The following is a 127,264-nucleotide window of genomic DNA, read 5'->3' on the forward strand; positions in this document are numbered from 1 at the left end:
TTATACGTCATTCAAAATTATATTTTCTGTTCTACATGATATTGTGTTTGTTTTACATACATTTTTCTATTTAATACATAACATTGGAATGCCAAGTAGACGAAAGTGAACATTTTCGACAGCTCCTTTTGTTTGCGTTCAATCGAGGGCATGAAACTGCTAAAACTGCTCGCGATATTTGCGCAGTGTACGGTGAAGATGCTATGAATAATTAATTACATTATTGAAGAAAATACATTGTTGACTAATTTGTTAATGTTGACATATGTCTTTAACTTAATATTAACAAATGTAAAATAATATCTTTTTTGCGACGAAAAAATCCTATACAATTCAAATACAAACTAAAAAATACTTCCCTTTCAATGGTTTCGTCAATAAAGGATCTTGGCATTACTTTAAATAGTAAACTCTCCTTTCATGAACATATCAACAAATTAAAAAAAACTAAAACATCGTCAGTAATGTATTCTTCTTCATTATTTTACAACACATTGTAAAATATTTATGATGAAAAAACCGATGTACATAAACAAAGTTTTTGTAAATGAAAATTCTGATTTTTCAGTCCATTGAAGCTCTCAATTTATTCAATGCTTAACTGTGTGAAAGCCAATATCCTTATGCATTATTTATGCATCTGAATATTTATTTTATTATTATTAATCTCGTTGCCCTGTAGAATGGCAAGTCAATAGCACTTTAAATGCGCCTACGAGTATACTTTCATATTCCTCTCTAAAAATACGTTTTCCAAATCTGTTAAAATAGGTATCTGTCAAATTCTTCCAAATTTAATAGATTTTTTGAACTATTTTGGTGCCGCTTTTATTTTCAAGCGATCGTTGTACGACGAGTCGTAGGAAAAAAACATACATTTAAGATGTGAATTGCATGCCTCCTAGTTTTTACTGACCGCAGTAATGTAAAGATGGAAAGGAAACAAGTTTCATAGGACTTTCTCCCTTGGTAACTTTCATTACGTAGAAGCAGTTCATGTGCATGATATGAGAGCTCTTAAAATTCTGCGGTGAAAATAATTAAATGCAATAAATCATGTGAAGGACACTTATATGGCGGCAAGTTTTCAGCATAAAAACAATTAAAGATTACATCACTAATATTCGTAGCTTAAGTATGTGAAAAATAAATGACAAAATAAAATAACTAGTTAGCGCATTTCGTATCGAGTCACTGTCCGTAAAACTTGTCGTTCTGTACTCTTCGACATTCCACACTCACAGATGAATACAATATTTTGAATGATTATATATATTTAAAAAAATATGTAGTATAGATTTGATCAGAGTGTCTCAAATAAAAGATCTAGGTATTTTGCTTGATGAGAAACTACAGTTTACCTTTCATATTAATCAGATCGCTAATGATGGAATGAAGATGCTTGGATTTGTTTTGAGAGTAGCATCAAATTTTAAAAATATATTTACTGTTAAACAATTGTACTGCACTTTAGTAAGGAGTAGACTTGAATACAATTCTTCAGTTTGGTTACCCTATTATGACATTCATTCTCATGCTATTGAAAGGGTACAAAATAAATTCTTGCGCTTTATAAACTATAAATTAAAAATACCTGTTGAAGCCTTAAATTATGATTTTCTTAGACGTGAAATGAGATTACTTGAATTGTCAGACCGAAGAGTTATAACTGATTTGTTATTCTTATTTAAAATAATGAAATCAATAATTGACAGCCCTGCTTTACTTCAACTAATTCGAATTAGAATACCTGGTAGGTGCACTAGAAGTAAAGAATTATTTTATTGTAACAATTCTCGTACCAACTTCGAAATGCATTCATCTATATCCAGAATACATAGGTATGGAAATAAGTTTGAAAAGATATTTGATATTCTTAATACAAACTTTGTAGATGCATTAAAATGTAATCTCACTCGTTATTTTTTAGAAATGGAATGAATTTATTCAAAGATATATTATTAAATTGAACTTTGTTTTTTTTGGATACGTATTTTTGTTTATTTCCTTATACATAAATTATACATTTGTGGATTTATTGCCGAATTCCAACTTCTTCCAACCAACTGATAAAATAAAGATGTTATTAAGATTATTAAAGCTTTCACATTGATCTAAAAAAACGTATTATTTATAAAATCTTATTGTTGCATTATTTTTCTTTTTCATTATAACCTAGCTAAATACTAGTCACTTTATGTTTATGTTAAATTATTCTCAATTTTAATTTGATATATTTATATTTAGAACGTAAGGTTTTCTTACTTCAATTTGTTATCTTTTATTTGTCATCTTATATTTGTATGATTTTTTAAAACTTTTTTGCAGTTTTAAAAAAATAAAAAAATTACTAATTTGTATTTCACAGCTGTGTATTATTTCTGTACAACTATTTATTGTAAAAGGTTCTTTAAACCGTTGATATATAAACACATAAATAAATAAGCTTACGGAGGAAACAGAGGAAGAGGTGAGGAGCGCAAGGGGTTCCATTTTTGTTTGTATCAACTCTGTATTTAAGAAAAATGTTTGCAATTGGTTGCTACACGTCGATAGGGACGAGGTTGTCAATTTTTTTAAAGTACGAAATTAGCAAAAATTTACAAATCTGTTTTCCTTCCATACTCTTTTACTTTTATTTGCTTTTCATATACATTGATAATTTTTATGTTTTTCTTATTATGTATTTTTGTATAATTTAATTTAGTACGTACTATTATTTGGCATATGATTTATTGCTCCTATTCCTTATATGTCTTACTATAATTGAGTGAATTTCTAGAAAACATAACTCAATTATCATTTCAATTATGCTTTTATATATATATATTCTTTTTTGGTTGATTTAAATCATGCTCTTATTTTGTGTTTTTTTTTTTTTTTATACTACTTTATTATACTATTATTTTGTTGATTTTAATGATACCATTATTTTGTATATTTGATTATGTGTGATTCTTAATTTGTATAATTTATATTTTAAAAATTATTTCTGAATATCTTTTTTTCATTGTATTCTTTGGAATTTGATTATTTATTACATTTACCTTTTTTTCTAGATTGTGATTCTATGTCATTATAATTTGATCTAATTAATTTTAATATGTATTTTTATTCTTATTTATTGTGACTTGACACGGGCATAGCCTAAAAAGCCTTAATAAGTTCATAAATATTTATTTTTGTAATTTTGAATGAATAAATAAATACATAAATAAAAAATAAACTAAATGGCAATTGGCGATGGCCAGGAAGGTCGTTAATGACAATCTTTCGAATTTATTCGGCGGAACTAGGGGGCGCTGGATTGACGCGGGAAGAGGCAAAAATGCTGGCTGGCGATAGGGTCTCCTGGAGGCAACTGGTGATGTCCACATGCTCCACTTAGGAGCGGATGTGGAAAAGAAGAAGAAGATGAAGAAAACGGCAATTCGGGGGCTTAGGGTCATAAGGGCGAAACTACAAAAAATGCTGTTTTGTGTTAAGTACTAATCTGATATCCAAACAAAATATCCTGTTAGTGACAAAAAGATGAAACTCATCCGATAAGTAGTTACCTAGATAAATTTGTGTGAAACTACAAATGAAGGGCTTTGTTTAAAGTCAGAAGAATAAAACACCTTTTACATTATTTTATTAATTTACTAATGTAAGCGCAAGTTAGGGTCATATAGACGAAAGCGTAGTTTCATATTTTTGTCTCTAAAACATTTTATGCTCTATTAACTGTATTTTTTATTTTCTTTATTTGTTACCCTTAAAAGACAGTATTATTTTTTGAAAACTGTTTTATCATTTATCTCAAAACTGTGTTTTTGTAGTTTCGCCCTTATGACCCTTAACCCCCGAATTTACATTATCTACTCCCTTAAATATTTGTTCTTATTTTTTTATTACTTACTTGTAGGGTCCGGACTTTAGACCTTGCCACTCCAGTGTGCAGCGACAGATATCGCCTTGTCAGTGGCCATCCTCAAATCATTATCATCACAAATTAACTGCATTTGTGGACGCTGCAACAGATGAGGATCATCCTGCACCTCTCCACAATCGCAGTTCATGTCATCTCCTTCCAGAAAACCCCACCTCCCTTGATTGTATTTGCACCTAGACACGCCTACCCTTAGTCTTTTGAGAACTTTCCACATGCGGAAGTCCAAATTGTGGGCGGTGTTTGTGCTTTTTTATTTTACTGTATCCATCATAAATAAAATAAATGGGTAATATGTAATTTTCAATCAATTGTTACATCTAGTCTTTTTATGTTCAAGACTGATTTCCACAATAAATAAATAAATACGTAATGTGTATATTGCATACGTATTTTTATAACATACCCAATCAATTTCGCATTGTTATATCGGTATATCCGTTTTTAATAATATTTATAATTATAAATTGAGATTTTATAAATATCGTCATCACTATCATAATGTCCCTATCTGCATCGGATGATGCATAAGGTACTGTATCAATATATCAATCGCAGCGAATCTCGATATTTTTTTTGTTACATGAGGTGATCAGGATTATGTTTTTTATAAAAAAAAACAGTATTTATTAAAATATTTTATTTTATGTTAAATATGAACAAAAGTATTACTAAAAGGAATAGGTTTATAATAAAATATCTTGCTAAAAATGATATTTAAAAACATATACATATAAAACTTTTGTAAGAAAAAAATGAATTTTAATGAGATAATTTACTATTTGGTTCCAATGGATATAAAATAATTTATTTTACTATACAAATATAAATATAGAATAAGTATTTCAGTATTATTATATTGAAAATGAACAAAGGGAAAAAATGAAGTTATTGATACCATCATTTTTTACTATTATATAAAAACAAAAACGCTTTTCAGTACGAATAACACCTTGGCAAAAAAACCCATAAGCTTTAAATTATAAAATACCTCAGTAAGAAAATTAGTCTCACGGTTTTCTTATAACTAAAGAATTTCTAATAATACCTACTTAACTACATAAATATACAAAATTGTTTGATCGTTAAAAAATTACTTGAGCAACTTATTGTGAAGAAAAAAAAGTATCAAAAACAACAAAATCGAATCAAACAATTGCTATGAATGCCACAAAAATTCAATGAAATAATTACAAAACAATATTTACATTTTGTCCGCACACAAACTTAAAAAATTAACAAAACAAAAATAAATAGTTTTTTGTATTACTTTAACAGTTTTAAAATTGTTTCAAGCCTTCTAATGTATGCGCATAAAAAATCTGATTTCTTTGAAATAATGTATTCTGGTAAACTGACCAATTTTAACATAATGTTAAAAAAACGTAAATTATGATTAAATTATGTAATTAGATAATTAATCGAAAAAAACATTGATTTTAGTATTTAATTAAGTTTTAACAGAAAAGGAGGAGAAGAAGAATAGAAGAAGAAGAATTCAGGTAGAAGAATTTGTGTACCTGGGAAGTTTGTTTACTAGGGACCGAAAGGCCGAGAAAGATATTGAAAGGAGGGTGAGTGCCGGGAACAGGGTGAACGGTGCACTAAAATCTACTTTGGCAAACTAATGTTTATCGCAGGAGGCTAAACTAGCAGTTCACAACGGAGTTCTAGTTCCAACTCTAATGTATGGGAGCGAAGTATGGAATTGGAAAAATAATGATGAAAGTAGGTTGAATGCTGTCGAAATGCGATCCCTCAGGCGAATGTGTGGTAAAACGATGTATGATAGGTGCACAAATGTCGAGATCCGTCAAGTGTGTAAGGCTGAGACACGCATTATTGACAGAATCAAGAAAGGGGTGCTGCGTTGGTTTGGATATGTAGAGCGAATGGACAGCGAAAGAACGGCTAAAAGGATCTACGATGCAAATGTTGATGGATGCAGAAAACGAGGAAGACCAAGAGAGACATGGCACGACCAAGTCCATCAAATACTTGAAGATGGACATGTCAAAAGTAGGAATAATCGGCGTGCGTGCATGAGAAGATGTATGAATGTAGAGGAAGCGAGGTCTGTATGCCAAGATAGAGTGTTATGGCGTTCTATCCTCTCTGCCTACCCCTATGGGGAAACGGCATGATGGTTTGTTGTTGTTGTTGTTTAACAGAAATGTTTTAAATAATAACTGTGTACAGGAGAAAAAGCTAAAAGAATATAACGTAAGCAAATATGTATCCTTTTAATGAGCGATATGGAAAAAATCATTGGTTCCAAAACATATTTAAATTATGTTGACTGTGAATTTTCATTGCATATTTAAAAAAAAAAATTAAATTAAAACCTTACAGTGTAATATGTACAATGGTATTTTTATAAATATTAATTAAAAACATAACTTATTTTGTATTTAACGCTAAAGAGAGTGGTGACATTTCCTTTCTTGACATTTCAATGAAGTCATCTTCTTCAAATAAGGCATCTTGTTCAAATAAGACAATGTTGACAGGTGTTTTGAAATTCTACCATTGAACGTAGTTTGCGTAGTTACCTGAAACACAATAATTTGATTAGAAAAAAATCTTCATGCGACAGAAAAGAGAAAGCGTTCTAAAGTAAAATTATTTAAGTATATTTTTTTTAAAGCTACGAAGGTATTTAAGAACGTTTGTTTCTTAAGCTTAAATTTTAATTTATTTGATTTATAAAAATAACGTTTATTCTAGTATAAAATTAATATTGTTAGAAAAAGCTTATGAGTTCAGAGAACAAATCAAAAAGCAAAAGGGTTAGTGGAGTTATTTTTCTAAAAAAAATCTAACGTAGAAGGAAATATTTATTTAACAAATAATTAAAAAAAATTATGAAAGGTAGGTATATTAGTTTTTTTCATAAAAGGACTTAGTGGTAAGAATGTAATATTCAATTTCATATAATATGAAATCGCGAATAACTATTTTGGAAAAAACATTACATGTAACTAGCAGAAACAGTTTTAACAAGAATATTAAAGTATATTAACAAGAGTCTATTTTTTTAAAAGGCAAAATGTTTTTTAAATGTAATAAACGTAATCAACTTAGTTTTTAGTAAAAACATATTTAATAATAACCAATGATTGAATGAATCTTTTGATAATTTGTTTGAAGAAACACAATTGAAACGTCAACGGAGAACAAAAATACAGTAAATCTACAGAAACAGATAAAAACATAGTATTATACAATATAGATAACATACACAGTAATTGTACTGAAAGTTGTAAAGGTAAGATAAGACAAAAAAGTACAAAGTTTTTTCAACAACCTAAAATAGTAAAGTAAGAAGTTCGAGAAGATGTCCAAGTACCGAAGTATTGTCAATAAGGAAGCAAGATAAATAATGTTAATCCTCCAGTACAGTGGCGATGGAAATGTTTGTTACCTTGTACAATGGTCAGTCGGTCAGTCAAACGTCAGTTGTTTTGTCTGTAAGTTTAATTATTCGGTTGCCCCGTAGTTCGTAGGATATCGATTTGTCGACAGCTGTAATGACTCCCAAACTTTCAACTTCATTGTTTGCGGTCACAAGACTCGCTTGTGTGGTTGAAGTAGTTTCCCTTTTATCTTTGTTGTCGTCAACTCTTACAGATTCACTCTCAGCTTCTTCTTTTACTTCTTTCATTTGCTGGTACAGACTGATTGAGTCTAAAGATCTGCCTCTGTCTGATCGATCCAGTTTAAGGAGTTTATCCACGTTGTCGTTAACTTTGCTCAACTTCACAGGATCCAATCCGCTTTTTTTCTTGTATGTTTTAAATACGGGAGAGTGAGAAATTTTACCCGATTTGTAGGTGGAGAAAAGGGTGTTGGATGCTGCAGCATGCAGCGGGTATTCTCCCAGGAGGCTATCAACCATGGATTGGAGTTTGGAATTTGTGGAACTGAGGTCTTGCGTCAGTGGAAAACCGTACGAATTGGTCGGATTCGAACTTCCAGAGGGAATATCTAACGGTTTGAAAGGTGGAAGATCGTGTCTAGAATAGGAAGCGAAGGAATTCAAGTTTGATGGAACAGGTGGTGGTGGGTGTAGGAGAGTATCTGAGTAAGACGATGGTCCAGATGGACCGGATAGGGAAGACGATGAAGAATGAGAGAACGTTGCTGGAGCAGTTGGTGGAGTGTCGTGGCTTGGCTGGTTGCCCAAGATACCTCTGAGTGCGTGCATGGCGCTTGTTACGAATGCTGTTGGTGGTCCAGCGGAGGCTGTATGGCTATCCGGCGGTCCATAGTTCGAGTCGAATGGCTTCAGCAAGAAGACTCCCGCTAGTGGACTGGACTGATAATTTCCTATGAGGAAAGGCACAACACTACAGTAGTACATGTTTTATTTTATGTCTTAAGTCTTGTATATTACGAGTATTCAGTCATAAAAATATATTTAAAATTAACATCAAAACTAGATTGTGCTTTATGGCGTAGATACATTGAAATTAATCTTGCTGTTTTTAATGATTATCAACACTCTCTCTTATTACAAAGGTCGCTTGTATAGCGCGTCTACCAAAATAAGAACTTTCAAATCGATCGTCATGCATTCAGTAAATTAGAATTATTTCTACTATCAATTATTTAACATCAGTAGGTTTGTATTTTTAGGCCCATCGTTAAGTTTATAAAACGCTAACTAAACAAATTAATATAAATACGTATCTTATAACGGTTAATTCAAATGACACAATGAAAACTCTAGGAAAATTCCTTAGACCCAATAACCCAGATTTTTATTTTACATAGTGAATAAATTCTTTAAGAAAACCAATGACTAATTATTGCGCAAGTTAATAAATCGCACATTACTTTTTGGTTCCGTGAAACTTTATACACACATACTTCAAACTTCCGTTACTAACTATGTAATTATTTTCCCATCAAATTTCTAAATGCATTGTACACCACGCGGAATCAGCAAAACGGTATGTTTTTGTTGAATAATTTAGTAAAGTAAATATTGTTTTTGATATCCGCCTTTTGATTAGGTAGTCTTACGCAACTGGCGGCTGATTACTTTATTTGTTAATTCGGAACCGACCTGGCAGTGGCGTGTGACGTATGCTATGAAGTTCAAGGGAAATGATTTCCAATATTGGACAACGAAAATTATTTTTTGAATTAAATGACTCGAATAATAAGCAAAAAAAAAGTGAATTATTAAAAATTAAATTAATTTATTATTAAATAATTGGTGGACCCGGCAAAAACGGGGTCTCTGCATTTTTTCAGTTTTTGAGATATTAATGCAATTTTTAAAATATTATAGGATGGTACTTTTTGAATTATTAAATACGCCCACTCAATTTTTAAATTGCAGAAAAAAATAGGGTCACAGCGAAAACGGGATCATTGTATAAAAATTGCACAAAAAGGGCATATTGCATCATATACTTAACAAAAACAAGCTGATTAAAAATGTTTTTATTTTTGTTTTTGCTCTCCTGTAAGTTATATTCTGTTAAATGTCACTAAAAAATTGTACGTAACCGGCTTCGAGACGTACTTGTCTCTTCATCAGGACATGTCAAAATAAGTACTCGTTTGTGTTGGCTACTAACGACATGTGTTCTGTCTGCATGTTTGTTTTATATTTTTGCACAACTACTATTGTGGAAAAGGACGTAATGGTGTATAGGGGGAATCGTATGTTGTTGTAATTAGTGTCCTAACGAACATATGTGTACGTCTTGAAATCGGTAGACACAGAAAAGTCCGTAAGTGATTATACTCAGTTATTTATTAACACTTTGTATCCCGGAGCCGTGTAAACACGTGATTATATAACCTTGCGTTGTGTCCCGGTCCCGTGTTTTCACGTGGTTTACCAGCTGTCTAATGAAGTGCATTTCGTTGACATCTTGTGATTTATTTATATACTTTTTCGCTGCTGGTAAACCACGTTAAAACACGGGACCGGGACACAACCCATGGTTATATAATACGTGTTTACACGGCTCCGAGATACAGAGCACAAAAAAAGGAGTTAGGCCCTGTATATGTGCAAACATTGCAATGCGCAATGTGGCTCTCCATAAAGGCCAATGTTGGCAAAACGATCATACAAAAATTACTTTTTTTACTTTTTTATTTTAATAATCATAACACTTTTAAGAAACCCTTCAAAAAGCATGAAATTTCTCAAAAATTGGCCGGGCACAGGGTAAATTCTACGTGTAATCGGCCGGTGCTCAAAGTGTTAATATTTAATCATTATTTTAAAATGTTTTTTATTTCTCGTTCGATCTCAAAACTGGTGATTTACCACATTCAGCACCGGCGACGACGACAATGCTACGCTAGAGCCCATGACCTAGAAAGTTGCCACACTGAGGCGAGAAACCTTGCGTCACGTGACCAAGAGCAAAGAACCCAAATCACTTTTGATTTCAGACTCGAACCGGATGGATGGTCAACAAACATAACTAAAACCACTCGCAAACGTGAGGAGGCGTATAAAAAATATTTGGACATAAAAAGGGAAAAGTGTCTGCGGCTGAGCGTCGAAATTGACAAAATGAATTACTCCATTTTAGTATTTGAAATATTTTTGGTGGACATTGGAAACTCCTCTAAAGTTCAACATCTTCCTTGATCATGAAATGAACGTTGTTATACAGAAAGCAGCCAGCCATGGGTGAATAATCGAATCTACACAATAGTTAAGCAAATCAAAAACAATGAATACATTAGCTTTTTGATGTTATGAACAAGAATCTAATTACGTATTCGATCAGTTTTTATGATTTTTAAAATACCATAAGATTATTATAGTGCTGTGGGTGTTTTCTGCAAATTGAGAAATGCCATTTTTGTGATCGACACTATTTTCAGAAGGTGATTATAACCGTTTTTTGTACGAAAGCGACCTGGCAGTTTTTAGCAGAACATAGAATAGACCTTCTTCACCCAATATCACGAAAATAGATTTTTTTCAAAATTGTGGACTGGCTACTTTCTGCATTACTACGTTCAAATGATCACTGGGTAGCAAAATAGTGCTCAATTAAAAAATATAAATAATGTTACAATTTTCAACGGCTTTTTCGTTTAATTTATGCATTGACTTTTATTGAGAGAAATGTTTTCTGAACTTTGCTTTGTCCCTTGTCTAAGAACGTTAGGCAGCCGTGATTGTTTTTCCTTTAAACTTTTGTATAAAATTGTAAGATTCAATATGTCCATGTATTTATAATTTTCTCAAACTGAACGGTTTGGGTAGGTAGGAAGAAATTTCCTTAAGGCAATATGGCCGCCCTTATATGTTTATTTATTGTATATGTATAAAAGTGTCAATAAATAAATTGTGATTCTGCAATAATCTCAAAATATTTTTTTCAATATGATTTATCTGCCGCGTGGTCACGGCATTTGCCTACCAATCTAGAGGTCTTAGGTTCGATTCCCGAAATGTTAGATATAAAATATTTATTTAAAAAGTTGTTTTAACACTATAATATTATTTCATAATCCCTGAACTGGCACCTGAAGTCTGAGACTGATCATCTTACCTTCATGTAACAAAAATGATCAAGATACACTGCGATTGGTGTACCAATGCAGTTCCCCATGCTCCATTAGGTTCGGAAAGGGAATGATGATGATAAGATTTATTTAACATGATGACGTTTTATCAAGCATTTGTTTAAAAAATGATATAAAGCAGGCAAGGGACATATTACCTATTTAGAAACATTTATTTTACTCAGACCAAATCAATTTTTTTATACAAATATTTTTTACAATATTTTTACTGTCGACCTTCCAAGTGACATTATTTTATATACCTGTATCACAATTAAGGGTGTATTGTAAATTTTGACGAACCAACTAAAAAACTACACACTGCGCCGTTTAAAAAAAGTTTTTATTTTTCTGGTAAGTTTCTTTGAGAATGCAAAAATACTTATGTTCTCAGGAACTCTCATTTATGTCACAACTTTATTATTTGTAATTGACACACTTACTTTCTTCTCGCTGCAATTAAACTTCCATACTGTCCCAAAAGGTCATCATACATTCATCCATCATCTTTCACTTGGTCACTAAGTGTTGAGACTTCCGGACAAGTGGCTCGGAAATGATGATTGATGACGCCGCAACAGTGTACCGTACATTGAACCTGTCTGCAGAGAACTCAAGAACTAGGTGACTCGTCAGATAATTGCATGTTAAAACTCCAATTATTGCGAGAAGATCACCTTCAACAATGTTACGCAGTTTTTATTAGCGAACATCTCTTTGTTTCTGTAATGTTAGAGCGATTTCTACCTAATCTATGTAGTTTTTTAATTGTGTAACTTATTTAAGTATTATATTGAACTTCAACAGGCGAAGAGTTGCTCTTTGTTATCTGTGTAGAATTTTGAGTATTTTCCAATTAAATTGTTCCGTTTGGTTATTGCATGAATTTACCGGTTTTTTATCTTATTAATTACAAAAGTTGCTAAAATACCGTTAGCTATCATTCTCTTAATTTTTAGAAAAAAACAGCAATCCTAAAATGTGTTCTTGAAAACCAAAAAAGAATTTTCTACCGATACATCAGAATACTACAAACTACCAAGATAATATTTTTTTTGGTTGACTAAATGTTATTTTACACGAAAAGTCAAAGAAATATAATATATGAAGATTTGACTTTTTATGTCCTTTACCATTCATCAAACTTGCCGTTCAAAATAATTCTTGCATTTGTTAAATCATCAACATTATTTATTAGGTATTTTAAAATTAAAATCTCTACAAAAGGCATGTATGTGTTATTAGAAAATACTATTGGTAGTGTTGATTTTTAGCATTACCTTCGAAGGGAGCAGTGTACTTGCTGGGAGGTCCATAGATAGCATTATGAGATGATGGAGGTGGTCCATAGAAACTGGATGAAGCTGGAGCACTTGGAATATCATACTGTGACACATGTGACTGGTGGTAGTGACCAGATACTCCTGATCCACTCGGGGGTCCATAACTGGATGCAGGAGCTAAAATTCAATTGTTTATAGTATTGTAAAAAAATATTTTCACTAAAGTCTCCAGTGATATATTGTCTCGATTCTTCCGCAATATTCAACGAAAATTTGAACATTTGGTTAAGTTAGATCTTTAAATCAAATTCAATAAAATTCTGGATTCTCGAAAATTCTAGTATGATGTAGTACGGGGTAAAATGCTATGATCATTAAACATTCCATTTTTGTTCTTCATTTGAAATTCAAAACACTGCCATAGAATCACAACCGAAACTTCCTTTTAAATTATAAGGCATAACCGAATTTGAAAATTCTAGTGCAAAAATATACAAACTCAACTCTCATTAGAGAGTTATTCAAATTAATTGCTGGTTTTAAAGCTTTACTAATCAAATAGGGGAAATGTTCAGTAACACGCATTTGTTAAATACATAACATAAATGCGGATATTTAGCATTGTAGAAATGATTTCTTCAATCGAAACTAAATATTATGTAACGCAATAACTTTTGACAGAAAAAATCTTGATTATGTTCAAATTTCGACTGTAAAATTATAGAAATTTCAAAGGCTGATTTAAAAAGATTTTTACTGTAATACCAGTAATTATTGAAGCAAACATACCACTAGGCGCAGAATGCACAGCTGGAGAAGTCAAATGGATAGATTCATGAACAGCAACTGGTACTGGAGTTCTGTGTTTTTTGGGAGGAGCCAGCCAGGCACTGCTTACTATACGTCTTCCTAGGTTTGAAACTGCTTCTCCTTTGACACTGATAACTTTTCCAACACCTGTAGCGAGGGCTCCACCTCCTCTGATCAGCTGGCCCTTGATGATAGTCGCTCCTCCTACGATAGCCTTTACTGCTTCGAACAATGTACCCAAGATAGATTTTTTCAAAGACCAGAAATCGAAGCCCTTAGAGGAGTAGGTCTGGAAAGAAAATAAATAATTTATTCTGGCTAGAACGGAAACAGATTTCAGGTAGTTTATATATTTTTGAACGCTTACGGAAAGCAATTGAACAGATAAAATATTTTTTTATAATTAATGGTAGTTGAAGGATGAAAGCCAAGCGAACGCGGTCGAAATGCGATCTCTTAGGCAAACATGTGGGAAATCAATGTATGACAGGGTTACGAATGACGAAATCAGGCTAGAGTGTAAATCTGAGTCAAGTATAATTGATAAGATTAAGAAAGGGTCTCTGAGATGGTTTGGTCACGTAGAACGAATGAACGACGAAAGAATGGTAAAACTAGTATATATGGCAAAAATGAACGGTAACATGAGACGAGGACGACTAAGGAAGACGTGGCATGATCAGATAAACAAAAATCTTAAGTCTGATCATGTCAAAAGCAGACAGAACCGAAAGGCATGTATGATAAGATGTATGAATGTGGAAGAAGCTAGGAATATATGCTAGGATAGACGTGTGTGGCGGTCCATTCTCTCTGCCTACCCCTACGGGGAAATGGCGTGATGGTAGTAGTAGTAATTATAGTAGTGGCGTTTCAAAGCGTTGTCAGTTCATAAAACGGAGTTTTTGAAAGCAGTTTATTTTGTAAACTATGGCATATCTAAGCTTGTTTTTTTACAAAAACATTTTTTTTCAAATGCATCCGATAATGGAACTTAAAACATAAAAGTAGATACTTCCATAACAAAAAACTTTGCAAAGATGTCGCCGCAGTCAAATGCAGTTTTTCTGCACATCAACATTTATTACACGTGAATAGGCGTTAACGTATTTATTATTGTTGAATAGTATACATTGTTTTTCGTTTTCATGAGATGCGCTTGCTTGCTCTTCGTTTCTTCATATTGGTTAATTGCACGGCCACCGGGTTGATAGCGCGTAAAATAAATATTTAATATCGTCCATTTTGAAAATCAAATCCGAGACCGGTTAAAGGGTCGATGCTTTATCGAGAGGAAAAAAAAACACTTATATACTTGAAATAAAAAAAACTGTAATTTATCGAAAGTGAATTCTGAATAGGTCAATTTTCATGTAAAATTTGTTCTCTTCTCCAATCTCTCATTTTTAAAAATCTTTTGATTATTTATTGTTCTATTGTTTTTTTTCTAATAATCATAACAAGCTTTTTAAAAAAAACGTTAAAATTATTATTAGGAAGGGGTTGCTAATGCTTATTTTATGTTAAGCTTTTACAATTTATGTATGATTATTAATATATAATATTATGAAATATAATACGACTTAACTCGATACATTCAGCATGAATTATCCATCACGCATATCTGTAATTCGTTTATGTTTTCTCATATTATTAAAATGTGTGTTTTATTACGTATTTAAATTTTTGTTTTAAAACATGCACGATCTTATAAAAATAACAAAACCAATGTTAAATGAAATGTACTTTTTAATTTGAAAGTAATTCATGTAAAATTTAATTTCTGGGTGATGGTGATCATTATCACGTTCGACCACTCTTTTGAGTTTTTTTAGGTTGACTTGAAACATTTATATTAGCAATAAATATTTACAATATTTTTTCCATCGTGAAATTATTTGACTATTGTGTAATCAGTAATGTAAATGATAAAGTGTTTAAACTCATGAAAAAATGTGTGTGTGTACTAAAACCAACCGTTCGTGTTGTTTATTTAAGATGGCTTACTTGAATCTTCTAGTTCATAAGATAATGATTTTGCATATATATTTCGTTTCTACCATTTAAAATAAAGTTAGTTTATATCATACGCGGTCCGTCCATAAAATATCATATTGAATTAATTCATAATACCTTACATTTAGATTACTATAAACCAATAATATAATAATATTTTTATTAATAATCGCGATTAATTGGGGAGGAGTTTCACTATCGCCGATGATATTAAAATGCAACATAAGCCCCAGACACATCCATTCATCAGCGTTGTCGTGCGCGTACTGATCGGCGTCGGCGTGCACTTGCTGCTGGCTGGCTGCGGATCGATCTCAAGTACAGGGAAAAAAACAATGGAGCAAAATATAAATTTCCTTCCAGCGCCGTACAGAACGCGCAACCCGCGCGCAGGCGTAAACTAAAATTTACACCAGGCTGTGGAAGAAATCGAAACATACCGATACATTATTTTTCGACCCTAGATACCCCCCCCCCATCTAGTGTCCCTAGGTAGCATATTTAACACAAAATACAAACTTTTTTTTAGTAAACATCATATAAGTGTAATTTTTTCGCATAATCCCCTACCCCATAATGTTCGGAAGATATACAAGTTATCGAAAAATTATTTCATTAAAAATCACATGTGTATTAGTTTTCCCCATGAAAACTGAATACATCACTATTCATTGCTCTTTAATGTAATGATCTTTATGTTTAATAATTTTAAGTTTATTTGGAGGCTTTTTTCCAGCCATAACCACAAAAATTTGGATTTCGTGCTTTACATTTTACATGAATTCTCTTCCCCCAATTCTCTACTGTACCACCTCGGTAACGCGTACCGAGAGTAGCGAGATCAGTACTGTCTCAAACAGTAATTCAAGTATATATTTTTTTAAAGTCGTACTTATAGTATTTTAGCTACGGTATTCCTAGCATCTACCCAAGGAGCTAGCGGATTTTTTCAAGTTGAGTCTCGGAAAAGCTAAAAAGAAATAATTGCGTTCTTATGATTTACCTAAATATTTCAATTTGGCGGCCATTTTCATGCAGTTTTAAATTACTCATTTTTAGAAAATGAGAATCTTTACTGATATTGCAGTAGAGTAGGGATCGAGCTTCGGACTACTGGTCCGCAATTTAGCAGCACTAGCTACAGGACATCAACCCGATTAAAAAATGAATAAATTGCACAATTGACGCCATTGACGGTACACTATGCAGTTGCTTAAGTTTTAGCGTAGTTATTTATTATATATTAAAAACAGGTATGGATAATATGAATAGAAAGTATTTTCTTACACAAATAGCACAATTACTGTTTTATATTTTATGCATTGCTAGTTAAATTAACTTGTATTTTATAGTATTTTAAAGCATTCAAATAAAATGTCTGAAATTACGTAAATTTAAAGACGTTACAAACGGTTTACAGATAATATAACACGTTTTCCTTTCACTTTCATTATACGACACTATAACAATCTTATAATACATACACATTTCGTATATACATCTTTGTAAGAACATGCGTTTTACAAATATTTATTCTGTTAAAAATATAATAAACGTATTGATTGATTTGGTGTTTATTTTGTAGAACTCCACATTTAAACTTATAATTAGAAATCAAACACTGATTTGAGCCTACTGAACACTTTATTTTATTTTTACAAATATAAACATATAAAAATAAAACTTCGTGACAATTGTTTCGCCTTATTAGGGCATTTTCAAACGAATGTGAAGGTTATTTGGATTGAATGTCCTTATTTAGTTATATAATTCAAGGTACTTAAGTAGAAAATAAAAATAATCTTATGAACTAAAGCATGAACATTAATCATAATTGAGGGAAAAACCAATGGTTAAAGCTAGGGTTTCCTAGGACAGCGGTGCCCGTATCTTAACGGCCGTAGTGAACGGTGATGCGGTGGACAGCCGTCGTAGTGGTGACTAGAGAGTGGTTTATTTTTAACGGTGTTATCAACACCATTTTTATAGGAAACCACTCTCTAGTCACCGTTACGACGGCTGTGAACCGCATTACTGTTCACTACGGCCGTTAAAATACGTGCACCGCTGTCCTAGGAAACCCGAGCTTAAGGGTGAGGCTTAGTGTTTAAAACGTAATGGGGAATTTAGGTATTTATATTTGAATTTCGGGGAAAATATAACAAAGTAAGTATTTATTGACATAAAAGTATGTATTGTGAGATAATTAATGAAGCTTTATAGTTTATTAAATTTAGATAATTGTTGTCGAAAAAATATCGATATTATAACAGGTTGCTGTTCATTTTAATTTTAAGTGTTTAATTTCTAATTATAAGTTTAAATATGGAAATCTACAAAATAAACACCAAATCAATCAATACCTTGGAACTTTTTTGGGGATACTTTAAAAGTGGACTTGTTTGTCTCTATGTCTCCATAGGGACTTACTCTTTTCGTCTTTTCGTCTTTCCGTAAATTTTTGTGTCTGTAATTTGTTTATATCATTGGTTGGAAAATGCCCTAATAAGGCGAAACAATTGTCACGAAGTTTTAATTTTTATATGTTTATATTTGTAAAAATAAAATAAAGTGTTCAGTAGACTCAAATCAGTGTTTGATTTCTAATTATAAGTTTAAAATATAACAAACGGTTGACGACCTTCTATTGGAAAATGATTAGATTTAACGCTACTAATAAATGGGTTTTAACTTATATTCTGAGAGTTGGTTTTTCAGTATCGAGTTCGATTTCTGGCAATGTCAACATAAAAATTGTGCATTATGTAAGGCTGAGACAAGGCACTATTGAAACAATCAAAAATTGGTTTTTTAAATTAATTAATTAATATTTATTTCAACAATGTTTGAGTATGTCCAAATGCTTGCAGACTGGCTGGATTTCCTCCTAAGGGAGTTATTTATATTTGAAAAATTTATTAAATATTTAAAAAAGCCTATTACAGGTCATACGCCTTGTAAATGCCTAAACTTCAATATTCCCCTCTCAAAAATGTTTCTCTCTCTGTTGAAATAAATTTATTTTCTTTAGTTCTATGATTATAAACAACGTCTAATACAATATTTAAATCTATAATTATATAAACATCATTTATCACATATAAAGTTTATATTTGAAGCACTAACTTTGTGGTTATTCATTATAATAAAGTAAGACAAAAAACTTGTTTGCTTTGAAACCGGCCGGTGAAAAATAAAAATTAGTGGCTAAAAACAAAGTTGTTTTACTTATTTTATCATTTATCACCATTGTACACTTTTTGTCCTAATTTGTAGTACTAAACTTTATACTATTAACATTTGATTTGAAATATGTTTACACTTTTCAATTTTTTTGGCATTTCTTCAAACAACTTTATTCGATTGTATATAATTTAAAACGTCGATTCAAACAAATCAACATATAAAATAATTAACTATGCGAATTATGATGAATGCAAAAAACGAAGAAACCGAGCAAGATATGGCACGATCAAATTCGACAATATTTGAATATGCATAAATCAAATTTTGAACTATCGTCGTGCGTATATGAGGAGATGTATGAATGTAGAAGAAACGAGTTATGTATGCAAATACATAATAAACTGGCATTCTGTCATATCTGTCTACCCCTACGGGGAAACGGCGTGATGATTTACTTGTTTTTTTTTTAACATGAAATATCGCTTTTAAAGGGGGATTTACAAGGCGTTTTACTTCGTCCCTTGTCTGGCATCTAAAGCGTAAGACTTAATACCGTATTTCAGGTAACAAACATATGATCAAGATATCCTGTATTGGCGAGATATCCTGTATGGCGTTTAAAAGCGGAGCCTATCAGGGGCGAATGGTGTATAGAAGCGATTATGCGCAGCTTACCGTTATATTTGTCACTTTATTTACAAAAAAATTAACAAATAATTAACATTTATTTAAAATCACTTCCGCCGTTTGTATTTTTATCCTCGTTTAAATATAAATTTTAATAAAGCGCGCCCAGCGCCTAGCCGATTATTCCAGCTTATTTTTTCATACAAATAAGTATACTATATTTTGAATGTATTAACCCCAGTGCGGGTTTTTTCTCCTAGATTAAACTTGCAGATTACACAAATTATTTGAAGATTTTTGATTTAGAAAACATATTTCAAACGTTGTTTCTTAAGGACTATTTTTTTTGAGATGGTACTTTTGACATAAAATCATAATTACTTTCATGCGTCATATTGCAGGACATATAGCGCTCCACGCGGCCGTTTTTAGCACTACTAATTACTAGAACAATTCGGCCAGTTGACATTTTAATTGAATACCTAATATCAACTGAATTCATAGTGGTATTTTTTTATTTAATTTTGATGAATTATATATTAAAGTAATGGATAATACATCTATATAATATATTATATCACGAAATTACATCGTTTGAGTTGATTTCATGGATGAGAGTTGTTGTATCGCACAGAACCACAGAAAAATATTAATTTATAGTATGTATTACTTACATTTTAGTATGTACCTTCTATGTAGGTACAAATGTTTTTTTTTATAGCTTACCTGTAAATAAAATCACCATTCACCACTAAGTCTTTTGGATCATCGAGTGCAAAAGAGGATGATGAAGATAATCAAAAAAATATGTGGAGAAAAGTACGAATAAAGAAATGTATAAATATCAAAGTACTTTTTTTCTAATGTCTATCATTTTGAGTGTCTTAATAATTCAAATATGACGATGAATAATAAATGTCCACCTCGTTAGCAGATAATTTATTTAAGTATTTCAGTGCAATATTTCAGTTGACATAACTTTGACATTTCCTCGTACGACACGCAACTAAACCATTTTCTAAATTGCTGAGCAAGACCATTGATAATTTCGCTAGTTTCTGCAATTTGTCTTCAAGTTACACAATAAAAACATGTACATATATTATATAAAAAAAGTTATTACGAGTTTACTTACTTCACATAAATTATATGGGTAACATGTAATAAATCTACATGTCAGTAAATATTATGCAATTTGTGCATAATTTTTTTTTTTTTTCCAGTAAAACGATTAAATAGTGCATAGCGAATTTAACCATAAAACAAACGTATTTAAAAATATATACTTATTTATTTTATTCACAATATATTGATGTAATATTGTATGAGGCACTAATCCTAAATACGTAAAACCAAAGTCCTATGCGAGTTGGGACGAATATGTGCATAAAGCTAGGGTTTCCTAGGACAGCGGTGCCCGTATTTTAACGGCCGTAGTGAACGGTGATGCAGTGGACAGTCGTCGTAAAGGTGATTAGAGAGTGGTTTCCTAGGAAAACGGTGTTAAATGGTGTTGATAACACCGTTTTCCTAGAAAGCCACACTCTATTCACCTTTACGACGGCTGTCCACTGCATCACCGTTCACTACGGCCGTTAAAATACGGGCACCGCTGTCCTAGGAAACCCTAGCTTAACACTTTAACAATATACGAGTACGAATCACCATATACACGGTGACTGGAACTGAACCCATCATAGCAAATTTGCATTTAGAGGAGGTAATTTGCTTATAATTATTGAACCTAACTTTTCTAAGCTAAAGTTTTAGAGTTTGGAAGATAAGTCAATTTTTAAACTTTATTAAGATTTTTCCAAAATTTGACCTTTAAGCATTCAGAACATTTTTTTTTCTTCATTATTTTAGTATTTTTTTATTTTTTGTTGGTAGGCGTAAAAAAATGTGATTTAAATACGTCGGAACTTCCCTCAACCTAGGGTTAAAAAATAAGATATAACGCTTTTAAAAAAAAGTTGACGATCTAGAAAATTAACTTAGAGTATAATGAATAATCAAAACACCGTAGTTTTTTTTTTATTTCAGGTTGAATTTGATCGTAGTTTTTTTTAAAAGTTTTTTTTCCAGTTCACTTCCAGTCACCTGTGTATTTTACAGAATAAAAACATGATCCGATAAGCGTTAAACATCCAGCAATAAATAAATGAACCAGCCAATGATAGGTCACAAACCCTATAGACGCCAAGAATGTCATATTACCTCCTCAAAATTACCGTGTGTCTCTGTTGTAATATGTTGAATACAATTTATTCAAAGTGCGCTTAAAATTTTTTGATTGTTTTCTTAAATTATCACTAGATAATTTTCTTCAAATTTAAGATGCTTATGCCCATATTCAGAAACAAAACTCTAGACGAGGGTAGTACTTTATGAACTACTAGTAGCTCAATCACAAATAACTATCGACATGCTTTAAAACATGCTAAACATTTGAGCGATCACAATGAACAATAACGAACATGCTTAAGTAATCGCAGTCATAAGTCAACGCGTGTGTAATCTCTCAGTCAACGATCGTGTCGGTTTATTTTTTGTATTCGTCGTAAATAAATACAGCTCACAGGCAAAACATCAACGTTTACTTTAAAAAATAATTCACTATATTGCATTTTCAAAATAGTATGGAGCATCTAATACAAAAAAATTAAAATTAAATTACAATTACTATGAAGACTACTTTTTGTGACTTTTTTGCCAACCACCAGCTAAATGCAATAAATCATTTATAAATTAATAAAAATAGTAGTTTTAGAATATTTTTTTATATTTGCGCCGGTGAAATACAAATATGTGATTGCGTGGCAGGATTATACGTCGTGAAACTTAAATATTTTGACATTTAATATTAGGTGTTCACGGATGTTTCATTGTGATCGCGAATACGATAAACAACCACGGTGAGAAATTGTTATCACGTCGCTTATTAGCACGTCGATAGTTATTTGTGGTTGAGCGACAGGTTTCCTTCTTTTGTTCTGACTGCTTCACTGCTAGTTCATGTCTGACAGGAAGCAGATCTAGGAAATATAATCCGACTATGCGACAGTAACCCGTCATTAATGACGTCAAATGTAAAACCTTCCTCGAGTCAATAAATCCGACATTCCTCATTAACACCCTCTAATAATTATGTCAACGTGTTTCAAAGGTGTCATTTAAAAAAAATTAACATTCAATTAAATAATAACGTTAATGCATTACTTATACTAAAGTCATTATTCAGCACTCCGGAAAACTAAGTAATTATGCTTAAATGTAAATTGTACATAGTACTTACATTTACATCGAGATTACATGATCGTAATTAAAATAATTAGCTAGTGAAATTCGCACGAAATTGCATTAATTTAGATTCCAAAAATAACGCGCGTAATCGAAATTGATGTTTTATATTCAAATACGATTATAACTTTTAAAAACGAACATTTCGAGATATCTGACTCAAAATATTTTTGAATTAACCATTTGGTATAAGAAAAAGTATGAAAATTTAAAAGTATTTTCAGGCGTTGGGGTTGATTAGTTGGTGAGCGAAGGGAATATGGAAGTCAAGGCATTTATAAGGCTTATGATATGTCATTTAATTTATTGTACTTGATAAAATAATTTATACGTAGATTGACTCTTCACTGCTCAATTTTTGTAATTCTAGCTGAACATATATATTCATGTGTTTTTTTTATATATTTTATTTTTAAACATTTATTTTTATATTTTAGGTTTGTTGACATTACGTTTGATCGGGATAAAAGTGAATTAATACAAGGATATAAGAAAAAGAAAGTTTAAAAAAACTTTTTGTGAACATATTTTCTAATATTGAAAGTTACGAAAACAATCATTTAAAAACTACAAAGAAATCACAATTTATCACGTTTCCGACAGAACTTGTGCAACTTTCAAATTTCATCAAAACAATTTTACCCTGGTGGCGATTTTTGAATTAAAATATAAAAGTAGGCTATATAGTATAGGCTGGTATATATACAATATAATACACTTGCTGCTGAGTGATAAAAATGATTGAAATCACTTATACACTGCGATTATCCGCAAGTAGCAGTCTAAATTGAGCAGTGTAAGGTTAATCTGCCATACAAAATATTGTGTTATTTGTTTTAGTAAGAGTTTTGGAATAATTTTTTTTCGTTTAGATAACGAATGCATTTGGAATATTCTAAACACATTATAATAATTGAGTATTTTATTGTATAATATAGCACATTATGCGGGTACATGCCTGTACATTAAAAGTAAAAATAAATCTATTCGTTTAAACAATATGAAAGGATATAATAATAATGACATGCAAAATATTGTGCTTCCAAAATCGTTTATTTTTTTTCAATAACTGAATAAATTTTGTAATCAGGAAGGGTGAAATTTCAATAATTACTGAAAAAAAATCTACGAGATATTTTATTAAATTATTTTTTAAATATTGACTAGTTCAAATTCGTAATTTCACGTCAATGAAAAACCTCTTCGAAAAAGAAAAATGGAAGTTATTGGCTGGTTCAATTGGTTATTTTACGCAGTGTGTAAAAATCACCAATCAGCCCATGTTCTAATAATTTCAATATTTCTTTAATCTGCTGAAACGAAATGTGTGTCATTCTTTATAACTCTATACGGGGTTAAATTTTTATTCGATCTATACTTATTTGGAGCTAAAATTTTTAATGGTGAATTTTTTTGGTTGACTTTAATAAATTTAATAAATTTAAATTTAAATTACCACAGGAGGCGGTCCATATTCATATCCAACATGTTCATCGTGACCTTTGGAAGATCCTCCAGCGAGCAGGCTGGAGGCTGCAGCCGAAGCTTGTCCAAAAGCTCCGATCTTCCCTGCTACCCCTGAAGTCAACTTCTGTACAACCGTTCCAAGAATGTCTCCAGATCCTGATCTTTTCGTCCTTTAAACAAAAAAAACGAATGCTAGTAATATTTTGTGATCTAAACATTGTGGGAGAGAACACAAATAAGAGATATGATTTGATATAATAAAAAATAAACTTTTCACGGCCTATCAGATACATATTCATTATTCTGGTTATTTGTACCAAATTTTTACCAAACAATCTTAGAAATGGCACTACTAAAAGTGACAAGGGCAAAATAAGAGACTAGCTATTCAATCAAGAGTTTATGTGTTAATAAAATTGAATATTTAAAAATATAGATATATATATATATATATATATATAATGCAGGAATATAAATCTATAATATTGACATGGATATTTATATATGTGTATAGTGTATATATATGTTCATACATATGTATGTGTATGTGTATATATGTGTGAATGAATATGCATGTGTGCATGTACAGGTAAAGATATAGATATGAATAAAGATATGGATATATATATAGATAAAGAGATAGATATAGATATAAATACAGATATAGATATGTAAAGAAATAATGTTTTTTTTTAACAAAAGGCTGTTTGCTTATTAATTATGTAAACACTTCTGTTATAAATTTTGGTATTTCGGTTTAGTATTTATTTTTTATCTTAGAATTGCGACATCACAAACTTATTTTTTGCTTTTTTTTGCATTTTTGTAAATATTATTTTAAAACACAATTTTTTTTTTCGCTCCTTATATTTAAGTTAGTAGTAATTTTAATTATACAACTATGTAGTGTTATCATATATTTTCAAGTCAATAATCTTTACCGACAAGCCATATTAATTGGCTTGGTGAGTCCTGTAAAAAGAAAATGATTTTAAATAATAAATAAAAAAATAAATAATTTTTTTTTGGCAAATCAGAAATCTTTAAAAAACTTTTAAAAACCGTCTAAACAGCCACAAAGAATACAGTGAGAGTAAAGAAATAGTTATTTTTTAAATGCCGTCTAAACTACAATAAAAATATGGCTAGAGTAAATAACTAGTTGAATTGTAAAAATTGTCTCAATTGTAATAAAGAACACATTCAATGAGAGCAAAAGACAAGTTGAATTGTAAAAATTGTCTTAACTGCCATAAAAAGATGGGCAAACGTAAAGGAGATAAAGAGTTCTAAATAAAAAATAAAAATGAAAATAAAAAATAATATTAATAGATAAATTAGAGAAAAACGTAAATTGTGAAACAACACGTATTTCGGATAACAAGTAGTTACCTATAGTTGAAAACGTAGCTTTTTTATGATAAAGGTATGTAAATAAATGTATTTTATCAATTTATTCACAAATAATAAAATACTAAAATTAAAAATCGTTTAGAAAAATTCATCTCCAAAGCTTCGATGGACATTTTTTCTCTTCTGAATCTGTTTTGCTGGCTAGGTAGGCTGGTAGGTTGAAATCATGAAAGCAAAAAACTGAGTGAAAATAATTTTAAACAAATATATGTATTATAATCGTTGCGTATTTGTCAAAACCGTTTGTTTTATTTTACTTTTTGCGCAATATATACAGTCCTTTTTACGAAAATAAACTAATTTTATACCTGAGAACAACTTTTTTGAGCAACTTTTCATAAATAATGATATTGTATCGAACGCTTTTTTTTATATATATTTTTTATTTATACAAATACATATATTACAAAAAATAATAACGTATGTGGCCATAGCCCTGGGTTAAGTTGAAATACAATATAATGGAAAGTGGAAGCATGCATATTATTAAACGATACCAAAGATAAAACATATTCTATATTTTGGTAAACATCACAATCAATCGTAAACATCACAATCAAAGTAGCAATCGCCTGAATGGAATATTTATTTTCTAAATCTTCCAGGTTACAAATCCAAATATGCATTTTTTTCACATCCAATTAAGTTTTCTTCTAAACAGTATCACCAGGACAAGTATCCGATTCACCAACTTCAGAGATCTCATTTCTATCTTGGGGTTTCTTGGGCACAGAATTTGAGTGCCTTTATTACATGGTGTTATTTTATTTAGCATTTCTGCAGCTTCTAGTTGTGTAAGAAGATTGATGCTCGTCAAGCCGGTTATATTTAGAGTATATGATTATATTAGTAAAAAATTACATAAAATTGCATTCAAATGAATGGCAGAAATGAAAATTAAAAAAAATAGTTCAAAATAAAACTGTAATTCAAAATTATACTTTATTACTAAAATCAATAAATAATTTTTATTTTTTATTTTTTTTATTTTTTTCTTTTATTCAGGAAACATACAGTACAGTTACAAAGTTTAATATTTTACACAATTGGACTTAATTCTAATGGACCAGTTTAGTTTCCATATAAAAAAGCAATTAAATGTAAGGTTAATTATGAAAGTATAAAAAAAAGAAGGAAAAAGAAAAAAAAAATGAAAGTTGTTTAAAAATTAAAATTTAAGTGAAAAAAATATATTTTAAGGTTTGTAGTTTGTAGTAAGTATTTACAAATGGAAATAAAATTAAAAATGAAGAAAATTTGTAAGAGTAATTAAGAATTAAGAATGGAAATAAAGAATGAAAAACATGCTCAGATGTAAAAATAAAATAAAATAGTAAAAACATTTTTTTTTTAAAAAGGAAACACATAAAACACATATTTATTTTAAGGGATTCAAAGAAACAATGAGAAGAGTCTTTAAGTGAAATATAAGACAGTAAATTTAAATTTAGGTCAATTTAAAAAACATCTTCAAAATTAATGACACATTATAGTAAGAGCAGCAATATATTGATTTTATTAACATATATAATATAAGTAATTGAAAGTAGTTTAAAAGTATAAAAACATGCCAATGGCAGCAGAGAAAAAATAAAAAATAAAGTAGGAATAACAAGTATAACATAAATGTTCATCATTCGACAGAAAGAAATCTATAAAATGCACTTTGCGATTTAGAGCTGACCCTTGGTTATTAAATAGTCCCCCCACTTTCCCATCTGAGACATTGTTCCAATCCATGTACATAAAACTTTTTTTTTTAAAAGAGTGTTTGACACATTTCTAGTCATGCGGTTACAAGAATAGATCCCAGCAGAATGCTCGCACGAGGTTTTCCTGCAATTAAATTTTTTTAATACTATAACACGTACAAATTTTGCTCAGAGGAATTTCTCTTTTATGGCCCCAAAAGTGTTCAATGTCCTGGTTAGACATATTAAGTTCTCCAAAACGAAAGCCATTTTCAGAAAAAGTGTACAAGTTTGGATTTGGTCTAAGAGAAGAGACCATTGCAGGAGACTGCTGCCAGTTATTGCATAGATTTATATACTATAAGGCGTGTTGTCCAGATGTTTATTGAAATATTTGTTCATGTAATAATTTTGAATTTTTATTTTTACTATTGTTTTTTAGTAATGTACATGCTTACACTTTCCATTATGTTGTATCCCAACTCAACACAGGGCTTTTGGCCTCATTAAGTTTGGGATACGTTTTTATTATTTTTTTGTAATATATTTGTGTGAATAAATAAAAATAAAGTCTTATTAGAGAATATTTCTGACTATTTCTGACTGAATATTTCTGACTAAGTCCGCTAATTTTCACAAGATTCGAAATCTCGCAACTCGGCGTACCATGTAGGATATGAGCTTTCTCTACAAAATTGTTAATAACGTAATTGATAGCCCAGAAATTGTTAGAGGCATTTCATATCAAGTGCCTGTCCGTAGAACTCGTCAATCTGTACTCTTCGACATTCCTAATTCAATGACTAATTATTTGAAAAATAGCACTCTTCGAAGAATACAGATTACCCATAATGACAGTTTTAGTGACATCAACATATTACATTTATTTATTTATTAACGGACATTGTCCATGTATACAATTTAAAAGGTTTAAATATTACAATAAAAGAATAGTTTAAAACATTTAAAAAAAAAAAAAAAAAGAAAGAAGCATTGACAAACATAAGGGACATTGTAAATACCATATTTTTATCAGATCTGTTAAAGACATTTTAAATTTATCTTCTGCTTGACTTTTAACTCTAAATTTGACTTTTAATTTTATCTTTCAATTTTAACTTTTTAATTTTATCTTTCATTTTCAACTTTAAAATTTTAATTCTTTATTTTAACTTTTCATTTTAACTTTTAATAAAAAAAAAAAAACTTTAATTTCAAACTATTTACGAAGCAGAGAGAGAGAGGGAGGAAATTAGAGTTGGAGCCATACAATGTCTTCTCCCTTTTATGTACTTTTTATTTAATATACATCTTTTAACTTTTTTAGAATTCAATTATTTTTTCCCTCTCCTCCTGCATTCATAATAAATTTCTGTGAAATCTGTAATTGGTCTTACTTTATTTAATTGTTCTTTTGTACATTGTTTTATATAAAGACTGTATGATTTCCTTTATAAATAAATAAATTTCTGATTACGACATCATTACCACAGAATTTAACTTTATTTATCCAATCAAATAGTAACAAATAGTCTTAGAATTATTACAACGAATTGTCGCCACACTGAACAAAGAAGATCAAACCACATCTGTAGACTTTCCAAACCACAAAGTGAGGACTATCGCCGGTACGATTATTGTATAATGCATAGACAATAATACAGAGTGATGATTCTTGCACTTAGAAAGGTAAAGCGTTATTCACCGCTGGGTATTTAGTTTATTGTTATGCGTGGCTTTGAAGAAAATGCCAGAAAAAAGTAAACAGACGAATCAAAGGTTGATTTTTATCTTTTTATCCGAATTTTAAATATCTAAATGGTGACGGGCTTGTAACCAAGAAGATATCTTTTAACTGAACAATGAATTGAATTCTTCATTCAAGTAAAAATCCAATTTTCTTACCTGGATTATACAATTTACGTAGTTGCATTCTTCGACAAATAAATAATTAATCGTGTTATTAAATAAATATAAGACAACTATGTTTTCAACAACTTATTTTTTATTTTTTCTACCGACCAGTTTCAAAGCTACGCAAGCTTCTTTATAAAGGTATAATTAACTAATGAATTTTATTTTATTTAATTTTTACTGTGTTCACTAAATATTAAATCGAAACATACGGAAAATCGTAAAAAAATTACAAGGATGAAGTCTCTAAATGTAATAAATCAGGCACACACCAATTAAATGTTAGTGTTTGCAATTCAATCTGCTTACTTTGGAAAAACTAATAGAAACTATAAAATCAAAGTAAAAGAACACTAGCTGTCTTTATAATAATTATTTTTCAGAATTTGAAAATCATTTGATATAAAATAATCATGATTTTTATAAAGACACTGGATTCAAAATTATTCATGTTGAAAACATAATATTAAAATTGGACAACTGGAAATCTTAAAAAAATAATAAAGCGACTAACAATTAGAAGAAAAAAATAACCAAATAAATAATATTGTTTAGTTTTTAAGATTGTATTCATCTAACTTCACATCTCCTATCTTTACAGGAACAACATGACAAAAAGACTTGACTTCTTAGCTCCATATGTATCTATGTAATCTTTTGTAATCACTGTTAAAATAAAATATGATAATATTAATTTGTTAATTATACCTTGATAAAGAGACTTAAATAGTTTTAAAACCAATCGGAAAAAAAATAAGCGGTTGAAAAAAAATTGTTTTATATTTATTTTATTACAATGAATACCAACAAAGTGCTTCAAACATTAATTTTAAATTATAGAATAAATATTCTAGTTTTGCTGTAAGTCTTTAGTAATAGCGATATTCATGTCCAGTATTTACAGTCAGGATTTTTTTAATAAAACGTTAAAATACTTGATGTTTATTGTTGACATTTCTCGATAAAACTCCATAGTTAATGATTTCGATAAAGTTATAAATAAAGTTATCAACGAAACTTCTTCGTTAGGTTTGACTTTTTTATTATTTTGACCAACGAGCGCTTTCGCCTGAGTAGGCATCTTCAAGACTGGTGAATTGTTTACAACATTTTTTTAATTTGTCGCTGACACCATCATTATGCTTTTACAGTTTATCAGGGCTTATTACATTATAAGCGCTTTTATACACAAATTGGTAAAAAAACTAAATTTGGCTGAAGCAAATTAGCATGGAGGAATAGTTGAGTGACGTGTGAATAAAGAAGCTTAAACCAAATATATTACAATTCTCATTACGATAGATTTTTCTAGTAAAAATTACCCTTTGATCAATTTAGTGAAAAAATACCTGATGATTTCTTCAGCTGCTAATCCTCCCGCTAATTCATCCAGCTGCACCGGAGTCATCCTGGATATTCTTTCTAGGTCCAAAACAGGATTGTATATGTTTTGTGTCCTGCAGGAAACCGCTCCAACCAAAAACACTACACAAAGCGCCAACTGCAAGAAACAAAATATTTTCTCAGTACAAATATTTTTTATGTATATTTGAGTAATAAAAAATTGTCAGTTGTGCAAAAGAGTTCGGTTATACACGTATAATCGAAAAATAAACGAAGGGTCAAAAAGAAGAAGGGAAAAAATAAAGGTAAACTGAAAAAAGCGATCAGATTTTTCCTGGAATCCTGAGCCTCAAACAAACGAGATTTACGACTGCTTTCCTCACTTGGTTTGGTTGTAGAGGGTCTGAGAGGTTGATGATAGCTGATCAATGGCAAACACAAGTTCTTGTTCAAGTTGTTATTTTTATTATTTTTTCAAGTTTTTAATTAGTTTTTATTACGTTACCACTTTTAAAAATACTTTATTGCTAAAATTTCAACTCCATTTGCTCGGGGTCTAGTTAAAGTATTTTTTAATAATAAAAAAAAAAGATTTATCGCTATTTTTATTTTTAATCCATTTTTTGCATTGTCGGCAGTGGGTGCTTATAACTAAGATATTATTTATATAAATATTATTATCTATCAATTCTTTAACGTTTTAAAATCTTATTAAAATTATAAAAAAATCATGTACAAGAATTTAAAGCAAAAGCAGTCTAAATAAAAAAATATATTTTAGTAAAAATTCCACAGATCAGTTAGTTGTTTATTTTTACGCCTTGACTAAGGAACTGTTGGGATCTGATATCGAATAGCATCAATATTAAATTTCATCAGCGATTTTATAAAAAAATTGCCAATATTTAAAAAAAGTTTGTTTTTTTTGTAAAAATGGTGGTACTGGTTTTTAGAAGAGGTATACCGAATATGGCATACGTCCCTAATATGAGATGATGGCGTTTCTCAAAAATTGAACAAAAGTGCCCACTATAATTCAACGTACCCTCTGGATGCCAGACGCACTACAAGCGCTAGAGACAGTGATAACGTTTTTGTCCGTTTTTGATTTAATATTTACTTCGGTTTCACACGATAATTCTTAAATATTTTTTCTATACGAAATAATCTATCTTTTGCCAATCAACAATATAAGAGTCTTAATTATTTTCTCATATCAATTTGTTTTTTCTGTGAATATATTTGTTTGTATTGATCCTGTTCCTAATATGGGATATCTGGGCAATCATTATATGAAAAACAGTCTGAAATGAGAAACATTGTTTTAAATATGGAATTCTAGTAGAAATAAATTTTTTTATATTTTACTGGTTTTATCCAGGTCCCTGAATCCTTATAAAACAGCACTGGAAGGATTGCAGAAGGAAAGTAACATTTTAAAAAAAAGCACGAAATTAAAGGCATGGAGTGAATCCACTGCAAAGCATGTTGTGATTAGTGCCATATTGAGTTTTTAAGATCCTTTAATATTGATTTTTTTATGTGATTATAGAATGCAAAGTTAAAAAATCTGAGTATCTAAAATTAGGAGCACTTTTTAGAAAAACAATTTTTTTCTGTAGTTTTACTTTTAGTTTAAAATAATAACATTTGTATGTTTTTTTATAATATTTCAATGAAATTTTCGTGTAATGTGTAATTCTTTATAAACTATTTTAATTATAATATTTAAGATTTTTTTAAAATTTTCAATTCAATATTTAGTAAATCTCGTCTACTCGTTATATTTATTCATGATTAATAAATTAATATTTCTGTAAAATAAATATGGATTTTGAAATCTTATTTCTTAATTATTAATGTAAATCTAGTATCTATAATACATTAATACTAAAAATAAGTCATAAAATAAAAATGTAATCTTAACACGACGTGTTTAATAAAATAGTCATGTACGTAATTCATAAAATTATGTAACAAATTAAATTTACTTAAAATTTTGCAACACCGAATCCTCGGGCGGGTCTTTATTGGAACGAGATCAAGATGGTGTAATTATTATAATTTGTCTTACATCATTTGAGACTACTGACCTGCATTTTAAATTAACAAGTTCTTGAAAAATTAATAATATATGTATGCGGATCACGGACAAGAATTTCTTGTTTTTTTTTTTTTTTTTATAAAAAGAAATATTTGCGTTCTTATGATTTACCCAAATATTTAATTTTGAGGGCCATTCTCAACGAGTTGTAAATAACTCACTATTAGAAAATGGAATCAAGTTGGGGTAGAGTGGGATTCGAACCACGGACCTTTGGTCTGTGAGTCCGAGACACTAGCCACGGGACCACAACCCGACTTGTTAATATTGAACACGTGTGAAACCATGTGGGAGAGTAAAATTGATTTATTATAGACTATTTTGCATCGTCACTACCGACCACTTAAGCAGTGTTGAAAACGAATGCAAAAATTTACGGAAAACTAAAATTAAAGAAAGTGGTCAATCCGGGGACCATAAAATACTAAAGGGTTAAACAATACTCATATTTTATGTTGACCTACCTGGGCCTCAATTATGATGGGAAGATAAAGACGTCATACCTTCACTTTGACGGGATAGTTGAAGATAAATTCTGTCTGGCGATTACGAAGATACTCTACCGGCCCCCCACTTTCAATTTTGGGTACGTAAACCCTACTCATATAGTAAATAAATTAGTGTGATATTTTTATTTAGTCGGCCTCGTGGCGTCAGCGCGTCAGTCTACTATGCAAGAGGTCTCGGGTTCGATTCCCGACATGGTTGATATGTAATTTAAACTTAAAAGGTATATTTTTTGGTCCTTGAACTGGTACCTGAAGCGTAAGACTTATCACCTTACCTTCACGTAACACAATTGATCAAGAAATGCTGCAATTGGTGTACCAATCTTGTGCCCTGTGCACCATTAGATGCGAAAAGGGAACGGTGATGATGATGATGATAATGATTATAAGAACCCCAAGAGTTTAGTGAAAACGCATTTTAAAATTGATCGTGTAGTATCAATATAACGTTAATAATATAGAGTTTAAAAAGTTTATAGTCATGACAAACTCTAAGGCGTCCCCTTTCTAAAGTCAACAGTGCATTAAATATCAACTTACATAAATACAAGACGACATATGAGTGTATACATCATTACTGCTGATTTAAATCTGCACAAATAAATAATATATGTATAATATTATATATTATTTAATAAAAAGCACTTTATTAACTTGGTTACGTAATAAAACGAGAATGAAAGGGAAATTTTTTAGAAAAATACATCCATAATTTAGCGATATTTTATGCATACAATTATTTTAATGTTTTATCAGCCGACTTTTACAGAATATTGTTGAGGTAACGTTATTTAATAATCCACCGTTATTGCCGTTGATTTTTTTCTTCGATCGATTATCTTGATATTTATAGTTACATAGACACTTAGAGTAATATAACGCCATTGGTTAATAGTCGCCCATACGTACAAAAAAAAATTATGATTATCAACCAGTGGCAAACGGTGATTTTTTTTACAGGTAATCTACAAAAAAATATCTTTCATATTTGTTCCTACGTAATATATGTACCTACATAATATATAAGTAAAACATAAACTTCGAGATAAACGAAGCATTGTTCTTATTTTAGTTCTACCTGGCTTTCTGATTTTACCTGTCGTACTGTACGTTTTTTGGTGATATTTCGACTCAGTTTCTTTTCACGATTATTCGATACGTAACGTTAAATTATTCCAAATAACTTTCCGATTGGATTGGCCACATATTGCACCAAAATATCGCTTACTTGTAATATCGAATAAAACAGTTCAGAATACGCCATATGAACCATAAAAAACGGATACTAAGGGTGTTTTATTAGTTTGTGGGACAATAGTATTCTTTCATATTTAAGTATTGCATGGTAGAAGAATAATAGGGAATAAATATTTTCTGTTGGTTATCTGAAACCAGTTAAGCAATTCATCTAATAACCAGCAGCTCATCTGTCGCTGGCTGCTACGAAATCGTAAAAATTTGGCCCTTTGGGTGTCAGATAATCGGTCCTTTGGCTCTCTGCACAAAGTTCTACGGGCTAAATCTTAGGGACAGTTTTACTAATTTTTATAATTACTACTCGCGATAAATATCTTTTAGTGTATCTGAAATTGGTTAATCCAAATAAGAACGTTTTTTTATTCGAAAAAGATCACTTTTTTACACTAAAATTTTAAATGTTATAAGGTTTATGAAATACAATCCATTAAAATTTTTTTTTTTTTGTTACTTATTAATAACATAAAAAAAATTTTGAATTTGAAATTTTGATTTCCCGCAAAAACAGTCATTCGATTGGCCAAGCCCCTAATACGCCACGATTCATGGTTATTTGTTCCTGACAATTCAAATTTGGATAGAACATTGTCACAAATCTTAAGGTCATAACTATCAAGGCCAAACATGTCACGCTTTTTTGTGTCGTATTTTTAAAATTTTCTTTTTTAAATTAATGTATGAAAACATTTATCTACGATATCCATATTAATTTTGAAAATACAATTAATTATTATAATTCCAATACATATGTTATTATCGGGTTTTGTAGTATGTGATATTTCCTTATTATGATACCTTTATCTAACTCCATAGGAACACATTTCCAACTCAGCCCGTTTTTCAAATATTTCAAAAAAAAAGTTTTGTGGGTTCCCGCTCGTTAAATCGATTTTTCAGAAAATTCATTCGAGTATAGAGCTGGATTACGTAAATAAAGTTGAAATTGTTTTTTGTGCAGTAAAACTAACAGCATTAATCCAACGTAACATATTATCCAGCAGGGTAAATAAATCGAAATATTATAGTCCTTAAAATATAGCTTGATTAGAATGACAGCTGTCAAACTAATTTCATTAGTGATGGGAAATTACTGATCCCTGATCAAATCGATTTTATCAGTTATTTCATGCAATCATAAAACTCTTTTTCCAAAAAATGAAATAAAAAACAAGTCTATTATAGTGTAATTAAGACAATTATTCACCAAAAAATTAGACACTTATACTTTTTTCATGAACAACATCAAATGAATTATGTTTTTATTCGATCAATTTCCATTGATCAATTGGTGGTCCCATCTCTAACGTTTTTGCAAAATGATGTTACCTTGTAAAAACGTCGTTAATAATTAGGTTTATTTAGTTTTTTAAGTTTAAAAGCTGATTTTATATATTATATGTTGATTTGTGTCAAGCATTGTAATAAAATGTTTAATTAATACGCCAGATACGAATGATTTTTCGTGTTTCAATATAAATAACTACTTTGACGTTACTACAAAGTTATGTCGTCACTTTTTCTTACAAATGTCATTCTAATTAAGCTATATTTTAAGGACTATAGTTGCGAATGTGTAAAGACATTTTCTCAGTTTTTCATTCCTAATAATTGCAATACATCAATAAAATTTTCACAAACCTGTTTTACATTTTTATTAATTGACTGATTAATTTTTATGATTGAAGAAATGACACCGAAATAACCGACCTAAGTGATTTAGAAATTTCAATTACTTCTATTATTTTTACGCACCACTTAAACTAAACAAAACCGCACAAAAAGCGCTTCATTGTCCATTTTTTCTAAGCAACCTTGGCAAAGAAATTGAAAGTAAAAAAATAGACAAATACAAAATAAATCGTATTAGTTATGGTCCATGAGAGTAAATAACTAGTGTTTGTACCCATGCCATTATTTATTGTTTGGTTCATTATTAAACGTACTAGCTTGTTAGAAAGAAAAATAGAAAACTCTAGAAAAGGTAAGGTGAATCATTAAACTCAGGTAATTTATAGACCACAAGCGAATTGTGATCAAATGAACATAAAAAATGCCCCATGTTGACAGATACCTAAATTCATCTTGTACTTTTTTATAACTCAACATTACGAACCTCGTGTTTATTACATGGGTCAGAAAACGGTACAAAATCACGCAGTTTCTTGTAAAATAATTATTGTGCCAAATTATCGGCCATTTTATTTGCTTTTTTACACGGGACAATTTCTGTGATTGAAATTTGCTACTTTTTATTTTTGCAGAACACTTTATTGACTTTATTTTCTGCTTTCTTTAATACAATGTTGTACTTATTTTGTTATGCTGTTGATTTCTTGATAAACACAATATAATGAGTAAAAAAGTAAGTGTGAACAGTGTGCAAATATTTTCGACGCCATGACAGATAACGGGCAGTTTCACAATTGATAAAACGAGCTATCCTGTGACGACGCGACTACTGACCAGTAACAATATATTATTCTAGAACAACATAGATCGTGAAACTTCCATGCATTCGCCTACCATACTTAAAGTCCCGGGGTGCTATTCTGAATCTTTTCTCGAGGGTAGAGAAAATTGATTGATTAATTGGTGGTTCTTGACTGCAATATTTCATGTTCCTTGACTGGCATATAAATCGTAAGGCTGATCTTCTTACCTTCATGTAACAGATAATCGATATCAATATTTGGCGTACCAATGCAGTGCTTTTTGCGCCATCTGATGGGGACAGGTAGGATGATGATGACGAAATATTTCGCCATTCATTCTACCTTTTCTGTAGTTAACTTACAATATTTTGAGTTTGTCCAAATGTTTAAGAGAAATCAACATTGAAAGCATCAACCATATACTCGAATCCGATTTATAGACTATATATCTTTCTTCGTTTTCTTTCACTCATTCAAGCAAACAATTTTTTTTTCATTACAAATTGATTTCTATACTACATTTATTCCTTTTTTAACTAAATTCAGTTAGGAAAAGCACGAACCAATATTAACATTCACAACTTTCAATTTCCCTTTCACTTTTCTAAAACTCCCCCTCATCGCTCCAAGGTGAAGTATAAATAAAATAAAAAAATAAATCCATCACCCAGTTCAAACCCCTTTACGTAAACAGTGAAAGAGAACGTTAGTATCTACTCTCTGGAGCACCAGAACGTCCCCAGGTGACACTTAAGGCCAGTCACCGGCAGCGTACCCAAAAGCAGCAGACTTACCGAAAGACTACCGGTTGCAAACCAACCTTTGCCACTCAAACTGTAATTATTGAAGAATTTTACCCCATCAAGCAAATAATTAAAAATCAACAAATGGAAGGATTGAAGAAACATGGATGTTCAAACATGGGCAAAATGGTGAATGTTACACAAGATGTAAAGTGGCCACTTAAACTGGCCAATGACAGATCGTAAACTCTGTAAATTCCTAGACTTTTACATTCCCTTCTCTTAGATGTTCTCCATCCCTATTGTAATTTGTTGATCTGTATGTGGTTTGTTTTAAATATGAGGGCTTAATATTTTACAAAGAATTAAATAAATTTACGTATGTCCATTGTGACATAACAATACTTGGAATAAAAATATTAAAATATAAATCGTATTAGTAATTAAAGTAAGAAAGTGTCTACCGATATAAAAAATATTTTATAATATTTTATTTATGCGAACGTTTATGTACATATAAATATGTAACTAAAAAATAATGCACATTTTAAACGTTTTACGACTTATAATAATTATTGTTTGAATATGTTAATATTTGATTGGGCAGCTACATCATAAGATCATGCAGGCAGGCAGTTTATGTGTCACAAAACAATTAAAATAATACGCTTGCTAAAAAATATATTATTGCCCTTGTGCAATTATAATTTTTGCATTAAGTAAGCGGTTTTTACTTTCGCTTTCACATGTCGTTTGGCCACCTTCGTAAAAGTCAATAGCCTTAAACTTAAAAAGAATGCTATCACTGTAGTTTGTTTTGACCGCACCTTGAGATTCCAAGTTCAAACCAATGTAGAGTCAATGTAATCAAAAGCGGAGTGAACACTTTCACTCATTTTTTTTATCTTTAGATGTTTTTTGGACATATCATTATTATTACGAAGCCTATTGAATAACTATTATGGTAGTCACATACCAAAACCGTAACATTGTTTAATGTAATAGTTGTATTGAATGAAGAAGAAATAATTAACTTTCTAACTTTCTTTACAATAAATATTTTATATTTTTGGCAAAATGTAAGTAATATATTAACATTCTCAACTAGTAGAAAAAAAAATATTAGTGAAATTACCATTATTTTGGCAATTTCAATTGTTTCATTATAATCTATTCGTTTTTATCTGATTCACAAATAATTTGTGAATTGATGTTTGTCACATGACGCGAAATCAGCCGTTCTCAATGGGGTCCTGGTGGTGATCTTTGGGTATGAAAGCGATGCATGGATTGAAAAAATAAGCATAAAAGTAGGCTGAATGCTATCGATCTATCAGGTGAATGTGTGTTTAAACTATGCACGATAGCTGCACAAATGTCGAGATATGTGAATTATATTACACCAAGATAAGCATTAGCGACAAAATCAAGAAATGAGTTCTTCGTTGGTTCGGACATGTATAGCGAATGGACGGCCAAAATACGGTTAAAATAATGACGATGCGAATGTTGATGGATGCAGAAATAGAGGAAGAAGGAAAGAAATGGCATGACCAAATTCAAAAAATACTTGAAGATGGACAATGAACATGCGCGCGTGCGTGAGATGTTTGTAGTGGAATCGAGATCGGTATGCAATGACAGAGTGATATGGTAAAACGGCATGACGGTTTGTTTATATTCGTTTTAAATAAAAACAAATAATTTGTCCACCCTAGTTGCCTAGCAGTTAGCACGTTTACTTACAATGCATGGAGGGAAGGGAAAGTGGATTAGATTCCCGACAAAGTTGATATAAAATGGTCTTGAAAAAAGTTTTTAGATTGGCATGGAAGAGTAAGACTGATAATCTCGCCTTTATGTTAAAAACGATCAAGATACCCGTTGATTAGATTGCCAATGTAAAAGGTCCTCTATTATTTTACTTGACTCTCATATTACTCTGTATTCATTGCAATATCTTGAAATCATTTTTTTAAAATAGCATTTCTTTTTATTATTTCTTATTAAACTGGTTTTAATTAAGTTATATGTATATATAACTTAATTAAAACTAATAATAATAATAAAAATTAACTTATTATACTTATCGTGCAGATCTTAAGATAATTTAAGTAAAAATATGATTTTTTTTTTTCATATTATGTGCTTCATTGAAATGTTTACAATATTTAGGTATATTGTGTAATTTTTACTATAAACACAAAGTTTTTTTTCATTAAACCTTATTTTCATTCTTACTACACTAGTTTTATTTTTGTTTTTGTTTGTTATGTATTTCAAGTCAAATTAATTTTACTATTGTTAATTATTAGTTATACTGACCGAAATTCCATATACCTAAACCATATACCTAAATCCCATATTTATGTACTATAAACTTTTTAATAATGAAAAGAGGAATGGCCCACGCTCAGACGCTGAAGTCTTTGTGGGCATTTTTTCCAATTTATGTTATAGCTTAATTTTAGGATGTATTTTTCTAAAGTATATTTTTGTAATTATATTTCTATGCAGAAATATATATATGGAAAAATAAACAAATATTTTTTTTTCCAAAAAAAAATTTTTTTATTTCAATTTAAGTTTTTCTTAGTTCTTTTTTACACATGTATAATTTTAAGCATTATAAAGCATGGAAATATTTTTTTAATCATTTTCTTTTCTACTCGCATACGACTGTGTATTTTTGGCAACACTGTTAGCATGTCTTTTCAAAAAAAATATTTTTTTCTTACTAGATATATGCATTCGATTGTACTGTAATTTAATCCCTACTATGTACTTTTTTCCCTATGTACCATAATATTAAACTGTTAAAAGCCCCCTTTAAAAAAAAGAGTGTAAATGTGAATTAAATAAATAAATCATTTCTCGGAAAATGTTTGTGTGTTTGTCTTACTTTAAGATTCAAAATGAAAATATTAAAATAACCCTTTAAGGATTTTAAACAACCGTATGTAAGTAACTCATGCTTTTGAAAATTCAATCGGGGTGTGGTCCCGTGGCTAATATCTTGGACTCACGGCTCAACGGTCCATGGTACGAATCTTTATCTCCCCAACTAGATTCCCATGTTCTAATAGTGAGTTACTTAAAACTCGTTGAAAAAAAAGCTCACACGGCTATGCAGATTTTTACAGTAACTGTCATCAAAATGTATCGTCTTTTTTGTATGACCTCGTGCAAGTTAAATTCGTACAGAAGTTTCGGGTACCATTGTAGAAACCATCATCTCATTTAAAAATGTATGCGGTGTGCAAAAAATGTGTTTATTTACTAATAGTTTGTACCGTGTCGCAGTCGGCAGCAGGTACATTCAGTGTCATTTTTTTGTAATGCCAGGAACCATGTTGATATTAATTTAAGCCCTTTGTTTTCATAAATGTTATATAAATACATCATCATCATTTTTCTCATGGTGCACAAGGCACTGCATTTTTACACCAATCGCGTCATATCTTAATCGTTTTGGTTAAATGAAGGTACCATGATCAGTCATACGCTTCAGCTGCCAGTCCAGGGACTATGAAATATTCTAGTTTTAAAAACACTTTTTATATACGTACTTCATGTTAACCATGTCGGGAATCGAACCCGAGACCTCTTGCATGGCAAGCAAACGCGTTGACCACTACACCACGAGGCTGACTTTATTAATACACCGACACTAAAATAACGTAAACAAATACGATGAGCTTAACATGGTTCCTGACACAACAAAAAAATTACACTAAATGTACTCACTGCCGACTGTGACACGGTACAAATTACTAGTTTATCATATAATGGTGCATAGAGCACTGTATTGGTACACCAATCGCAGCGTATCTTGATCTTTTTTTTGCCGTATGAAGGTAAGATAATCAGTCTTACGCTTCAAGTACCAGTCTAGAAACTATGAAATATTCTGGTGTGAAAACACCGTTTTAAATAAATATTTTATAACAACCATGTCGGAAATCAAACCCGAGACCTCTTGCATGGTAGACAAACGAGCTGACCATTACACCACGAGGCCGCCAATTACTAGTAATTATTTTTTTTTACAAATACACTTTTAACCTTGAAGATGGCTCCAACAGTAGCCGAAACGTCGGAACGAATTCATTCTTCACGGAACCAAAAAAACACTATACTTAATGGAGCTCACATAACTTTTAGTAAGCTTAGAGTAGGCCACTTAGCGTATTAGTAATTGTGAAATCGACCGATCTTTTAATCTTTTTTTGTACGAAACTAGGACGTAACGACAAATGCAATCGTTTGTGCATAGTTTCATACAAATCAGACAACAAAGAAAAGGTCAAAAGTTTAGTAGGTTTGACGATTTCGTACATGCCAAAGCCCGTGGATGTTTTTAAATAATAATGAAGTTATGGCGGAGAAGAAAATATCATCACAGGAACTATTGTAGCGTCATTTTTGTATACCTTCACAAATACATTAAATAGAAGGTAATATAGAAGTCCAGGCATCTACAGGGCTTATGACCTGTCAATGGCTGGTTTAAGCGGCCACTTTACACACTGTGTAACATTCACCATTCTGCCTATATTTAAACATCTATATTCCTTCAATTCTTTCATCTGTTGATGTTTGTGAAGATAAAGTTAAATTGAATGTTAAAGTTAAAGAAGTTAAAGTTTAATTAAAAGTTAAAGTGAATGTTACACAGTGTGTAAAGTGGCCACTTAAATCAGCCATTGACAGGTCATTAGCTCTGTAGATGCCTGGACTTCTATATTATTACCTTCTCTTAAATGTTCTTCATATCTGTTGTAATATGTTAATATAAACAGCTCCCCAGGGAGTTGAATCCAGTCCTTGCCTACAAAAATTTAGACAAACTCAAAATATTGTTGATATATTATGTAATAAAAAATATAATGAATGTAAAAAAAAAATGTAAATAAATAAATAATAACCCAACATGATTGATTTATTACCTCCATATAAGATCTATGTAGACGGCACTATGAAATTACATAACAGGGTAATATTATTATCTAAATTATACCATAATAGCTGGCACATAGCTCCGAATAAATAATAAGTGATTTAGTAAATATTTGTATGTAACTACATACCGACTTTTTATGTCAACCGGTTTCGAGACGTACCCGTCTCTTCGTCAGGACACTCACTACACCAATGTGCATTTACTAAAATACACTTTCACCTTTACCATCACGTCATCACCGTAGTATACAAAGCATATACGAAAAAAATACATAAATCACATGCAGAATTTTGGGAAACGCAAACACTACCATGTCAAAACATGCACTAAAATAAATTTAATAATATTCAGCAATATGCTTTTAGGAGGGGGGATTAGGGAGGTGCGGAGCTAAGGGGTAGAACGTTACACGATTGGTTCATTTTTCAATAATTTTAATAGTGGGCTATGTTGAAAAGATATTTGATTTTTCATCAGATGAATATTATTTTTTTATTAATTTTTAATGTAAAATACCTCCATGTTGTTTAATTTTAGTTTTTTTTTACTATTTGTGTGTAAATTTTTTAACTCCTGTGTCGTTAATAAAGCCGTGATTTAAATTAATGAGGTGATTGGCAAACTTTGAAAATTTATTATTATTTAAACATCTCATGAGTTCGTTAATGCTAATATTAGAACAACGTGACGTTCTCCCAATATACCTTGATGGATACGGATTGTATTGTAATTGGTACACTCCTGAGTTATTCAATATATATTTTTTATCTTAATTAATGCTCTTAACATAAAAATTAAATAAAGTGGTTAAAAACAAGGTGCTTCAATTTAAATTTTATTATTTAATGATGTAATAAGTTATATTTACATTTAAGTTTTGATTAAAAAATTCTTGGTACACTTCCACTTATTTATTTGATCAATTAGCGCTTTCACCCTCTAATGGGCATCTTCCTTATTAGCCCCCTTGGCTAGACCCTGTACATTGTAATAAAACAATAAATGTTTTTCATATAATAGAATCTTCTCTTAAAGTACACCGCCAACACGTGTTTCAATAATTTGTTTTACTCTGTTCCATTGAAATATTGCGTATTGCATGTTTTTTAACTTATTTTTAAATGTTCCTATACTTAAGATAACATTTAGTTTTATATAAATTATGCTTACATTTTATAATATTCACCAGTCTGAAGATGCCCATTAGAGGGTGAAAGCGTAAATTGGTCAAATAAATAAGTGCAAGAGTACCAAGTATTCTTTAATTAATAACTTATTTGTAAATATAAGTTATTACATCATTACAATGGAATTCCATCAAGAATTGTCAATAAATAATTTAAATAAAATAATTGTAATTTGGTTTATTTAATAAAAAAGTACATATGCATTAATTTGTATAGCATAAGAACTAATATATGTCTTCATCTCTTTAGTTCTTTAATGACATTTGGTTATTTAGCAATTAATTGATATTGCAGTTCTATAGTAACGTCACGGTTAAACAAATTAAGAAATAATAAATGTCATTGAACTAAAACAACGCTTCTTCGACATATATGATAGCAGTTTAGAAGCAGTATCAGAAAAATATTTTAAAGATGAATGTATTTGATTGTTTTTTTACATTTGTAAAAATTACGTGATTTCAATATTAACAAATTACAACAGGGATGGAGAAAACTTTAGAGAAGGGAATATGGAAGTCTAGGCATTTACAGGGCTTATGACCTGTCATTGGCTGGTAACATTCACCATTTCGCCTATTTTTGAACATCCATATAATTCGATCGAATTGTTTCACATACTAGACAACGCCTGAAAACAATTTTTCAAATTTCAAACTTATTCTTGGACCAGTTGTAATTTGTTAATCTTAATGACTCCCTGGGGGTGAAATTTAGTCTTCTGTCTACAAACATTTGGACAAGCTCAAAATATTATGAAAAAGGTTGTAATAACTGACTTATTATTTTTGACTGACGTATTTTTAATCAAAAGTTTTCTCTATTGAAAGAAAAAACAAAACCATTATAAAACGCCAATATAAAAATATAGAGAAAATACAAAATTAACGAAAGTAAAAAAAAAATAATTTTAGTAAAATGTTTTATGAAAGCAAACAAACGTAGTAAAAAAATGAGAAAAAGGTTATAATGAACTGAAGTTATTACATTTCTTTGATTTTCTCAGCCGTTTAGATGTAAAATGAGTTTTTCTGGGTTATTGTGACGTTTTTCATTCTTACATATATCAGGGTTGATGATAATGGACGCTGTAACACGATAAAAGAGTGCAAATAACACATGGCATAATAATTTAGATTGATCCAAACTCATTTCGAAATTTAAGTTATCAGTCTATACAACCGATTATTATTATTTTGTCTGTTTTTTTTCTCTCTTACTTTTTATGTTCTGGCACTATTTTTTTAATTTCGAATTAAAAGATTTTAAAAAAGCATGAGAACCACTGATTAAACGAAATATGTACATACCTCGAAATAAATATTTGCGAAATCTAGGTACCTTAAATATAAGCAAAATATACATACACATATGTCTTTAGATGTGTTCGTGTATATGAACCTACTAAGTAAAAGTAAACTTGACATTAATACACACAAACATACATACCAGTGATTGTTAATATGTTGTGTAATTAATCTTACGTCTTCACGCCTTGAGTAAGAATCTATAATAAATGCACTCACTTTTATTAATTCATTTATTCTACTTTTCTTAATTAATCTAGAATAGTGGAGAAAAGCAAAACTAATTAAGCTAATTGATTTGAATATAGATTCAACATTATATTAGATTACGTTGATTACGAGTTTACAGTCCTTTACAATGGGGAAATATCACATACTACCAACACCGATAAAAATATAAATATTAGATTAAGAATAATCAATTGAATTTTAAAAATCAACATGAATACCGTGGAGAAATATTTTCATATATAACTTTGAAAAAGTATAAAAAATAAGTTGATTGATTTGGTGTTTATTTTGAAGACTCAAATCAGTGTTTGATTTCTTATATTTTAAGTTTATAAAAAAAATATTTTTTACTAGAAAAACGCGACATGTTTGGAATTTAAAGTTGTGACGTCAAGATTCGTGACGATGTTCGATAAAAATTTAAGCGGTGATATATATTTGGAAATCACCTCAAGGAGGCTGTACAATAAATAAATATCCCACCACGTCTTGCTGCTACAGAGCGCATGGACGGTTGGAATTCTAGTTCCTCGTCTCCAATTATGATATATTGGAGCTAGATTACAGCACGCCTTGCAGCTACAGAGTGCATGGACAGTAAGAAATGTAGCCCTGATTAACATTATTTTATTTTATTTTATTTGACAATGAAGTTAACAGATTTAATGATATTGAAAAAACGAAATAAAAAAGAAATTTATAAAAATAGAAGTTAGATTACAAGTCTTACAGCTACTGAGCGCATGGACGGTTGGAATTCTAGACCCCATTTTTTAAATTTAGATATTTGATAGTTGATAACATTCACCTGTGGAAGCTAGATTACCAATCGTCTTGCAGCTACAAAGTGCATGGACGAATGAAATTCAAGAAACTCAAAATAAAAATGTATTTTTAAAGCATAAAATTTGTGGTCAAAAATTATAACTAATATATGTAAATATTAGTATATAACCACTTAATGATTTCTTAAGTCTACCGGTTTCAATATAGGATTCCCCGTAATTGTTATCTCTCATCAACTTCAGCCACCGTTTTGTAGCAACGATTCACGGAGAGTGTATACTTGTAATGCCGTATTAAATAGACTTTATGAACTCGGCAATAGTTTTTCCCACGTATCAGCTATATTTTGTGTAGGGATTTGTTACCATATAACAAAAATATTTAACTTTTTCAAAAATAGTAGTAAATGGTAATTTAATATTTTTAAAACTTTTTAATTTAATTTTTATTTACGCAAATTTTTTCTTTGCATTTTATTATAGTTAAACATAAGTTACAAATACAAAAAAAAAACACTTTATTAACACAAAAAACCAACAATTAATTTTGAATTGAAATTAAGTCAACCGGAAGTCAAATATATCAAAAAGGTAAAAATGAGTGTGTATATTAGATCGAAAATTTTTTTGTCGCTAAAAATGAGAAAATTATAATGAAAGTTTATTCTATTCATTGGAAAAAAAAGCTGTTTAAATCTGCCATTTTATGAATAATTTCAACAAAAATTTAAATCAAAACAAATTTAAAAAAATAATCTCGTATTGTAAAAATGAGTGTTTTTGCCCAAGTCTCGGTTTACAATAAGGAATTTCAAGTAAATTTGAAACAGCTCTTGATGATTTACTTGCTTTAAACTTTTGCTGAATGTATTATAAAAAAATTCTATTTAATTTTTGTTTTTAAATTTTTGGCAAAAATAATGCATGCTTTTTCAAAAAATAATTAAACCAAATATGCTTATATTATAAGTTTTGTTAAACGCAATTTAGACGTTTACTTCGTTCATAAAATATAAATAAATAAAATTGAAAAATTTAATTCAATTTAATTACAGTGATATTCCACCGACAGTTTTAAATTTGAATGTTTCATTATATCAGAATTCGGTCAGAATAAACTGAGTTTATCACTCTTAAAAATTCAAAATTGCAATTTATTTTTAATACGATATACACATTTATATTAATGAGTAGATTAAAATAAAAAAAACCATACTTGTATTATTTTGATCCGATTATTTCTTATAGATTTATGAGTCGTAATCATAAAAGAAAGTGTTTTATCAAAAGACATTGAAAAAACATAATGATGGTTGGTTCTGAGATAAATAACAAGACAAAAAGAAAAAGTTTTACCTTTTCTTAATTGAGATACATCATTTATAACTTTGAGCTAACAAGAACTGCAAAGGCAACCATAAAAGCAGAACTGGCAGAAAAAATATATTATTTATATATGTAGAAAAAGTTCGAGCGTTTCAAATTAAATGTAGGTCTAATAAATATGTATCTAATAAAAATATTTTCAATTTTATTTTTTTAAGCATCGAATTAGATAATGCTTTATAGATTTATGTACATAAATAAAGATAAAATTTTACATAAAAGCAGGTAGGTACATAATCAAATGTTTGAAAAAAATAATAGGCGTTTTAGGCAGAAAATAGAAGTATAAATACGGAGTTTTTATATTGTAGGTTAGTAAAATATAAAATTCGAAGTGATTTTAACAGCATTCGAATATTGTAAATTATTTTAATTTTATCGCCGTAAGAATTTTTCATCTAAAAACTGACAATGGAAAAAAAAACAAATCAATTTCTTCATACTCGATTCCGAGCCGGTGAAGTCTGACGATTGGAGAATTTACAAAATAATTACAAAATATTACAAAATAAGGAACCAAAATCCGGTTCGATTTCATGTATTTAATTTATTTAAAAACAAGACACAAGTCCCAAATCCATGAGACTAAAGACCTGCGTTGAGTTTATTACTTCAATTAAAATTGATTTAACGGAGAGGAAAACACCTTTGAGAAGAGATATGAAAGTCAAGGCATTTACAGAGCTTATGACCTCTCATTGGCTGCTTTAGATAGCCACTTTACCCACTGTGTAACATTCACCATTCTGCCTTTATTTTCTCCTTCTGTTGCAATAAATTTCAATTCGAATAACTTCCTAAGATGTGAAATCCAGCCTTGTCTACAAACATTAGAACATATTCACGATATTGTTGATTACTTCTACATTATAGGTAGACTAAAACTTTTTTAATAAAAAGTAATCATTGTTACTTGATTTCTCATTGATTTTGTAGCGATCTATAACAAAAGAAGAATAACGTCATCGGATGGATTAAAGATAATTCTCTATTGATTTTGCAGTTTATAAGAGCATTCATGTCTGTTCTACGTATAAAATTCTCACAATTATAATTAATTGCACAATACATTGATTATTTATGCAATAAAAACTATCTTATCTACAATTCACACAGAGTTCATGGTTATTTTTTTACTTTTTTTTAACCGTCTGTATATTACTTTTTTATAACATTAATTAATTATTCTTTTTTGTACCTTTCTAATGAGTAGAAGCATGTGCTACTAGCTTTTACCCGCGGCTTACTTATAAAATTCTACGGATAAAATTACATATATTTTTTTCGGGATAAAAAGTGGCCTGTACCAATTGCCAGTTCTTTAATTATCGCTGTGCAAAAAATTACGATCCGTCAGTTTATGGCGACCTAGCATCAATATTCCGTTTTAATATTAAATAGTTTTTCCATCAAGAATTCATTTTCCAAAAATAATTTTCAACTAATGGATAAACAAAAGCATATGAAACTCAGCCCTCCGGCAATCCCTAGGCACAAAATCTCGTCCATCGATATCTCTGTTGCGATGTGAAATAAGAATTCATTTATCTACAAAAACAAATTCCGAGGGAATGATATTTTTTTAGTGATGAAAAATAGCCTATAATATTTCAAGGCTCTCTTTTTATCCTTAAGCAAAAATCACGTTGGTCGGTGCTCTGTTGCGACGTGAAGGGAACACAATAGATAGAAAAACACGCTTACTGTGGATATACAAGTACATTGATATGAGTCCTCTCCTTAAAACCTATCACCATCATGGGTCCTATGGGGCACATGGGGCCCGTGGGATAGGCGGGGGCGCCCGGCGGGCAGGCCCAGGGCCCCCCCCAGGTAGGGGCGCAAGTCCCCCAAAACATGCCGCAGCATCAAACATACACTCCTCAACAGCAGCCAAGCATGGGCCCTCATACCACCCCGGCGCCCCCGGAGCACCCCACAACTACGTCATGTGAGCCCCACCTGCGCTCTGTCGCTTCTCGTGTGATTTCTTCACTCGTCATCGCCTTCTACTCGGTTACAGACTACACTAATCATTCCCAACCTAGAAATTACCGTAATGTGCGTACCAATTTATCTTTCTACTGACAGAAATATATATTAAATAATATTATGTTGGGTTGCTTTAGTAAGAGGTTTCGCTATTGCCTTACATAATATTCTAAGATTTGAATTGCATTCTTGTACCTAAGCAAATTGAAGTTCGTTTGTATGGTGAATTTATATAAAAAGTGAAACATACTTTTGAACATATATTTAGTTTATTTTACAGAAAAAAAAATATCTAGTGTTTATGTTAAAATGTTATTATTAATTTAATATAAATTTGTGTGTTATTAGTGAAAAATTACTATATTGACACCAAAAAGTGTTGGAACTAAGTGTTACGATTATAATTTTTCATATGTAATTTTGTACTCCACTTGATCAGTACATAGGCTTCATGTGTATTCTTTAATTAAAAGTTTGTAATTATTTGTATATCTCCACTTTATCTCAGTCTTAAGAAAGTTTCATGTCGCTTTGGATGAGTTTTGAGCATATTTGAATTATTTTAGAGCTTTAGTGCTTTACTTAAATATTTTATCATTGTTCTTAATGGGGAATTTTATGTTTTAACTATTGAAAATATAAATCTCATTACCATCTTGTTCTTTGTGAATTTATCTTTTCTCTGTTATCCAAAGGAAATTTGGCTAACATTATACTGAATTATCTATTGATCATTACTAGGGCATAATTTTAGTCATTTGCCTTTATGATGCGATAGGAAATTTATAATATATAACATGGCATAGAAATTACAATACTTTAAATATTTTGTTGTATATTCATTTATGTATGTATATACATGTATTTACATTAACCACAACACCTCATCCTGTGTCCCATTTCATACGATCGTAAAAATCTACACTGGACGACAAAATTAAATAGGGTTTCTTTCCTATCCTTCCCTTGACCCATCCTTATAGTACCACCTTACATCAAGATAAAAGAAATACAAAAATGAAACAATTGAATTTGGAGCAAAACAAAGAATATTTCGACATAACATTCAACATTGCATAAAAAATCTTAGATTCGTCGCGCGTTGTCGTAAAAGTTGTCATAAATCGTTACACAATTCATAGTGAATTTCATCATCCAGTGCCAGAAATCGAAAAACATCCTCATCGTATCAGAGGTAGGTCCAATTCCGCGTTCCTTTCCTTTCTTCAAATATTTCTAACCTTTTACAAAACTGAATGAAATTAGTTTTTTCGCTGCAGTCTGCTTTTCGTTAACAGGTAGATTGATATTTTTTAAATATATATTCGCAACTTTGTGTTTATGCCATTTTATAATTGAAATAAAAACCGGTGTATAATTATCATCATCTTCATCATTCCCTTTTCGCACTCAATGGTGCATGGGGCACTGCATTGATACACCAATCGCAGCGTATCTTGATATTTTTTGCTGCATAAAGGTAAGATGACCTTCCGTATCACGCTGAGAGCTATTTGGTATCTCGTCTATATATAGATTTTGCAGAATCATCGGATACATTTGAGCATTTTATCACCGAAATCTCTGAAAAACTAAATATATAAATAGGAATCTAATCTGAAGCCCGTGAAATTAATTCGATTTTTCATCATTCTTTCTTTGTGCATTTTCACAGAATTAATAATTTAATATGGCTAGAAATGTCTAATAATAATCTTATTTATTTAAGATGATTTACATCTTTTTGATTGTCACAAATTAACATTTGAAATGCGCGTTTTAAAACAATTTTTTCTCTTATGCTTAGTTTCTATAATAAAATCTTATTTTATCTCTAATTTTTAATATTTTAGACACTTGTGCAATAATATTTACACACATGTCCACCCTTATTCCACTATAACACCCACTCACCCACCCTCTCACACACTTATACTAACAGAAACACACTAGCATGTATTGTACGAGTATTTAATGTATTTCTGTGGATATCTGTCATTAGTTTTATTCTCTGGATATTTTATTTGCCATATTTTTTTACATGTATTGCTGTTGATGTCCCTAATAAATAAATAACTCTTAAGGTCCCAGTCTTAGGACTATGAAATATTCTGTTGTAAAAACATCCTTATTAATAATAATATCATATTAACTATGCCGGGAATCGAACCCGAGACCTCTTGCATAGTAGGCAAAAGCGTTGACTACTACACCACAAGGCCGACAACAATTACATTTTCAATGAGACATTAGGTTATAGGTTCTATGAAATAAAACTTGAAAATTGGACAACTGAGAAATGTAAGAAATTGAAAACCGATAAATAATAACAAAAAAATCTTAATAGTCTGCTTCTATATACTTCACAAAAAACAAGTGCAAGTGATTAAGTTTTAACCCCCCTCACTCCTCACTCAATACCTCCACAAATACAGAATACCACTAGACATAAAGACTCAAATTATTTTCTCCATATTTATAAAACGGTTAAAATTTTTAAAAAAGGACTCATTTATTTATTTTTATTACGGTAACATTAATGGCAAATCTGCCTTTTACAAAAATTTATAATACTAACATATTTGGCTGAATATATATTTTTTTTAAAAACATAAATTTCCTTTCTTTCCTTAAAATTATGCAAGATGTATATTTTAAAAAAATACTTAAAAATTACACTTATATTCAATTCTCAAGTTTTCTTCGATATAGGAGAATATGAAGCTCTGAAATTGGTCGGTAATTAAAATAAATGTAAGTGGTTCAAAACATAGTATTTTTATTTTAACTATGTATTTATATTATTTATTGTAAAATACGTTTTCATTATTTACATATTTCATGGCCCACTCTGTTTTTGCCTCAAGTTCTCAACACTTTCATTTCTAACCCATCTTAATCCAAATGAACTTTGACATTTGTATCGTCAGTCAATATGATGTTTTGTTTAAACTAATGAAATACTAATATTATACATTTAGGTATCGTCGCAGTTTAAATTTACATGTTATGTTCAATAGTATCTTTATCGTGTGAATATCTTCATAATATGTTGTTAAGTTTAATGGTTGCATTATACCACTTTCTAAACGAATGTCAAACCAAAATAATGCTATTTAGACAATATTTTTTTTTTTTTTAAATGATAAGAAACAATATTTTGACTATACCTAATATAATTGAGTATGTTATCGAAGTTTGTATTAAAGCGTAATTTACAATTTTTAATTTTTCTTTGGTTAAGATATTTTTCATTATTTGGAAAACATTAGATAAATATCTGAGTTTATCTATTAGTTTAGCTATATGTTTTTCCCATTTTAGCCTATAATCTATGTAAATACCCAAATATTTATAGCTTTCCCCTGAACTTATTTTGTAGCGCTTATTACAAATATCAACATAACATTTTAAATCATGGATTTTTATTGACAAATTCTGTGAAGGGCCACTTTTGTTTGAAATTTGAAAACGTTGCCTAGTATGTAGGTGAAATAATTCAATTAGATGAATCTCACCCGCATAAATAAAGGTTTCAGCTCTTTAACTTCACAAACATCAACAGATGAAAGAATTGAAGGAATATAGATGTTAAAATATAGGCGGAATGGTGAATGTTGCACAGTGTGTAAAGTGGCCACTTAAACCAGCCATTGACAGGTCATAAGCCCTGTAGATACCTAGACTTCCATATTGCCTTCTCTTGAATGTTCTTCATCTCTGTTGTAATATGTTAAGTAAATTTGTTTCAAGCCAGTAATTAACTATCGTAATACTTTTTGTAGCGACATTAAAGGCTGACACCCATGTTTTAATATAAACAATAATAGCAGACACATTCTTTAAAAAAATAATTAAAATTTAAAATAAATGCATTCCGCAAATAAATCATGTTTTCGTAATATCCGCATATGTTAATTTAGTTTTTTTCTTTTCTTTTTTTTCATGTTCATGTCATACTATATATATATGCTATTAACTTTTGAAAATTTAAAAAAGGAATGACTAACGCTCAGACGCTGAAGTCTTTGTGGGCATTTTTTCCAATTCATGCTATAGCTTAATTTTAAGATGTATTTTTCTAAAGTGTATTTTTGAAAGTATATCTCTTTGTAAATTATAATATGTGTATGGAAAAATATAAAAATTAAAAAAAAGCAAAATGGTGAATCTTACAAATAACGAGTCAAAATACATGTGAATAGCTCGACTCCCATATTACATTTTGTTAAATTTTCTTTATTTCTGTTAAATGTATGGCTTTCAATCCCGCAGCTGATTTGCGATCTCGGTATTTGCAGGATCAAAGATGTTCGATTTCACGTGTTTAAGTGCAGACCTTAAATAATTTGTATTTATTGTTCAAATATTATAAAATTTAATCCATTCATTAGAAGTAAAGGGACTAGTTAAGCTGTAATATAGTTTTTTAGATTTAAGACAGTAGACTGCTGAAACAAAAGTTTGTGATTAAACAAATAGCAAAGCTGTTTTATTTATTACTTTTTTGTAGAAAAGAAAACGAAATAAAAAACAAATCTAATTATAACTAACTATTGAGTCATTTATCAAACTGCTGCGTATGTGTATTAAATGTTAAATAGTCGGCAGCAGAAACAACCCATTCAGCTTCAACGCTTTTGGGTGGTTTAGATTTTAGAGCATTTCATGCACATTTCAAATACAACTTTAAAAAATACTTTTTTTATTATTATAGATTCTATGAAACTGATGCTGGATGTTGATGAGAAGCTTATTTTTGAAGCAGATGACAGAGTAAGTACTAACTCCTCTTGCAAAGGAGGATCAGTAACTGGTGGAGCAACCTCGTCATTGTTGCTAGCAGTTTGGGCAGTCTCTTGAGCCAGAACAAAAAGAGGCACGTTGACGTCATTATCTTTGGCGTTCGTGTTATTAGTCTCTGGTGACGTTGCACTCGCGCTTGTGGTAGAACATCTCGATGCTGTTCCCTAACCCCGCAAATCACGCAACATGCCTCACACGCAATCTCGCTCCTAGCGGGATCAGAAAATCATGCGGAATCATATAAAGGTATCTCAGTTTACCGAGATTCATCATCATCATCAGTGGCGCTACAGCCCGTTGTGGGTCATGACCTTATCCAGAATCTGTTTCCATTCCTCCTGCACCCTGCGGCTCTTTTTCAGTTCGTCAGGTCAACCGCTCTAATGTCACTTTTTACATTATCCTGCCATCTCAATTTTGGCATGCTTCTGCTTGGTTTGCTCTCCGGAGCAGTATAAAAAACCTTTTTTCGGGTACGATTTTTATTCATTCTGTGCACATAGCCCAGCCACTATAATTATCTTTTTTTATGAATTGTGCGATGTTATGTTTGCCAAATTAAACCGTCTCCTCCACACTACGTTTCGCGGTTGATAGCATCAAATTACTAATACCATGTTTTCATCTCTTTTGGTCATAACCCAGCATTCGGCGTCATTTGCAATGACCGGTCTGAGGAGAGATTTGTAAATAATGGTCTTAGTTTTCCAAGTGAGCAATTTGAATCCCGAATGCTTAAACAAACGACAATTAAACATGTTTGCTGCCCATAACCGTGCTCTAATCTTGATTTACTGTGATTAGAAGCCCCAAATACAGCTTTATTTAAACTTATTTTTGTTATAATTTTTCGCTTAATTAACGAATATTCATTGTTATAAAACAAAGAAACAACGATTGTACATGCAGAAATGAATATTTGTGTATCGTTAAATTAGTATATTTTTACGAACATATGATTTACCTTATTTATAAAGGAAATTTGTATCTCTTCCGGCCTGCATGTTCATAATAATAGAAGGAAAGTCCATACTTTACATTCGATTTCAACATAAGTTTTACATACATTTATTACTATCGACTTTCGTTAGTAAATAATAGCTTTGATTCGTCTCTGCGTGACTAGACACAACATTTCTTATAAGTAATTTGATAATAAAAATATAGGAACAATACCGACATCAATAAATGATTAATAAAATACTATTTGCATGTACTTTTGTAAGTACCATATTATTAGACGATTTCATATTCGTATTGCCTATGTAATAGCCAATTTGTTAAAATTTATTAATAAAAAATGTAATTATATAAAAACATAAATTTAATAACAATTCTCTTAGTAAAGAACGCTTTAGGTAATATTTTTTATTGATATTTTTTTAATGTTAAAAGAAAATAGGTAATACTTTTTTAACTAAAGAACAAGTAAAAGTGATTAAAATTGACAAAAAAATATTTTCGTATTTCTATTTTTTTTAAATTTTTTTTTATACCTATATATTTGGACCCCTGTATTTAGTACCTTTAAGTGTCATGTACAAGGCTAAGGTACTCGGAAAAAAAAGTTTTTGTTTGTCTTGGGAATGGGATGTTCGATCACTGATTTTGGTTTATTACCTTTATGAGTCCAATCACCATTGTTGCAAAGTTCAAGAACAATGGCGCGTGATAAATACTTTTAACTACAGTCTGGATATCTGTTAAGGATATTCCATCTTTCCTGCATTCTGCTTCAAGATTATGGCGTTGCAAACTGAAAAATGGGCACTGAAATAACAGATGTTCGATACTCTGTGAAGAAATATCATCGCATGGACAATAGTCATCATTCCTTAATTTAAACCTATATAGATAACTTCTCATAGCTCCGTGTCCGGTAAAAATTTGGGTCGTTTCAAAAGTACTTTGGTGATGATGACGGAAGTTTGCTGCATCAGCCAGCGTTGGGAAAAACATTTTAGTGATTTTACCTGTAGAAGAAGCGCGGTAATGATCCTCCCAAAGCTGCTGCGCATTTTGTTTTATACAGCGTTTAGCAAAGCTAAGGGGAAATTCTGAGAAGAAAGGTGCCGTTCTTTTACAAGTTGCGGCTCTTGCTCGTTCATCCGCTCTCTCATTTCCTACGATACCAGCATGTCCTCTTATCCAGCATATTTGAATGTTCATCCCTCTTATTTTTAGATGTCTATTTTGTCTATTTTATTTACATTATGTATCTATATTAAAAATACATATATATCATTCATTATGATCCAACTTAGGTGAAAATGAATAAAAACAGTATGGTGAACCTGAAAAAGCACTAAACTAATTGAAATATTCTTATGTTTTATGATTTTCTTATGGCATTAAGTATCCTTACAGCAAGTTTAACCAATTAAGTGGGTTACAGTTAAATATCAAACACCAAAAGCTAAGTTACTAATAAATTTATTATAATCGTTAACCTCAAATGATATTTAATGAACAATAAAATAGTTTATTTGCGTATTCTGCATTACATCATTAAAAATATATCCGTTTACTACTATGTTCATAGAAAATTTGCTTGCATTAATTGAAAGAAGTAAAAAATTAGCTTGCATTATGGAAATAGAAACTTTAAAACATACACGTGTGGAAGTTATTGTTTATGTCTATTTTTTTCTTTTATTTTTAAGAAATAACTAGTTTATTTACACAATGTATCAAATGAACACGTTTTATATAATTACGACATTTATCAAAACTTTAATTTTTTGACCAGCATCTTCAGACAGGTAACTGAATTTTCAGACCAGTAACTGGATTAGTTAAAAACGAAGTAATCGGGTAAAAGTGTCGTCTTTCACAAGGCAAAAAAAGAAATACGTTTGCTGGATAGATAAAAAAGTTGATGTTAATTAAGTATTTTTTGTTAATTACTTGTTTTATTTAAATGTTCTCTACGTATAATAAAATTCTTTATAAAATATTGTAGTGAAAAAGAATGAACGTTTCCGAAACTTCTAGATGTAGGTTCTGCAGTGCAGATGAGGAAACACCAAACACATTCTATGTGAATGTGATGATTTCCATCGTAAAAGGAGCCGCATCCTCGGGGACCATTAGTTAAACCTGAGGATGTTAAAGAACTCGCCTCCTACCTAATAGCCCGATAATTTACGGATTTGGGCTTGCAGGGGGAGATTAAGCAAAATGAGAACTCTCGCCTTCCACACAGCATCTAGGCTCTTTATATACCTGGGCTTAGAGGGCGAGAGATAGTCACCATAGATCTTTTCAGGTCGCAGTGACTTCAGGAGCTTAAAGCAGAGCACTGACCCCTACATCTAAGAATAAAATTAAAAAATGTAACAACAATCGATTTAGTAGAAAAGAAAGTGATTTTAATATTACTAATCAAGCTTTTATGTTTTGTACGTAAGTAAAATATAAATAAGATACAGGTATACATAGGAAAATAAAATGTTTGGTGTTTTAAACTGTTTTGAAGTATTTTTAAATTTCTCTCTAAATACTCTTCTTTTTATAGTTTACTCAGAAAAAAACATACACGACGAAATATATTTTTTTATGTATTTAATACAAACATTCATATTAACGTTTTCCATTACGGGAAAAAAACTTGGGTCCATAAAAGGGAGTGATGTCTTACAAATATTTTCTTTTTCTTATTGGAAATAATTTCAAATATCATATTATTATGTTTTCTATTTGAGGAAATGCCAGAAAGCATACACAGTGAAATACAGGTGAATATATTTAAAATTAAATGTAAAAAGTATATATGTGAATAATATTAGGTAATATTTAGGTGTAAATAGTGAATATAATTAATGAAAATGTACATATGAAACAGTGAATATTATAAATTGGGATATTAAGTGTAAAATAATGTATATTAGTGATAAATAATGTTAGAATAAGTATAAATGTAAATATTGTGTTATTAATATATATAAGAATATGTTAATCATAGTACTAAATAAAATAAATAATAAACAATAATAAATATAAAAAAAATAAAAATGATATTTTTAAGGGTACTTGGCACGGGTTACGGTAAATATTACTTTTATCGTCTTATGACAAAAAAAGCACCATAACAGGCCAGGAGTTCCAATTACAATATACCGAGAAAAGTACGGAATATGAGAATAATCATATTATTCATTCGTGTTCCCACCGGGAATCGAACTCGGAACCTTCTGTGCGTGCGGCAAGTGTCTTAGTTATAACACCACGGAGGTCTCCAAAATCAATGCAAAAAAATAAAATATTTTCTTAGATACATGTACGAAAAACGAAAAAAAAATTTTGTACGAAAAATACAATATGGCGTTGTTTGCAACTACAAATATTATATTTATACAAAGTTATTTTTCGCAAAGTTAGAGTTAGTCTTTAGTCCTTAATTTAAATATTTTATTTACGAATAAACACGTTTAATGAGCATGTATTTTTTCTTCAAAATAATTATGCAAGTCATCAAAGTAATTGCCAGTATTTATAATAAAAAAATAATGCGGAATTGGTTTTATTGAAACCTAAAATTATTTTAGTTCAACTGAATACATTTGAAATTTTTGTTGCGTAAAACATAATTTGATATGGCGTAATATTTTAAAAGGAGCTAAGTATAGATAGAGAAGAAGATATATATTTATCCCAATTTCGATCCAAGACCAATATTATTTGTAACTTGTTGCAATTTTGTTACACAATCCTTTTAAAAACCAGCGGTATTGATAAAATAGAATGTGAAAGTTAAATAAACTTACAGCCTCTTCATTGGTACAAAATAAAATGGTACAAGTGTATTTCCTTTAAAATATTAAAGTTTAATTTTAACGAACCTAAAGTCTGTTCATTCTTACAAGAATTTCAAAATAAACAAATCAGTCGCGTGATATACGACGGAGAATAGCCTATTTCACACATGTCATCTGAATATAAACGACACGGTAAAACTAAAGTGGATTGAGATTTATTAGATTCGTTTGTACCTATTTAAATTGAACAATATTTTTCCGTTCTGTATACAAAACCGTAATGACAATGATTTCAATAAAAATGCCACGGTCACAATATTAAAAAATATGTATATTTACATATAAGCGTTTTTATAATTTACCACAATAATTCAATTTTGGAGACTATTTTCAACGAGTTGTAAGAACTCACTATTAGAAAATGGAAATCAAGTTTGGGTAGAGCTCAGAGTTGTAATGCGCCAAGCTATAGAGAAGCCCAAACGTAGGAAAACCATTCTATGACTATTGGGTGTTAAGTTAGCTGCAGTTCACAGCAAATCAATGGGCCGTACTCAGGTCGAGAATTGCCAAATGGATATTCATTTGCATTGTTAATATTTTTTTATATGTACCTGTGTATTTATTATTGCAGGGTTATTCCAATTTGTTTTTCTATAATTCGCCTAAATTTATTTTATAAAACTGAAAGTACATGTGTGTGTTTATTATTTTATTTATTTATTTACTTATGTTACATTTACTGAGACACAAATTCCAACTCCATGGAACCAAAGTCCGGTGTTGAGTTTGTTTGTTTGTTCGTCACATCTCCGACTTGGCGAGTCGTAGCGGCCTGAAATTTAAGATGCGATTATAATGTTAACATTGTTATTTTTAAGTAAAATTTGAATCGACCTCTACTTGATGAAAACTCAAACTTTATATGGATGCTTAGTGCGGCCCCGACGTATTGCCCGTAATTAACTGTCATTGTCAACAGTAAAGATACTTTTATTCACAAATTTATCTCCCGAATTGAGAAAAATAGTATCTGAAGTAAATATGTTGATATCAGGAATGTTTTTAAGCAACATAATACACGTGTCAGGACAATAAATGCCAAAAATCAATGTAAATCATGCGAAAATATTCGAAATCAATTACCTGTAAAAACTGACTCCTTTAATACCTTTGACGCTCCTACTGCTGCAACAAAACATACTGCAATTCACCATAGTTGATTTTATTTACTACAACGTAAATATCCAAGTTATTTACAAACAAAGCCCAGCACAGCTACAAAAGCATCCGACAGAACCGTTATGTGTTTGTTGTCAAACAAAACAAAATGGTTGCTAATCAAAAAAAGAAAACATCGCTTGCGTTCTATGAAACATAGTGATAGGGCTTCTCTCTAGGTTACGCATTATTACTCTGGGGGTAGAGTGGGGTTCAAACCTCGAACCTCTGATTCATAAGTCCGCAAAACTAGCCACGGGAACCTCAAACCGATTAAAAATATATCGTAAAGCCTAACAAAACAGATTTTTATGATAATTTTATAAAAATAATTATTTCAACTAAGCGAGTACTCTCAGGTAAAAATCCTGCCATAACAAATTGACTAGAGATTAGTTGGTCTCATGGTGAACTGGTTATTGCGCTTGGCAGGCATTAAATAAATAAATAATTGTTAAGCAATAAATATCTATCCACCATATTGTATTTTATCATGCCGTGCAGTGGTGTGAAATGAGCCAATCATGTGGTGGGTTCGTGGTTTGCACGTGCACAGCGGTCCAGTCTCCACAAATGTACGGTAGTCTTATTTTTCTTACAACTTTTACAAAAAATATGAAAAAAATGAATTACATAGGACAAAATAGATTGTGCTTCTTGGTGGAATTGCATTCAATTATAATATTAAATATACTGTTTTTAGTTTTTTCCACTTTAAATTCTGACGATGTTGGTCACGACAAAACCCGGTCACTGGCAACAATTATAAATAAAGTGGTAAAAACATTTTTTTTTTTTCTTAAACTCGGTTTGATTTTGGTAGAATGTTGAAATTCGAGCAGTTACTTTCCAAGGAATGATATTATTTTTATTAACTCGCGCATAATTTATATTAGAAATTACTAATTTATTAATTATGCACATTCCGAATGGTGTAGAAAGACATCCTTAACCTGATCTCAACCAATCCGCTTTTACTTTTCTTGATGCGCTCCAGTGATGACGTCACGAGACTTTCCCCGCGTTTATCGTTCGTATGTATCTACACGACTCGTTCAGAAAAATATATTTCACGAGTGTATAAAAGTGATATGTTCATATGACCATAATTGCTGAAGAATTTTCGTCTTTTTGCGTACTTTGACATCAAATCACGACATTGCTAATAAAGATTTGCATTTTGAGTTACGTGGTTTCTAATGAAATTTGAATGTGTCATTTTAAAAGAAAATAAATGAAATCTGACGATTTTATTAAAAGGATTTGTACACAAAGTATTTGTATTTATTTAATATAAGTACCTCGATATAAATTTAACGTCATAACGTTATAGAATAGAAAGATGGCGAAGATAAAATATATTCTAATGCAAAAATCTATGTGCCAAAATGTCAAATTAAAATAAACAAAATAGGTACAATGTAAAAGCTTTTTTTTACTCATACAGACAGACCCTCAGAACCTTTACATATTTTCTATTAAATTTTATTTTTGATACAGACTGTGGAATTGTGTTTTATGAATAATAACAGAAAAATATCACATACAACGGATACCAATAAAAATATGTAAAATTGATTTAGAAAAAAAATGTATTTTGAAAATAAATATGGATATTGAGGAGAAATGTTTTCATACATGACGTTTAAAATCAAAGTGTTAAAAAATATGTCTCTACAAAAACAGGACATTTTTGGCCTTGAAAATTGTGACATCGAAATTCGTCGACGCCGACATTCTGTCACAAACAAAGTTCAAAATTTAACCGAATCGTTACGTATTAAGGGGCGTGCCCAATGCAATGTTTCGTTTTCACGAGAATTTTAAATGATAATTGAAAGAATATTTTTTATGCTACTAATAAGAACATGTGACTTGAAATATTTATTTAAAACAGTTTTTACACTGGAATATTTCATAATCCCTGGACTAGCAGCTGAAGAGTAAGACTGATCATCTTACCTTCATGTTACAGTAAAATGATCAAGATGCGCTGCGATTGATGTACCGACATAATGTCCTATCCATCATTAGGTGCGAAAAGGAAATGGTAATAAAGGAAAATCATTTAATTTTAAAAAATCTGTTAATAACCCAATCAAGTAAAAAAAAAAAAATATCCTATTTTACGAATTACATTCAAAAATGAAATGAGGAATTTGAAAATACTATCGTAAAAAAGAATTTAGAGGTAACATTTAATGAAAAGTATATTCTTAAAAAATATTTTTCACGGTAATTTATTTTGGTAAAAGTGAACCATATTATTTATCTCTTGCCGCATTTCACGTGCAATACTTATATGGTAGTAAGTAAAAAACGTCAACACATATTTCGAACTTTTTATATTTGAACATTTATTTGAATTTCCGTTCTTACAGATTTAGCTTACGGGGTTAAATTACTGAGAAAACAATTCACCCGTATAGCAAATAAAGTTTGTTCTAGAAGAAATCGTACAAAAAATGACATTTTGTATTTTTCTTGTGCGACAGATTGACCCAATGCTTTTCTCTGATTGAAAGAATAATTTTATTTGAGAACACATATCCAGAATTTTTATTAACAAACTTGAATGTTCAAGCAAATGGTAAAGAGAATTACAAAAATTGAATTATGGTACATAGTAAAGGTACATAAAATAAAATTATTGATGAACATAAGGAGGAAAGGGATAAAAAATAGACAAAGTGGGAATGAAAGAGGGAAAGAGGTGGTTGTAGTTGAACTCAATTCAGTGGTTGCAAGAAGATAACTTGTTATCAAAGATATTAAGACTTTATATATTTGTCGGAAATCCTAAGAATTCTGGGCCGGGCGGATTGAAAGCCACAATTAGTTATATTGTTTTTAGTATGAAAAAGAAAATTGTCGTGATCGTATAACAATGATGGGTTTGCGAAAAATGTAGCAATAACCTTTTATTATATTTGATCTTGAAAAAATTCATGGTTTCATATTACAGGTTTAAAAAAATATGTACAAATATCCCAATTATCAGAAAGTTTATTTTTGTACTTACAGAGTTATGACATAAAATTGTTGAAAAAAAATACAACCGATCTTATATTATAAAGTTGCATAAAATCACATGCTTAAAATATACGTGAATAATACGAATTAGTCATCCTCTACTTGCATTTTGATAAAAGTGATGTAGTCTCATTGAGATATAATACATAGATATAACACTCCATAGAAATCTGAGCTAAAGAGTCGTTCTCAAAGAAAAGGAATGACCAGCGGAGAGAGGCAAGTATCGTCACGTCATATCACGTCGAATTTGACAAGCAAAACAAGTAGTACAGTAAAAAGCACGGACTTTTTACATCGGTCTACTGTACGTTCTATTTAGTATGTCGCTCCCTTCCGCATACGCGTCACCTTTGTTTATCGTTTCACTATAAGCCCAACTAACTGAGCAGGACAGAAACAAGAGATAGCTTACTACTAATAAATACTGGAAACACATCAATAAAACTTTTTTTTTACGTAAAAATGGCAATTTTAAACAAGTATTGATTAAGATAAGAACATTACTTACCGATAAGTTTGTACCATCGCTTTTCCAGATCGATTTGTGCAGTATCTTAGCGTACATATAGACATTTTAGTAATTGGGAGGAGAAAAGTAGCCGACGAATGCTCGCAACCGACTTAAGTCCGTTCTATCAAACATATGCCAATTGGCCGTAGGTTGAGGGAACATATTTTGAACGCTCATGTTTACTCTAGTTATATATATCAATGTGACGTGTAGAAAATGCTATTTCATCGATTGGGATCTAATTTATTGTTAAAATATGATCACGATGAAATTATGTCTTTTGTTGTCTTTTGTTGGGATATTTAATTTTATAGAAGTCGTTATGGAAGTCAACTGCTTTAAGGCATGTCGATAAATGTTACACAGCGTGTAAAGTGACAACTTAATCCAATCGATGATAGATTACAAGCTTCGTAAATGTAAATTTATATTTTCAACAGTTTCATTTCTGTTGGAAAAGTATTTAATATCGTAATAAATTGTAAAATTAAAATGAGGTAATTAACGTTTTTGATTCAAGTCCAGTAGAGTTAAGTCCTAACGTTACCCAAATGGTCTTATTAATACGCTACGAGGTGAATTGAATGTATAATATTTGATCATCGTTATGGTTACCTACATTTTAACGTAAATTGATCGGTGTGTCCAATTTAAACCTGCTAGCACACTTAATAAAACAAATTAAAAGAAGAAATGCATGACCATAAGATCACATTCTATGGTCTACTTATCGATGTAGACGAAGTACTTACATACATACGCGCGTAAAAACGGGTACGAATTATGTCTACACAAACAATAACAATGTATTTTATATGACTATCGACATTTTCAGACATAATTACACACATAGCATTTACAAGGAAAAAACGCGCAAAAGTTTGCGATTACTGTTATTAAGCTTTTTATGTACATAGGTAGATTGTACTCTAACATACTTTATGAGAAATCGGACCATTAGGTCCTATAGAATTAAGATATATTATTTCAGATACTAAAGATTGGCTGATTGACGCAATGTCGTCCTGTAAAAAATCACTTCTAGTACGCTTTACGATGATTTACAACCGGCAAAGCATTTTGTAGCTTCAGTGCGCACGGGCGCGGATGATTAGAATTCTAACCCTTAATAATTATTTCTTTCTCTTCTTCTTTCTCCACATCCACTCTTAAGGGGAGTGTGTGGACATCACCAGACGTCTTCAAGAGACTTGGTGAAGAAAAAGGAACCTGGATTAAGGCTCTTCCGAGGCATTTGCAGCCCATGTTTAAGCCAGTGGTGCAATTATGAATCTTCTCTATCCCCTAGAGAATGGCTGATTTGACGATATTTATTTTTTCCGTGCGGATAATTTCTGTCTTATATATGGCCACACCGATGATTAAACGTCCAAAATGCAAAGTAAACACTCGGATTGCTTCGACTAATAACCTAGCTGAGTTCCTGAACTGTAATGATACACGAAGAGAGACTGTTCGATTCATTACAGGGACGATCAAGCAGGCAAAGTTATTTAATGGTGGTATCTAGCTCCTTTTGTTTTTTTTGGGTCCAACTTTTACGATTTTTTTATTTTTTATTATTTGTTAATGTAATATTTCTAGAGTTATTTTGTTTATTCTGATTCTACTTTATTTTTATTATTGTTATCTACGGTGAAAAATGTTAAAGTCAACGGAATAATCTAAAGATAAATATATTCGATAAAACCTTGCACATAACAAAAGCTAGGTACAAATAATTTGCAACTACAAAAAAAAAAAGAAAACGTCCAAAATATGAACACGTGAAATCAAACATGATGATTTTCATTCAGAACATTTTTGCTACCTTAAGCATTACCCAAAACACTTCATTAGGTTGAATTGAACAAACCGGATTATTTTTGTTTTTGAAGCAGTTTCACAAACCATTTGACATTTGAAGTGTCCTTGTATTAAAAAAAAAACTTCGAATTAATCACTCTCTAGGGGGTTAGACAAGATCCAAAATACCACCACAAGTTCACCGCCGCCCTCTCAAATCGCTGGTTATAAATGGCTTTTTATCCCTAATCATTCTCTATTCTAGCGCTTACCCTCAAAATTCAAAAGTTTTAAGTTTTGCCAACATGCCAGGATTTACACCCATACAAGTTGATTAATCTACATATTGTTTTGATCCAGTATAGACAACAATTTCAGGCAGCACGCTACGTGCTAAAAGTTGTTCCCGCAATTCCTATGTGGGTTTCGAGATTTTTGTGAATACAACCACAATCCTCAGTTATGTGAACTTCCAAATAAATATTTGGAAATAATATATTTTATAGCTTTATATAAAGCTGTCAACTTTTCGTTCCTCTGCCCATTATTATAGAAGTAATGATTTATGTACCACAAAAACAGCTTGACTTATTTTAATAATAGCCGTATTAGTAATTAAAATGATCAAATATTGAAGGAACATATATATTTTTATAAATTATAGCTAAAATGGTTCATCTTGCAGGAAAAATGTGCATTTATGTATATATTTGAAATTATACTAACCTTAAAAGGACTTAACAATTTTATGTTTGCTGGCGAGCTTTTAATGTTTTTCAGGACCCTTTTAATTATCTTTTGTTCGTTTCAATATCGAACTAGTGAACTAGTGATAATAGATTCAAAATTATCTACGTACTTATTTGGTGTTATATTGATATAATAACCTATTAAGAAACACGACTGTTCCTTTGCATCAAACGAAATATAGTAATTTTATCGAAGCTTTACACCGAATGTATAATACAAAAAATATAACGAAACAATATAATATTTTGAACATTTTATTGAAAAATATATATGTGTAAGCGAATCACTGCTTATATATATTGAACAAAATATTTTGTCTGTTTTACATCTCGTCATTTAAAAAAAAATATATTTCGTAATTTGTATTAATATTTTTGTTTTGATTTCGATTAAAGCATTGTCGGTTTTAAATGTAAGGTATTATCCAATAAAAAAAAACACATGTAACAAAAATGCCCAGCCTAGGATATTTCTAGTTAGACAGGACCCAAAACAATAAACCTCTGTACATTGTCAAAACAGTGAAATAAATATATTTTTTCGTGCTGAGCAATAATATTTATCAATTTGATTTTGTTTTGATGCCAGTTTGATGAGAATAAAAAAAAATATTTTTGCTTTTTAAAATCATGTATACGTCTATCGTAAACATAATATTAACACAAAATAATTATGGAATAGTGCTTACTAAAAATAATTAAAACCGTTTTATGCTGTATTATACAACAGAGCTAACTTATGCTAATTGTCGAATCATAATGAATTTTGTTTTATTTAATTGTTGCTGATTAAATGTAATGTGAAAATAATTTCTTAACCGCAATAATAATATTATGCATGGTTATATTACTATACCATATACCGACAGGTTTATTTTTTGTAAATAATGTTTATTACAGTATGATTTTCCTTTCTGTCATTCAATCCATAAATACTCCTTAAAAAAAATATTCTTTGTGCAAGGCATTGTCCAGAAGTAAAAAGTAATTTGATCGGTTTTTTAAAAATAAATATTCATTTGTTTATTGGTCCGACTTTTTTTATTTATGTTTTATTACCTGTAGTTACATAATGCTGATCAATTCAACAGTTGTGTATAGAAAATAGAACCAGAACGTAGGAGGAATGTTTTACATGAAAAGGCTTTTCTCAAGTAAAAGCCTGAAAAAATAAATCGAGAGGGGAAAAATAAGCCTGGCATGTTTTACACTGCAGTATTTCTTTGTTTTTGCACTGGCACCTGAAGCGTAAGACTGATTGACTGACGCACAGGCGCTAGTCCACGGAAAGTGAAATATTGTAATGTACAACCACATATTTTTTGATTTTATTTCGTCTGTTTGTTCAGAAAAAATATTTGTATATTAGCAGGCTAAAAAAAATATTTTTAGTATCCAGTTTTTTGTAGACAAGATTTGGATTCAACTCCCCTTTGGGATTTATTGTTATTGATATGTTACAACAGACTTGTAGAACATTTTAAAGAAAAGAATAACCTCAACTATAATACGAAGTATTTTACAAAGAATAATACATATTGATTACTTTCCCAGGAGCTACGACAACTCGATTCGGGACTTAAATAATATTAACATTGAAAAAAACCCATCTAAAGAACAACAAAGGAACAAAGTAAGTTTAGCACCTTTATGACTAAATATAACACAATAATACAAAAACCAAAAACCTCTTCTTACACGATAAAATGTTCCTCATCTATGTTGTGAAGTACAAATATTTTAAATAGGCTTGTTGAGGTGCATGTGGTCATAACAACATGCAACTGTTTATTTGTGTTCTTTTACCAGCTAAATATTAAATATTTAATTTTGTGAATTGATAATTTTAAAAAAATGTACATTTTAGACCAACCAGTCAGACTAACTGCGAAAATCAACATAAATACGTATAATTTTTTTATTTTTTTAACACAATTTAGTTTGCTGCTTAAAACGACCGCATCGGTCAACAGTTTCAGATAGTTTTATGATATACTATATAACCCACCAAAACGTAACAATAATTAGTGCACACATTGTAAATAAACGAACCACTTATCATTATAGAGATAAAAGACTAGTGATATATAAATCCACTAATTTGGAATAACCTGTGACCAATTTCATCGCTTTTGTGATATCTTCAAGACTGCTATTATTATTATTATAAAATTCAATGTGTTTATACAAAAACGGTAGAGACAAGAATTCAAAATTACATAATTATTCTTAATCTTATTCTTAGAGGTGGATGTAGGTGCTATGAAAGCTCCTAATGTCCCTGCAACCTGTGAAGATCTATTGTGAAGGGTCCCGTCAATATTTCTCACGCTCCAAGCCCAGGTCCATAAAGAGCCTGGCTACTGTGTGGAAGGCGAGAGTTCTAACTAACTAACTAACTAACCATCACGCCATTTCCCCGGAGGGGTAGGCAGAGAGGATAGAACGCCACACCACTCTGTCCTGGCACACTTCCTTTGCTTCCTTCACATTCATGCATCTTCTCATGCATGCACGTCGATTATTCCGACTTTTCACATGACCACTTTCAAGAATTTGTTGTACTTGATCATGCCATGTCTTTCTCGGCCTTCCTCGACTTCTACAACCAGACACATTCGCATCATAAATCTTTTTAGCCGTTCTTTCATCATTCATTCGCTCCACATGACCGAACCATCGCAAAAGACCTTTCTTAATTTTGTCGATAATGCTTAACTCAGCCTTGCATTCTGCTCTAATTTCGACATTAGGGCACCTATCATACATTGTTTTTCCGCACATTCGCCTGAGGGATCGCATTTCAACAGCATTCAGTCTACTTTCGTCCCTTTTTTTCCAACTCCATGCTTCGCTTCCATATATTAGGGTTGGTACCAGAACTCCATTATGAACTGCTAATTTAGCCTCTTGCGATAGACACTTATTTGCTACGACAGACTTTAAGGCACCATTAACTCTGTTACCGGCACTAACCCTCCTTTCAATATCCTTGTCCATATTTCCATCTCTAGTAAACATACTACCCAGATATACAAATTCTTCGACCTGTTTCAAACTATCTCCATTTACTACAATCTTACATTCAGTCATAGTTACATTTCTTTCAAAGACCATGACGTTCGACTTTTGCACATTCATCGGCAAATCACTCTCCTTGCACACTTCGTAAACCTTTGTAATCAAGGATTGCAGTTCCTCTTCGCTGTCAGCTAGGAGGACTGCGTCATCGGCGTACAGAAGGCAACTGACAATTAGATTACTCATTTTCGCTCCCACATCCATACTTTTCAATTCTTTCATACGAGAGTTCTCATTTTGCTAAATCTCTCCCTCAAAGTTCAGATGTGTAAAGTATCGGGGTATTAGGTAGGAAGCGAGCTCTTTAACATTCTCAGGTTAAACCAGCAGTCCCCAGGATGAGGCTTCTTCAATGATGTAAAGCATCACATTGACATATAATGTGCATGGGCGTTTCCTCATCTGCACTATAGAACCTACATCTACGTAGAAGTATCGGAAAGGTTCATTCTAGCAAGGTGTTTGTTTAATCTGCAGTGCCCTGAAAGGGTTCTAGTGATTCGGCGGCCCCCGTGGTGTAGTGGTCAAGATGCTTGACTCACGCACGGAAGGTTCCGGGTTCGATTCCCGGTGAGAACACAAAAATTAAAAATATGATTTTTCTCAAGCCTGGGTGCTCTGTGATGTAATTCACCACTGTAATTAGGCCTCTTGGCCTGTTGTGGTGCAAAAAAAAAAAAAAAAAAATTGAATGTAAAATAACACTCACTTGATTTCAGCTGAGCTTTATTATTATATAACACCATTTTGCACCAAATGGTGCATAGAGCACTGCATTGGTACACCAATTGCTGCGTATCTTAATATTTTTTGTTGCATGAAGGTGAGATTATCAGTCCTATGTTTCAGGTACCAGTCCAGGGACTATGAAATATTCTAGTGTAAAAACACCCTTTAAAATAAATATTTCATATCAACCATGTCGGGAATGGATCATTTTTCTATATTCACCGGATTATTTTATCTGCCGATCAATTACGTATTTTACTGAATAAGAAAGTGAGTAATTGTTCTGAATTAAAGGTATTCTAAATTATAAAACCAGAGATGTTGCGACAAATTTACACATAAATAACTCTCTAGGGAGAAAATCCAGCCAGTCTGTAAACATTAAGACATACTCAAAACCTTGTTGGACAAGTAATATCTGTCGTATCAACCATCCCAGGAATCGAACCCGGGACGAACGCGTCAACCACTACACTATAGGGCGGACGTTTGTATATGCATAAGGGCCGGCATATTGCTAAAAGGCATTGTCTTCCGACCTATCCAAACCGTCTAGTTTGAGAAAAATTGTGATATATTAACACATTTTAAGTTTATTAGACTAATTCAATTATTAAATAAAATCTATTTATGTACTTTTTAAGAAACAAAAATTAAGTAAATATCTACACCATACTATTTTATTTATTTCGAATACTAACAGATGTACAGGTTAAATTGTTATAAATAAAAACTATAAAAAATGTATAGGTACATAGTAGGGCCTGCTATCCGATAATATGTATTTACTTAATTATACTATGTTAAAACGACGACGCGCGACGGTTTAAACTATATAAAAATATATATACTTTATATTATTAAAATTAAATAAATATGGACAAAACAAAGATATAGTGGGAAGGAAAAAAAGTAAATTGATAAGGAGTGGTGAAGGGTGAAAGAAAACTGCATTTGATTTAATGATTAAGCAACAATATTTTGAGTTTGTCCAAATTTTTGTAGACAGGGACTGGATTCAACCCCATAGGGAGCTGTAAATATTAACCCTTACTTTAATCTCACTTGCAACAATAAAGGATTCAGCTCTTTAACTTCACAAACGTCAACAGATGGAAGAATCGAATGAAAAAAGATGTTTAAATACGGGCAGAATGTTGAATTTTACACAGTGTAAAGTGGCCACTAGTCAATGACAGGTCATAAGCCCTGTGGATGCCTAGACTCCTGCATTCCTACTCTAAAATGTACTTCACCTCAGTTTTAACATGTCAATATTAATGATTAAGAGCAATAAAATAGACAAAACGAATATTCTCTGTTATTGTGAATTAAGCCTTTTAGTTCTCATTTATGATGAAAGTGGGGGAGGAGGGGGTAAAGTGGCAGTCAGCAGTCATTGTTTCGAAAACACTCATCCAAGATTCTTGTTCTATTTCACACACATAACTGCATTCTTTAGTCGCCCGGATATATATAGCTTAATTTTAGTTAATCATTATTGATTGTATTTATTACATACCTTCATTTTTAAAGCTGATATCCTCTTTGACAAGGTTAAACTTTGGTCCTTTATTCACTTAATTTAATCACAATCTAAGTCACTGAGTGTTATTTTTTCCTAAACACGGGAATAAAAGCAAATAAAAACATCGATGATTAATGCATTGGTAATAAATTTATTTAGACCATCACTCGCAAAGTTATCGAAACGTATGGAAAAATATGGAAATCAGTGAAGCTGATGAGTTTTATAGGAAGTGTCTATAAAGGATGTAAGTTGGATGTTAAGAGTCGATAAAGAAAAAATGTGTTAGCGGTACTGTTGTGAACAACGTGTGTGTTTTATCGCGCTCCGATTGTGAATCAGTCAGAGTAAAAGTAGCCGGCAAATACAACCAAAATAGAAATTGCCGTTAAAAAGCAGTTCTCTGAATAAGAGAGTGTTGGTTGGAAGAATAAAGCCGTAGTGGGAGGTGGGTAAAGATACCGCTTTTATGATATATCCGTCAGAAAGGTGCATATCAAAAATTTCGTTATTATTGTTAATTTTTTTCGTCTTTTGTTTACACCACTTCATTATTTATTTGTTCACAATACCAAAATTACAATAATTTATATTTGTGTTGTATTCCAAATGTATTTTATTTGTGTCTGTTTGTTATAAAAAATAAAAAAACTGTTTTTTTTTTGGAATGAGTAGTACCCATTACGAACTTTTTTTTTTTTAAAACGTGCCATAAAATAATTCCAGCTTCCACTTTTGCAATTTTCAAAAATGAGAATGACCGTTGTTTATTATAAAGTAAAACAAAATACTTTTTTTTCTGTTAATTTTTTAGTCTAAAGATGGTAAATATTCTTTTCACAATTGCTTCGTTAGGCGAAAAAATCTGCGGTTTAAAATTAACATTGAAACAAAATAATATTGAAACAAAATAAGAAAAGTTATTTATATTTTTAAAGGTAGCAATAAACATATTTTTGAGGTATTATACCAACAAACGATGAAAAAATGGCCAAAAGGGTAAATCATCCTTAGTAAACTACATAAAATAAAAAGGTGAGATCACGAAAAATTTACTCAAAGAAATGTAATGCTTTTAATACAAATTATGCTATTCAAGCTATGTGAATTTAAAAACAAGAGAGAAAAAAAAAACAAGCGCAATAAAAAAAATACCAATTATTGTCTCTTTACTTTGAGTTACAATATAAGTTATGACTGTTTTTTTTTGTATGAAAATGCAAGTGATCGAATTAAATAACCGAGCCGAGTTTATCACGAACGTGTATGTAAAGCGAACGAATTATACTTGAATGCGATCAGCGACTTTTTGCAACCAGTAGCTTCTGCGTTATGCCCCTTCTTGCAATGTAGGCTCTATATATAACCACCCAGCCTCCACTCTATTCACCTGAACTCTGAATTTACTCAACACGAGACCTCAACCCCTGTTATGAAAGCCTAGCAGAGTAAGAGACTCCCTTCTTGTTCGATATGCCTACGTACCAGATGATCTGGTTTTAAATTTAAATCGATCAATTAATTTGGTGACGGAATTTTCTTCGGCGTAAACGATTGATTTATTTTTTGCAACGAAGCATTGAATTTCAAAGTAATTATCGAACTTAAATACATACGACTTACGAAATCGAATATTAAGCAAACCATTTTATGTTAGTTAAGTGGTTCAGTGGTTTTTTAAAATTGTTGTAGTTATGAATAGATGATTAAGCTTAAAAAATATTTATAATTTTTTGTGTATTGTTGTGTAGTGTATTGAGCGCAATGATTTTTTAAAGTGTTGTATTTCTGAAATAACTCCGCGTGTGACGTCTCAAATTCTCTTCCGCTTTTTGATCCGTTGACTTTTCGTAAACCGGATATCTTTTGCAACTATCTTATTGTTGGTTGATTCATATGAATTAGCAAGGTCGTTCAAAGTAGTTCATTTTCATTTTTTCATACCATTTCAAGAATTTTGCTAATATGTCATTAAGACGTTTTTAAAAAACATTTACGTGTAAAAAACCAATGTGAGTAAAATCCAAAAATAAATTATGTGATTGAGTCACATTGTTTTTTTTTTTATAACTGAAATATTGTGTTTTTTATTCATACTACAAAGTTTTTTAAATAATTTAAAATTAGTATTTTAAGTGTATTGTAGTTGGTAACTAATTAACACAAAACATGAAAAAAATTATCCATTACCTAATTATTACTATTTATTTTTATTCATTAAAATTCTTTTAAAATATGCTACGTACGAAACAATCTCCTTATAATGTTATGTTTATTTATAATTACTTTCAACTTAATATAATCCATAAACAAATGAATGAATAAAATGAGATACAAAAACCAGGTTAAATATTTTAGTTATGCATTATGTATAATACGTTTAAAAGTAACAAATTGGAAAGGTAGAAACCGAAAATTATATTTAAAAAGGATAAAAACGATTTCTATTAATTATAATAATTATTTTTTAAATATGAAAACAGTCGCCAGGGGGGCAATTACAACGGTGATATTTATTAGTACATACCGAGACGTATTTACTACCTTCTGCACCATCTCCATCTACCTCGGCATGTTCAACCGACTTGTCATCTCGACGTCATATGATAAAATTTAACCAACAAAAGACGCCGAAAATTTACTTCGCGTTCCTTACATAATTAAAATTGAAAATAGTCGTTATTCATGTTTTAAATAGGTATCAGTTTTAAAAAGTGGCCACTTAAAAGCGATTTTATACATAAATAAATCTCAATTCAAGCCAAAAATGCAGGCTTAAACATAATTTTTGATAATTACCAAGACGGTATGCTTAAGTTTCGTGTGTATTTATCTACGTATTACGAAGCCAGCTCTTTTGACAGCTCTATACGTACACTCAGGAAGATAGTGAAACATGTGCAAAAAATATTATAATTAAATGTATTTTTATAGTGACAATATTTTTTCAGCAAGATGCTCTTATATGTTGATAGGGCAGAATCTAGCCACATTATATCTGCGTCTAGCCGTTCGTTTTTAAAACTGACAGTGAAATCAGCATTTCATTTGACTGCAAAATTGACTTATTTCTCTCTCATATTTTTATTAGGCTTTTAAGAAAAAAAGTGCCTAGCTAAGAACGATTGAAAATTTAAACAAATTGTAATTTAAGAAAAAATTGGTCGATGAAAAAAAAATTTTGAAACTTTTTATAAGTTGAGTACCATGAGGTACTAGACCCGTCGGTACATACCGATGTACTTACCTCAAAACTTGAAGGTGGGGAGTCGGTGAGTGTATCTTCATAATCGCTCGGGAGAATTCATCTTCACCTATACTGTCATGGTGAAGTTATAACGTCCGTAACTTTCAATGGTTATCGCGGCTTAGGAAGCTTGACATTAGCGTACTAAATAAATTCATCTTCACAATTCTATATCCACCACCTACGAGTAGTTAGATCATGTGATGTCGACGAACTACTTCTAGACTTTTCTATCAGTTACAACTTTTTATGACTCCTCCTCAGTCGATTCTGCGTCCTGCAGATCTGACATGATCTGCCAACGAACTATCAACATAAGACGCCCAGAAGTTAAGATCATGATGCTTCGTAGAGTAGGGAAGCCTGGTTCAGAATTTTAGGAGGCATTCGTAGCAATATGTCGCCCAGCTAACCGCCTCACCTACGTTCGTTCATAATCGTCACCGGAAGGAGCGTTCTCTTATTTATTTAAAAATCAAACTAAAAAATGAAAATCAATTCATAAACACCATTTCTAGAATCATTTTATCTGTGTCCAGGCGGATGAAGAACACAGTTATGTGCATAAAATAGAACCAGACCCCTGGACGTGAATTCGTGCCTCGATGGCCACTCTCAGATAAAAATCTCGAATAAGATAATCAAGTGGAGATAATTTTGTAGTTTTTTTTTGTACCACAACAGGCCAGAAGGCCCAATTACAGTGGTAAATTACATCACGGAACACCTAGGCTTGAGAAAAATTCAATTTAAATTTTTGTGTTTTCACCGAAAATCGAACCCGGAACTTTCCGTGTGTGAGTCAAGCGTCTTGACCACAACTCCTCGGAGGCCGCAAAATAATACCCATAGTACACAATTTTACCATAGCACAATTATTAATATTTATGTCCCGACTTGTTAGAAAATTATTTGTTAAGTTGGGACTCTTCTGAACTAAAATCTATGCATTTAAAATATTATGACCCATAAATAAACAGAATACATACATTTTAAAAATTTGTACATGTCAAAAAATACAATACAGATAAGGATAAAAAGCTAAAATTTAGATGTATTTAAAATTTTTGTACAATTCTCCAATACTAATTTCATAATATAATTTAATGATTAATTTTGATAGTAGAAATAAAAATAAAATAAATAATAGTAATGTAAATGTACTTTAAGTAGATATGGTACAATATGTAATAAAACATAATAAACAAAATTATGGTAGAAAATAAAATTTAATAATTTTAACAGATTTTTAAAAGTTTTAACAGGTTTCAATTAGCAATTATTCTTGAAATACATATTCACAAATTAAAGCATCCCTATTAAAGTTTATTCAAAAATGATATACAAAAAAGGGTAATAATGAAGACAGCATCGATACTATAAATTTATTCCCGCTGCAATCGTGTAGTGTGTGATCAATCGTTGTGTAGTGGCTGGCGCGTTCGCGTATTATTCTTGAGGACCAGGGTTGGGCCTTCTGGGTGGACGTGAAATATCGATTTAAAAGGTTTTTAAACTCGAATACTTCATTATTCCTTGACGGGCAGCTGCAGTGTAAGCCTGATCGCCTTACCTTCGTGTCACAGTTCATTTAGTTTACAAATTCAGTGCCCTATGCCCCACTGGGTGTGGAAAAGGAATGTTGATGGTGATGATTTTCAGAATAAGACCGGCATGCGGTGATATTCCAAACGCACTTGCGGTCGTAGAAAGCATCTTTATCTCGCGTATTTTGTATGTAATTTATTATTTATTATTTCGCCGGCACTCAGAGTATTCCTCTGTTATCTGGTCTTCGTATTATGATGTTCACATCAAAAATATTGAATCATTCAATTAGAAACACCTCTCTCCCGCTTCCAATCCCACCAAGTCTACTATATACCACCGTGTCTTTCTACTTTCCTTTATAATAATTTTCTATGTATAAATATGTCCTTAAAAATACCCATTGGATAAACAAATAAAATAAAGTAAAATGTAAATACACGAGATAAAAATGTTTTCTATGGCCGCGAGAGCGGTGCAGAATAGCACCGCTGAGCTTTGTTTCTTTGACAGAAGACCGGTACATTGATTCACATAACATTACCTCATTTTTGTAATGTTTTATTTGTATGTAATGTGACTTAAACATGATATATATCATCTTAAGCAAGATGTTAAAGTGTATGCAGTAAGTCAATTACAGGTATCTCGAAATTGTACGACCCGTATTGTAAATAATTAAAATATTATGGATTCTTAAGTGATTGGTTTTAAGATAGTCTATTGGATGATTGAGGACATCTCAGTATCTTTTTCGTTTGATCGCATATACCTACATTAGAGTGGTTCAATGATGAATGAAGTTTTTTTTTTTTAGAAATCAAAGTGAAAGAGGTCTAGTTGCATTTTGGAACTCATTGAACTTAAAAACTATTTAAAAATATATTCCATACTCTTTTTGGCCCTCAACTGAGGTTTGAAGTTTATAACTGTCTGAGTATTTTGTTATTTATCTAGGGTCAAAGCACCAGTAAATGACCATTGGTTATTAAAACACATTATAATAATAATTGAATTAAGTCAAAAAACTTTTAACACTAGAAACTATGACAAAAGCAGTAGGCGGACACATCTTTTGGTAAGAAACAAATCTATCAGTTATGAATTGTGAGTTGTCAAAAGGTAATAGTGCGTCTTCCCGTTATTGTTCTGATATTGATAGAGTTTTTATAAGGAAAGGTGCGGTAAGCGTTTTATTTGATGTTATTTCTTATGTAATTCTTTGAATATATCCATATTCTAATGTTAGGGTGTTTTATAATGTTATGATGTAACTAAATCTGAGTATTATTTTTACTGGGGTAGTAGTGGTCATTCACTGGTGATTCTGCTATTTTTTTTAGAGTAATATTAATTATGATTGTTATACTCATACCTTAATAAAAAAGTAAAACAATGGCTCAGTAAAACAATGTTACCCATTTATTATAAAAAAAAGCGCAACTCACGCCCTTATATGCTTATTTAATATTAAAAAATTTAATTGGCCTGATGTTCTTACTTAAATACGAAATGACAACCGGTTTAGAGCAAAAAACGACTTTTTCGAAAACTTCAAGCTCTGGTTGAGGGCCAAAGGTAGTATCAAATATTTTTTTAAGAGCAACTTTTTTTTTCACAAAAGTCAATAGATGGAAGAGTTAAGGAAATGTAGATGTTGAAAATGGTCAGAATGGTGAATGTTACACAGTGTGTAAGTGGCCACTTAAACTAGCTAATGACAGGCTATAAGCTCTGTAAATGCATAGACATCCATATTCCCTTTTCGAAAATGTTTTCCCTCTCTGTTGCAACAAATTTACAGATATTTTAAAAAAATTATTTAATTTATTTCAACGTATAAAGAACTTGCAATGTAAAATAATTTTAAAAAATTACTATCATAGGAAATATTAAAGTAATCTGGGACTACTGATGTTTTTTGCATAAAAAAGTGGACTTCAGATTTTTATAAAAAAATAATATTTATTTTATTTTATTTATTTCATTTATTTCGTTTATTTCGTTTATTTCGTTTATTTCGTTTATTTCGTTTATTTCGTTTATTTCGTTTATTTCGTTTATTTCGTTTATTTCGTTTATTTCGTTTATTTCGTTTATTTCGTTTATTTCGTTTATTTCGTTTATTTCGTTTATTTCGTTTATTTCGTTTATTTCGTTTATTTCGTTTATTTCGTTTATTTCGTTTATTTCGTTTATTTCGTTTATTTTGTTTATTTTGTTTATTTTGTTTATTTTGTTTATTTGATTTATTTTATTTATTTTATTTATTTTATTTATTTTATTTATTTGATTTATTTGATTTATTTGATTTATTTGATTTATTTGATTTATTTTATTCATTTTATTCATTTTATTCATTTTATTCATTTTATTCATTTTATTCATTTTATTCATTTTATTCATTTTATTCATTTTATTCATTTTATTCATTTTATTCATTTTATTCATTTTATTCATTTTATTCATTTTATTCATTTTATTCATTTTATTCATTTTATTCATTTTATTCATTTTATTCATTTTATTCATTTTATTTATTTTATTTATTTTATTTATTTTATTTATTTTATTTATTTTATTTATTTTATTTATTTTATTTATTTTATTTATTTTATTTATTTTATTTATTTTATTTATTTTATTTATTTTATTTATTTTATTTATTTTATTTATTTTATTTATTTTATTTATTTTATTTATTTTATTTATTTTATTTATTTTATTTATTTTATTTATTCTATTTAATTTGTTTTTTTTGTTTATTTTGTTTATTTTGTTTATTTTATTTATTTTATTTATTTGTTTATTTTTTTATTTTTTTAATTTTTTATATTGTTTTATTCGTTTTGAAGCAACGTGCAAATATACGAAAATAAAAATCATCAACCTCTATTCGTACTCGATGATGTATTTTAAAAATATTTCAAATCAATCTTCACAGGAATCGTATCCGAGACCTGAAGTATTTTATGCAAACGCGCAAACCATTACACTTCAAGGCGGCCTTGGAGATTAGGTAGTTAAATTTATTTGATTATTTCTAATGATTTAAACAACCACGTAATTTATTTTTAGTCAAAAATAATTTGAGTGAGTCTAAATGTTTGCAGAGAAGCCGGATTTTATTCTAAATTTATTACAACAGAGAGGGAAAACATTTTCAAGAAGAGAATGTGGACGTCTAGGCATTTACATTTAAAGAAATGCGGATGTTTAAACGTAGGCATGGTGAATGTTGCAAACTGAGTAAAGTGGGTACTTAAACCAACCAATGACAGTTCATAAGGCCTGTAATAAAATTAGATCATAATATTTTTTCAGGGAGTGAAATCCAACCTTTTTACCAACATTTGGTCATATTCAAGATACTGGTAAAGAAGGAAGCATTTGAAAGAGTTTTCAGGCGTTGCTAAGTAGGTTAAATAATTCAACCAGATGAATCTCATCCTCATCAATAAAGGCTTCCGCTCTTTTACTTGACAAAAGTCAACAGATGAAAGAGTTGAGGAAACATGGAAGTGTGTCATCGGCAGAATGGTAAATGTTACACAGCGTGTAAAGTGGCCACTTAAACCAGCCAATGACAGATCACAATCCCAGTGAATGCCTAGATTTCCATATTCTCTTCACGAAAATGTTTTTCTTCTCTGTTGCAATAAATTTACATGTATTTTTCAATGTAAAATTACACTAAACACACAGTTTAGGTGATTCGTTTGCTTTATTAAATTTTGTTATAAGTACAAAATATTGGTGAATTGTTACGAAATTTATAAAATATTATGTAAATGACTTTTCATGGAAATATGAAATAAGATTAATGTAGATCTAGTGAAATGCATTTCTTAAGAATTAATAATAAACTTAGATAAATTATAATAATACGTACGTATGTATTCATGCAAAGAATATAAATATACTGTTATCAATTATTTTGATTCGCTTTAATGCATGGATGATCGTATATTTTGCTCTGGATCTGATGTTACTTCACAACTCAACATATTTTTAGTTATTTAATTATATCAGTTTAAATTTTAATGTTTTTAACACGAAGCCGACAATACTTATTGACACATTTACCCTGAAAATCATTCTTATTACTAAGTACCTACTACAGTTGCAAGACAGTTGAATGTGATAGATAATTTGTGTAGTCTATTTATTCATGGTAATGAAGTTTATCATAATTTCGAAAACGACTGCATTTCATTGATTTTCAAAAAAAATCACTGATAAAAGATTATAATCGACGAAATTCTAGAAATCTGGAGGCAAAAACGATTTCATTTAATTTTTTCATCCAATTTACTGAACCCGTCCATAACATAACATAACATGGAACGTAGACCATAAATATGTGCAAGAAATGTAGCGTTTTATAGCATACAAAAGTAACATTAATCTATTTACAATCAGTATGGATTAAAGGAGAAACCCTTCGATTTTAATTGATGTTTCTTTGCGTAATACCTTGTTTCATAATAATCAAATAACCTTGATCAAAATTGATAATAGCACGAAATTTTCGAAAGGTTCGGTATATCTAAATATCTACAAGTTATATAAATATATTCAAGGTACATCGTTCGTGTTAGAAATCTACACATTTAAAATGATAAACACCCAATTACTCGTTGTACATGTATTTAAAAAATGTGCTTATAAATTGGTAGCATCGGTACTGATTTCTACAACATCATCTTGATAACACGTGCTAAGTATTTTTTTCATTCCAATTTAATAAAAAACTCACCATAAATTTAGCATAAAATATCGTTTACATATGAACGATATAACTGTTTAGCATAAAACAGCATTAGTCAACAATATTTTGAGTTTGTCCAAATTTTTGTAGACGAGAACTGGATTCAACTCCCCGGGGAGCTGTTAATAATAACATATTTCAACAGAAATAAAAAAAAAAATACAAAAGGTAATATAAAAGTCTAGGCACATACAGGGCTTATGACCTGACATTGGCTGGTTTAAGTGGCCACTTTACACACTATGTAACATTCACCATTATACCCATATTTGAACATCTATTTTTCTTAAATTCTTTCACCTGTGGATGTTTGTGAAGTTAAAGAGCTGTAACCTTTTTTATGCGGGTGAGATTCATCTAATTAAATTATTTCACTAACGTACTGGGCAACGCCTGAAAAATGTTTTTTCTTTTAATTTATATACTTCTTCGTGGACCAGGTGGATTTATCAATTGATTGATATTTTTTTTGTTTTTTGCAACGGGCAGGAATCAAAGCCGCGACGCCAGTTTCACAGTTAGCTGCCCAACCACTGCACCACGGCGCCTGTCAATTATTTATTTGACATAAGACAATAGAGGTAAAAGGTTGTATGTTTTACAGAACAAAAGAACGCAGTGCGTGAATACCTTCGCTACTTATTCATTTTATTGATATATGTATGAAAAAAAAAGTTAAATTATAAACAATATTCTTCTGAGAGCAGGGTTACTAATTAGCGTTTTTAAAAATAAGTCTTAATAAACAAAAAAGAATATGAATTATTATGAAAGTTATGCAAATAATGCATTTTCCTTCTGTATATCAGGCTCATAACTCATTTTCTAACGGAAAACTAATACATTAGGATATAATGACTTTTGACTCGGCGTGTAAGAAGTAATTATTGTAAAACGATGGCGTAAGTTAGATAACTTAACCAAGCAGATTCTCTCCATTAATGTTTTTTTGTTTGTTTCTTTTCATGTTCAAAGAAAATACTATTTTAATCTTCTTCAATCTATTTAAATATTTTTAAGGTGTAACGATTACTATCGTATTTATTAAAATAATGAATACATCAAAACTTCAAAAAAATATATCTGGGTAACAAATATCCAAAGCTCACCGTAAACGGGAGGTTACTACGACGTGTGAAGATATTCCACTCTACTACATTCTGCAGGACTCATATTGACCATATCGAGTCTGTCCAACACCGTTTTTTTTTAAAAAAAGTGGCATGGTTGCTCGGATTACAAAGGGGTAATTATTCTTATTTTGAAATAGAGCAATCTCTTAATCTGTTTTCATTGGAGAGACGTAAAACTGAGATAGACCTTATATGCATTTTCAAAATACTTAATGCTTTAAGTGATGTCCCATCTCTGTTGCAATCAATTTTTTTTCATGTTCCCAACCGTGTCACCAGAAGTCAAAATCTGCTATTTATAAAATTTTCTAAGAGCAACTTTGGTTTTTATGCCCCAATGTCCAGAATGTGTAGATTAGTCAATTCATCACACGACTTGGAATTTTTTGGGATAGATCTTCCGACTTTTCGTAGATCTCTTCGCAACTAAACAGTGTGAGATGAAGTTGGATTGGCATGGTTTAGCTCAAAGTTTTTGATCTTTCGTTTTTTTTAATATATTGTATACTATTATTGTTTTGCCCTTGTTTGTCTTTGCTAAATAGTTTTATGTTCTTTTTGTTCAGTTTCTTGCATTTATGTTTCTTCATGTAACTGCTGTAATTGGCTTAGGCCGAATATATTTATATAATAAATAAATAAATAAATATATTATCACGAGTCTCCGTGCATAGGTTTCGCCCTTCAGCCCAGGTCTTTAAAAAAACCTGACTATGTGGAAGACGAGAGTTTTAATTTGCTTAATCTCCTCCCCGACGCCAAGATCCGTAAAGTTTTGAACTATAAGATAGGAGTCAAGCTATTTAACATCCTCAGGTTTAACTAGTTAATCCCCGGAGAATGGGGCTTCTTTTATGATGGAAAGCCTCACATTTACCAAAAATGTGCATAGGTGTTTCTTTATCTGCACTGCAGAACCGACTTCTAGAAGTTTCGAAAAGGTTCATTCTAGAAATAACACAGTGGATATAAACAATCAATTAAATATTTACGCATTTGTAATACAAGCTTAACAATGACATTGTTATGAAAAATTAAAAATCAAAATAGGTTAATATCCAGCAAAAATTAAAAACTATGTATAGGAACAATAATTGTAATACTTTAGTATCTTACTGGTAGGAAACAAAATGTTCGGATAAATAACTATTTGTCTACCAGTGTTGATGTTACATAGGGTGTACCTCAAGGTGCCCATTTGGCACCACTGCTTTTCCAAATTGTTTATCAATGATGTTGCTAAATCATTCTCTAACTCTCGCTTTTGGCTCTTCGCGGGCGACAGCAAAATTCTCAAAATAATTCAAGCTTTACAAGACTGTTTTTTTCTTCAATCAGACATCAACTTTTTTAACCAATGGTATAAAGTCAATAAACTAGAATTTAATATAAAAAAATGCAAATAATGTCATTTCATAGAACAAAACAACCGATTTCCTTCGAGTACCTAATAGAAAACTCAAAAATTGATGTAGTTAAGTCCATCAGAGATTTAGGAATTGTTTCGGACTTTAAATTGACATACAATGAGCATTTAAATAATACAGTAAATATATCACTGAAATTACTTGGTTTCATTAACAGAATATCCTCTGATTTTACTAATGTCCGTACAATCAAAAATCTTTATTGCTCAACTGTTTGCCCTCTTCTAGAATATGCTTTCGTGGTCTGGTCTCCATTCTATGTCGATCGCATAAATCACATCAAATCAGTCCAACATTGCTTGCTTTGAAAAGTAGCCTGGATGCTTGGACTAGCGAGAGGTAATTATTCTTATGCTGATATAGAGTCAATGTTAAATATTTCTAGTCTACAAAAACGTTGAACTAATATTGATTCCATGTATATGATCGGCATACTAAATGGTATAATCGATGTTCCATCATTACTGGGACAAGTAAAATTCTATATTACGACTCGTAGGTTGAGAAACAATAAAGTATTATTTATCGATCAGCATAGAACAAACTATGGCCTTAATTCTCTGATTCTAGTTTGTTAACTCAAGATTGAGTATTGTTAACTTAAGATAAGATCTGGACTTTATTGGTTTAAGTTTACGATTTAAACGAGCACTAAATAAAAAGTCCAGATCTTGTCTTGATGTCCCTTATGTTTGTCAATTGCTTTGTTAAAAAAATACAGACAGGTAAAAAAATGTCAAATACACAAAACCTCAATTTCTTCAAAACTTTTAAAATATAGCTTACTGCCTTCTTGATTGGAACAGCAGAATAATTTTCCCATCATTAATATCTAAATTAACGATTAAATAACAGTCCTTTACTGAGATCAACTAAATACCATTCAATATAATTGAATCCCACTACCATAACTTGATTTCTATTTTTCCAGCACAAGTTATTTACGACTTTTACGAAATGGTCGGAAAATTGAATTATTTGTGTAAGTGATTAGGACTAAAGTGTTTTTCTTATAAAAAAATAAAATACCCTAACCTACCCTTTACTCCTTTTTCTGGTCAAATCTTAACGTATAATACTAAAGACGTTAGGGTATGTATTTTTGGTTTCTAGTTGTCATTTGGTAAGATTAAGAATATTTAGTGGAAGTTTATTTTTAAGCCCTAAAAACTTAAGAGTCATCTTCTTAAACCGGTGCAGTGGTACAACTTATTTAATAAGTTTTACACTAACTAAATTCGTAGAAATATTATTTAAAATGCTCGTAAAATATTATTGATTATACCGACAGTTCTAAGAAAAATCATAGAAATTAATAAAATCGGTACATGGTCAGTGATCAGTACTTCCCCACCACTAGTCACATTAGTTTGTCAGCTGTCTTTTAATCAAGCTATATTTTAAGGACTATAAATGTTATTAAATATTTGTATATAACCACTTACCGACTTTTCTATGTCTACCGGATTCGAGACGTACCCGTCTCTTCGTCAGGACACCAATTAAACCAACTTGCAAACCAACATGCAAAACCCACTATATACCTTCACCATAGTTGTTGCACAAAAATATAAAACCAACACGACATGCATTTTAATAAGCACATGCACTGATCAGGACAAACTTGCACTGATTAAATTATGAAAATATTCTCTTGTTTGAGAATTAATGAAAAAAGTACAGGGGATTCATAATTTAATCAGTGCATGTTTGTCCTAATCAGTGCATGTGCTTATTAAAATGCATATCGTGTTGGTTTTATATTTTTGTGCAACAACTATGGTGAAGGTGTATAGTAGGTTTTGAATGTAGGTTGAATTGGTGTCCTGACGTTGAGACGGGTACGTCTCGAAACCGGTAGACATAGAAAAGCCGGTAAGTGGTTATATACAAATATTTAATAACATTTAGTAAAATGCTCGACCACAAAATTAATGCTTTAAATATTAATAATATATTGGTGTTACCTTATAAGTGAAAAAATTTGAATGAATCTAAATTTATTGCACCAGAGAGAGAAAACATTTTTTGAAAAGAGAGTACGTAAGTCTAGACATTAACAGGGCTTATGCCCTGTCATTGGGTTGTTTAAGTGGCCACTTAACACACTGAAATGAAGAATTCACATTTTTTAGTTTACAAAAATCAACGGACAGAAGAATCGAAGAAATGCAGTTGTTTAAATATGGGCAAAGATTAATAATTCAAAAATTCAGTGGACACTTATTGTTTAGTGCCACCGGGTACTAAGAGGAGCTTTACGGCAAAAAAGTAGCCGACATATTTGAATACAAAGTGACAGAATTTCGCAATAAAATAAAAATAAACAATTAATAATACATATGTAATGTATTCGTGGGTACTCGTGATTTACATTTTTTACATTTTTTTTTTTTTTTTTGCACCACAACAGGCCAGGAGGCCTAATTACAGTGGTGAATTACATCACAGAGCACCCAGGCTTGAGAAAAATCACATTTTAATTATTGTGTTCTCACCGGGAATCGAACCCGGAACCTTCCATGCGTGAGTCAAGCGTCTTGACCACTACACCACGGAGGCCGTGATTAATGATGGACGTGTTGTAATGCTCTTCGCTCTGAATACCATCATCTGTGTTTCGTGTCTTTAGTATGGGAATGTGGGCATCATCAGGAATGGTAATTATCAACTTGCGTTACTAATGTGCAACTGTGACCAAGTTGAAACCATGTAATGCAAGCTATTGTGTTGATAAAGCCACTGTAATTTCATGAAAATATTTTTTTTTTTGTACATTAGATTCGATAAATGCCACAGCAGGATGTGAAAAATTAAAGCTTTCATATTTCTAAAATTTGTCAAAAAATGATCATTTTTTCAAAACTTCATGATGTTCTTCTTTCTTTCTTGATATGCAATTTTTTTTTAATATTTCAAGTCAGCTTATATAACAATTAGTATATATTTTAATAACATATACAATACTAACACATATTTTAATTACACATCTATTTACATTGTCTTACAGAAAACATAACAATTATTTTATAATTCATTCCTACTCTTTTCATTCTTCATACATTCAGGCATCTCATAACATTTCATACATTTGAAAATTTTTTACGTTATGCAATTTCGAGTTATTGTTGTTGTTTTTTAATGGAAGTCTTATTATTTTCTTATTTCTAGTAATAAACTTTGGAATTTTTTTATTAAACACCTTTTTATTGATGAAGTATTTGGGCATTCGTTTGTCAAAAAATCTAAAAATAAAAACAAGCGTATTATACTAGTATGTCGGTCTTTTTTTTACCGGTATCCAATTGAGTTCCTCTCGCATTTTTTATATTTTATTATATCTATCTTTCTTTGGCACAATTCTCATGGCTATTTTTTTTTTTTAGGAAACATACAGTACAGTTACATAGTTTGATATTTTACACAGTTAGACTTAACTCTAATGGACCAGTGAAGTTTCCATATTATGAAGTAATTAAATGTAAGGTTATTTATCAAAGTGCAAAAAAGGGAAGGAAAAAAAACATAAAAAGAAGTTATTTCATTTAAATTATTTATTGACCATTCTTGATGGAATGCCATTGTAATCTTATGTTTACATATAATTTATTAACTTTAAAAATACTTGGTACACTTCAACTTGGTAAAAAAAAAAAAAAAGTGGAAGTGTAGCAAGTATTTTTTAATTAATAACTTATATTTAAATATAAGTTATTGCATCATCAAAAAGAAGTTGTTTAAAATTAGGGTATAAAAATGAAGAAAATTTGTAAAAGTTATTATAAGTTTAGAATTAAAATAAAGAATGAAAAACATGCTCAAACGTAAAAATAAAATAAAATAATAATAACATTTTTAAAAAGGAAAAACATGAATATACACAAACGTATTTTAAGGGATTCAAAGAAACGATGAGAAGAATCTTTAAATAAGACAATAAATTTAAATCAATTTAAAAACTAAGTGGCCACTTTACACATTGTGTAACATTCACCATTCTGTCAATGTTCAAACATCTATATTTCTTCAACTCTTCCATCTTTTCTTCCATCAGGGCTTTCAATGTTGACTTTTGTGAAGTAAAAGAGATGAAACCTTTACCATTTGGGTGAGATTCATCCGATTAAACCAATGGTTTACTGGGCCTGAAAACAATTTTCCATTTTTTATACTTCTCCTAAGTTAGTTACCAGTTCTACCAGTTAGTTTAACCAACAATATTTTGAGTATGTCCAAATATTTGTAGACAAGCTGGATTTCTTAGATCGATTCTTTAGATCTTAATAATTCCCTAGGGAGGAAATCCAGCCTGTCTGCAAACATTTGAACATATTTAAAACATTGATGATAAATATTTTTGAAAAGCGCAACTGACGCCGAAAATTTCATTCTGATACCATCATCATCATTCCATGTCCACTCCCTAGTTGGAGCATATGGTATCCACAAAGAGCCGCCATGCATATATGTCGGAAGCCAACTCCTTTGCGTCCTCCCAAGTCAGGTTCTTGTCCCAAAGTTCTGAAATAAACTGCCAGCGAACTGTCAGCAGTGGACGTTCAGGACGTCGAGAACCTGATGCCTTGTAAAGTAGGCAAGCGTGGTTAAGGCTCTCGGGAGGTATCCGCAGTATATGGCTTAGCCAACCGTATTGCCTCCGCTTGACGAAAATTGTCACCGGAGTTTACTGCGTCCGTTCTCTTATTGCCTCATTCTATGCAAAGTCAAACCAGCGCACACCGAAGATTCTTCTGAGACACCTATTGTCAAAACTCAGAATTTTGATATTTTGGGCCCCAGTGAGGTGCCACGATTTGCATCCATAGAGAAGAATATGTAGGTGTTATGCAGGCGTTACATAGGTGGCATTTGGTTTTCAGTGAATAAATATCCGATCTCATTCTGATCCACTTTCTTAAAAGAAAACAAATCGTTTTAGTTTTCGGGTGCGGAAATTGGGATCACGAGACCTTGATTTTATCGTCTGCAAGCATTTGGACATAATCAAACATTGTAAATTCAGTACTTAACAGTCGTAAATAGATGGAAAATGAATATCGAGTTGTAGAAGAGTGGGGTTTGAGCCTCGGAACTTTGGTCCATGAGTCCACAATATTACCAACGGACCGCAACCCGGTTCAAATAAAATATTACTTTTACGAGTTATTTCACATTACATCACAATGATTCATTCCCAGGGCTGAAGGGGTTTACCTGGTGTAGTGCTAAAATATTTGAATTAAAACAAAATTTTACAAGAATCGTCGCAAATCGGTATTATATATATTGTCGTTCGGGTGCACATCGCAGAGCAGAAAGCAGCACTTCCAAGTAAACCCATTGCACCATACCTGCCTCTGGTTAAACTAGTTATGTCTCCAAATGTTTATGCAACAGATCTGGACTAACGCGAAACGAAATTGCGATGTCAGAATATTGTGTGGGCGATACATAATAATTTTTATCCCTTAAAATTCACCTATTAAGAGGATATGCGGTGATAGAGCAGTTTTATGAATAGGTATTTGAACATAGAATACATACATATATCGCAGTGGAGAGAACATAATGCATTTATATTATTTTTAATTGTATTGAAGATATAAAATGAAATTTTTTATTTATTTTCATATCTTTTTTATTTTATTTTTTATAGGGTTTAGGTAAGATTTATGAGCACCCACTATTTTTTTTTTCTTATGTTTCAAATATATTTAAGTAGGTGTTTTTTTGTTTTTTGTCTATGTTCTAATATTTTTTTTAAAGCATCAAAAACAAAATATTATATTTTCGTTATTTTAAATGTGTACAATGAATTATTACGTCTGTACTAATTTACTTTTATTTTAATCTTAATTAAAACAAATGGCTGAGCACCTGGCGATGGCGACAAACTAATATTTATTTTATTGGGATAAAATATGTTGTTTAAACTTTATGTTTTTATTTTAAAATATATTAATATGTGTATTTTATTGAATAATTACTATTTTATTTAAAAAAAGTTTTCTATCAGTTTAAAAATAATCTTAAAATAAGAAGACGTTAAAAATAATGGTTAAGAATGCAGATATAAGTTAATAAAAAGTACACAATTTAAATCAACTTAGCCTTATTTAGGAAGATAATGAATTGATACAAATACATTATAAATTTTTAAAACATGTATATTTATTGGGGACAGGTACACAGTTGAACGTAGTTATGCGGAAAGCAGCCAGTCCATAATTTTGAAAAAATGAGATTTTGGTATTATCGGGCACAGTAAGGTCAATTTTATGTTCTACTTAAAATAGCTAGGCCACTTTCATCCAAAAAAACTGTAATAATACCTAGTAAAAATAGTGTTGATTTTAAAAACAGAATTTTTTAATTTGCAGAAAACACCCACAGCTCTAGAAAAATCTTACGGCACTTTAAAATTACTACTAAAACTGGCCAAATAGTAGTAAAATACTTGTTTGTATATAAAACTAATGTAATAATTGTTTATCATCTGTCAAAGTCAAAAACATTCAAACTGTTGTGTAGATTTGATTATTCACTGTTTTCACAAAAGTGCTATTATCTCAGTTACACTTTTCTATGGTTGGCTGCTTTCTACATAACTACGTTCAGTTTATAGTGACAATATCAGGAATGATCCATGCCTGTGAACTTGCCCCGACTAGCTAGAACATCCGTGTTGAATTAGGGCACTTATATTCGTACACATACATACATATACATATTATAATTTATACACATGTTATAAGTTTATACATCTTCCGTGCGCGGGAAAAAGTACTTAAGTCATAAAATGATCAAAATGCCTTAAGTTTACAGTTAAAAAGCTAATTTTTTGCGCATTTTTTGGCGTTTTTGTCATAAGCTATTGATATCAATCAATCGTTGCATTACAGGTCAAAAAGCTTTTAGCGTTTCAGCTCCTTTACTTCACAAAAGTCAACAGATGCAAGAGTTGAGGAAATGTGGAAGTTTTAACATGGGCAGAATGGTGAACGTTACACAGTGTTTAAAGTGGCCACTTAAACCAGCTAATGACAGGTCATTAGACCTGTAAATACCTAGACGTCCATATTCCCTCCTCAATAATGTTTTCTCTCTCTGTTGAAATAAATTAAATGGTCAAAAAGTCTTTAGTAATACTGTTTTAAGAATTTTTTTCGATTTTGTGATTCAAAAGACTTGTAAAAAATAAAATTCAACGCAAAATTAAAAAAACATAAAATGTATAAAATAATTTTTATAGTATGCCAAAAAAAAAGGCAAAACAGTTGAAGCCTTATGACTTGGCAGCTGTTTTCTCGATTTTTAGACACACTCAAAACTTTGATTAGCTCTCCTGAAAAGTTGACTTTTTTGAATTAAGCCCTTTTTCCCGCGCACGGAAAAAAAATCATCAATTTATTGTATTACTTATTTAATTTTTCATAACACTTTACATTAAGCAAAAAATTTGGCCGTTCACCAGTTATTCCTCATTCTACCATCTATTCCAGTTCGAGCAAACCAATTACTCAAACCAGATTTAAGTTTTGAAAATTATTCAGAATCCTTTGTCGCCTATTTGCAGACGCCTCCCCAATTCTGTGCAAAAAAGACAACCACACGTCGGACTTGTTATGCCTAACTAAAATCGATAAAATCAAGGTCTCGTGTTCCCAATTTCCGCACCCGAAAACTAAAACGATTTGTTTTCTTTTAAGAAAGTGTATCAGAATGATATCGGATATTTATTCACTGAAAACCAAATGCCACCTATGTAACGCCTGCATAACACCTACATATTCTTCTCTACGGATGCAAATCGTGGCACCGCACTAGGGCCCAAAATAGCAAAATTCTGAGTTTTGACCATAGGTGTCTCAGAAGAATCTTGGGTGTGCGCTGGTTTGACTTTGCATGTAATGAGGCAATAAGAGAACGGACGCAGTAAACTCCGGTGACAATTTTCGTCAAGCGGAGGCAATACGGTTGGCTAAGCCATATACTGCGGATACCTCCCGAGAGCCTTAACCACGCATGCCTACTTTACAAGGCACCAGGTTCTCGACGTCCTGAACGTCCACTGCTGACAGTTTGCTGGCAGTTTGTTTCAGAACTTTGGGACAAGAACCTGACTTGAGAGGACGCAAAGGAGTTGGCTTCCGACATATATGCATGGCGGCTCTTTGTGGATACCATATGCTCCAACTAGGGAGTGGACATGGAATGATGATGATGGTATCAGAATGAAATTTTCGGCGTCAGTTGCGCTTTTCAAAAATATTTATCATCAATGTTTTAAATATGTTCAAATTTTTTTAATTTTTTTTTTTTTTTTTATTATTTATTTTTGCACCACAACAGGCCAGGAGGCCCAATTACAGTGGTGAATTACATCACATAACACCCAGGCTTGAGAAAATACACCTTTTAATTTTTGTGTTCTCACCGGGAATCGAACCCGGAACCTTTCGTGTGTGAGTCAAGCGTCTTGACCACTACACCACGGAGGCCGCCAAACAAATGTTTGCAGACAGGCTGGATTTCCTCCCTAGGGAATTATTTAGATCTAAATTTGTTGCAACAGAGGGGAAATTCGGGTTGTCTACAAATATTTGAACATACTCAAAATATTGTTGGTTAAACTAACTGGTAGAACTGGTAACTAACTTAGAAGAAGTATAAAAAATGGAAAATTGTTTTCAGGCCCAGTAAACCATTGGTTCAATCGGATGAATCTCACCCAAATGGTAAAGGTTTCATCTCTTTTACTTCACAAAAATCAACATTGAAAGCCCTGATTGAAGAAAAGATGGAAGAGTTGAAGAAATTTAGATGTTTGAACATTGACAGAATGGTGAATTTTACACAATGTGTAAAGTGGCCACTTAAACCGGCCAATGACAGGTCATAAGCCCTGTAAATGCCCAGACTTCCACATTCCCTTCTTTAAAATGTTTCCTTTCTCTGTTGCAACGAGATTTTTCATAGAAAATTAATTAGTATGCTGGTAGACTTTAAACCTATTTAATATAACAGTCACTTACTTATATTATGCGAGTAAAAATACTATCGAATTTTTCAGTAGATTACTTGGTTTTACCATTGCGTCGATTTCAAAATAATGAATAATTAGTATTGCGGATAGCAAATTAATGAACCGCTTTTCAAAATGAATATCTAATCACATTAAATCCGGATTTCATACAAGTTGTTGCTGAGCGGTGTATCTACCCTTTTGATGATTATGCTACAAATCTGCCCATTTTCTTCGATTTCACTCCATAAACCTGATAGACGCAATAATCTCGAGATTTTATACTATATCCAGGCAGTGGATTATTCGAAAGCATATCATACTTGTTATTTTACGAGCAAGTGCGTAATACTGATAATGTTTTTTAATTTACTTTAAGTTATTGACTGCAGCAAAAAAGTGCTTTATATGAAATGAGATAATTATTTTTCCAATAAATGCACTTTATTGTATTAACATTTTAGGTGCCAGAACAGGAACAATAAAATAATACGGTGTAGAATCCAATTTATCGGCCTCGTGGTGCAGTGGTTAGCGCGTTTGCCTACCATGCAAGACGTTTAGGGTTCGATTCCCGACATGGTAGACATAAAATATTTATAAAAAAAAGTATTCTTTAACTATAATATTTTAGTCCCTAGACTGGTACCTAAAGCGTAAGACTGATCATCTTACCTTCATGTAACAAAAAATATTAACATACGCTGCGAATTGTGTAACTATCCAGTGCCTTATGCACCATTATGTGCGGAAAGGGAATAATGATGATGAAAAATAATCGGAATTAAAAACATTATTACACTTACAAACTATTACTAATAAAAAAAAGAAACGGTTAATTAAAAACAGTTATTCTTTAAAAATAGAAACAGTTTCAAACCGAAAAAATACTGTTACCGTAAGGAAGAATTTCATGAATATTATTCATTCAAAAATTAAAGTGCCCCTCTCCCATATGATGGCACTATTTTTCTTTCGTTTAAGGAGTTACCCCCATATTTTAGAAACAGTTTCACATAATATTTATACTAACTGGTATTTCGTTAAGTAAAATTTATGTTAACTGTTACAGTAGTTTCTTGTACCAGATTTTTGCCAACGCTGCTCTTAGCTGTTTTTTAGAAACCGTTCCCCTCGACAGTTTAATTTTTAAAACGGCAACTGTTACTGTGATTTCATTTAAATAACCGAAACGCCCTTCTCTACCCAGGACCTAAAGCATAATAGGCAAATTTGCCAACCAATACCCTGCAAGACAGACTGATCTCCACTCGATTTCCTTTTTCAAGATGTTTACTATCACCGAGTTAAAAACACTCGTCCAAAAAATTTATTCCATTTCATCCGTCCAAACACAAAAATGCTACTAGTACATTAGTAGGCACTACGAAAATATTTTGCACTTAAAATTTAATTTTCACAGAAATCCTGGATTGCGAAACGAATTCGAATAATTGTTACAATATCTCACAATGCGTTCTCACTTTCGGTCGATATTATATTATACAATAAACCGGCTGATCTCCTTTCGAGGAGAAATTTGGTTATACAGAATATTGTTCAGGACATGATTTTCCAATTTGGTTTTATTCGTTCATTAAACGGTATTTTGACGATATTTTTGTCAACTTCAATTATAACGTATGATATAATAAACGATATTTAATAATTATGTAACTATACCAAATAATTATTTAAATAAATGGTGTTGTCACGTTGGTAAATTGTGAAAATAAATCTTTTTATTTTGGGTACCTTTAATTTTATTAACTCTTTGAGCACCGGCCGAATACACATAGAATTTACCCTGTGCCCGGCCCATTTTTGTGAAATTTCATGCTTAGTGAAGGGTTTCTTAAACGTGTCATAATTATGATAAAACTACGTTAAACCAATTGAAACTTTTCGTAATTATTTGAAACAATTTGATGATTAATTTTTATTTTATGGTTTTGGCAAAATTGGCTTTTATGGAGAGCCACATTGCAATATTTGCACATATACCTAGAGAGTCGCACTCCTTTTTTGTGCTTTGTATCCCAAAGCCGTGTAAACACGTGATTATAATAACCACGCTTTGTGTTCCGGTCCCGTGTTTTCATGTAGTTTTTTTCGGGATACAACGTATTAAATAGACACGTTACAAGCGTAAAAATATGGGATCTCAAATCAAATGTATTTATCTTTCTTATTTTTTATTGATTTGCATGTACATTGTACATATATTGTGAATTGAGGTCTCTTTTTTTCAAATTGTAAGTAACGCGTATTTTTTAAGAATTAAGTGTATTTAGTAAGAATAAAACATGTTTTTTTTTGTCTGTAATTTTTAAATTACGGACGAAAATTGTTACCATGAGAAGAGAAAAGGTATTTCATACTATTTCCTTGGGATAATGTTATTAATTAAATATATTCACAAATACTAGTGAGCAAGTTTAGTATTGATAATTTTCGTGATGTCTTCAGCGCATTTCTCATTTGTTAATCATGCCTTACTTGTTTTTGCTAGGGAACTACATACCTGAAAAATTCATCCGGATAACTAGTTTTCCGGATAATCAACACAGCACAGCGTTCGAATAACCAACCATGAATAATCTAGTAGAGCTCATTTATGTAAACATTTTCTATGCGTGTACAATTTGAATTCCAACTATTAAATAAGCAAATTACAGATACGGTGTTTCCAATAACATATTTTAAACATGTACATTGTTTTCAAGGATGCCAAAAATTCTACAATTCGCAGGTTTTATTGGGTAATTAAATGCTATGTAGGACGCAGTAATTACATATATGAAGTACTACTCCGATCAGAATCAAAGCTAACGCATCCTTAAAATTGAAGAGTTATTACGATTAAGGCATTCTTAACATGCTTTTTATTTCTATAACACTATAAAAATGTTATTTTCATGTACTCAATAATCAAAGATTTTTTAAATATTTATTTAAGGAACATTAAGTTACTGTAAATTGGGCGGGATAAAGACAAGAATGCTTGAAGAGAGGATAAGAAGGGGAAGAAGATCTACATATTTATTATTATAATGTCTACTATGTTACATAATGCATTTTAAGTGTAAATTTTAAATCTGACAGAGCGATGTTTGTGTAATCTATATTTTTAAATTTTGTATTGTGCATTGAAAAAGTCCTACATGGTCCAATCCTACACTATATTGCATGGGTTTTCACTTTTATTTCCTTAAATCGTTTGACTTGTAGGTAATAAATGTATTTTAAAGAAAATAATATGGATTCGTTGTTATAATTTGATTTGTATTGCATATCTTATAAATAAATGTCATTATGTTATGGATGAAGAAACCTCATAAAAAAAAATAACATACAAAAATAATTTATACTTTACATGTTGAAGTCTTGTAATATAAAAATGCTATAAAATAACGTTGAATTTACTAGTTTACATAGATTTAATGTCTCCATAACTGAATCCTGCTTTTCCGGTATCATATTGAACTATTCATTTGTATTTTTATTATGGCTAAGAATCTTTCTTTACGCACGTAGAGTTCCGGGTTCGATTCCTAAAGTTCAAATATAATATTTCAAGCGTTTTCTGTGCAGTAATTCATCATTGGAATTTGGCCTCTTGGCTTGTTGTGGTGCAAAATATATACATATATATGTGTATATATTGTATATTATTACCTATTAATTTCTAACATTACGCTGTAAACGTAAGTAAAAGAAAACCAAACGAACATTACTCATGTATAAATGCAATGAAAATTAGAAACTAAAATTAAAAATAGGTATTCCGTGTCCAGGCGGACGAAGAATACAGTTTTTAGTGTGAAATATACCTAGAGTTCTAGACAACGTTTTCGACTTTCTGGTTTTTGATTTCTTTCAAGTTAAGATCATAAAAAAAAGAATTTAGTGGGGGTAGCCTCATAGTATTATGGTTGACGCATTCGCCTATCATTCTTGAGGTCCCGGGTTCGATTCTTGGCAGGGTCGACGTGATTTTTTTTTTAGTGGCGGCATGCACTGTGAAATTTCACTGTTCTTGGAGTTGTACCTAAAGCGTAAGTCTTATTATTTTACCTTCCATGCAACAAGCTGCGATTGGAATGCCCATGCACTGCCCTATGCACCACTGGGTGTGGATAGGGAAATTACGATTATGTTGGTTAGGTAAAACGATTTAATTTTAATGGATTTCAAATATTTTTATTAAATTTAATCATAAATAAGTTTTTGTTTTTATTATTCAGCCACTTATTTTATGTTCATTTTCTTTATCATATTTTTCTACTAGCTGACCCAGACAGACGTTGTCCAGCCCGAACGTTGGCTTGCCTTGGAAAAATACTTTTTATTGATAAGTAGGTACCAGGCACTTGTTTGTGATCAAATTTCAAAACGAAAAATTGTCACTTTAAAAAAAATATTGAATTTAGGTATTTGTTTATGGTTGAATTCCCAAACATAAAATAAATATTTTTTCAAATATGGCATTCTTTTTGCAAACGTCGAACTCCGGTCGTCTCACCAACAGAGGGTTGTACTTATGTAGGAATACGATTTTTAAAAATGTATTGAATTTAATATTATTTTACTGTTACCAAAAATGCAATAAAAATAAATAAATGGGTAGAAATTATAAGGAATTTAAGAAAAGAATCTGATTGAGATATACAAAAAACAAATGCTGTTTGTAAACATTCAAAAACAAACTTTTTTCAAACACAAAAAAAACAACATCTTTCCATTTGTTTTCAAATGTACTCTCCTCGAATGCAACCCTAGTAGATCGATGAATAAAACATTTATGCTCCTAACTTATTTTTTACATATTTGATTGAAGATTTTAATATTTACGAACTTGCACAGCGCAAAGATCTATATTTCTTTGAAAACCGCACGCTAATCGGTCAATCCGTTTAGGAGGAGTACGGTGACATCACAAGTACAGAGGAATAATACAATTAAAGATAGTGTATTAAAAAACACGAACAGGTTATCCGCAAATAAAAAACGAAATAGAAGTTTATACAAAAACAAGTTTATTTATTTAATAACTTTCTGCAACCGTTATGTCATTATTACTAAATAATTTTATTTTTTTAATAAGAAATAGTCTTGATGAACTCAATGAAACATTTTCGTATCAACATAAACATCGATGTTAATTTATACCGTCTCGATATGTACCGATGAAGATAGCTTTTGTAATCGCGGCCCAGGTCTAATGAGGAAAGGGTTTTTTGATTTCTTTTTTTTTGTGAAAAAGAGCATTTTTTTAAATTTTATAAATCGTATTAGGAGCGCTATAATTTTTGAAAGTTTCGTATTCGTGACATTACTCCGCGTGTGACGTCAGAGGTTCTCTTCCGCTTATTTTAGGTCAGTTCTGCCGATTGGTCCGTTGACGGTAAACAAACCGCAAAATCTTTCTCAGCTCTCTTATCATTAATTGATTCAAATGAACTAGTGACGTCGTACAAAGTCGTTCGTTTTTAAAAACAGAGATGAAGAATGTTTTAAAAAAGGTTATATAGAAGTCTAGGCATCCACAGGGTTTTTGACCTGTCATTAAGGTTTAAGTGGCCACTTTACAGAGTGCGTAACTTAAACATTTATATTCCTTCGATTCTTCCATCTTTTGAGGTTTTTATTAAAATATTTTAAATTATTTTTTTGTACATTATCAAGTAACTTTGCCATTTAATTTAATGCTTTAATTTTTACCGCGCGCAAGAGAATATTTTTGTGTCCAATTTCCCCTAGGGCTGTGGATTCTTATTGGCCATGGCCTTGTAAAGGAACTTCTCGGATGCTTTTGTTTTAATTTGTTTTTGATGTTTAGTTTGATGGACTTTTAACAAATTCACTTATTTTTTTAAACACTAAACTCCCACATTTATTGTTTATTGTCCACATGTATCTGTGACATTACAAACTTCGCTTAACAATGAGTAAGTTAGGTGTTTTTTTATTTGTTTCTACCAACCTGAAAAGTTTTTTTTTAACCTTTTTATGCATCGTATTATCAGCGATATGATTTTTTAAGGTTTTGTTATTTTGAAATTACGCCGCGTGTGACGTCACTGGTGAGTTCTGCTGATTAGTGAATTGGATTCCCGTACCCCGAGATTCTATCACAACACTTAATCCATGCAGTTTTGATAATATTTTTCCAAGAATCTTCGCCGTTCAATTTAATGCTCTCATTTTTACCGCGCGTAGGAAAAAAATTACATCCAATTTTCCGTAGCACTGAACTTCCCCAATCACTTTTTACATCCAATTTTCTTTGGCATTGAATAACCTCATTGTAAAATTACTGCCATCTAACGGTTTTTTATAAAATTAACGTTTACCTACTAAAGACCAACAAAATAATTTGTATAACTTTCTAGTAGACTTTGTATAAATGTCTGAAGAGGGGATTATTATTGTAAAAAATATTTTTATAAATTTTTATAATGTGATTTAATTTGAAATATTTTAAGTATGTCTATACTCTGTTGAGGATATACTAAAATATGTGTGAATACACTTACTAGTATAAAAACAATCATTTAAAAAAAAAATAAGTGTGTAGCAGATTAGTTAGTTTTTGAAAGGCGTATTGAGTATAGTTCACTTTAATTGTTGATTAATTTATAGTTAAATGGTTATTTTATTTAAGTTATATTAATATATTCGTACTACTGAAAGATCAAATAAATAGAAGTAAATCCACCCTAATTTTACAGTGTCGTGTGGATTTGGACGATACGTGTGAGATGGCCCAATGAGTATTACTAACGAGGAAGTTCAGTGCAACGGTGAATTGGATATGAAATGTGTTTTCGTCCAAAAATTAGAGCATTTCATTATATGGCGAAGTTTTTCGAAAATGTATGAAAAATTAGTAAAAAGGATTTTGATAAGATTAAACTAGTTGGAATGACGTAATTATTTCTCCAAAATCAACCAGTGATGCATTTCCGGTTACCGGGTAGCCAACCCACCAATCAGGACAACTCACTGCAGAAAACTTGCGACGTCACAGGCGGAGTAATTTCAAAATCACCAAACTTTCGAGAACCATAGGGCTGATAATGCGATTCCCAAAGGATATTTATGTTTTAAATTGCCTTATTTTATTAGCCTATTGTAAAATTTAGTAAAAAAATAAATAAAAAATCACTGAACTTCGTAGTTATTTGTTAATCCGCATTTGGAGAATTTGAGAATAAAAATATAATAATCACTATTAATTTTTAGGTATTCTTAAGGTTTGTCAGCCTCGTGGTGTAATGGTCAGCGCATTTGCCTACCATGCAAGAGGTCTCGGGTTCGATTCCCGACAGGGTAAATATTAAATATTTATTCAACAGGGTGTTTTCACTCTAAAATATTTCATAGTCCCTGGGCTGGTACCTGAGGCTTAAGACTGATCATCTTACCTTAATGTAACAAAAATTATTAAGATACGCTGCGATTGGTGTACCAATGCAGTGCATTATGCACCATTAGGTGCGGATAGGGAATGATGATGATGATTCTTAATGTGTTAGTGTCTACTTAAATTATTGTTGTAATGGTTGTAATATCAACAAAAAAATATATTTTTATTTAAAAGCGTGATAATCAATTTATTATTAAATATTAATATACTTTCAGTCACCGGAGGTTGCTGCGTCTGCTGGTTATATTTCTGTTTTTTTTTATTCTCAATTTTTTTACGTCACGATACAAAACTAATTCAAGTTTAAGGGTTTTATAAAAAAACTTTAAAATCTTACCAGAAAATTATTTTAATTAACCGCAAAATGCACAGCAAAGTCCAAATCACAAGGAAGTTTCTGGTTTTATGATAATTTCTTCATACAAGTATATTGGTATTTTGGCAAGATAAGAGGTCATTCCTAACATGACATGGGTTATTTAAGTATTTATATTTTTTCATATAAGTGATAGAATAATTAGCATTTGCACTGTGAATTACAGATGATTAGGATCGAAATATGCTAATTAGAGCTGTTAAGAAAAACAGAACTAGGACCATCTAAAAACCATTAAAAGCGCCTAGTTTAATCTGCCATCTTCGATACACAAATATTACAAATAATTGTGAAAAACGGAAAAATAACCAAAACAGAAAATTTCATCTTAGACTCTTTTTCAATAAAAAAATCGAACCGTTCGGTTTTTGGGTGTGGAAAACAGGACAGCGAAATGACGATTTTTTTATATTTTATTTGTATTAAATCAGTCCGTCGTGCAGTTGTCCTTTTCGCACTAAATGGGGGAGGCATCCGAGAAAGAGTGACAAAACGACAATGTTTAAATACCTATTCGTTATTTTTTTATCTACCGCATGTCTTTTTAATCATGCGCGTTCATTGGGTCGAGCCTAGAGTATACATTTATTTATTTATTACTTGTTCGAGCATTACTACTACCCATTCTAGATAACGCTGATGTTTCCATGACTGATTTAAGCTGTGAGCAACTAGATAAACTTGAACGACTTCAGAATACATGCATAAGGTACATTTTTGGTCTTAGGAAATATGACTACATTTCTGTTTATCGCAGGCAACTGAAATGGCTCAAAATTAGACAGCGGAGAGACTATCACTCCCTCTCACTTCTGTTCAATGTACTTCATAGTCCTAACGCTCCTTTATACCTGCGTGAAAAATTTCAACGCTTATCAGTTCATGGTTTACCTCTTCGTTCTAATTCTCAAGGCACTCTCTTAATACCCATCCACAATTCCTCTTTCTTCTCTAACTCATATAGTGTCCATGCGGCTCGACTGTGGAATCATCTCCCATCCACCATCAAAGATGTTACTACATTATCTCTGTTTAAATCACGTCTGAAGAAATATCTCCTTTCTCTTCCTTAATCTTTCCTCCTTTCCTCTTTCCTCTTTTATTCCTTTTCCCCATTGAGTAATAGGTTTGATTTAAGGTTATTTATTACGTTTATTTCTATTTTAATATATCTTTAGCTTTTTAATATTTTTTTCTATTGAGTATGTTCTGTAACTTGAATTATAAAAATAAAACTTTTATTTCATTGGTTGGTTGGAAGAAATTGCCTTTTGACAATAAGCCCGCCAATGTACAAATAACATTATGTTTAATAAGTTGAATAAAATAAAATAAAAAAATATTTTAAATCTATGGTTTTTTTTAAACTGTGCACAAAACGGACACCGTCGCCATATTGCCTAGTAGGTGAAATAATTAATCCAGATGACTTTAACTTTTACTATAAAGGGTTCTACTCTATTTTTGCTCAAAATTCAACAGATTGGAAAGCTGAGGAAATTATGATGTTTAAAGATAGAAAAAATGGTAAATGTTAAAAAGTTTTTAAAGTGGCCACTCAAACTAGCAAATGACATGTCATATGCCCTGTAAATCTCAAGTCATTCTCTTCTCAAATTTTTGTTCCCTTTTTTGCGAAAAACTTCTGTAGGATTTATTCGGAAATCAATGCCTACTTTCCAAAAAAAAAATAGTGCAGAAATTGAATCAAACATTTCTTATGTACAAAAAAAAATCAAAACAATCAAATAACCAATGGCAAAGTGCTGTCACGAGTGGATATCAAGATCGATGACAGCCTCGGAAACAGCACACAAACTCAAGTTCCCATTAGGAACTTAAATGAATATCTGACAATATATTAGTAGTGACATTCTAAGTTACATAGACAGTTCAGGAATGTAGTTCAAGTCCGACATTTCAATAGTAAGTTACAAAAGTAAAACGTTTACGAAGTTACTCAGTTTATACGACATGTAATAAACACTAATCCAAACACAACATCATTTGATTCTGTCAACCTCCAACTAGGTAGGAGCTCGCGATGCACCCACTTCCATCAAATCCTAAATGTTTATTAATTAATTTATTTTTGTATGGATGCCTTCCGCAAATATTAATAGCATTGACTTTAGCAACAGCATTTAGCATGCTATGCTATTTTTATTTTATTAGCATGCTAGCAAAATAAAAAAATGCATCTATTTAAGTTAGTATTTTAAAAGCATATCGGTATGTTTTAAAAATAAACAGTATTTTTAAATTATTCAAATTATTTCGTCGCTCCACATTTTAAAGTCTATGTACTTGTATATTTAAACATGTTTAAATATCTAGAAAAGGGTGACAAATGAACGGAGATCGTATTGTATTGCATTGTATCCGTACTAAAAAATACGAGCTAGCAGATTTTACACTTTTGTATAAATTAAACTTTTCTCAGAATGGAATGGGAGATTTTAGGTAAAGCCAGTAACTGCAATTGAAAATTAAGAGTACGGAACCTAAAACACATATTTTGAAGTATTTTATGCGCCTTAATAGGCTTTTCTATATATTTTAAACTGTAAAACAACCATTTATAGTGATGTTTAAATGTTTAGAAACCCTAACGTTTTCAAACAAAATTTCAATTAACTGATTAATTTCAAGGAAATTACATCAATTTAAGCACGCATAAATTTTCAAAGAGCTCGTTCATTCGTGTACTTGAGAAACCTTATTTTAATGAAATCGTTTAAGTTTAGGATAATTATTACAACCTCATTAGTACTAATACATATGTTGGTGGTACTGAACAGCCTTTTGGTAAAGCAAATGGTCATTTTTATATATTTATTTTATTTTATTATTTTTTCACGCCCATAAGGCTTTTACACACACGAAAGTCATATAAAATATAAGTATATAAACAAAATTGAATTGAAAAAATACAATACAAAGCAACAAAAGATAGAACAGTGTAAAGAAGTAAAGTTGGTGTAAAAAAAAGAAGATGAGTATATAAACAACATAAATTTAAAAAAAATACAATTTAAAGTAATAAAATATAGAACAGTGTTTAGAAGTTAAGTTGGTTTTAGAAAATTATAATAATATATATATTCAATTTTTTTATTTTTTTAAATTTTTATATAAGCTAAAGAAATGGAGTTAAAAGTTTAAAGCAGCTAGGTACATAATGTTATAAAATACACTATGAACAGAATATTAAGTTCTATTTTATTTGGAACATAATACATTGATATTTAAAATTTACAAGACTCACGTAAAAGACATCGATGTTGTTAAACACATAAGTGATAATATTAAAATTTTGAAAATAATTATTGCCTGAATACATATTTAGTAATATTCATCGCTGTCCGAGGGAAGGTGAAGGTTTTAGACTCTCCAAAACAAGAATCCAAGGAACTTAAACCAATCTGTATCATAAATAACGCAAAATGGTTAATGAGTTGTCAAAAAGATTAGGGATGCTGGGTCTATCGCATCGTTTCGTGGGATAGCGATAGTTTTAATTAAAAAACAAATATCCATATAGGTAGATATATGTCATCCGAAAGCATCTGAATTTTAAAACAATGTTTTGTTATTGAAATTATGTTTGTATATATCTCTCTTCAATCCGTGCCTCATCCCTGAGAATGGTGATTACGCCTGACTCCAGGCATGGCTCGTCTGTGGACAGTCTCTCTCCACCTGGAACGGTCTTGTGCTTTTCTATTGGCATTAATTAGTGATGATTCTGATAACTCAGTGACTGTACCGCTCCATCTTGTCGGTTGACATCCACGCGACCTTGTCTCTTCGACACTTCCCAGGAGAATGGTTTTCTCCAAACTTTGAGAGTCTCTCCTGGAAATATGCCCAAAAAACTGCAGGTTTCTTTTCTCGGACATGGATATCAGTATTTCTCCTATGTCCAGTTTCTGGAGAATAGATGCATTGGTACGTCTGGCCATCCACGGAATCCACAGTACTCGCTGCCAACACCACATCTCGAAAGCTTCGATTTTTTTTTTCAGAATCCCTCAGTGTCCAACACTCCACTCCGTACACGAACACTGAGAAAACAAGGGCTTCACCAGATTGTAGATATATATATTGTTTATTGGTTGAGGTATAACTAGGTGTTCAAATTTTATTTGCATTTCTAAAATTAGTACATTACATTACAAGATTACTGAGAACTTTTTTATTAAAAATTTAAAAAAATACTGTTGTCATACATTTCCTGTGTACAAAGTATTGGCAAATATTTAGAATGTTTCGATCTTTCTAAAAATACAATACATTATAAAAGTAAAATGTGTTCCCTATAAAAAAAACACACGTCAAGTCAGAATTTGCAAGGAAACGAAGGGGTTTCGATACATTTTCGCAGTATTGTACATACCTTTATTTTAAAAATGTAGCTGAAAAATTCGCTGATCATAAATTAATAATAAAAACAATTCAGCTACCCTAATTCCTCTTGTAATACGCTCTGTGAAAGATAAATATGAGTATAAAACATTAGTCAATAAATAAATACTTTGTAACAAAGCGTCATTATCATGTAACTAAAAAAGTAAAAAAACGTGTGCAATATTCCAGTAAGATTCGAGAATAGGGCTCCTGATAACCGACAAATCAGACATACTGTATAATAATTATTTTTGATATAATGTACCTACTACGTACCTTTAAATTATACTATTATTAGCTTGTTTAAATGTACGATATTTGTTTTTAGTTTTAGTTTTAATTCGTTCCGGGAAGAGGAAAGTTGTATTTAGCATAAATTATTTTCAAATTGAAAGTTAAACATAATGTCACGGATATTAGCGATCTTCTTGGTTCTCTTGGTATGAAACATTATAATATTTTTTTGAATGACAGAACGGTCTGATCGCTTCGCACACTGCGTTACATTGTCAATTCTGTTAATGTTAATATCTAAATTTTTAAAACTCTTTTTCTTAAACTCGTGCAGTGTCCAAGCGGCTCGACTGTGAAATCATCTCCCATCAATTATCAAAGATGTTTCTACAGTATCTCCATTGAAATCACGCCCTAAAAAAACATCTCCTTTCTCGTCATTTAGCTCTCTTCTTTTCCTCCCATTTTATTCCTTTTTATTTAGAAGACTTGTATCGATATAAACTTATTTATATGGACATGTTCCTTAATCTGTTTTTGCATGCATTTAAAAAAAATTCTAGCGTACCCACGTTTTGTAACTAAAATTATAAAAAAGTTGGGAAAAATGACATTTGTCAGTAAACTCGCAATTGTACAAATATGTATGTACACGTGAATCAAAGAAGTACATTTTGAGGAAAAGGTAAGGGTTATTAATTTTATTTGTAATATTTGTTGTGGTGCAACAGGTCCAAAAGAGCTGAAATCTTCACATTTCACATGGTTAGAATAAAATAAAATTTAGTTATTTGTAATCGTGGTTACGCTTGAAAATAGAAAGTTTTTTACTATTTTATTTGTATTATCAACATTAGTACAGCGAATATGCATACAAATGAAAAAAAAAACTATCTATCTCAATCCAGTTTATGTTACCAATAAGATCTTGAGTATGCCCTAACTTTATATTAAGCAAACACTATAGTGAACCCATTATTTAATTAAAAACTATTTAATTTCTTCTTATTATTAGTAAATGCTTTAAAAATGAAAAACATCGAATGTCAAAAATGCTTTTTTTCGTAGGAGTTTTTCAGTTTTCAATATAAAATTTAAAAATATAGATTACACAAACATCGCTCTGTCAGATTAAAAATTTACACTAAAAATGCATTATGTAACTTAGTAGACATTATAATAATAAATATGTACATCTCCCTTCCCCTCCTTATCCTCTTTTCAAGCATCCTTGTCCTAATCCCGCCCAATTTACAGTAACTTAATTTTCTTAAAATAAATATAAAAAATTCTTTGATTATTGAGCACATGAAAATATCATTTTTTTATGTATAAATTGTATGTATTTATTTGATATGTAATATATTTTCTTTACTAACTTTGAATACTATGTGGAAATCTGTTATTAGTTCTGAGTTTATACACTATATCTGTTTGTTTACTATAAATATGTATGTAGAACTGTTAATTTCCCAAATAAAATAAAATAAAAGTAAAAATAAAAATAAAAATAAAAATAAAAATAAAAATAAAAATTAAAATAAAAATTAAAATTAAAATTAAATAAAATAAAAATGATATTCAAGTCGTGGTGGAGTAATTTTTCCATTTTTTTTTAGTACACTTTAAACGTAAAAAACAATACACGAAGAAAAAAAAACATAGAACATTTCAGGTTCAACTTGCTAAAAAAGACTCACGCTCTTGTGTTTGGCTATTCGATATGTGAGTCTATATCACTACAAAGAAACCACAGCCGGTCAAGAATATCATTGAGAAAAAATATAGAAGTTTAATCATTGCCGCCAGAATGTTATTATTGTTATCATATACATTTTAAGCGAGCAGCTTAAAGTTGATATGTTTAAATCTATTAAAACGGAAGCTAGTTGTTGTCAACTTTTCCAAAACAAATTTAGTCCATTTTTAAACCCATTGAGACTAAACGTTGAGATCAGCTCTTGCGGCAGTTTATTCCAACCATCAACAATCCTATAGCTCAGGAAATGCTTCCATGAATTTAGATTGAATATGGTTTTCTCCAGCCTGAGACTGTGGCCTCGAAGACGAGCATATTGTGTAAGATTGAACATGGGATCCAAATTTGTGCAGCTTTAGTGACTGTTGAGTATCTTCATTTTAGACCAACGTACGCGTGTTGTCATACCTACCTTGGTTATTGTTGACGATACATCGTATGCACTGCATTTTGTGGTTACCTACCGTATGATATGGGACTCGTTGCACATTATTCATTGAATATACGATACTCGTATACCAATTAAATTTGTAAGTAAAATGCTTTAATCAGAACAAAGTTTCGAAACTTACCAGGCTTTTTAAAAAATATTTTAGCATCATAACATTACTTATGAAACATATTTTTAAAGAGGTTTTGAAAGAAGGTATAAACTATATTTTTTTCTTTAATAGTAAAACCTCTTACCAAGTTCTCTGTTTTACCCTTTTCGATATAAATAAGTGTTTAAAATAATAAAAAAAATACTGACGCACCCACACTTTATACACACAATATGAATACAAACATCGCACACATACAACTTTGTAAAGTCTTTGCTTATATACTATGCATTATTAGTATCACAGTAGATTTTCCTTTATTGGCTCAATTATTGTTAGTATATTTCTAACTATTTGTTATGTAATAGCTGTAAAAATCCCGAATAAAATAAAATGAATAAATGAACAAATCTTGTTTCAGTTTGTTCAGTTAAATTTAAATAACACATATTTTCAACAACAATTCCAAGATCCTTTACATTTTTCTACCTACCAAATATAAAAAAGGGCCATTCCTTTTTAAAAAATGGAAATCATGCGTGATTTTGATGTGATAAAAATATTGAATTTTGTATTTTTAGGCATTGAGTAAAAATGCTGTGTCTAGACCAAGTTATGGACGGTCAAGATCACACTATTTGTACGAGCCATGGAGAGCACTTTTAGAGCGTCCATCTTGGTACTCTAAAGCGCAAGGTAATGAATTGAAAAACATACAAGAACGATTTTCAATTATGAATCAAGGTGTAGACATCAACGAACGGGCATCGTTAGGTAAAATACTTATTGGTTTATTAACTTCATTACGATATTATTTTTGTCTATTATTATTATTTTGGATTATTTAACTAAATCTACAAGTCTCAAGCAGTTTCATTCTAGCCAGGTGTTTATTCAATTTGCAGTCCTCTGTCAGGCTCTAGTGATCACTCACTTGGTTTTCTTTGTTTAAAAACGAAAGCAAACTTTTGCGAGTACCTTTTAAGTAATTCCTTCCTATGTTTGATATCACTTTAAATCATAGTAATGATTCCATTTACATTTTTAAAAAAAACCTGAGTTTAAATAACGAAAACACAAAAATATTTCAGGATGTAAGAGAAAATATAAAATTATATTAAGATGTATCAGGAAACACACTGTTTTACGAATTTAAGAGTATTTTATTTGAATTCATACATATTTTTATTTTTTTGTAGATTCTGCTAAATACATGCAAGAACCTTCGTGCGGACCGAAAGAGATATTTTGTGAATTTGTTGCGAATTATCCCTTGAAAACTATTGAAAGTAGTTTGAAAAATACTGTAAGTTACCACCCCAAATACAAATAGGGGTTTTTTAAAAAAAAAATATTTACAATTTTAAAAAACCCGTTAGGGTTACATTAGAAATTTAATATTGTCTAGTCATTTTATGTCTCGTCTAGTGTAGTTAGTTCAGTCATCATGTGCTTTTTCAGATTGATTTTAAATTTGTCTCCATTAAAAGTTTTCAAGTAGTAAGGTAGGTTGTTGTAGTGTTTAAGGCCATTATGTAGTATTTTTGACTGTCCTGTGTTTGTCTTTGCTTTTTCAATATGATAGTGTTGTTGTTGTCTGGTGTTATATTTGTGTATGTCAGCATTTTTGACCAATATTATGTTGTCGTCTTGTATGTTTCCCAGTGTTATTTTGTGCACAATTTTTAAGGTCTCAATTTTAGTCAAGTAGTTTATGTCAAACTGGTGTGTTTTTTTGTACAGTTCAGTCGTAGAGGTCAGGTAGGGTAGGTTGTATGTAAGTTTAAGAATTTTATTTTGTTGTCTTTGTATTCTTGTTGTGTCTGTCTTGTTGCCAGTTCCCCAATTTACTCAATTTACTTTTGACATAGGCTTCGTACATCATAATTTTTGCCTTTCTTGGTATATAATCTTTAATTTTGTAGAAGAGGATATGTAGTGATGCCATTACTTTAGTGAGTCCGTCTATGTGTTTTGTCCATTTTAATTGTCTGTCCATTGTGAGTCCTAGGTAAGTCACATGTTCTAGTTCTTTAAGAGTTTCGTTGTTTATTTTTATGTTCATGTTATGGTTCTTCCTTTGTGTTATAACCCATAATTAGTACTGTAAGTTGCGACTTCAGATAATTTCACCACATATACTGATTATTGCTTACTACTTTTAATACTATAGTATTTAATTAAAACCCTTTGAACCCCAAAAACCACATTTTACGACCTTAAATCATCTAAACAAGGACCTAACTATGTGTAACTAAATAAACAGCTGTGGTAGTCAAATCGGTAAGTACAATTCTTGATTATCTTATATTAGTCAGTGCTTAAAGAAATTAGCTTTCCAATCTATTTATTTATTACCAGGAAAATCGATTATTAGATATGCTATTGCTAGTTGGAGCCTTTCCAGTAAAACGTTTTTCAAAAAAACAAACAAACAAACCATCACGCCGTTTCCCCGTAAGGGTAGGCAGAGAGGATAGAACGCCACAACACTCTATCTTTGCATACAGATCTCGCTTCCTCTACATTCATACATCTTCTCATGCACGCGCGCCGATTATTCCGACTTTTGACATGTCCATCTTTAAGTATTTGTTGGATTTGGTCATGCCATGTCTTTCTCGGTCTTCCTCTATTTCTGCATCTATCAACATTCGCTCTCGCTGTCCATTCGTTCTACATGTCCAAACCAGCGCAGAGCTCCTTTCTTTATTTTGTCGATAATGCTTGTCTCAGCCTTACATAATGTACGGATCTCAACATTTGTGCGTCTATCGTACATAGTTTTACCACACATTCACCTGAGAGATCGCATTTCGACAGCATTCAGCCCACTTTCATCCCTGTTTTTCCAAGTCCATACTTCGCTCCCATACATCAGGGACGGGACCAGGACTCCGTTGTGAACTGCCAATTTTGCCTCTTGTGACAAGCATTTATTTGCCAAGGTCGATTTAAGTGCACCGTTCACTCTGTTCCCGGCACTCAGCCTCCTTTCAATATCTTTCTCAGTCATTCCATCCCTAGTGAACATACTTCCCAGATACACAAATTCCTCTACTTGTTTTAGTACAACTCCATTCACAGTGATTTCACATTTAGTCATACTTTCATTTCTTTCAAAAACCATCACATTCGATTTATCGACATTCATCAGCAGTCGCTTCCATTAAATAAAAACAAAACTAGGATTTGAAATTAATTGACTAATTCGCTGGAATACTGGTAAGGAAGATGTGACTACACTCAGCAAAGTTGCTTGTCTGTAAACGTTTACAGCTCAATTGTTTACTACATATATTATGATGTTTAGAAAAGGAGTTTGTTTTACAGTTTTTATTACAGGTTTTTCCGTAAGATTATAATTATTAAAGCATTAAAAAATATTTACTTTGTCACAAAAATCGATGAATTTAGCATAAATAGAGTGGGTTTCATATATTTTTTGAGTTTGGCTTTAAATACCTACTTTCATATTTCCAATACATTTTATTTTGTTAGTAAATTTTAAAAAAAATAAGCTTTTAATATTAATCACAAAAATGATTTTGTCCTGCACCAGTATTGCATCTTTAACGCATGCTTAAATCAAAAGACAATCTTGATTTTTTGGAAATTTTGAAAAATATGGACGTATTTATCTTTAAAAAAATGTATTTTAGATTCATCATATTTTCATATTCTTCTTGTGTATTTAAAACAAATTCTTTAAATACTAAGTAAGATGGATGCATTATCGTAGGTGTTTTTGTTATAATTTGTGTACCTTAAAGGATAAAACACAAAAGTCCACTTTTGGCAGTTTTGAAGTTAATAATGCAGAATGCGCTATTTAATATGCAAAGCACTTAAGCCCCCTTTCGCATTGAAAATGTGTTTTCAAGTTAAAATTAAAATCTAAATTCCACATTGTTTTAATGCAAAAAACATCAGTTGTTCCAAATATGCTATTTTAATATTTATTATATGGCACAAGCGCCTTTTATAACAAAATAATGAGTTAGTAAGAAATACAAAAATTAAAAAACAGTTTTAAAACATGGGTATAAAAAGAAAAAAACAATAAAAAGAAAAAATAAAAATATATAAATATAAAGCCTGTAACTGGGAGGACGGATCATCGGTGGCAGAGCGATAAGAGACTTCAATGCCTATCGATTTAACCCCCATGTATGTTCAGCGATATTCAGTCATTTAAAAAATTACTATCGTAGACTTAAAAGTTTGGCTACACTTGGGACATCCAGCCTAAAATCGAATTTTTACTAAAAATTCTTAAAAATCTGAATAACTTTTAAACGACTGAATATCGCTGAACTTACATAAGAGCTAAATCGATAGGCATTGAGGTCCCCCATTGCTCTGCCACCAATGATCCGTCCTCCCAGTTACAGGCTATATAGTATATATACATGTATGTATGTCAGCAGACAAAAAATAAATCAATTAACACCAGATCATAAGCATAAGTAGCTTTTGCAAATAATTCGTTAATCGTAACAATAGGCGGCCTCCGTGGTGTAGTGGTCAAGACGCTTGACTCACGCACGGAAGGTTCCGGGTTCGATTCCCGGTGAAAACACTAAAAAAAAAAAGATTTTTCTCAAGCCTGGGTGTTCTGTGATGTAATTCACCACTGTAATTGGGCTTCCTGGCCTGTTGTGGTGCAAAAATAAATAAAGTTATATAAAATAAAAATATAAAGTATTTATAAAGAGATGATTTGAATTCACCTAGACCCGAGTTAAAAATGTCGATATTAGAGGTTCATTCATTTCCTAGTCTGTGTAGACACGGTATAGGTGAGTGACAAAGACAGTTGGTTTGAGAAGGGTGACAAAAATAAAGACTATTTTGTCTTGTTCGACGTGTTAGTATATTAATATTTATAAAATCCAGGAGTTCATGACAATCGGATTTACAATTAATGATTTTATATAAGAATATTAGGTCAGTTATTGTCCTGGGATCCTCCAGAGTAGATAAATTCAAAAAAATTAACAAAGACTTGAAGTTAATTTATTCTATAGGAATATGTTGTTTGAAATAAATGAATCTTTAAAATTTTCGTTTTGGTTCTTTCAACGCTATGAATTTTTATTATCAAAATAATTATTATTTTACAGTAAAAGTTCTTTATAAATTGAAATTATCTCATTTGGTTCAAAAGTTGTGATATTTTGGTATTCGCACAATCGCACAATCGCAAAATCTTATTTTTTTATTATTTCGTTCAATGTGACTTCCATGGTTTATCCTTTAAAGTACGAGTACATATTTTATCATTGTTTTTATGTGAAATTATTATGGGATGTAAATTTAAGTTATTACATCCTCCCCATCCTATAATTCTATACGGCTAAATCAATTGTACCGTGGAAAAATGTCTTACAAATAAAACAATTCTTAGCCTAATAAATATGTACATGTGTATTTTATAATATTTTCAATAACAACTAAGTATATAGGTACCTGAGAAAACATTATGAGATTTATTTGCCGAATGTTCCATTTTTTTAACCGATGCCGATCATGTGCAGAAGATCTTAAATACCAATTGACATCCTTTTGCTGGCTTTCCTTCAGACTTTGAAACATTTTTACACTTTATTTTAGTAATAAATTGTTATTTTTTACTGCAGATGATAAGTTACAAAGACGTTCTTGGGGTAGATGAGGTTCCAGTGAAACTAGGATCAAGAATAACGGATTCTGTTTATAAATTTGGCCTTTGTAAATCCGTAGAAAAAGTAAGACCAAATTTTGGAAATAATAGTTACTAAACAAATTTAGTTGTTAGGTTTTTCTAAAATTTTGTCAGGTGCGTTAAAAATATACCATCAACTTGATAACTTTCGTTTACAATTGTCACGGTTGTCTGCGTCACATACTGCAGATGCCTACCGACAGCTTTAACCGTTCTTGCCTACTAAACAAGGTAAAAGGTTCCGCCTCCATTGCTGACCTGGCGTGGAAGACCCTCAAAGTTAAAGGTCGAAGAAATGACCCGAGGGTTGTTTGTGAATTCCACCTGCTTAAATTTAGGGGCGGATATTATCTGATGACCAGTTATTTTCAATGCCCTCACACATGTGCATAGCTACTTCAACTATTAAGATATGATTGAAAATTATCAGTCAAATATTTTATACAATACTCAAAAACATAAATCAGTATTTTCCACTTAAGACATACAATATTGGAAAATGTCTTTCACTCGTTTATGCAGAAATATCTGTTCAACTGACAAATTGTCAGAGTTTAACTTACTTTTTGTAAGTTTTTAAGTTCCTAAACGTCAAAAAATTCATAGTAATGAAATCATATTTTTTTGGAAAAATATAGAAATATATGTTTTCGACACACGGGCATTAATATATGCACACATGTCTTCACCCTCTCAATCTCTAAAGCGTGTTTACACACGTGAAAAAACATAACTAATTTACATTTCATGTATTTGTATCTGTCGTTGGTTTTATTCTCAGTTTATTTTTTAAACCTGTGTTACTGTTGATATCCTAAATAAATAAACAAATAAATTAAATGTCATGTATAATCTCGAAAGCGGATCCTTTCATCTTCATTAACACTTGCTCTAGATTATCGTAAAAGCAAAACATTAAAAAATATCAAATTAATATTTTCTGAATGTTTATTTTTAGATTATCTACCCAAAAGTTGGATTAAATATAAACGATGAAAAACTTTTTATCGTAAATCATAACAAAACTCTCCAAGGCATGAGGGTGGAAATATGTCAGTAAGTATAAAAATTGTAAACAAAATTTAAATGATTGTATCGTACAATGGCGAATATGATCACACTTTATGATACATGATTAAGTATGAGTATAGTTATACTCACAGACCCTTACTTATAAACCTGGTATAAAATACGCCTAGGCATAGCGGTAGAGTAAATATTAAAAAATCATCCTTAATATAGTGGTAGAATACGGTTTATAAGGTAGTGTTTACCTGTTGTTTTTGTGCCACAACAGGCCAAGAGGCTCAATTGAACGTAGTTATGCAGAAAGCAGCCAGACATAGAAAAGTGAAACCGAGATAATACCACTTTTGTGAAAAGAGTGAATAATCAAATCTACACAACAGTTGGAATGTTTTTGACTTTAACAAAAAGAGAGCAATGAAAACATTGTTTTTTTATATGACAAACAAGAATCTAATTATGTATTTGACCAGTTTAAATGATTGTTAAAGCACCGTTAGTTTTTGTAGTGCTGTGGGTGTTTTCTGCGAATCTAAAAATGTAATTGTAATGTTTTTGCAATCGACACTGTTTCAGAAGGTGATTAATACAGTTATTTGTACAAAAGCGGTCTGGCTGTTTTTAGCAGAACATAAAATTGACTTTACTGCACCCGATAACAAAAAAATGTTTTTTTTTTTTCAAAATTGTGGACTGGCTGCTTTCTGCATAACTACGTTCAGTTACAGTGGTGAGTTACAACACTGATCTCCCAGGCTTGAGAAAAACCACTTAAATTGTTGGTGTTCTCACCGGGAATCAAACCTGGAACCTTGATTACTACACCACGGAGGCAGCCGTTTCATAAAATTTCTAGTTTTTGGCAAACTTCATAAAAAACTGTTGCGAAAGGATTCTGTATGATATCACAGTGCGTTCACTGTAACACGTTGAACATAACTGATCGATTCCTTCGCAGTGTATGAATATTGGTTTTAAAGGTGATTCTAAGCTGCAATAATTTATTGCCCCAGGACTGGAGCTTGAAGTTTTAGACTGATTATCTTATATTTTATGTAAGAAAATTTATCCTTTTTTATTTAAATACGCTGTAATGCCCTATGAACCACTGGGTGCGGATAGGGTAAGGATAATGATGATGATGACTTAGGCCTGAATTTCTCTCATACCTTCTCTCTTCTCGGTCATATATCTGTCTTTGTGTAAATATCTGGAACATCTATGAGGTTATTTTTTCCAGGGAAGAAAATAGGCCGTGTCAGTTCAACGATTTATTGCCGAATGGCCATAACAGTTCGTGCCAGCAAGGATACATCTTCCGAAAGTTATTGGCCATCAGTCCAAACGGAACAATTGTTACTGACTTGTTTAAAATACCAAGCTGTTGTTCTTGCGTTGTTAGCAACCCAATAGGGCTATAAAGGCAAACACCATGCCTGTCAACGATTCACTGTAATACCCGGAAAGTTCAAGTTATTTTATAATTCACTGGATACTTAAATAAAATAAACAAAACAACTTTGTTTTTAACCACTAATTTTATATTTTTCACCGACCAGTTTCAAAGCAAACAAGCTTCTTCGTCAAGGTTTACGTAACTAATGAATTGATTTATTTTTTATTTTTATCATGTTCACTAAATACTACACCTGGACCCAATAAATTAAGTCGTTTTTCCTACACAGGTGGTAATTTAATATCACTATTTTCGAAGTCAGACAGGAGAGGACTAAAAGAAATAGTGTTTATTTGGTTATTAAATTATTGTTTTCTTATCATAAATCGCTTTCTTTATTTCTAAGATTTCTAAGTTTACTATTTTAATATTTTATTTTCAACATGAAGTACTTTTAATCCAGTGTCTTTATTGAAGTTATGACTATTTTTTATAAGATGATTTGCAAATTCAGATTTTTTTTTATTATTTAAGCATTTTAAGTGTTTTTTTACTCTAATATTAAAGTTTCTTTTAGTTTTTTCAATGTAGATTGAATCACAATCATTACAATTTTATTGGTATATCCCAGATTTATTATATTTATGAACTTTGTCTTTGTGATTTTTTAACAATGTTCCTAAATTATAAGTTGTATAGAAAGCCGGTTTAATATTTGATGGTAGGGAATTAGATAATTGTTTTGAAAAAAAATATCATTTATAAAAAGAATTCGCCTTCATTGTTTAGGTGGGTTTGCTTTATTTACTGTGGGAGTCAAATATAAATATTTATTTATAAGTTTGCGTTTTTGTTTTTGATTTAATATTTAATCAATTAGGTTCTCATTATATCCATTATTATAAACAATCTGTTTTATTGTATTAAGTTCTTTTTTAAAATAAGTATCTTCTAGTGGAACGTTAATTAACCTTAATGTATCTTTGAATGGAATACGGAATATAAACTTTATACTGGATTCTTCTTGTTATTTGTATGAAATATTTTTTAAAAAGTGTACAAACTTTCATGAATTATTTTGTTATTTGACTTTTTAAAGATTGTATTTGTATATTGACGGGCTAACTGACAAAAGGAGATTTGTTTGAACAAATCAATAAAACTAATGGTTCTATTTGTTTTGTTTTAATTCTATGTATGTTTAAAAAAATATACAAAAACAATATGTATACAAGTTATATGTGAGAATAGTAATCTAAATATTATGCTATCCCATTGAATCATATATAAATTAATTGTATTTTTGCATGTGCATATATATTGTGTATGTATGTGTGTATATATATGTATATGCATGTATATGTGTGTATATATGTATGTATGTGTATATGTATGTATGTAGTATGTATGCTTTATATTTGTATATTTAATTGTATTTTTACATTTAATGTAAACTGTAATTTTTTTTTTCTTTTCTTCTCTTTTGGGCTATAACTGTTTTTCTATTTATTCAATATTGTTTTTATTTATATGAAACATATTCGAAAACCATATTTGCCGCAACAAGTCGGTTTCTTAGAACAGGCATTTGCCCATATAGGAACCGATTGCAACATTAGGCATACTAATATTTCTGGCTTGCCGACCCTTCATATACTGAGCCTACTCCCAGTACAAGCAGAATTTGCCAGAGTGTTTTTTGTGCCATTTTTGTAACAATGCATGTATAAACTAATAAATGAATAAATAAAAAAATAAAAAAATAAATGAATACGGGTACAAATAAATTTAAATGATACTTATTCTTATTCTTGAAAGTTACGTCACTGCGACCTGTAAAGATCTATTGTGAGGGGTCCCCGTGAATTAGTTCTGGCCTTCCAAGTCCGGGTATATAAAGAGCCAGGCTACCGTGTGTAGGGGTGAGAGTTCTCATTTTGATAAAACTCGCCCTCCAAGCCCGGACCTATAAAGTATTAGAAATTAGTTATGGGTCCAGCTCTTTGACATCCACAGGTTTTATTAATGGTCCCCCATGGATACTGCTAAATAAATATGTTTTTTTTCAGTGAATTTTTTTTTTTGGATTTCTTGATTTTGTGGGTTTGGAGTAATAATTAATATTCCAAAATTCTTCACCCCCGCTATCAATATTCCCCAGTATTCAGAAAACCCTACCCCCTCCATCTCGCATTGCCTTGCCCTTTCAACCCGACCCTATCAGTACCTATGAACTAATCTATGCTAAATAATTTCACCAGAAATATAGTACAACGACCTATGAAGTAGGTCAGCGTTTTTTATTGAATCCAATACAACATATTATGCAAGTCTAACAGTATTGAACAAAACGACGAGAGTGTCGTTCTGCAGTAAATTAACATTGTTCCAATCATGGAGATATGAATAACAAAGGAACGTGGCCTATAAAGAGACCACAGGGCGTGGTAACGCCCAGTCAGCCAGTCAGTCCCAGTCAGCCCAGCCAGTTCAAAGACTCAGTTTAACGCAGTCACTCAGGTTCAAATGCAGCCAGTTCAACTCCTCATCGCCGTAACACTCGCCCGACACAATTCATTATTTATTTGCCATGTAATAAATACGCATTAAACTGCAACCTCGTATCTTCTGTTAATCTTCAACTGGGATAGGAGCTCCCACCCCTCAGCAACCTAATCCTACAGATATATGCGTCATGGTATGATGTCATTTCGTCATTCTCGCGTAGAAGTAGGCTAAGAAAATAGAACTCCACACCCTTATTAGGTATTCCTTTTGTGCACTTTCAATTAGAAAAACAATGTACTTACATTTAATGTCATTATTTTTAATAACGGTTTTCAGTAAAAATGCCGGTTCCTCGAAAAACCCGTGTTTAATAAAAATATGGTACAAAATTAATCTGAAATTATGAACGAATTATCATTAGAGGAATTGTATAATGAACCATTGACGTCAATAATCTGCTTTACACCTTTTTTGAAATTGTAATTGAGAATTGTGAAAAATTATAATTTATAATTAGGAAATTAATTAGTTTAGTAATTATATAAACAATGAGTATTTAAACAACTGTTTCAAATAGACTTTACGATTAGGTGTTCATTCATTTTGTTGGTACATTAAAAAAAACACAGTTTATATAATACTAAAATGGTAATAAGGGCACGATCACCTGAAAAAAACGTCAGAACCTTCAAAGTTGTCGAAGTTAAAAACAAAATTCTTGCAAATCATGCTGTTTAATAACTCGAAAAACTTATTTATCGTCTCAATTTCCAAACATAACTGAAAATTATAACGCTAAAACAATAGTAACATATTTTAACAGAGATAAAAAACATTTTAGAGAAGGTACGAGTAATATAGAAGTTTAAGCATTTACAGGGCTTATGACCTGTCTGTTAAGTAAATAACAGCATTTATCCTTTCTGAATAAACACTATTAATATTTTTAATATCAAAAACATTTTTAACTGGGATGTTTGATATTTTACACTTATCTTTTTATAATACAGTAATTTACATTTGCTAGATCATAGTGCTTTCTATTTTTTCTTTTGAATGGGTACTATTGTTTACTTTATTTATGTGTTTATTTAATTTTTTAATTATTTTAATTGTTATTATCACAACGAATTTTTTTTTAGATAAAAGATAATTATACTGCTTTTTATATTTAATATATTGTATTTTGTACCTCTTTTTAAAAAATAGATTACTTTTTAAAATTAAAATTTTTGTAAGGGCAAATTATTTTTTTAAAAAACAAAGAAGTATTATGTAACATAAATACTTTAACACAGCAGGTTTATATAAAGAACTTGCTAAGATAAAGATTATATAAAAAAATAAAAAAATCAATCAATGTGCCCATTTAATATTTTCAATTTTACAAACTCTAAAGTTAAAGTGGTTTGTATTAATTTATAAAGAAATAAGCCTTATAACATTATTTATGTTTATTATTATTTTTCTAGTCATAGTGAATTATTAGTTAATTTTTTATCAGTACACAGATGATTCCAAATTGTTAGAAATTATTTTATTTTACTTGCGAGAGTGCTTTTGTTATTTGGTAATAATTAAACCAATGTTAGATAATGATGTAATAACTTGAATTTAAATATATGTTTTTAATTTGAAAATACTTAAAATAGACTTCCACTTATTTATTTGACCAATGAGCGCTTTCACCCTGTAATGGGCATCTTCAGACTGGTGAATATTATGCAGTGTAAGGATAATTAATATAAAACTTAATATTATCTAAAGTTTAGGTAAATTTAAAATAAGTTAAAAAATATACAATACGCAATATTTAAATTGAACAGAGAGAGACAAATTATTGAAACATGTGTTGGCGGTGATCATTACAATGGAATTCCATCAAGAATTGTCAATAAATAATTTAAATAAAACAATGTTAGATAAATAGGCAAATATACTAGGTATGTAGTTGAAATAATTCAGCCAGAATCTCATCCGCATCAATAAAGGCTTTAGCCCTTTAACTTCACAAAGTCAAACACATGGAAAAATTGAATGATGTTCGGACATTGGCAGAATGGTTAATGTTACACAGCGTATAAAGTGGCAACTTAAACTGGTTGATTTGGATCCCGAGACTTCTTTGAGGTTGTCACTCCGCCAAAGCAGTAGACAGGTAAGTATCAAATTATCATTACGTGTGAAGTTTTGTATTTATATCCACACAGTACTATACGATATGTATATATATATTTTAAGACACCATAAGTATTGAATTCGACACGGATTGTGTCCAGTAAGATGTGCATATAGTTTTTTTTTAAATCTTAAACATTAAAATAAATTAAATTACCTAAAAAACAGCTAATGACAAATCACGAACTCTGTAAATACCCAGACTTATACATTTCCTTCGTTGAAATATTTCCATCTCTATTGTAATATAATTTTGATATCAATAACTCCAAGAGACTCAAAATACTGTTGATATTATATTAATTTATATGCTATAATTTTAGTGACCCACTAAGTCAAGAGACTTATTGTGAAATCCTTGGCCTGTACTCCAGGCGCAAGTGATCACAATTAATAGGTTCGATAATACTTATTACAATAAGAATGTAAACTCTGATACTTCGATTAAAAATAAATTAGAATTCAATACAATTATAATAGCAAGGAAGTGTGACCGACTAGGAAGGCAAAACCAGAATGAGTAGAGCCGGCCGCTTCGCGCCCGCAACTAAAGCGGGTATAATATACCTACACATTGCTATGTAAGTGCCTATGTACTAACATATATAATGCATGAACACTACACTTATTTGATTATAAGAACCTCACTTTTTTACCAATTTTTTAAAAATGTCACATGACATAAAATAAAGACTATTAAATGTGAGGTGACCGTTAAATTAAAGTGGCATCAAGTGATGTACAAAAACAGTAAGTAAATTTGTTTCAAAATTGATCAGTTTGATGATTTCATTTTTTGATTATTGTACTTCTTAAGGTTTTTTGGTTGGATGATAATTTAAAAGTAATTTATTCAGATTACGGTCATTATGTTTATATTCATCTCTAGAACATTTTTGTGATTTGTATTTTAAATTTCTAAGTTAAAAAGCACACTATAACTCAAAAAACTCTCTTATAACAAATACAGGATGATTTAATTAATGAAACACGATTTTCTGTATCTCGCTTATTTTTGTTACAATCAAATAAATTAAAATATTTCTATTAAACAGTTTTATCGAGAAATAAAAAAAAAACTTTCTGGTCTTGAAATATATTTCAGTGTGTTTTTATTTTTTAAAAAGAAAATATTTGCGTTCTTTTTACTAATCCAAATCCTTCGACTTTCGTGTCAATTTTATTTTTTATTTTTATTTTATTTTCTATTATTTAGGAAACAAACAGTACAGTTACAAAGTTTTATATTTTACACAGTTAGACTTAACTCTAATTTTAAAAGAGTTGTACATAACTCACTTTTAGAAAATGGGAATCAAGTTGGGGTAGACTGGGGTTCAAACCTCGGACCTCTAAACCGTGAGTCTGCAACACTAGCGACGGGACTACAACCAGATCCAAAAGATAAAAATAAAAAAATTTAATCAATTTTAGAAAATCACTAAACTATCTCTTTAAAAAAAATTAATGGATTAAAATTTTATTTAGATTTTTCACGCGAAGAAAAAACAAAGGAACAGATCGTTTTCAAAACATGAATGAATTTTACCAATCAATGGTCAAAGGTACTAAGTGATTAAGTGTTTCGATTAGTTCAGTAGTTTTTTTTATATTTTTTTATTTGTTTAAAAAAATCATTTAAGCGTCGTATATTATTATTTTACAAGAATACTACTACAATTTCAGGAGAGCACTCCTCTCATCAACAGGTGATATGAAGCTGGTAATAAACTGAGTTTTATATCACCCGTCGGTGGAAGGAATGCTCTCTCGAAGCTGCAGTAGTTTTCTTGAAAATAAAATTGTGTAACACTAATATTAAACAATTTTTCAGAGTTTGTGAAAATTTTTGTAGACAAGGACTGGATTCAACCCCTTAGAGAGCTGTTAATATGAACATATTACAACAGACATGGAGAACATTTTACAAAAGGGTATATAGAAGTCTAGGCATCCACAGGGCATATGATATTAACAGCTCCCTCGGGGGTTGAATCCAGTCCTTGTCTACAAAAAATTTGACCAGCTCAGAACATTGTTAATAAATTCAGCTGGTCAAAGATGAAGTATAACTGTTGAAAAATATTTTCAGGCGTTGCCTAGTACGTTACCCGCAACAATAAAGGTTTCAGCTCTTTAAATTCACAAACTTTAACAAATAGAAGAGCCGAATAAATGTAAATGTTCAAATGGCGGCCTCCATGGTGCAGTGGTCAAGACGTTTGACTCACACACGGAAAGTTCCGGGTTCGATTCCCGGTGAGAGCACAAAAATTAAAAAATGTGATTTTTCTCAAGCCTGGGTGTTCTGTGATGTAATTCACCACTGTAATTGGGCCTCCTGGCCTGTTGTGGTGCAAAAAAAAATATTAAAAAAATAAATAAGAAAAATATAGGCAGAATGGTTAATGTTACACAGTGTGTATAGTGGCCACTTAAACCAACCAATGACAGCTCTGTGGATGCCTAGAATTCTATATTCCCTTCTGTAAAATCTTTTCATGTCTGATGTAATATGTTAATACAAATAACAAAATTTTATTTTCGTACAAAAATATTGTAATTATATTTAAAATATCCCCTTATCTGCAAAGGTGCTATTTACTTCAATAATCTTCTACTTCATTTAACATTGGACCACTCTATATCTCATCGGGAAAAACCCATGGTACTTAACTTCATCTTGAGACCATCTTTAAGAGATAAGTATTTTAATTGTTTGGTAGAAAAACTTCGAAATCTGAGTCAATCTTCGAGTTCAACGATCCAATTTTTTTAATTTGTAACTTTTTTCTTGGGTTTATCCCACTGTCACGCGGGAGACGTTTGTCACTATTTATTTATTTTAAAGAAACAAACGTTAAAAAGCTTTAATAAAAATTATCTTTAGAGTCCCAATCAGAACGAGCTCTCTCGGTATATTTGAAAATCTTAATGTAAAATCTATAAAACAACTTTAAGTAAAAACCCTGTTACTATACGCACATAAACATTATTCTCTACCTTCCGTTACAAATACAAGAGTTACTAGATACTCCACCCTGATGCTGCAAAAAAAAAATTAATACAACCTTCGGTCAAAGATGAATAGCCTACTACTCGGTTAAAGTGTACAATCTACTTATGTTATCCATAAGTACAATTAGTAAATACTCACAGTATAAAATTGCTATAAAGAAATGGATAGTAGAGGTGGGTTGCACACGGATCGATGAGTGGATCAAGCCAAATAGGTAAAATGTGTGTACTGTTTATGAAATTTGGTTTATTGTTCAATCTAAATTAGTTATGTTTTTTTATGATTATTTAAGTTTATATTGTTTATTATGTTTTTTTTTTTTTTTTTTTTTTTTCATTTTTTTTTTGCACCACAACAGGTCAGGAGGTCCAATTACAGCGGTGAATTACATCACAGAACACCCAGGCTTAAGAAAAACCACATTTAATTTTTGTGTTCTCACCGGGAATCGAACCCGGAACCTTCCGTCTGTGAGTCAAGCGTCTTGACCACTACACCACGGAGGCCGCCATTGTTAATGATAATTAGGTTAATTGAATTAATGAAGTTTTTTTATTGTTATTATTATGTTAACTTTGTTAAATAGCTAATCTTAGGCATGTTTAACACCCCAGTGAGGGAACATTATTCTGTTTTAAAAAAATAATACAAACAATGTAAAAGTATAAAAAAAATGAAATAAAAATAAAAAGCTGACAATGATATAATATCATTTAAAAAAATACGGTTTATAGACAGACCGGCGATGTTTCTAAATAAGAATCATACATATTATCAAATTGTGTTACAACAAAAGGGTGTTTATGTGGATACAAGTATGAGAGTAAATGTAGATGTGTGTTTATGTGTATTAGTGTCGGAGTAAGTGTCCAGGTGTGTGTAAGTGTGAGCATCATTAAATAGTAAGTGGGATCGTATCGCAGCCAGAAATAATGAGTCTTAATTTATTTTTAAATAAATTAAGGGCTATGTAAAATATATCAACAGCTGAAAAAAGGCATTATAGTAATAGCAAGAACAATAGAGGAAAAAGTGTTGTGAATAGTGAGTTCTACAGACTGGCAGATAGAATAAATAAAGAAAAAGAAAAAAAGAAAAAAGAAAGACAAATTAAAAGGAAAGTATTATATCATCTCTCTATCCGCACCCAGTGGTGTATAGGGCACTGCATCTGAAATTCGACCGCAGCGTATATGGATCGTTTATGTTACATAGAAGGTAAGGTGATCAGTCCAGGAACAATGAAATATTGCAGGAAAGGACCATCTCCAAAACCAATATTTCACGTCTACCATATCAGGAATCAAACCTCGGACCTCAAGCATGCAAGACAAATGCTCCAACCACTACACTAGGAGAAGGACTTATTTCCACTCAATTTCATTTTTCAGGAATTTGGCCTGAGAGCAGCTATCGAGTAGAAAATAATCGTCCAGGGTTCTGATTTAATTTGACACAGAAAATTGTATCTTGTATAAATAGTGGTAATTGGACTAGTAAAAAATACTTAAAATCGCTATTTGTTTTAAGCGTGTATAAAGTATTTTTCAACATTAAAAAAAATCCCGTCTAATTTGTTTTTTTTTCTTTGTCAATATCAGGGGCGAATCATTTAAATTAGCGATAAGCACAGCTTACCATTGTTATTGATTTTCTATGATAATAGATTATAGTAAAAACGGATTTCGCGCATGCGCGTAGGGGTTTATAACTTTGTAACGATGTTTGTTTTCCAAGATGCATCGAAAAGATAGCATTTAATTTGTGTAATGCAATAAAAAAAAACATTCTTTTATCGTAAATCATAAAGCGAACGTGGTACGAGTGTCATTGATATTTTGCCTAAATTTAAATACGTCTTTGGTCGTGGAGAACTTATTGTAGAAAAAAAGTAAATTTTTTGAAAGCATCCCTTCTTATAGGTCATTACACGCGCCTGGTATGTATGTTTGTATGTTTTTCATGCATATATGTTTAAGGGTTTGTATATGACGGATACAAGATAAATATAATAAATCGCTGCTTTAGTTTGAATATGTTCAATAGACCATTTTTAGGAAAATTGAGTTAGGAATGCCAATATGTTTATTATCTAATTGCGCGTCTATGTAGCTAAGGATTTTTTAATTTCCGTTATTTAATACTATTTTCAGAATTGTTTGCTTGCCAATCTCCACTTACTGATTTTAATTATTTGAATTTAAAAATGTCTTTTATAAAATTTGCAAAATGGTCTATTGAACCAATAAGAACTAGGACAGTGGAATTTCAAAAAAGGAAATTTTGAAACGGAACGTTATTAAGTTTTCAAATCGCTTGTAAATTTATTATATCGCTTATAATATAAGTAAAAAAAATATGGTACTGTCCCAAAATAAAGGATAATCATTGGGTATATGAAACATATGCCGAGGTATATACATATAATTTTTGCGTATTTTACTACATTTTTCTGATAATAAATAAAAAAAAAATTTTAAACAATGAATAACGTGAGTCAATGTTTGTTATACATGTTATAGATTATTACTTTAGTTGGTGAAATATAAATAAATTAAAAATAGGCACAAAGGTACTCAAAGGTTTTCAAATCATTAATAAACTTGGTATATTGGATCTAAAAGGCAAAATATCAGCTTTTTTTGTCATCATTTTGTAGAGGTCAACTAAAAAGTAAAATATTTATCTATTGGCGTCGCGGGTTCGATTGCCGCTAGTTGTAAGAAAAAAACCCGAGAAGGGTTTTTTCTTAATTATTCTAGATGTTGTGGTGTAATTTTCATAACTACCTTCCGCATTCCCTCTTTTTTACCTGCTGACAAGCCTCTAAAATATAAAAGAGTTTAAAAAAAAAACATGTCGAGCAGTTCATTATAACGCTTTAAACCTAGCCGGACCGAAGGGGGGGATTCGAATCCCCCATAGACCGATTTTAATTCGATAACTCAAGTATTAGTTAAGCTATTTGCCGTATATTTTTGTAATCGTGAAATTGATAGAAAGAAGCATTTTCCTGTTTTCATTTAAAAATTTTAAAAAGTCGGTTTTTTAAAAAAAAAGTTAGCACAAAAAAAGACGTAAATAATACAAGGGTCAATTTTACTTTATGTACATAAGCATTCGGCAAACTAACAAAAAATAATGAAACACACGAATGAGTAAAACATGTGTACGCGAAACCATGAATAATTTATTGCACGGTCATAAACACTTCCAACGTTTTATTCTCCTGACGCCATATACAAGTAGGCGCTGGGGTCGTTTAGTCCCCCACTTGGAACATGTGTAATTTTTGGATGCTTAGTGAGGGAAAGGTTAAATAAAAAAACTACTCCCCTGAAGTATTGCGATTTACGCCATTGACCCTTTAAGATCGAAGACACAGAATTTTGCTTATGTGAGCATGACAGAACAATTTAAAAAAAACTAGTGTCTACTAACACAAACGACATTTGAATGTTTACTTGGTTCAACAAGCCTGCCACATTAACAAAGGGTTATGAAAGGACTGTTATATTTCTTTATAATGGGATCTTTTCACATCATTAATTCCCTTTACTTTTTTTTGTAAAGATATTATATTTTTTTCCTTGCGACATCGGAAAAAATTTCGACGAAGGTTTAAAACATGTATATACATTTTTATGATATAAAAACGAAACTTTTCGTGGCTAAATGATAAACAGCGCGTATGACGTTACCGTGCCATACTTGTACGCATTGCTTGTTAAAAGCGCACTTGGCGTGTGACGTCAAAAGCACCTGATACCAACTGCGAGCCGTTTTGTATGTACTAGTTTGAAACCCGAGAATTATGAATGAAAACTTGTTTATTACACAGTGTTAGTGTAGTGTTCTGATCGATTTCTG

General features: G+C 30.8%; 2 protein-coding genes across 7 annotated transcripts; one reads left to right on the forward strand and one right to left on the reverse strand.

The window, feature by feature from the left end:
• Positions 1-6,150: 6,150 nt before the first annotated feature.
• Positions 6,151-72,995, reverse strand: LOC148280789 (uncharacterized). Of its 6 annotated transcripts, none has more exons than XM_088227793.1 (8): positions 72,945-72,995; positions 71,651-71,749; positions 30,542-30,693; positions 24,164-24,344; positions 13,558-13,867; positions 12,766-12,945; positions 7,356-8,260; positions 6,151-6,483 (listed from the first exon to the last, which is right to left on the reverse strand). In XM_088227793.1, exons 2-7 carry the CDS (start codon positions 71,654-71,656, stop codon positions 7,380-7,382), a joined length of 1,710 nt encoding a protein of 569 aa, XP_088083919.1. In that variant the 5' UTR covers positions 71,657-71,749; positions 72,945-72,995; the 3' UTR covers positions 6,151-6,483; positions 7,356-7,379. The 6 variants fall into 6 exon arrangements, with proteins under 6 accessions (XP_088083919.1, XP_088083922.1, XP_088083917.1 ...); XM_088227796.1 differs by having other exon boundaries at positions 72,812-72,995; XM_088227791.1 differs by lacking the exon at positions 72,945-72,995 and adding an exon at positions 71,952-72,018.
• Positions 72,996-105,313: 32,318 nt separating this feature from the next.
• LOC148280790 (protein spaetzle-like) lies at positions 105,314-116,863 on the forward strand. Its single transcript, XM_088227798.1, has 6 exons — positions 105,314-105,465; positions 108,142-108,334; positions 108,760-108,866; positions 113,203-113,310; positions 114,226-114,323; positions 115,534-116,863. Exons 1-6 carry the CDS (start codon positions 105,430-105,432, stop codon positions 115,712-115,714), a joined length of 723 nt encoding a protein of 240 aa, XP_088083924.1. The 5' UTR covers positions 105,314-105,429; the 3' UTR covers positions 115,715-116,863.
• Positions 116,864-127,264: the final 10,401 nt, after the last annotated feature.

The sequence above is a fragment of the Micrasema longulum genome, unplaced genomic scaffold (assembly GCF_059751315.1).
Source record: "Micrasema longulum isolate JH-2025_06_02 unplaced genomic scaffold, ASM5975131v1 h1tg000540l, whole genome shotgun sequence".
Classification (NCBI taxonomy): domain Eukaryota; kingdom Metazoa; phylum Arthropoda; class Insecta; order Trichoptera; family Brachycentridae; genus Micrasema; species Micrasema longulum.

Excerpts from the sequence above, each read along its gene's own strand:
- LOC148280789 (XM_088227793.1), bottom strand. Across the intron at positions 13,868-24,163 it reads AATATGGACCGCCTCCTGTG|ACCTACTCCTCTAAGGGCTT; the intron begins GTAATTTAAATT and ends TTTTCTTTCCAG. Across the intron at positions 12,946-13,557 it reads TGTGCATTCTGCGCCTAGTG|CTCCTGCATCCAGTTATGGA; the intron begins GTATGTTTGCTT and ends ATTGAATTTTAG.
- LOC148280790 (XM_088227798.1), top strand. The coding sequence starts at position 105,430 with ATGTCACGGATATTAGCGATCTTCTTGGTTCTCTTG. Across the intron at positions 105,466-108,141 it reads CGATCTTCTTGGTTCTCTTG|GCATTGAGTAAAAATGCTGT; the intron begins GTATGAAACATT and ends TTGTATTTTTAG. Across the intron at positions 108,335-108,759 it reads CAACGAACGGGCATCGTTAG|ATTCTGCTAAATACATGCAA; the intron begins GTAAAATACTTA and ends ATTTTTTTGTAG.